Genomic DNA, 128411 nt, shown 5'->3' with positions numbered 1-128411 from the left:
CTTTCTCTTTCTTTCTTTCTTTCTTTCTTTCTTTCTTTCTTTCTTTCTTTCTTTCTTTCTTTCTTTCTTTCTTTCTTTCTTTCTTTCTTTCTTTCCCTCATTGTCTAGCCCTTAGTGCTCTTCTGTCTTGGAACCAGTTGGAAGGCATTTATGACCATTTACTATGTGTTCAAAACTGTGTTAAGTACTGGAGACACCAAGAGAAAAGTAAGCCATCCTTATTCTCGAGTTCTTACATGCTAACTAGGGAAGACAAGGGGAATTCAGCTGCAAAACAAGGGGTAAGACCTAGGAATCCTTGAGGTACAACAGCAGCTCAATTAGTGCTTCCCATGAGTCCAGGGGAAATAATCAATAACAACTGGTATTTATATATAGTACCTACTTGCACCAGGCACTGGGTTAAATGCTTTATCAATATTATGTCATTTGATCCTTACACCATAGGTAGTTGCTATTTTTATCCTCATTTTACAGCTGAGGAAACTGAGGCAAATAGAGGCTAAGTGACTTGCCCACGGTCATCTAGCTGATGAGCGTATAAAGTGTGATTTGAATCCAGATATCCCCAGCTCCAAGTTGGGTGCCCTATCCACTCTGTCACCTAACCACCTACAGATAGAAGCAAGGCAAACAGGAAAGCCCAGTGGAGCCCTGGGACCGGACCTTCTGTCTTAGAATCAATATTGAGGATCAATTCCAAGACAGAAGAGCAGTTTGGGCAGACAGGGAGGGCTGGGGATCCTCCACCATACCAGACAGATTGTAGTTGATGCCTTCTTGCTCATACGGGCAGTGTGAACAGCCATGACTGTTGAGAGGTGAGTGGTGAGCCCAATGGTGAGCCCAATGGTTATTCCAATGGTAAGCCTATCTTCCATGGGGATGGACAGACAGGGTGAGGAATGAGCAGAAAAGGGCATCTAGTAGGTGGTGAGAATGCGGCAATAAGGACTGACTTGGCCTAGGAGAAGAGTTCACTGGGATCTGCTCTTGTTGGGAACTCTAGTTACCCACTGGGATGGGGCAGAGAAGAAGGGAAGTAGGCTGGGACAAATGAGGGGAGAAACCCCAGGTATTTCTTTATAAAAAATATAACCATTTTATCGAGGCTAAAATAAAGAGAATTGTCATGTCACAACCCAGGTGAGTGTTAAATTATTTGGAAAATGTAAAGTCCTCAGTGCAATAACTATCTGAAAATGTTTTTGTGTTTTTTTCCTGAAAGTTTCCAGAGACTCTTCCCTGGGAACTAACAATCACCACTAACATCAAAAGAGCATTTTTTTTTCCTAGAACAGAGTCTGTGAGGCATCAAAATTCTAAAGGTCTACCCAGAATGGGTCTGCAAACACTATAATAAATAACTTCCCCTTAATCTTGAATCCCCCAGGCTAAACCTGCTACTAAAAGACCCCAATTCAGAACATGGATTTTTTGAATTCTGGGAAGAAAATTTCTAACTCCTTTTTCCAGAATTACCATTCTACTGTGAGCACAGTGGGCAAAATAGAGTCCCAGACTTAAAGCTGGGAAAGACATAATTTTTTTTATTTGTTTGTTTTTGTTTTTTATCTTTCATCTCAGAATCGATCCTATGTATTGATTAGGCAGAAGAGCTGTAAGGGCTAGGCAATGGGGGTTAAATGACTTGCCCAGGGTCACACAGCTAAAAAGTATCTGAGGCCAGATTTGAACCCAGGTCTCCTCAACTCCAAGCCTGTCTCTCAATCCACTGAGCTGCCCCTAATTCCTTCGTTTTAAAGGTGAGGTCCTACAGAGCAGAGAAATTTAGTGACTTGTAAATAGCAAGGATGGGTTTTGAATATAGAGCATCTGATTCTAAATATATTGGGCAGCTTATTACTAGTAGTTAGTATAGTGTAGAAAAAAAGTCAGGAAGACCTGAGTTCATATCTATCCTCAAACACTCACTGGTTGTGTGATCTTGGACATGTCATGTAACCTCTATCTGCCTCAGTTTCTTTATATGTGAAATGGGGACAATAAATTATAACCTATTTTCCAAGGTGGTTGTGAGGATCAAACAAGGTTTGTTTAGCACAGTGCCTGGCGCATAGTAAATGCTATAAAAATTTTATAAATAAATATAACTATAAACTAAGGATTTTTAGCTGAATCAAAATTTCCTAAAATGAGCATTTTTTAAAATCATTTTTGAGGACTGCTAATTATGCCTTTTGTCATTTCAGATTAATTTGGCACTGACTCAGGACAGTGCATCACCTCTGAGTGTCTCCATATTTTTTTTATCCCTTTTAACAGTTTTTGTTGTTTTGAATATTTTTTTCCATTTCAGTTCTCTCATTTTTTGTAAGTTGCCCAAAATCCTTTCTAGGCATAGACAGACATAATCCCTGAAGAAATAAAGGAAAAGATGATGGCAGATGCAGGGGAACCTCCTTGCCAAAGACTCACAGTCAGTGGATGATCAAAGGACTATGCTGCAGAAAAGTTGATCTTTTCCTAGGAATTGTTTTCACCCTCAATGCCATGGACTACAGCTGAAAGAATGAATACTCTGCAGCGATCAATAAGTTTGCCAAACCAAAAAGAGAAACCATAGGCATGTTTTGTGGAGCTATAGGCTCTGAGTCAGTTTAGTTTAATTATATAATAGTTATTTTTGCCATGTAAAAGGCAAGATTGTAGCGAAATTCCTAGTTGAAGACAATGCATTGACTGTGATTGCTCCCTCTAGGAGCAGGGAGGACAAAATATGCCTCAAGTCCTCAGGAGATGTATTGTACTGTCATTGTTCATCTTCCTTTTCTGAAGAGAACCAGTGTCTGGACTAGCACATGAATTGGATTTAAGTGAGGCAGAGTTGCAGAAAGTCATTGGTTTCACTCTCTTCCAGAATCATCCAAGTCTAGTGGCAAGACAAAAGTCAGGATGACTGGTGATGCCCTGGGATGCAGGGGAAGATCTTGGTGTTTCTGATGTCTGACCAAGATCGAAATACTCCATAGTACCTTGTTCTGAACCCTTATCCAGCCGTACCACCTGGGGAAGTCCTCCTATACCTCGGGTAGACACCCCCCTGCCCCCAGCTCACTGATGGTTTTAAGATCTATCAATTACCCTCAACCTGGTTTAGCTCATCTGCTCAGATGGTTTTACTGGGGTATGGCTGCTGAGTGTGCAACAGTTTCTTGGAGCCACAGGTAAGATTTGGGTGAAAGGTAGGTACCCAAGGTGGAGAAGGAGCCCTGAAAGGGGCTTGGCAAGCCCTCACAGCAGAGGTGCTAGTCCTTTCTGAACGTCCCATACATCCCATACTATGTTATCAAGACAAATGAAGAGGTTTAGTGCTGAGTCTCTTTGTATTGGATGTAAAAAAGAGAAATGAATTTAGGATTATGATTTTGGGCCAGTTAAACTATGATAGGCAAAATTAATTTAGTAATATCTGGTTTGTAGCTGTTGATTCTTTCTCTAATATATACGAAGATGTGTTCGTTGTTTAGGATTTTTGTAACTGCAAATGCCATGCTAAATGGCATAATGGATAAAGTACTTGACCTGGAGTCGGGGAGACAAGTTCAAATCTTGCCTCTGATACCTATTAGCTATGAGAGCCTGGCCAAATGACTTAACCTCAAACTCAGTTTTCTCATCTATAAATACTAGCACCTATATCATCGGGTTTCTGTGAAGATCAAGTGACATGATCATTAAGTAGTATTTTGGAATTTATTAGAATTATTAGAATCTACCTTTTGTAAATGTAAATGAAATTTGAACGATTGCAATTTGAGTGAATGGAAGTGAAAATTTGATAGAAAATGAATATTTGCATCTGTTGGCACACCTAACACACATAAGATACTTCAGTATATGAAGTCCTGAACAAAAGGCCCTGAGAAAAATATGAAACTGTTTATTATACTGTAACATGCTTTAGAGAATGGAGATTGTCTTGGGAAAGTTAAAATAAGTTGGAAATTCAGGCCGTCAACAAACAATGGCACCTTCATTTCTTCTTTTGCCATGAGGACTCTTGTGAACTAATGTGTGGAAGCATGGGACCCTGGGTTCTAGGAAATTTATAAGTAACTATTTCAAAGAGTCCAATCAAGGCCTAAAACAGGACCCATTTCTATGAGAACAGATCTGATAAATTTAGTGAGCTTTGGGGTGAATTACTACCTTCTCCTTTCCCCCACCCTCTCTTCTTTTTGTTTTCTCTATCACTTCTTACAATGCTCCAAAAACCAAAGCACAGATATGGGAGCAGAAGCAACAAGGAAAGCTTATGACATAAGCTTAACGCCAAAAAGGGGAGTCTTTCTTGTATTAAGAAAGGATCTTGTACTTAAAAAAGGAAGGCTGGAAACTATCTTACTGCTCTCCCCAACCTTGCAGCACACCCCTCTCTAGCTTTTCTGAGGTTGTGGAGGGCCATACCTAATACCAGATGTCTCACAGGAGCCTTTTGAGAAGTGATAAATCATAGTAATTCGTGTTGGGAGTCTCTGATGATTGCTAATATTTCTAATCTAAATTAATTTTAAATAAATTAAATTTAATAATTTTTGGACCTCTACAGCTCTTTATTCTCAAAGAGATATTTCACGAGAAGTCAGTGATAACATTCTCAAACTTAAAGAAATAGTCTTGGATTTCTGGTTGCTGAAGAAACTAGTTTAAATCAAAGACTTAACAATGTCAACAAGAGAGTGATGGAACAATGGTCACCACCTAAGGCTTTGGACTGAATCTTGCTGTCACACAGGGCAGGAAGCAAGGACTGGGACAAGAAGTAGTAGTCAAGCTGCCAGCCAACATTCTTGGCTCAGGTATTCATCATGGAGGTGTTCAAAAAACATAAGCATAAGCTGCCTCTGGAGAGAGATGGCAGAAACCATCAGTTAGAACCACTGCCTGAAGCAGTCTCCCAAAACCTTGTCTTTCCTCTGGAGTAAAACCAGTATTTTTCTTGTTCCTTTTGGGATTGCATGATTCAATCTCTTCATTGGCCACATTGAGGTCTCCCCAGAGAACTAGTGGCTTTTTTGGTACTTAGCCCCTTCAAAAACTCGTGAAATGCTTCCTCCCATCATTGTCAGAATTCCAAATGATTCTAGGCCCAGGCCTCTATTCACTGCACCATTTAGAAATGATGATAATGTAAAAACAGAAGATATCAATGATAATGAAATTAAAAAGTAAGCAATGGACCTGTTGGGTAATATAATTTGATATTGTCCTATTAAATGTTGAAGTTTTTTCAATGGATCTGTGGTATCAGGAGACTGAATATTCCCTCCACTAGTGCAGATTGCAAACTATACTTTGTAGTTTTTGTCCCTATTCTTCTATTGAGCATCAATGCTGGAGGTCTTCCTCTGGACTTCTTAAAAAAATTAAATTAAAAAATTTAAATAAATTGTTTAAAATTTTTAATTGTTAAAAATAAAGGAGAAATTCTGCCAAATACAACAAATTTAGTAATCTCTCAAATTGAGGATACCATTAAAGGGGTAGAAATGTTCTAAATTTTTTCTAAAAATATTCAGAGAAGATGTAATTTTTTCTATTAATATTTATACTTTATCTCTTAAAATCTTTGGAAATGGCTCTTTTGAAAGTACTTTTTTCTTAAATATTTTCAGAATATTAGCTCCTTTTTCAATATTACCTGAGCCACAGATGGCAAATTCAATGAGTAACCTCTGATGGGAAAAGTTAACATTCTTTTCAAGTAATGAAAGGGAGGAGGGGAGGAAAAAAAAAATCTCCAGCAAAGAGAAGTTACTTGACTGACTAAAATTCTTTTTTGTTTTTCCATTTCAAGATACATTGCATGGCATAGTTTAAACTTTATGAGCCACAGGCATGGGAATTATCTGGGCAATTACCTTTAAAATTTTTATCTTCGCCCATATTCTATTTCTACTCTCACAGGCATAAGATGCTCCCTGATCTCCCCTTTGGGAAGTATACTGGTGATATGAGCTTGTTATCTTGCACTATGCATCTTGGGGTGCTTTCTTAGACCTTCATGACAACCCTACAAGTTGGCACTGCAGGAACTGTTGGGAGACAGGAGAGGTAGAGAGCAGGCTTCTTCTTCAAATGGGTGCTCTCCCATATAGGGAGGTCCTAAAGGGAGATCTGCACTTTTGATTCTATTTTTAAATGTGATAAATATCTTCACTAAAGAAATTCATGCCTAACTTACTGAAACTGAAATGGTTCTTTTTTTATTGTGAGTATCCAAACTGGTGGGCAAAGTACTGGGAAGAAAGGCAGCCGAAACATATTATGAATTGAGAAACCAGCACACATAGAACAGGAGGCTTGACTTCCTAGGTTTATACCAAAAGGTTTGCTATAGTTAAGTTTGTTAGTTTACATAGAAAAGTAGCAAGGAGTTGCTTATTTTTAATATGTGCCAAATGAAATACATATTTAGAAAACAATTCTGAGGTACCACCACTATCAAATTGGCTAACACAACAGAAAAGTAAAATAACAAATGTTGGAGGGAATGTGGGAAAATAGTGGCATTAATACATTGTTGGTGGAGTTGTGAATGGATCCAACCATTCTGGAGAGTAATTTGGAACTACGATCTTTGCATACTTTTTGAACCAACAATACCACTACTAGGTCTTTAACCCAAATAGATCAAAGGAAAAGGAAAAGGACCCATAACGTGCAAAAATATTTATAGCAGCTCTTTTTTTGTGGTGGCAAATAAATGGAAATGAAGAGGATATCCATCAATTGAGGAATGGCTCAACAAGTTGTAGTATGATTGTGCTATAGTACTGTTGTAATAAGAAATGACAAGCAGGATGGTCATCAGAAAAATCTGGGAAGACTTATATGAACTGATATAAAGTGAAATGAGCCGGACCAGAACTTCATACACAATAACAGTAAAACTGTAATGATGACCAACTGTGGAAGAGTTACTCTGATCAATAAAATGATCCAAGACAATTCTGAAAAACCCAAGATAAAAAATGATATCCACCTCCAGAGAAAATTAATGAATTGAATACAGATTGAAACATACTATTTTCCTCACTTTGTTTTTTGCTTTTTATTTATTTTTGCAACATGGCTAATAAATGATTTACATGATTTCATACATATAATGGGTAACTTATTGCTTGCCTTCTCAATGGGAGGGGGAGAGGAAAGAAGGAGGGAGAGAATTCAGAATTCAAGATTTTTTTAAATGAATGTTAAAATAAAAATATTTAGCCCTTTGTGATTCTTAAAATGCTACAAAATGGCAAAATAATTGTATAAAAATTATATACTTGTATATTGTTTTTTACAAATTTATTTTATTTATATAATTATTATTAGGATCAGATGGTTAAAACACCTCAAAATTTCTTTTTTAATTTCCCTGGCATCATTTTGTAATAAAAACATTGCCTCTCTGCTCCTCTCTCCTTTTCTTCTTCTCCCCCACTCGCAACCTTCAGTCCCATTTCTCTCTCAAAGCTTTCTTGCAGAAACTTTCATTTGTCAACTAGAAAGTACAGGTATGAACTTGCAGAATTATATAAATCCCAAGAAAATAAGCAGCTGCCTACCTGAGCTCTAATTGTTCATGGATAAACACAATCCTTTAAAGCAGTACTGGCAAAACAATTTGGAAAAAAACACTGCAATAAAACACAACGAGTCAACAACAATGGCTTTAAAAAAAAAGTTGAATTTGTAGAGAAATTCCACATGAAGTCAACCACTTAAGTGAACTTCTGCTGACTGCCAATTCCCTCTGAGGTTTTCAGGTCAAGGAATCAAACAGAAGAACTGAAGCAAAGGCAAATATCATGAAGGAACAATGAGGGGGAAGAACAAAATTTTAAAACCCTCATTTGCATTGGCAACCCAATCAAGATTTGAACATTGGTCTCCAGTGGGAGATGAGTCTTCCGGAGTTCATTTCCTTGCTCTGTGAATGTTTTCTAATCAGTCTATTAAAGTGATCTGGATCAGGCATGCTGTGTACTTCATAATAGTGAGATCAACAACCCGATTAAGCAGCAAGGATGGACTCTTCACTTATTCTTTTGTGGAAAACTGGCCTTGGAAAGTTGCTGAAATTCACATACAACTGCCAGAAAGACATGGATAAATAGGAACAATTTAATAATGGAGACAAAGCATTGATTTCTGAAGGAAAGTTAAAGGTAATGAACATATATATCTATATATCTATACCTGCGTGGCATTTGGTTGATCTCTGTTGTTTGGGGGTCTATCACATGAAACATGAGGGTTGAATACCTCTGATTCTCTGAAAGGCTTTGTTGGGTAAGCTTTTGCACAAGAGATGCTCTTTAGGCACTCTATAAGGGCAAATGTTTGTCACCTTAGAATTATACTCGACAGGTTCCAGGGAGTTTTACCTAACAGGATTTCTCCTTACTATATAGGGTCTCTCCAGCCCTTCTTTAATGTAGAATTATCCTGAAGCATCCATATACTTTATTTGAATTTCCAAGCACCAGATTCCTCCCCCCACCCTGAAAGAACTCTGATTTCATTAGTGTAGAAAACTTCTAAGCATAATTTCCCTTCACTGGTAACTTACAATTTGTAATCTTAAAAGAGTGGTCTATAACAAAATTAGAGAGGTATATGACTTGTCCATGGCCACGCAGTCTGAATGCATCAAAGGCAGTACATAAACCAGAGGTTCTTAACCATTTTTGTCATGGATTCTTTTGGTAGTTTCCTGAAAACTGTGGATTCATTCTCAGAATGTCTTTCAAAAGGGCATAAAATGCATACGATAACAAAGGAAACTTATGAAGTTTCCATTGTTAAGTAAAAACATTTTTCCTCATCCAAGTTTATGGACCCTTTGAGCACCCCCTTGGGGTACTTGGTCCCTTAGTTAAGAATTCTTCACTTAAATTCAACTCTTCCAAAATTCAAGGCCAACTCTATGTATAGAATAATCTATGGTACTTCCCTAACTGCACTGTACCTGATGATCTAATCTGTTACCACTACAAATCTTTAGTTTGTGGAAATGAATCTTCCTCAAAATTATGCATTTTCCTCTCTTTAATCTGATTAAAATTTACAAAGAAAAACATTTCACACTTCAAGATTTATCCGTTTCATATGAAAGAGATTTCTACTCCACTCTGGAATTATTCTTTCTTCTTTTCCAAATGGTGTTAAAGTTCCACAAACATTTGTGTCTTCAATGTTTATGTGCTGGAAGAAACAATAATTAAATTCAAATTCATTTCAGCCAATATTTATTAAGCACCTACTATGTGCCAGGCACTGGGCTGAGTGCCAATACAGAGGTTAAAAAAAAACAAACCAATGTAATTCCTGCCCTCAGAGGGTTTACAATCTAATGGGAGAATATAATTTATACATAAATAAATATGAATCAAGTTAGAAAATGATGAGGGAAAAGGGGAAGAAGAATCTGAGAAGGTAAAAATCCATTCTAACTGGAAGGCTCTGGGAAGGTTTCACATGGAAAAGTTGGCACCTAGGACCATGTGCCCTGAAGGAAGAGCACAATTTCAGGGGTCAAAAATGAGGAGGCAACGTCTTTAGGAATGGGGAACCATCAGTATGAATGCAGAGAGAAGAGAAGGTGCATGAAAAGGTAAAGGACTATCTAGTTGATCTGGAATGGAGAATACATAAAGGGAAAGTGTAAAATAAGGCTAAAAAAAGTCTGCCAGAGCCAGAGTTGGCCCTCAAAAGCTTAGGATTTTATATTTTTCTGTAAAGATAATAGGGAAGACACTCTAAGGTTTTTAAGAAAAGGAGTAACACAGTTGAGATATGGCATGGAATGGAAGCTAGGATTTGAAGTCATCAAGTCCTTGGTTCAAATCTTGCCTCTGACACTTATTAGCCAGGGGCAAGTCACTTAATCTCTTTGAACTCCAGGCAACTAAGTTATAGTTGGGCTGAGAGAACTCCCTCCAACAATCAAATCTAGATCCTTGACATGTCTGTGATGCAACATGCTCAGAACTATGCACAAAGGATATTTTGGCACCTGTGTGAAGGATAGAGAGGAGAGAAACTAGAAGAGGGAGCTCTCAACAGTAGTACAGAAAAGAGATGATGAAGACCTGAGCTAGAACAGTGGCAGTGTGCAGCTGACAGGAAATCTATGGAACAGATATTACCATGGTGCAATCAATAGGACTTGGTAATTGACTGGATATGGATGAGAGAAGGGTGAATGAAAGGTGTCTCCTGGGTTTCACACTTTGGTGACTGAGGAGATGATTATACCATCAATGGGAAAGAAGAAGGGACTTATTAAGTGCCTGCTATGTGCCATGCACTGTTCTAGTGCTTTACAGATAACAGTAAGCAAAAGTTTCTGTAAATGCATGTGCTAAAGAATGGGGGTACCCCAAAGTAATGTCTTATCCTTGAATCAATGTCAAGTTCACATTAATTTACAAAAGATATAGCTAACAGCCACCAGGAATAATAAAATGGATGCACATTTTAGGAAAGTTTGGTTCTGCCAAAGATGCTTATAAGCAATGGTTATAACTAACATTTCTATAGTGCCATGTGCCAGGCCCTGTGCTAAGGGCTTTACAAGTCTCACTTGATCCTTACAACCCAGGGAGGTAGGTGGGTAGGTGTTATTATTCCTATCTTACAGTTGAGAGAAGTGAGGCAGATGGAAGTTAAGTGCCTTGCCCTCATTTACCTAGCTAGGAAGTGTATGAAGACTGGATAGGATCTCAGCTCTTCCTGTCTCCAGGCCTGGTACACAATTCAGTGTGTGACCCAGCTGCCTCTCAATTCACTTTTGGTCATGTGAGATATGTCTCAAGTAATGTCCAAAAGGGGAGAGGATGGGATTTGTGAGTCCTCTGTAAAGAGGTCCTGTAGCTACAGGAGAATATGAGATAACCAAAGGATAGCCTAAATAGAAAAAAGAAGGCTAACGATAGAACCATTAGGGAATACCCATACTGGGGAGCGGGAAGGAGGAGCCTCAAAGGAGTCTGAGAAGGTGCAAACAAGATAGGAGGAACACCAGGAGGAATCAGTATCATGGAAGCCAAGAGAGTTATAGATAGGATAGGATGTGAATGTCACATGTTGCTCAAAGGTCAAGGATGAGGTGGTTAGGTTCTAAGGCTAGTCTATATCACGCCATAATGCAGATGAAATGCACATTTGGGATGAAAACTGGAAGAAAATTCTACTGTTTCAGTTTTAATACAGAAAAAAATACAAATGAATAAGCAACTATTTATCTTGAATGCTGGTGCTTAATTAGGTAAAACCAGTTTAGAGGAGTGCAAAGAGGTAGAGGAAGACTTTTCTGGGCATTCTAAATTTCAGAATACTTTCAAGGGCTTTAGAAGATTTGAACTCAAAAGTTTAAAGCTGGAAAAGGTCTTAAAAATAAAACCAATTTTATAGATGAGGAAAAATAATGTTCAAAGAGGTTGAAGTCCTACATCAAACTGTTAGTTAGAGGCAGATCCAGAAATAGAACTCAGACTCCCATTTATTTCCATCTTCCCACAATTCACATTTTTTCAATAAGGACTAGGAAGATGAGATATTGTTCTTGACCAGAGGGTCAGTTATCTAGTCACAAAATTACATAAAGTAAATTCAGGCCTTTAGTTTACCTTACCTCTATGAAAACAATGTCCAATATGATGCTATCATATAAAGCTAACCTGGGTAAACCCAAGTCACACCAGGCATGTGACCTCACTAACCAACATTAAATAAAATCACCCATCAATGTGCATTTCATTGTAGCTATGTTGCAGGCCCTTTCTGCCTGGCCCTCCATGAAAGTGGGGAAAGGTTTATAATACTGCTGAGGAGGAAGAATAAACTGTCAACACAACTACTCAGGAAATTTCCCCATTGTGAGGTAAGAGAACAATGACATGCAAAGAACAAAGTAATTACACAATGTTCCTTATAAAACCAGACAGTCAGACTCAACATAAAAAGTATTAGAACTTAACTTACTCTTAGTCTGCATTTCATCTCATCTCTCTCTCTCCCCTAATGGAACAACTTTTCAAATGTTTTCTTCTGGCTGATAGTCTTTTACATTCCCTGTACTGATGTGCCCAGCTTTTTCAAATGATTTTGGTTAAAAGAGTGACATTTGTTTCTTTTGCTACCTATCTTAGGTTAGTTTCCTCATCCTGACACCACATAATTAATCATAAAATACTTATTAAAAAAAGGCTTACAGTAGAACAGTGAATCATTTAAAAGTGATTCTATAAATCTAAATAGGTCTCTTTCCCATGAATTCTTCTCGGATGCAATAGCATTCAATTACGGATTGGGACACTTGAGTTCTAAGTCCCAGCTGCCATATACTAACTAGCCTTGTGACCTTGGGAATTTTAATTATTTCTCACTTTTCTGGGTTTGTTTCCTCATCTATAAAAAGAAAAGGATTAGAATCGATGACTTGTAGGTTCCCTTCCAGCTCTAAAGTTATGTAGAGAGGGACACTGGATTTTTGAGCTGGAGGTCCAACATTGCTACATTCATCACATTTCTGACAAGTATTAAAAAATACCTACATATAATTTTACTTTACTTTGTATCAATGTCATATACATTAAAAAAAGATCTTATTTGGATCAGTTAATAAGTCATAACATTCCATGGTTTAATACTAATAACAAGAACCTAAGTGATCATTTCCTGAGTTAACAGTGCAATGTAAAATTCAGACTGTATTGCTAGAAGACATTTTACAGCATAGAAATGTGATTGAAGTGACCATTTACCACATAATGAATCATAAAATGCTTATAATGGGGGCTTACAGTAGAACAGTGAATCATTTAAAAGTGATTCTGTAACATATTTCATCTAGGGCCATAAATATTGTCTCCATGATGAACTCCCCAGAAGAAAAGCCAATAGTAATAGTAAAATCAGTCAAGATGCCAAGATAAAGGCTGACAAATTATGTTACTGCAGAAATGGTTGCATATCACTGAAGAAACCCTAGGACTGGCCTTGTAGTCACCTTCTAGCATATGTGTGTGTGTGTGTGTGTGTGTGTGTGTGTGTGTGTGTGTGTGTGTGTGTATTTTTATAAAGTTTCCTTTAAAAAAAATTCAAACACTCAAAAACAGCTACATAAATTTGGCAATATCCTGCAGGAGCTCTTCACTATGCAGTAAAACTATGGACCTCTTCTTTAGAAAAGTTAAGATCCTTCAGCAACCTGAAAGAGAAAATCAAAATGCATGTTCTTCAGGGACATTAGAAAGGAGAAAGAAAAAAAGTTTGCCAATAATACCAAAATATTAGGCCACTAATAGATTCAGTCTGGCTAAGCTCTTGTACAAAATCATTTTTAAAACCATCCTTAACTTGCTTTAAGAGGAAAATAATGAATGAATAGATTCAAGAAATGATTACACACTCTATATATGTTCAATATGTATAGCATGCTAAAGCTAAGTAGAAAAAAAGGAAGTCTAAAAATATTATTTCAGAAGAGTATTCAATTGTTCTTCCTTCAATTCACCACTCCCTACCCTCCTAATACTACAGCTACCTCTACCCCTATAACAAATGCAAAAAAAAAAAAATTAACTGCAGCCAATTACCAGTTTTTTTAAAATGTATACAGTAACATACATTAAGTATACAGTAATTTCCAACACCCCCTTGCTTATCTGGGTCTTCTTTTGGCTCTCTTCTGCGTGCTTTTAAATGTTTCATTAATGTCCTTTTCTTCTTTTTTGCATTACTATCAATACCTCTCCTTCTCTTTAACAACTCTTAACAAGTCCAGTTTCTTTTCCTGAGGGAGATATTTAATTCCTCTATTTGTTATTTTAGCTATTTAAACATTTTTGTAAACATTCACACTTTTCATTTGACATACAACTGAGCAAAAGAGTTTCTAATAATTTTCATGTATTCTCTATTGTGAATTTTATTTTTTTAGGGGCGCAATGTGGTTTTATTCTCTTTTGAAAAACTGCCATTTACAAGTGAGAAATATGTATGTTCCTTTTAATTTCTACTCAGTTACCAGCAGAAAGCTAAAATATAAAACTTTTAAAGAAATTCAATTAAGGTCATTAACTTCTTACCTATTTAGTTGGAATCATATCACAAGAGTCCCCTGAAATCTATTTACTGCATCAGTGGACTACAGGTTAAGAACTACTGTATCACATTATTAGCAGGCAATGAGTCTAATGCCTATAAAGTTGCATTCTCCCCCCAAAACTTTTAAGAGCATCATTAATCACTGCCTTCATTGCAGATTTAAAGGTGTGGCTTGGATTTGAAAATACATAGGATATAAATAACCATTTGAAGGAAAAACTTTACCTATTCTCAAATAACATCAATTCAAGAGGGAATATTCTAAAATTAGTAAGCCAAATACGAAATGGAAATTGTTCTAAGAATCTCTATATGCAGAAATTTAGTTAAAATATTTTTTAGACTAAAAGGGAAATGAAACTTGGTGACAAAAATTAGAAAAAGGTTTTTCTCTTGCTAGTCTCTTTTTTTAGTTACTAAAATATAACAAAATAGTTATGATGGAATACTACTTGGAAACTTTATTTTTGATCACACATAAAAAAGAAATCTAACTTTGTGTAGTATGTGGTAACAAGGTAAAATGTTACATTTAATTTTAGAACATATTTCTTTTAAATTATTTATGAATTATGAATGATGGATCTATTAGAATATTTGCAAGCATTATTATAAGATGGAATCACATAAGAATCATTATCAAATAGTCTTTTATGTTGTCTACTACTACCAACTCTTAATTACTTGCTTATTGATTATTTTTGTGTATTGGGGGAAAATCTATACTTTTGTTCCTCCTTTCCCTCCTAATGTCAGGCTTTCAAACACTTTATTTGGTACTTGCACCATTTGACAACAAAGAGATAAGAACTAAGCCTTATGTCAAGCTTTTGTTCCTTGTTAACATTTCTGTTAAGAAATCTAGTAAGAAACTAAAGCTGAAATGGTTTGTGAATTCATCTGTTTTCCTTCTTCCTTTCATCAGCTCAAATAACTGGGAGTTGATCATCTCTTATTTTCATATTGAATAACATACTCTTTCTGCTCCCAACTCTTGTGAAGGGTGAATCAAACTCTCTTTGTCTATTAATCAGCAACTTTTAAGTTAATAAAAAATTTAAGTATCCATACTTAGTACTCCACCAGTCACTAAGTATGAGAGTTCACAAGTCACTTGCTAGAGTGGGTGACCACTCCAGAGATCACTGCCCCACCACACCCCCAACAGTGCTGGGCAAATTGAAAGACTGTGAATGGTTCCTGTAAAGTGGGGAAGAGACAGGAAGTGACGTGGAAAAAGGACTATAAAAAGTTCTGAATTTTTCCTGTCTAAGGAACTTCTCCTTGAGACTTCTCCTTCAAACTTCTCCTTTGGAGTTCTTCTTTGGAGTTTCTGCTCCCTAGGATCTTCTCCTTTGGACTTCTTTAGACAATGGCTCCTTGGGGTTTTTAGACCTCAACTTTGACTTGGAGCTTGGGCCTTTCCAGTGGAGTTTTTGACTTTGGGACTTTGACTTTCAGTTTTGGAGCTTCTTCGGAGTCGGGGACTTTCTTGTTGGGTTCACTGCTGCCTTGTTGAGCTTAGCTCATGAGGTTTTTTCTGCATCGGGACCTTGCCTGGATCTTGCCTGCCTCCCCCTGGTGAAGGTCTAGGATTCCCACGTGGGGACTGGAACTCTGTTGGGAAGGGAGCTTCATTTCACCAGATTAACATTTAGGGTAGGCTAGGCAGTCTCCTTACCTCTTTCCCTTCCACATTTCCCTCTTTTTACTAATATTCCAATTAAACAAAATTGCTAAAAGCTGCTAATAGTTTTCCTGACTTAAGAGATAATAATCGACTACTTTTTTATAACTCTCTTATTAAGTCAAAATCCCAATTTAATCATTATATTCTCCAACTAATAATAACACTAGCTAACATTTTATAGCTTGTTAAGGCTTTTTACAATATATATTATCTCACTTAATTCTCTCAACTAAGTGAGCTCAATGCTATTATTATCTCCATTTTACAGATAAGGAGATTGAGGCTCAGAGAGGACTTAAGTGATTTGCCCAATGTCGTGTATCTATTAAGTATGCAAGGAAAGATTCAAATTCAGGCCTTCCGGAGTCCAGGCCCAGTACTCTATCCTCCATGTTGGACGCATCAAACACATCATCCACAATACTCTTGGAATGTGGCCCCAAACAGATTAAAATATAATTGGAAAAATTTAACAAAATAAATAATACAACAGAATACAACGTCCACATGTAGTTTCCTAAATAACATAAGCCTGCGGGTGGTCATATGTATAATTTAGTGCCTGAATCACTCTTTCAATTTGAGTTGATAACATTATGTAGCTACCTCTTAACTGCAATTGTATGATATCAAGATTAACTTTATTATTTTTTCCATGGTTAGCAATTCATTTTTTTGGTATTTATGTTTACCGTATTCCTTGTTCTGTGAATGGTTCTGGCCCACAAATGCAGACGAGGACTCTAGAGTTTTCTAAGCTTCTTTTCACAAACCCCGAAAGAAGAGCTAAAGAAATTCTTCCCTGTTTGCCTGTCCATTCACTGGTGGGCTCTGAGAGAATAAATTCAACTTCAAATCTACAAAAAAGGGCACAATTTTTAAAAAAGTTGTAATAAGAATATATCAGTTCAAGTCAATAAACATTTATTATGTGTCTCCTATGCGACAGGCAGTGTGCCAGCACATGCTGAAGGTATAAAGGCATAAATAAAAGTCTCTGCCTCAAGGAAATTATATTCTATGGTGTACAGATTATATGCAGGTAAGTATACACAACATTAAGTAGTTAAGCTAGATGTCAAGTGACAATCCTAAACTTATGTAATTCTTGCCACACACTGGGTCTCACATGATCTCCAATAGTGACCTAACATCATATTTGGGGATTAAGGAGACAAAGAAACTTAATTAAGGACCCAAAGTTAATAAGTGAAAAAGTCAGGACTCAAACCCCAGGCTTCCGAGTTCAAAGTCTTATTAAAAAGCCAGCCACTGTTTTCCTTATCTTTCTGGATATCTTCTACAATGTTACTTTTCTTGAAGTTTATATATATATATATATATATGTGTGTATTTGTAGAATAGGAAGCTTCAGATACTTCTCAAGGAAAACACTGTGTCACTGAACAGATACTCAAAATTCTAAATCCAAGTTTTCTGGGCAGTAGATTTTGTAAATGTTAAGCAGAAGTATTCTGCCCTTTGCTCTAAATATCAGAAAGCTGGTTCCAATGGAATTCAGGAGAATTTCTATTACTAATCTTTTACTAATTACAATAATACAAACTAGAAAATGTGAGCATACAAGAAAGGGTAGCATTGTTAAAATGGAAAGAAATGGTGACAATTCATAGTAATGCTACCAAATACTCAACTATAAAGAATTTAATTTTCTCAGAAGCACAGTGACCTGTTACTTGAATTGCTAGTCAATAATATAATGAATTTAAAATATCAGGTTGTGTCCTCTTTCTTTTAATCCATTTCAGAAAAAAAAAATCAATGGTATTACCACCAAGTTCATTCTCAATAGCAAGAATAAAATCTGTTTCTAAATGTCTCAATAAACATTCAGATTGACTGACTACTGAGGAGTGGCAGCAACTGACTTAATGCTAACCTAAATCATGAGAAAAACCAGTCGGTAATTTTCATTGTTGCTGAGCAAAAGTACTGGCACCATGGCTGTATTACCATGTTATTATGCTTTTGTTCATTTTACCAGACTTCACAGAAAGCTGATTGTCTTTCACAATTTTCCAAATGCCCAGGGAATTGGTTAGACTTTAGTGAAGAGGAAGTACATGTTCCTAAAGGGGACACATACAACAAGATTGTCCAATTTCCTTATCAGCCCTACATATTTTTTTAATCTAATATCTTTTACATATATATATATATATCCTTCTATATTAATTTTTTATTTGTTACAGGGCCAGGCAATGGGGGTCAAGTGACTTGCCCAGGGTCACACAGGTAGGATGTGTCTGAGAGCCCTACATATTTAACTTTTAGAAATTTTGATTTTTAACTAATTTAATTTAGAAATTTTAATTCACTTTATCTTTTACTCACTTGGAATTTGGAAGAACAAAAATAATACATCTTAAAATCTGCCACTTAAGTACAGGGAAAGATATACGTTTCCCTACATGAATCAACAGACAAATATTAAATAAGTACCTGTCAAGCACCAGGGATTGCATTAAGTATAGGGGATTCAAAGGCAAAAACAAACAGCCTTGTTCTAAAGGAACTCAGATTCTATGTGAGGTGGCATGTATGTACACAAATATTTAAAATATATATATATATGTATACACATTTATACATAAATATATAGACAGATACATGTATTATATGAGCAAACATATGTATCTATGTTCTATAATAATGTATTATATATGCACACATACAACATAACATATAAACATCTATAGACACATCAAGATATATATATATATATATATGGATGTATATATGGATTTATGTATATAGGTACATACTCATAAATGACATTTGTGGGGAGACAGGAAGAATATGCAGATATTGAGATAAGGAGAGAGCTTGAACAGTGTTGTTTTAGCTGAAATGTGAAGAAGGGATTCTTACTGCTCTATTCTAAGAGGTGGTAGTAAAAAAAGGGTATATTCCAGTCTCAAGGTACAGCAAAAGACTGTACCATGGTTGTATTACTAAGCAAATTATTAAAATTATTATCTAAGCAAAGGAATGGAAATGGAAGATGGAAAGTGATGTGTAAAGAAAAGCAAGAAAGCTAGTTTGGCTGAACCAAAGGATATGTAGAGGGGAATACTGTATTAAGAAGGCTGGAAAGGTAGGTTGTGGAAGGAAAGAACTAGACTATGAAGAGAATTTGTGGAATTTGTATTTGAATTTTGTATTTGTATTTGAAGGAAAAAGGAATAAGAGGCCACTAGAGTTTACTGAGCAAAAGAGTGATATAATCAGACTCATGTTTTAGGACTATCATTTTGGCAACAGAAGATGAATTGGAGAAGAGACATGAGGCAGGAAGATCAATCACAAGGCCAAATGACTCGATATAATATTAACAATAAAATGCCCATAAATTTTCTGTTAGCCCACTTTTCCATGGGGCTATGAAACCTGAATGAGCTACAAAAGAGTACACATTATTATCAAAGTTCCCTGTTTTGGCAATAAGTATCCACAAGTTTCTATTCTCAGAGTGCTAATAAAAGCACTTAACCAATGGCATATCTTCAAGAGAACTCAACAAATTAAAGATGATAATCAAATTCCCTAAAGAAATGTTGCTTCTCTTACATTTGATAACTAGGAGATTTACTCCCACGATATCTACATTTTTAATGTCAGTCTTTTGAGTCCCAGACTACAAATATCATGCAGTAGGCAGTAAAGAAAACAATAGGTCAGTAAGTTGCATACTATAAGGTTACTCATCAGAGGGGTGGTGGACCAGCTGCTTTCCATCCTCACAAAGGATAGAAGGTAATGGTTTTAATAGTGGCATAAAAGAATGATGTAAAATATTATTATTTAATACTAGATTTTTAACTGGCACAAACTCCCAAAGACTAGTGAGAAATGTCCTTTCCTGCCTGAAATTATTAAAGTGACAATAATAAACTCTAATTTCTCTAACATTGGGAGGTTGACAAAGTACTTTTTCATAACAACTCTGCAAGGAAAAAGTCAAAAATTATTCCTGTTATACAAATGAGAAAACTGAGGCTGAGAAAGATGGAATGATTTGCCCAGAGTTAATGGCAGAGCCAGAATTCAAATATATATCTCTAAATTCCAAGTCTAATACTCTTCAATAACCTAAAACTGTTATTACTACTATTTGAAGGCCAAGAGTTACAGTGGGAAGTCTCTTAAAATCCTTTTGACTCAATGATTTTATAAAATGTTTAAAATTCAGAAGAACTGCTCAAGAAGATGATGAAAGACCACCTAATGAAGATGATATAGAGGAGATTCTGGGCTCAGTTGTGTGTTAAGACTGGAAGAGCCCCATTTATACATAAAATATGGTTAATTCATGGGATGTTACGGTAACATATAAAAATGACAACAAATACTGTATAATATTAAGGCATCTCTGCCCTAAAAACAAGCTTTCAGAAGTAACCCTGTATTAAAATTTAATATATTAGCTTTGGTTTGGGAAAAAAAACCTCAAAATGAAAATACAGGTAGTTGCTAAAGAAGAGCAAACAAATAATTCAAAGCAAAAGTTTTGTAGAAGTTACCAACAGAATCAGGTTCAGCATTACTTTTTAACTCTTCTCTATCCAATTCCATTCTAATGCAGCTGGATTTTTGGCAGAAGGTCTTGGAGTTCAGAAAGCCTGACTTCAAATTATGCCTCTCATACATTTTATCTCTGCATTTATGGATAAATCATTTACTCTCTTTAGTGGCCTAGTCAATTCTCTAAGCCCCTTAGCTGATGATCTGCCTCAATGGAAGAAGTTAGGAATTCAAAAAATCAATGAAATCACAGATCTTTAAGAACACACACAGATTTTGGTACTCAGAGGTCATGTAGTCCAATCCCCCAATTTTACAGAAGAAACTGAGATCCATGGAGATTAAGTGGCTTAGCCAATATCACATAGGGAATAAAGGGTTAAGGAGTTGAGCCAGGATTTGAACCCAGGTTGGTCCTCTAAATACAATACTGTTTTCATTTCATCAAAATGCATCCCAAATAAAGTCTTGAGAGGGTGGGAGAGGGGAAAGACTCATCTTCCCCTGCCTGTCATGGAGAAGGTCAAAATAATCATGTTTTTCTAGTGTGAGTACTCTTACCATTGATACTAATCATAATTCTTAACTAATCAGTTTTATTAGTTCACCTTGAGAACATTCTGCAGTGACTTGCCTCTTCATTCTTAGCAAGGTCTACTCTTTAGATGACAGTCTGTTTATAAGCCTAGCCAAGAAGCCCCAAGATGAAGATGAATGAGCAATGAATGGATGAAGAAAGAAAACAAGAAGGCAAATTAAATTTATTTTCAGCTAAAGATTATAATAGAGACAACAAAAATATCAACAAAGTTTAAGAAGTATTAGAGGTTATACAATTAGAATTTTAGAGGTAGAAGGTACCTTAGAAAATATCTAATCCAGGGGGCAGCTGGGTAGCTCAGCGGATTGAGAGCCAGGCCTAGAGGCGGGAGGTCCGAGGTTCAAATCTGGCCTCAAACACTTCCCAGCTGTGTGACCCTGGGCAAGTCACTTGACCCCCATTGCCAACCCTTACCATTCTTCCACCTAAGAGCCAATACAGAGAAGGGAGGGAGGGTGGGAGGGAGGGAAGGAAGGAAGGAAGGAAGGAAGGAAGGAGAGAGAGAGAGAGAGAGAGAAAGAAAGAAAGGAAGAAAGAAAGAAAATATCTAATCCAGTCTCTCTAATCTTCTAGATAACCATTTAGACTCACTCAGATAGCACTTAATAGCTTACTGGTGAGGTGTGTGCAATGGGGATAATATTAGCAAAATGTGAGCCAGAGGAGTGATGTGTTTCTTCTCAGGCCACATGCTATTTAACGTCACAGCTGGCAGTAGAACTCAGTTTGACTCTACGCCTGACACTTCTTTCACCTACCCTACAGTATTAATAAAGATTTATAAGAAAGCTTTGTGAGGATGACTTATGATACCCCAAATCTTGCTAGTAGTGCCTTCCCTTCATTGATTAGCATCCATTCATCCTTGTTTGAGCAGTTATTTTCATGTTATCTTCCCCCATTAGACTGTGAGCTGCATGAGAGCTGGCTGCCTTTTGCTTTTCTTTGCATCCACAGCCCTGAGCAAAGTGTCTGGCACATAGTAGGTACTTAATGAACTTTCCAGAAACTATTATACTCTACTGTACATGAACATAATTCTTAGGGTTGAAAAGGAACTCAGAGATCATCTCTCTCTAATCCAACCCAAGCTTGATCAGGGATATCCTCTATGAAGTTTAGGCAAACAGTGATCAAACACCTGAATAGCACCTAAATAGTAAGGCTCCCCATTCCACTTTTGGCAAGAACTAATTAGGAAGTTTTGCCTTTTATCAAATTGGAATCTCTCTCTTTCAATAATTCATAATGCTACTTCCTTCCGGGGACAGTGGAATGGGTTCATTATTTTACAATATAGAATTTACAACTCTAAAGATGACCTGTCATATATTTAATCCTACAAAAATACTAGAGAGCATTTGTAAAATCAAAGAGTACTCTAAGAAAACAGGGAAAATTTTTTTTTAGTTACCTGGAACTTTTGTACATAGTTCATAAATGTATACACATGTAGAAGACATGATTATACATACAATAAAGAGACTTAGACGATTCTCTTCACTTCACTGGATCTATAAAATGGAAAATGAGGATTTCTAAGGGGCCTTGGTGATTTAAGACTATAATTCTATAGGAAAAAACAACAACAACACAACATCATACCTATATAGAAAAAAAAAGATCCTGGGAATTTTGGTAACCTGAAAGGTCAATAAGTTTTTATGGTCCCTACAACTGCCAATGCGTTCTCAGGTTGAATTAAGGCAGGTCTCATATCTAAAAAAAGACAGAGGTATAACATGCCCGTCTTCTGCACTGGTCAGACCAGACATGTGGAGCATGTATACTCAGTTCTAGGTGCCACATTTTAGAAAGGACACTGAGAAGCTGAATAGTATATATTAGAAGATGGTGAAGGGGTAAAAAAAAAAAAAAAAGTTTTCATAAATGGAACTATTTAGCCTGGAAAAGTGGAAGACTACACAGCATGTGGGGAAGAGAGAGAGAGAGAGAGAGAGAGAGAGAGAGAGAGAGAGAGAGAGAGAGAGAGAGAGAGAGAGAGAGAGAGAATAGCTGTCTTTGTAGTATAGAAGACTAGACTTATTTTCTTGTTCTGTTTAATTTGGTCCCAAAAGACAGAACCAGAAGCACCTACTGAAAATTTCAAAGAAAGTTTTAAGCTCCATGTAAGAAAAACTTCCTAACAATTATAGTTATCCCAAAGTCTAGCAGGCTGCCTTAGAAGAAACTGAATTTCCTTTTATTTGAGCACTTCAAGCAAAGGTTGGATGTTTGGATGTTGTAGAAAGGATTCTTGCCCAGGCATAGCTTAGACAAGAATGCCCCAATTCCCTTCAACTTTGAAATGCAATGACGTCACTCGTCTTTTAAAAGAAAAACTCTCTCTAGTGCCTCTATTGTATACTGAGTAATAGTCAAATTCCTTGTCTGGCATTTAAGGCCTTCCCCAATATGATACCATCTTACCTTTCTAGCTTTGTTACATGTCATTCTTCCTCCAAGAACTCTTTACTCTAGCCAAACTGACCTTATTCTGTGTCTTCCAAACGCATTTTGTATTTTGCCTGTGTCTAGTTTCCTCTGCTTAGAATGATCTCCCTCTTCATCTACTAAAGCCTTTATTCATCCTTTAAAGGAGAACTGAAGTGGTATCTTCTCCATGAAGCCTTCCTTCTTCCTTGCCCTTCCTCTCCCCTACCCCAATATCCTTAACAGTCTTCCCTTCTAGTACTCACTTAGGATTCTGTTTTCTACCTCCTTAACCATGCAACAACCATTCTATTGCAATTTGGTTTTGTGTTTTATCCTCCAATCAAATTATCAGCTCCATGAGGAGTCCTCCTTCTTACTTAAACATTATTTCCCCTGCCCAATGCCAACCACATTATTCTGCACATAGCAGGTGTTTAATAAAGGCTTGATGAATTTGAATTTACAGTGAAAAGGCAAGAAAAGACTTTTCACAGAAAGAAGCACTGCAATGCAAATCTAGCTATATTCTGCTTTAATGTGTTTTAAAATGTACATTCTGGGAGGAAAAGTAGTTTTGGAAGTAAGCTAAAGGCTTTTAGAGGTTAGGCAAGAAACCAACAGTATGCAGATGTAAGTAATCAATCAGTAACATCAGCTCCAAGCTTCAAAGTACAGGCAACTAAGGAAAAAGTGGGTTAGCTTAAGGAAACCACAGGAGGCACATTAGGGAGTGTATAAACACAAGATGGTCTAATTTCTTTTTCTTCTGGCTTGAGCCAAGCCATGTGGTGTAAAAGGCAAGCATGTAAAACAGACTTTTCTCTTCATATAAAGAAATAGAGAAAGACTTGAACTGGAGAGTGTGTTCTGACTACAACTAGCAAAAGAAGGTGATTAAAGGTAAATAAGATTAAAGGAAGAAAGCCATTTTTACAGGCTTTTGGCCCCCTCACTCTTTTAGTTCCTAAAACTTGAGTTCCAAATACACAACCCATTAACAAAGAATGCCTACCAAATGCAATGCACTGTTAGATATTATGCCACCTAACAAAAAGCAAGTTAGCAGAAACTATTTTACAGAAACAGAAGGGCTATAAAGATTGGTACACACTGATAATGGAACAAGAAAATAATTCAGAATTACGTTTTTTTAAAAGTGACTAAAATGGCCATATTCTTTGACCCAAGGACCTCAATGTTAATTATTGTTGTTTAGTTGTGTCAGTTCTGTCTGACTCTTCATGATCCTTGAGGTCATTTTATTGGCAAAGATACTGGAGTGGTTTGCCATTTTCTTCTCCAGCTCATTTTACAGATGAGGAAACCAAGGCAAAGAGTTAAGTGACTTGCCCAAGGTTATATAGCTAGTAATTGTGTGAGACCAGATGTGACTGGCACTCCATCCACTGGACCACACAGCTGCCCAGGCCTGATAGCATACTTTAAGGAGATCAGAGACAGAAAGGTCTGATGTTCACCAAAATAGTAATAGCAATTCTTTCTGTGGTAGCAGTGGAAATAGTTGCCTAATGCTTGGGAAATGATTGAATTAATTTTTGCATATGAATATAATATTATTACTACATTAAAAGATGATTATGAAAGATTTAAAGAAAACTGATTAGACATATAAACTAATGCTGAATGAAGTAAACTGATGCAGAATGAAGCAGAACCAGAAACAAAATACATATCACATGTTAAATATTAATGTATACATAATGAACAAAAACCCAAAACTGAATGTTTTATATTTGTAAGGACCAAGTTTGGCCTTTGAGAAAATATGTGTTCCTCCCTTCTTTGGTAGAGGTAAGGAACTATATTATTATAGAACATTGCATATCCTATCAGTTATAGTTGATGTGTTGGTTGGGTTTTTTTCTATCATTATTTTTTTTAAGCCCTTATTTTCTGTCTTAGAATCAATACTCTTATCAGTTGTAAGACAGAAGAGCAATATGGGCTAGACAACTAGGGTTAAGTGAGTTGTCCAGGGTCATACTGCTAGGAAGAGTTTTGAGGTCAAAGCTGAACCCAGGACTTTCTGTCTCTAAGCCTGGCTCTCTATCCACCAGACTCTTTTCCATCTTTAATACAAAGAATGTTTCACTGGTTAGAAGACATATTCAGAAATAAAAAATGACATGTAAACAAAAGATATTAATGAATTATTTTTTTAAAAGCTTGGCTGGTTCCTGCTTTTTCCAATTCAATTGCTTTTAGGGGCAATCCAATTATTTTGGGCCAATCTAAATTACTTTCTCATTTACATTATCCCTTTTATTTATGATTTATGATTTAGTTAGAAATTATTTATCTTTTGTTTTTACATAGCCTACATTTCCAAGTACAATTCTCCCCACTCTGAACTCTGTAGCAAAGAATAGAACAGGAAAACACAATTCAGCAAAAATAATCAACATGCTGGAGGCAGCTGAGTAGCTCAGTGGATTGAGAGCCAGGCCTAGATTGAAAGGTCCTAGGTTGAAATCTGGTCTCAGACACTTCCCCGCTGTGTGACCCTGGGCAAGTCACTTGACCCCCATTGCCTATTAAAAAAAAAAAAGTCAACATGCTGAATCTGAGAGTATGTACAATTTTTCATACCCACAGTCCATCACTTCTGCAAGGAAGAGAAGATTTTCTCATTTCATTAAGGTGAAGCTTAATCATTATCAGAGTGTTCAGTTTCATGCAATGTTGCTAGTGGTTTTTTAAATTGATATTTTATATATTTTGTATAATGCTTTCCTGACACAATTTACTTCACAAAGTAACATACCATCAGATCCGCGAACCACAATTTATTTAGCCATCCTTTTATCAAAACAAGACCAAAACATTTACTTTGTTTCCAGTTTTTTTCTACTATGGAAAGTACTATTATATATATGTATATAGGTGTATATGGAACCTTCCTTAGTAGTATATGCTAGTGGAATCACTGGGTCAAAAGGTAAGGGCATTTTAGTCAATATCTTAAAAGCGAAATTCCAAATTTTGCTGACTCTATTCCTGCCTCTAAACTTGTTTTAAACTATGCAATTGATTGGGAATACCATCCCACTTCCTGTCTAACAAACTGATTGTTTCCCTTTAAAATCTAACAAAATTTTACCTTTTCTAAACACATTTTCTCTTTGAGGTAAAAAATACAATGAAGGGAATAAATTGACTTACTCAAATCTACAGACTTTCTCAGGAGTTTTGTTCTATTCTTTAATGAACATATAAATGACAATAACAATATACTCTGTACAAAATCTACAATTCTAGTGTCAGATGGTGATAATTTTTCTCATTATATATAACTTTACAATGGCAGCAAATTTAAGATTCAATATTCTTACTGCTGAAAATGAACTCAAAGTAATAATACAAATCCAAAGACTGGCTACTGTTATGTGCAGAAATGATACAACTATACTTTAATAATAATGAGTCAATGCCACCTGGATAAATGTAGCTGATGATGCTTCCTTTTTAGAAAATAGATTTATTTATAGTTTCTTTCAACGTCTTTTTCAGACTCAGGGTTCCTATTCAAGATTGCTGAATTCAGAATCTACTACCCATTGTTTCAGGCAACATATGGTCAATGCTTTGGTACCTTTTTTCCTTGTCTGCTAACTGCTCCAATTGATTCCTCCAGAGTATATCTCCTTCTGTCTTGTTGAAGAACATCAGCTTCACTTTCCTAAAAAAAACAACAAACGCTACATTGTACATCAACGAGAACTCTTTTAGTTGAATTTTTAAATTATGTATGAACATGTTCAATGGAGGGGGAAGTAAGATAAAAATAAATGCCACAGAGTAACCACAGGGAACAAAGTAAAGTGAAATGAAGGAACCAACCCTCTTAATAAATAAGCTGGGGCTAAAAGAAGAATGAGAAATGACTGGCAGGATAATAAAAACCTATTTTGAGGTTCAATGCAATATTAAAGTAGTAATGCATGCTGTACTAATCTAATAGAGCTTCAGAATATTAATTCAAATTGTTGATCTTGTGTTTTTTAAAAATCTAAAAATTACATACCTGAGACTGGTTATGTTAGTCAAAGCATAATTCAGTATTTTAACCATTGGTGTGAAGCCTGTTCCAGCTGCCAATAAGAAGAGTTCTTCTAATTCTTGGAGCTGAGATTTTTTAAAGTTGCCCTCAGGACTACTCAAAGAAACACAATCTCCTAATCAATAAAATAAGTTATCAGTAAAAAAGGGGGAAGGGGGAAATCCTAGAAAGAAAAAGACAACGAAGTCTCTTATAATATGATGCTGGTGACAGGACCCTGCCTACCTGCCACTTATGTCTTATTGAAATTTGCATAATATAGTTAGGCTACAAAGGAGATAATATGACTGTCACAGTCTCTGACATATATAATGAGGAGCTGCACAATCATGGGAGTTTTATTATATATACTCTCCCATATTATTTATTGTATAATACCCATGGTTTATAAATTATGGAAAACCAGCAATGAATAACTTGCAACAATGTATGACTGGCTAGCAATTTTCAATATGAATATAAGCTTCTCAGTGGCAGGGCCCAGATCATATCCATATTATAATCTATTGTGCTTAAGGCCAAGTGCATAGTATAGTATTAGATATTCTCTAAAAGTTTGCTAAGGAGGAAAGAATACAGAAATATTATTATATAATATTATATATTATTAGCTCAGTCTAATCAATTCAATGGTTTCAATCTTTCCTCCAGCAAATTCTCTCTTTTAAAAAAAATTTTTAAACCCTTATTTTCTGTCTTAGGATCAATATCATGTACTGGTTGGGTTAGGCAATGGGGGTTAAGTGACTTGCCCAGGGTCATACAGCTAAGAAGTGCCTGAGGCCAAATTTGAACCCAGGACCTCCCATCTCTAGGCATGGCTCTCAATCTACTGAATCCCCCAGCTGCCCTCAGCAAATTCTTAACAGCTCTAAAGAGACAAACCTAACTAGCTAACACTTAATTTCCTTTTATTTTCCAGTAGTCAAATTCAAAAAAATGAAAGCATAACCTAATTTTCCATGAACCTACACTTTGCAGGGGTTACTCAACAATCTAGGAAGCCTGAGTGCTTGAATTTAGAATGTGCTATTCTAGTGGCCCCCAGAATGATACTACAAAATTATAAGTCATCTGATTTAAACTCCTCAGGCTAAGCAAAATGAAACATCTTCATAGTAGAGTCATTATTGAATCAAGTTTTCAATGCATACTTAGAAAAAAGTCTAGTCATAATAATCATAAAAAAAAAAAGGTTAGGGAAAAGCCAGAGAACAATGGTTGAGAGAAAGAGGAAAGGACAGAATAAGGCTCAAAGGTAAAAGATAGAAACCTTTCTGTAACTCCTTTAAGAACAGAAGAATCTAAAATCCTCCTAAAGCTGTAAGAAAACAAAATACACAGATGCTTACCTATTTGAAGACAATCAAAATGTGGTGTGAAAAGTCCAGTGTGATAAATTTTAATCATAAAATAGATATATCTGTTGTGAGGATGAAGTGGTTCCTGTAAATCCAAGTTTAAGGAATCCAATACAGGTGTATAGGGCTTCACTATTTCTGTACCTGGAAGAAGCCAAAACCAAAACAATACACATCTAAAAAATATGGTGGCACAACTATACAATGTATTTAAATGCCCAATATAATTATGCTTACTTGTTTATTATTATTACTTTTAAAATGGATCACTGATACTTATTACAATTTGATTTTTTAAATACAGAGAGGCATAATTAAATAATAACTAGATTTATGTTAAAAAGTTTGACCAATTTCCATTGTAATGGAGGAACACCACTAATACAGATGTACCAAAATCTGCCCCTGTGGGATAGGGTAGCTGAGGCAGCAGCCAGTATCAAAATCATTACACATAACCACACTATGCACAATTGAATGAAATAATCATGATGCAGTTATAACATTGAAAATTTTAAGATAATCTTGATCAAGTCATCCCAAGAATAATATGTGGGAAAAAGAGAATTAATTTCATAATATTCAACTTAATCACCATCTGAAAGAAGACAAGTTGGCATGTATATTATATCTCATTGTCAAAATTATTCTTAGGGCTTCTCTTATGTTGTTCTAGTTTAACAAAATATATCTCTATAAATCTCTATAAATCATAAAGGCACATCTTTTCAAAGAGTGATCATCCATGTTAAGGACAAAAAGGAAGTAGAGCAATCATTTCATGTGACTGGTAAAAAACCTACTAAATTTAGGACTAAACAACAGTGCTGGCAGGAAATGTAATCAACTCAGAAAGGATTTTTTAAATTTTGTAAATGACAAAACTTTAATGAACTATTAAAGAGAATCTGGGATTTCTCTCACTTTTAATGCTAAGATCAGGGAGGGCTGGGAATCACGAGGCTCCTCAGAAGCAGGGACTATCTTAGGCCTTTCTTCATATTTGTAGCACTTAACCAAGTGCCTTATACATAATAGGTGCTTAAAAAAGGTTTATCAACTAACCACATGTTTAAAAACTGGATGTCAATTTTTAAAATTCTATTGTGAAAGCTATAAAAAGATGCTAAAGCATATAGTTAGCGAAGCATTTACTTACTTCTAATATTTAGCACATGGCATTCACAATCTAAATTTAGCTACCAGGAAAAAAATGTGCTAATCTTATAATAAATCATAAGATGAAAAATATAATATAACCTCATAATATCATTTAACAAATTTTAAACTTCAAGTGTATAGTCTTAGAGCATAAAATGATTTCTGGATTATTTCTTTATGTCTCTATACAACTTACCTGCAACAGTTTGCCTGAGGTAAACATGTTGCCCAATGGGCACCTGAAGATGAGTACCTGGTGGCAGCATCAAGCAGTAAAGTTTGGTATCATGGGTAACATCCACCTTGGAAATTAGCTGGCACTTTCTATAGTACAGCCCTAGAAAAATGATTCAGTTTCTCTTATTCTTTAATTTATTTAACAAGCTGTAATTCTCTAAGACTAAGTTATAGAAGATTGCTGAACTGTATAGTACAGGGAGTACCTTCATAAAGGAAATTTTCAGTCTGTACCTCATCCCTATATTTCTCCCTTGAAAGTGTACACACACACACACACACACACACACACACACACACACACACACACACACACAAACAGACACAACAGTTTCACGAAGTGGAGAATCTACAGTCATGATTTGAATCTTTTACTTATCAAAACACCTTACAAATTCTGCAGAGTAACTTTTTCCCCATAACATTTCTTCTCCTGTGATTACTGTTTATTAAAGTCTACTTTAAGACTACTAGTAAGAAACAAACATATTTTTAATAAAAACTGATTTTAGTTTTGTAATTTAACAATACTTTTTAAAACCTTTTTTAGCAGAACCATAATTAAATTGTACAATTGAAATGACCATGGATATACCAAATGCATTATAAAATCCTTTCCTAAGGAATCATAGAGTCCTGAAATTCATAAATATTTGTTTCTGTGGGGATACATTAAACACAAACTGAAAAAAAAAAACAACAACCCTATATATAAACAAGTGTCCTCCTTCACTGATGAGAAAAGAAGGCCCTTGGCAGATCCTTTTGAGAAACTTATGAGAGGTCATAGACAAGAGTTACACAGGATGGGGAGACATAGATGGGTTGTGGCCTATAGTATACTGGAGGGAATACCACCATCAATAAGCTTAGAAATGTGTGGATTTCGGCATATTTGAACTTTGATTGTTTTAACTCTAAAAGAAGAAAAACTTCATATGCCCTTTTATCACAAAATATATGCAAATTTTAAAAATAATCATTAAATGGCATATGCCCATTCTTTGGTCTCCTTCAATTTTCAAGGTTGAATGGTTTAGTGGAAAGAATACTGGATTTGGATCATAGGATCTTTGCTCAAATTCTGACCCAGCTACCTATCACTCATGTGACCTTTTTAGGACTTCTTTGGGCCTCAGCTTCCTCTCCTGTAAAATAAGGTCATAGGACTAGATTACTAATGTCCCACCTCAGCTCTAAATAAATGAACGGTTTTTAGAAGAATTATGATTTCTCCCTCAACTGGTAAGATTCTGTCCTAAGCTATCATTAACTATTTTTGTTCACAGAACTGGCTTTATTTTGATGACTCTTTATACTCCAAACCTACTTTAAATAATTACAAGTAATAAGGCATGCTTTAAAAGCCACTAAAGGGACTACTATAATTCTGAAACACAAATTATTTTGGGGACAGAAACGTGAAGCACTTTAATCATTTTAGAATTTCATCCTATACAACAAATTCCAACTATTATGATGCCTTCCACTGGCACAAAGATGATCCTGATTTACTGATTATCAAAACAGTTCCTATACCAAGATCAAGAGGTTTCAAATAAGGATCCAATAATGTACTGGAACTTGGCTAAGTGAAAAGAAGCTCAACATCAGAAAGCTGAACTGGACAAAAGAATTTTTTTTACAACATCAATTCATGAAATGGCTAACTAAGGCATGGAAGGTGGCCATCATCTGTATAGATGGCTAGCACTAATAAAATCATAGGTATGTTGAAATTCTGAAGAAGTAAGAATGAGTCTGGTTAAATGTCTCACAAGCATGAACATATTAGCAGAAAAGAGGAACTGTGGAAAAAGTGCAAAACCTGGATTCAAGTTCTAAAAGGCCTTTGTGTTAGTTTCTGCCCAAAGTAAGACATCTGAATTGCAGTCTCCATCTTCAGGAGTATAGTTTAAAAAATAACTGCTCACATATACCACATGACTCTGGTCTAAAGTTAACCTAACACCCAAAGTCCTTAAAAGAGGTACTAACTTCTTTCAAGGTTGAATAATTATTCCAATGGCATTTCTTGTCAGAAACTTCATTATCAAAGATATAAATTATAGAACAGGCATGGGGGATATGCTGAATATTGTCAGAAGAAAGGGTGTTAATGATTCAAAAATGTTATTCTGAGATAGTATACTCCCCAAATCAAAGCTGAAACTACTTAATTTGAAGTGGTTATCTCCTATTTCCAGAGAAGCATAAATCTAGTCAGAAAGTAAGGCCCAACATAGAGACAAGATGTGGTATGCTATATAGCCTTCTGTATTGTATTTATTTGGGGAGAGTTGAGAATAATGAAACAAGTAGCTGGTAAGAAGAATAAGGGTTTTGGAGACAATGCTGAAGTTAAGCACTTAGACTACTTGTATCAAGGTGCAGTGAATAAATTCGCAGATCCAAACAACTAAAACCTGACTGAGACTCATCAAAATGTGTATTTTGACAAAAAGAAAAGAAGGTTAAAAAAATGGAGGTAAGAACTCCAGTGGTCACTCCTAGCCCTTGGTCAGGAGTAGTCCACAGAGGATGACAAATCTGGCTGTGCAGTTATCAATAAAAATTGTTGGACTGATAGTAATGACTAGAAAATGGATTTGGTTGGATATGCTTTATTCTCAAGAGATAAAACAGATGAAAAAGGGTGGGATGCTATTATATAATAAGACAGTATACTCATATGAGAAAATCCAAAAACTAGAGGCAGAAAGCATGATGAAGGATATTTGGGAGATAATCAAAGGAGTGCAAAGTAGAAGTGTTTGGGGTTTGCTTTGGGGGGGCATTGAAGTATACATGGTTTAATACCAATAAGAAACCTAGACAAAAATAAGTATTTAGAGGAGAAGTTTGGAAATACATACTAATCCTGGCATAAAGGTATAATAAGAGTAGTGATAAAGGACTTCAATTATCCAGACATCTGCTAAACCTTTCTCTCTTCTCTCTCTGCCAAAAACAGAACAGCTAATAACACTCTCAATTGGCTTGGTGAAAATGTCATCCTTCAAAAGGCAGAAGATATTACAAAGATTACAGAGATTGAGATATAAAAGATTTCATAGAATAATAAATTAATGGGAGTTGAGTTGTAAGAGACTTCAGTGTGAATTTAATCCATCTCCTACCCATATTATGAATTCTATTTATATCATCTCCAACAAATGGTCATCCAGCCATGGAACTTACTTTTAGTCATCCTATTCTAATATTGGGCAAACCTAATTGTTACAAAGATTGTACTGGTTGCTGGAGAGGAATGATGGAGGAAAAGACCAGTCACCCTAAAGTTAACAAAGAGGGAGAAATGGGGGAATTAAGAATAGTGTAGCATATACCCAAATTTAAGGGAAAGTATATTCAGTGGCTTCAGAGGAAATATAATTAGGATCCCATGGATTTTCAAAGAAAGGCAATATTCCATGTTCTAAGGAAAGTCAGCACAGGACTGATGATATGTTCAAGAAGAGGAAACAGTTTCAATCAGGGGTCAAAATGGAACTGTCTGAAAAGACTAATGTAAATGCACAGGGGACTAATCAATCAATTTAGATTTTAAAAAAGCAATATGAAGATAGGAACAAATCCGAGTTAAGAAAAGATCAATATAAAGTGTGATATAGTCCTGTAAAAATAGTATAAAAAATATGTAACTTCAGAATGATTTGGAGAGAAAAACTAAGGACATGAAGATGTGTTTCAAAGTTTCAATAGAAAAAAAGGAAGATAAAAGAAGAAACAGGCCCTTTATTTGAAATGTATGGATGATGATGATGAGTGAAAATAGAGAAAAGGCAAAGCTGCTCAATTCTTATTTTATTTTTGTTTCTTCAGTGATATCAATATCAGAAAGCAAGAGTGGCACCATGAGATTGAAGAAAGGCAAATGTCCTAATTTGCAAGACAGAGAAGAGAACACTGCAAACTAGAAGGCAACTGAGTTTCACCTTGACTTCTGGGGAAATTACTGAAAGGATCATTAAAGAGCTAATTGGTGAATATCTAGAAAGGGAACTGTGACTTCATCAGGAATTAATTGTATCAGACTATTTTCATTTTTGATAGGGCTAGCACATGAGGGGAGTGCTGTGGATATAGATTTAACCAAAGCTTTTGCTAAAGTATCTCATCCTACTCTTGTGGATAAAATGGAGAGATATGGACTAGATAATATATAATCAGATGGATTCAGAAAAGACTAGTTGTTAATGGTTCAGTGTCAACATGGCAGGAAGTTTCCATTTAGCTCTGTGATGTTTAACATGTTATTCAATGTCTGATAAAGCCATAAATAATATGCTAATCAAATCTGTAGGTGAAAAACCTGGGAAGGACACCTAACACACTGGATGACAGTCAGGCTCCAAAAAGGTCTGGATAGGTTAGAGCACTAGGTTGAAACTAATATTTGTTGTTGTTCAGTTATGTCTGACTCTTCATGATCCCATGGACCAAAGCCATCCATAAGGTTTTTTGCCAAGGATTTTGGAATAGTTTGCCATTTCCTTCTCTAATGTCAGGCAACCAAAGGTTAAGTGACTTGCTCAGGGTCACACAGCCATTAAGTATCTGAAGCTGGATTTGAACTCAGATCTTCTTGAAAACAAGTCCAGCACTCTATCCACTGAGCCACCTTCTAGGTAAATAGAACTTAAATTATTTACCTTCTAGGTAAATAGAATTTAAATGACTTAACCAAGGTCACAGAGCTAGGAATTATCTGAAACTGGATTTGAACTGGAAGAAACAGGGCATATATTTAGCCTAGAAAAAAGATGACATGGTGGGAGAGAATAATAGCTATATTCAAGCATTTGAAGGAAAAGAGATTAGGTTTGTTTTATTTGACTTCAAAGGGCAAAATCAGGAGCAATTGAGTGGACTCACAAAGTCAATTTAGCTTAGATGTCTGGGCAAATTTCTTAACAATTAGAGCTGTTCAAAAGCATAATGGCTTACTTCTAGAGGTGGTAGATTCCTTCTCCAAGTACAAATTGGAAGACTACTTCTCCATATGTTTTAATGGAGATTCCTTTAGATATAAGCTCAACTAGATGGTCATTGGGGTCACTTCTAATTCTCAAGTTCTGTAATTCTGATTCTGCAAGGTTCTCAACAACCAATTCTCTAGTTCTGTATACCCCTAAATTCTGCTCCTGTTTGTCTTTTTTCATCTGATCCCTTCTATGTTCAGGCTAACCAACCTACAGACTTTAGGAAATTTGTTTTTTAAAAACAACTGACTTTATTACAAAACCTTCCTTCCTTCATGGATTTGTTACCTGAAGCACTTTACTTACCCAGATAGATTTGGTTCCATTATGTTTTCATAAAAAGTTTTAGAGGGCTGAAATAAATTTTTTAAGACTTCAAAATTATAAAGTTATCACCACATTAGGGGGACTCTTTGCTTCTATACTAGGCATAGTTGATACTTAATAAATGCCAACTTGCTGGAATTGCCTTATATTAGATCTCAAATTAACTATAACTCTTTTTTCAAAAATGCAGAAAGACAAAAAATTTCCCTTAAAAAAGCAGAAGCTAAAACTATTTAATAGACCTACATGTAGTACTTGCAATCAACCCACTGATTAGATAATACAGACATCATAATCCCTAAAATCCCAGTGAGGTCAGTTACCAAGCATTTATGAACAAAAACTCACTGAAAATGACCAAAAAGCTTTGGTATAAGGTGAAAAGGTAAAGAGAAAAGCTTTTAGAAAATAGGTGAAGCCAAGCTCCCAAAGAACAAAAGGTTAAAAATTATTTGTCTTTTCAAAACAAAATTAAAAGAGCCTCCCAGAACTTGATGTTGCTGGATAAAGTACCAAAAAATACCCCAATATCCCCCACTTAGCTGGAAGTCAGACTTTTGGCAACATCAACTCTTCATCAAATCTCTTAAGGGGATGAGGCCTTTGAACGATCAAAACAGCTGTCACAAAGACCCAGCACTGAAGTTCAAGTGTTTTACTTTGTAAACAATTGGTTATGTCCTTTCTCTGCTCACAGAAAATAAGAAGCAACAAACAGAGGATTAAAGAAGTTGCAGGAGTCAGGAACTCTGAGTGGGGAGGAAGAAGAGGGAAGAAGTATTTATTAAATACCTATTATGTGCCTTTACTATAAAGTACTTTTCAAGTATTTCATTTGATAGATATGACAACTGACAAAGAGGTTGAAGACAGAAATCCGAAAAACATTAAAAACCACAAAAGCACTATAATTTGTTAACAAAGAAGCTTGGGTCCATTTTTATATTTATATCATTATTATTCTACTTTATCCACCTTGAGACAGCAATTAAAAGTTAAATGATCTGGACAGCTAGGTGGCTCAATGGATAGAGCACCAGGCCTGGAGACACGAAGCCCTAGGTTTAAATCTGTCCTCAGTACTTCCTACCTGTGTGGAGCTAGACAAGTCACTTAACTCCCATTGCCTAACCCTTACCACTCTTCTTCCTATAGAACCAATATTTAGTATTGATTCTAAGACAGAAGATAAGGGTTCCAAAAAAAAAAAGTTACATGATGTTCTGCTTAAGAAGGAAGTCTACATTTTACAAAGATTTCCACTCTTTTAACTTTAAAATTAAATCATAAGGAAAATATACTTGTATGTAATTGACTTCCCAGCCCCAATAAAGAGTTTGTTCTGGTTAGAGGCAGCCTGGCATAAAGAGTATAGGATCAACTTTGTCATCAGAAACCTGAGTTCAAGTCCTGCCTATAACAAATTAGCTACATAATTATGAACAACCAACTTATCTCCTATGTTCCTCCAGGCAATTTACTAAGACAATCAATTAACAGGTAATTTGTAATAGATGGGAGTTTCCTTAAATGATAAAATTATAAGTCAAAACAAGAACAACAAAATATGACTAAGTGAAACGAATTATGTATTTTCATTAACAAAGTAACATGAAACATAAAGAAAAACAGAATGATGAAATAAATAGGTGGGGTCAAAACTAGAGCTAAGAAATTTCAAGACCTCCTTCTGATACATATTAGAAGTGTGACCCTGGGCAAGTCATCTAATCTTTTAATTCTCTAGACCAGAATTAGCAAACTAGGAGCTAGCAGGTCACAAAACTTTGAACTGGGGCCCAAATAAGACTAATATATAACTGGGAAATGCTTCATAAAATAAACAAAACTATAACACATTATGTTAAGTTTTCCAAGTCAACATTCACAAGCAAGGATCCCCTCCTATTTGAGTTTAACACCAATGCCTTAGACAACCCTCTAGGTCTCATAATTTCAGATAAAATGCCAATCTATGTTAGGGAAGAGAAATTCCTATTCTGAGATTTCAAATTACAGGTATGAAGCACTGAAAAAAAATATAATCATTACTGTGACTGAGTAATCAAAGGGTAGGTAGAACACTAGAAAATATGAACGCAGAGTTAGTTATAGAAGCTAAAAGAATATAAGTATTTTCATTTGTAAACCATTTACTGGGCAAAAACAGGATACTAAATAAATAATATTTTTGTTTTGGTGCAACCTCACACAAAAATATTTAAATGGATGTCCAAGGAACAAATTCAAATTATAGTACATCTTGTCCCAGTTCTGCCTTTGACATCTAAAAATGAGTTAATTAAATAGATACTAAAGTAATCATTCTAGTCCTAAGTTAAAATATTCATACCATGTCTCCATGCCTCCTCTTTCTGATTTATTAATTAAGATGGCATATATCATTGAAATTCACTGAAAATCCAAAGGACTGAACTAAGCCAAGAGATTTGCTCTTATCTTTCTCTATCCAAATCCATAGGCACAGTGGATAGAGCTGAGTTTAAATCTGGCCTCAGTCACATACTAGCAGCTGTATGATCTTGGGCAAGTCACTTAATATTTACTTGCCTCAGTTTCCTCAGCTGTAAAATGAGCATAAAAATAGCACCTACTCACCCAGGGTTGTTGTAAAGATCAAAAGAGATGACAATTGTAAAGTGTTAAACACATTACCTGGCGCACAGTAAGTGCTGTGTAAATAGTAACTACTACTACTACACTTAAATAGTTTTATTTCACAGCAGACCTCCCAACCAATGTCCAGCATCGGTAATTGCATGGTCAATTCAATAGGTATTAAGCATCTACTGTGTGTGCAAAAATTTAGCCTAGATTGGCATAAACTTAAGCATAAGGTTATCATTGCCACACTCAGGGTAAAGGTTTGAAACAAATCATGACTGGAAACATCAGTCTGTTACTGTCCTAAAAAGGTCTGATCCATATCTGAATCAGCCCAATGGATCTCTGAGAGTACAGATACCTTCAGTAGGAAATCTTGTAAATTCATAACTTCTAATATCTATTCTCTTCTCTCTAATCACAAGGTTACTTTTACTATCACCATGATCACCTCTTGTCTACACTACTGTAAAGAACTTTTAAATTGAACTTCCTTGACACAGTTGCCCAAATGATACTTCAAAAGCACAGTTCTAACCAAAACTCCCTCCCTGCTCAAAAATCATCTACTGACTCCAGTATAAAAAACAAACTAACAAATGAAATACAAACCCCTTTCTTGGTATCCAAATCCTTTCCCAATCTGCCACCATCCTATCTTTCCAGAACTGTTATAGCTTCATGTATTCCATTCTAGCCAAAAAGCTTACTTGATAATCCATGAACATACAATTCAGCTCCTTTCTCCATGCTTCTGCATAGAAAGTATATTCCTCCTTCAGCACCCTTACCCAATGCCTGGAATGTATCTTTTTACCCTACCTCTTACAATCCTTAACCCTTTTCAAAGTTCATTCAGCTCATGTGGCTTGCAGGCCTCCAAAAACAAGATTAAAAACTTCAACTCTGTTTTACTATGTACATATTTAACTATGGGCATAATGGGCGGAAATATTTAGATTTTTGCCTCTGTATTATTAGAACCTATCACAATGCCTAGAATACAGTAGATGCTTAATAAATTCCAACCTACTTGGCTTGAATGAGCAAGGGGAAACATAGAATTAAGCAATCCCTTATTCTCTCCTCTCACAGAGATCTAATCACACTGCCTTTCCTGCTGGGTTGAGGTAATGTAATCTGATATTTAATCATTCAACTAATGGAATCAATTACACATTATCTTAACCAGCTTCTCTCCAAATATGCAGAAATTTCAGATTTACTAATTTTTCTTTATCTGTTGTTGGTGCTTTTAAGGGGAATCCCTTTGGCAATGTTTTATGATCCCCAGAATACAAAAATACAAATCATTGGGGTAAGGGCTCTCTATTCAATAAATACTACTTAGAAAACTTTAAAGGATTTTTGACAGAAATTAGTTTTAGACCAGCATCTTATACAATATTCCATAATATATGCCATAATAAACTCAAAATAGATGTGACCTAAAAAAGTCACATGTTTAAAAAAATCAAGAGACTAAAAGTAAGTGCCTTGCATAACTATGAGTAGGAAGAATGCTCTTTACCAAACAAGGGACAGAAGAGATCAAAAAGGATAGAATAGTCAATTTCTATTACACAATTCTGAGGAGACCAAAAAGAAAAATCAATGTAGCTAAAGTAAACAGATTTAGTCAGGGAAGAAAACATCTTTGCAGCAAATAAAGAAGCAAGGTACAGTGTGGCAAGAATGTATTCTAGAATTAGAGGAGTAGGGTTCAAATCCTGCCTCTAATATTACCATGGTGACTACAGCAAGTCATTTAACCTTCTTAGAGCTCAATTTCCTTATTTGCAAAATGAGGGGACTGGAATGATTCATCAACCACCATTTATTAAGCACTTATGTATCATGCACTACTGGAGATACTAAGAAACACATACAAAAGTGGAGTTGCTGCTGCTCTCAAAGAGCCTATTCTACAATCTAGCTGGCCTCTAAGGTGTCTTCTCTCCTGTAACCCTATAAAAGGTCTAGTATCTAACATAGAGAAGTTACACAAACACATACAAAACATTAACTAATAACTATATATTTAACAAGAAATGAGTACTATTAACAACTACATGAAAAAATATTCCAAATACTAAAAGAAAATTTGAAATAAAACAATCCTAAAATCTCACTTTGAACCCAAAGCAAACACTAACAAAGATGATAGACAAATGGTAAAAGTTGTGGGAAAACAAACACACTATAATGAACTATTGGTAGAGATACAAATTGGTCTAACCATTTTGGAAAACAATTAGAAATAATATAAGAGAAGCACCAATCTGTACATCTGATTCCAGTAATAACATTACCAGGCAAAAAATAAATAAACAAACAAAAGGATAAGTATCATCCACACCAAAATGTTTATAATAATGTTTTGGGGGGGTGGAAAAAACTAGAAACAAAGTGAGTAATCACTGATCAGGGAGCTTAGTAATTTATGGCATATGAATACAATGAAATACTTTATTTTATCAATAAGAAATTACAAATACAAAGAATTCAGAGAAACTTAATAAAACTTGCAAGAACTAGTACAAAGTAAGGAGAACTAGAAAAACAACTGTCAGTGACTACAACCACATAAAGGAAAACAACACTGAAAGACATCAGAATTCTGATCAATGCAGAGGTCACTTATGACTTTAGAAGAATAATAATGAAACATGTTTCCTGTGAATTTTCTAAGAGGTTATAGATACAGAATGAGGCCCGTGATATCAGGTATGGGCAATGTGCTAATTTATTTTGTTTTAACTATACTTCACTGTGAAAAGGGAAAGTTTTATTTGGAAATAGTGGAAGTCGTGGGCTGTGATTGTGTGTGTGTGTGTGTGTGTGTGTGTGTGTGTGAGAGAGAGAGAGAGAGAGAGAGAGAGAGAGAGAGAGAGAGAGAGAGAGAGAGAGAGAGAGAGAGAGAGAGAAACTACTGGTTCCTCTGAACTGGAATAGTTCTGATTTAAAACATCAATATTGCAATCATCTTTTAGCTATACGATTTTTAAAGTGTGGAAAAATTCCATGATTTAAATATTAAAACTTTATTTTCATTCATATAGGAACAGAATTTTTTAAATTTGGAAGGACAGAATGTAAGAGAATGATAAATTTGCATTTCAACTTTGATTCCTTATTTTTTTTTTTATCAATTATCCTGATTGAAGATTGCAGAAGAGTCAACTGTGTCTCAAAAAATGTCAGAAATCCATGTCATGGTGGCAGCTGGGTAGCTCAGTGGATTGAGGGTCAGGCCTAGAGACAGGAGATCCTAGGTTCAAATCTGGCCTCAGACACTTTCCAGCTGTGTGACCCTGAGCAAGTCACTTGACCCCCATTGCCCAGCCCTTACCACTTTTCTGCCTTAGAACCAATATACAGTATTGATTCCAAGATGGAAGGTAAGGGTTTAAAAAAAAAAATTAAAAAAAAAAAAAAAGAAATCAATGTCAGAAATCAGAACACAATGCATACTGAATAGAAATAACAAATATATCATCAGCTATGTTCTTTGAGAAACATTCTGGGGTCTCTTACATAAGAATGGACTGGTTGATATAATTGATTAAAACTTGTAAATTATGAATGTTACTAAGGAAGTGTGATTTCAATAAATAAGAAAAAAATTGAGCCATCTTCCTATAACTGATTTTTGAAATAGAAAATTACTTTTGGAGGTACTGAACTTAATAAAATAAATGCAAAAAGAGAAAAATATATTCACAGATATAACTCCACTACAACTATCTTTGCAATCTTTGGAGTTATCAGTTTTTTCAAATATTTCCTTTCAATATAGTTCCCTACAGATTCTTCCACTTGCCTACATTAATCTTTTTTCCTTTCCTGAAAAAAAAGTTCTTCATTGCTTTGTGCCCTAATTAGGTAATTATAACCTCAAGAAATCACTAACAAATACAAAAGGATGGTCTCAAATCTCTCTCAAATATAATTTTGACTATCTCAAACAACAAATAATAACACTACTCTTTTTTTCTCCACTGATTCATTTACATATTCAATAGTAAATGTGAGCTAAGTATTTATAACACCAATTTTCATCACAAGTATATTACTACCCCATTTCTCTCATCAACTTGCTCTAAAAGCGCACCTTTTCTCTTAGTTTTCTTGGTTACTTTTAATCACCATCATGGCCAACACAGCACTTGACCCCTCTACAAACTTGTTTCTTTGCCTAGTTTTAAATCTAATAATTTTTTTCATCACTTTTCAAAGTCTTTCCCAAACCATCTTAGTTCAACCAATCAGTGAAACAAAATATATACTGCCTAAAACAACATGGCTAGTGTACAGAAAACAATGTAACATGAAAGACAAATATTATACATATTTGAATTAATATGTATAATTCCTGTGCTCCACTGGTATCCACAGAATACCAAGAGAGCTACAGGAAAATTCTTAGAATGATTGTTGGAACCAATATGAAGGATTTATGGCAGGTCATGGTCAAAAATCACATGAGATGAGAAGGCATGGGTGGGTTATAATCTGTAGAGCTGGAGGGAGTATGTTTGTCAATGATATCATAGATCCATTAAAGTAACAAAAATATACACAAGAACAACTAGATCATACAGTTATATACATTTCTTTTGGAATGTGTAAGACAGATACTAAACTGTGTAATAATACAAAAAATACTCAGAAAATTTAAGAGTCTCTTTTCTCATATTCTAAAATTAGGATGCAAAAATATATATATATTTTTTAAATTATGACAATAAAACTTACTTCTCTCCTCCTCCCAATTTCCTTAATAATGTACCAGGAGGAAGCTTGGAAAAGCTTAGATTTTAGAGGAAGTAGATATATGCCTGTTTACCCAACTCATGGCTGCCCAGAGTATGGATTTTTTAGCAAGAACAAGGATGGAGGGGTTGGAGGGGAAGAGTTCAAAATAATGAGTGAACAGGGCAGGTACAGAAGTGGAGATGAGAGAGGGGGAAGAAAGGGTTAGAAGAGGGGAGAGGGAATTCTGGGAATACTAAAGGTAAGAAGCCATTTCATAACATTTACTGATCAACCTTCACCTCAGACACTTCCTTTCCCCATCAATGGGGTTGATTTCTTGGCAGTCAAAGTGACTGTGAGGTTGAAAGTAGGCAGTGCTCTTGGCATGAAGACTCATGGTAAATTCCCAACCCTGCAGCAGTGAATATCTCAACACTGAACATTTCTGAATACCCAATATCAATTCATTTATGAAAAAACTTGACTTTTCTTTCCAACAAACATGCCTACCTCACAACATAATACTGATGAAGATTTTCCCAGGTAGAGCAGCAGAAAAAGTGAGTCCTTATAGCCTACGGTTTCATCCTGATTGGTCCCGTCCAGCATGAGGTTGTCCATGTAGGCATTCCAGTTGACCACAGTGCTGGGCTGTCTGGCTCTGCTGCTGCTGCGGACAGGGGGTGGCAGAGAGTTCGGGGCATGCGCTGCTGTCTGGGCTCGCGGCTCCGTGCTCTCTGCTGCCCTCGGCTCCGCTTCAGAGATGTTTAAAACACTTGAGAACAAACTGTTTTCAAGTACTTTAAAAGCATGCATTTACATAATAAAAATTAATGCCAATTACAATGGTGAGGATCACAACTCATCCATGCCTTCTCATTCTTTCTTATCCATGTCCTTCCCCAAATCCTCCAAAACCTCTACCTAACATATTTGATGCCTAGCTTTAAGTCTTTTAATATGACTTAGAAACTAGTGTAGCACTCAAAGAGTGTTAGTTATCTCTGGTTCTTACTAACAGATCAACAATGAGGTGCTCATGTACCTGTGTGTCAATCTGGGTAAAATATGTATGTGTTTGAAAATATAGTGTTGGTGGGGGTGGGAGGTCTCAGTTTAAATGATGCCTATTTAAATCAGTAAAGCCTTGGTGGGAATATTTTAGAACCTGAAAAGAAATCTAATTCAAATTTAGAGATACCACTAGTGGTGGTCACTGGTCAAGGCAAGTCAGCTAAGTGAAGGAAAAGAGGCTATAAATTCAGAAGGCGAAGGATCTAATACGTAAGCTAACAGAAGGCAAATGGTTTTTATTTCTATCTATATAATAAGGAAGCCAGGAAAGCTGTTAAGATTGTTTGAAGGGGTTGGTCTGAGTGAGGAAAACAGTAGGCAGATGAGATATTCCCATGATAGGTTTAAAGGATGCATATACTTTAGTCTAGAAATTTCAGTATCAATTAGGCATACACTCTACCATCTAATCTTAACTGGTTTTATGAAAACATTACCAAAAAAAGTCCAATACACAGGAACAATAAGTATGCAACTGCAATGAAGAACATAGTGACTACAAGAAGATCAATGTTTAGGGAAGTTAATGTTATCATCACACCATCACTTAAAAGAAGATATGGCTCTCAGGATATTGTCTAGACATTATAACGGGAGAGTTGTGAGACTGAAGAAGAATTTGATTAATATCCCTATTTCTGTTGAGGGTATTACTATCATTCCTGTCACCCAGATTCATAATCTCTGAGTCAATTTTAATAATGCCTTGTTCCTCATTCCATATACTATCAGTGGACAAGTCTTGTCACTTCTACCTCTAAAACATCTCTCTCATGTGGTCATCACACCAGTTCACATCATCACCTCTTACCTGGAATATGGTATTATTAGAGAGCAATTAGATACTAACTGACCTTTCTGAATTCATTCTCTCCCCTCTCCATTTTATCTTCTACAGAGCTGCAAAATTAATATTACTAAAGCAGAAGTCTAACCATGACTCTGCTCAAGAAGCCCCAGTTGCTTTTAGTTGCCCCTTGTATAAAATATAAACTTCTCTGCTTGGCAATTAAGGCCCTTCCCAATCTGGTTCACGCCTACCTTTCCATGAAAATTTGCTTTTATTATCCTCTTAGTAGCCTACATTTCAGTCAAGCTATTCTAATTACTATTATGTATATATAATACTTCATCTCTTCATCCCTGTGTCTTTACAAAGAATGTTCTTGTTGTGGATGAACTCATTCTTCATCTCTGCCTCTTAAAATACAACCTTCTCTTCAAAGTTCACCTTGAAGCATGACTTCATACATGAGGCCTTATACTTATCCCTCTAGTTGCTGGTACTCTCCCCATCAGAAATTATTTTGCCTATGTTTCATATTTACTCATTTGCATTTTCAGCATTTCTCCTCAATGGAATGTAAACTCCTTGAGGGCAGGGACTTTAACTTTCATCTTTGTATCACCAGTATTTAAAATAGTGCCTGGCACATAATAAATGTTTTTTGAAGAGATATTACTTGAAAAGTACAATGTTGAGACAACATCATAAGGGGTGTCTACAATCAAACAGTTAGAAGTCATTAGGCAAGGATTAAAAAACTTCCTTCATTTTAAGGAATTTTTAAATAGATTTTTTTTCACAATTTCTGTCTAGTATTCCTTCTAATTAGTTCAAATCAATGAGCTTCTACTATTCTTATGCAATCAATTCTTATGGAATAGGACCCAATATAATCAACCTTGAAAGGAACAAAATACCTTCAAATACCAAGAATGTAGAGGAAATGTAAGTTCTCTATACTGACAAAATTATAGAATTTGAGGGAGCTTCTCCAAATACTGCATAAAATATAGCCAATATTTATTAAGTACTCCCTACATGCAAGGCCCTAAGTTGGATGATGCAGATACAAACAAAAAATGAAATAGTTCCTGTCAAAGCCTATAGTTTACTGGGGATATAGTAAAAGGATACTAACAACAGGGAAAGTTTTCAGAGACAGTAACACTTCAGCTGAATTTTAAAGGAAAACAAGTATTCTGAGGACAGAGATGACAATGAATTCTGGGAAGGGGGTGGTGCCCATACAGAGTTCACAGTATAGCTAACAGTCCAGTTTGGCAATAAGCAGACCTGAAAAAGACTATGATGAAGTAAGACTTAAAAGGTAGGAGGGAGTCAAATTGTGAAGGACTCTGTATTTTATATTAGGGGCAAAAGATACATAATGGATTCCTCTGAACAGGGAAATGATGGGGTAACCTGTTTCTTGAGAAGGTTACTTTGGCAGTTATGCATGGAAAGTAAATGGGAGAGACCAATTAGGATACTGTTACAATAGTCTAAAGGTGATAAGAGCCTGAACTAGGTAGAATGGGACTCGTGTGAGTAGAGAAACAAGGATGTGAAACATTTTGTGAAGGAAAAATTGACATGAATTTTTAAAGTGCAGTATAGAAACAGGAAACTTAATGCCAGCTATTCTAGGTTCTAGTTAATTGAGATTTGTTCTAATAATTAATATAAATTTTGTTAAGATTACTATGGTATTATAATCATCAAGAAATTATAAAGCATTCTCTGAATGCATGATACTACATTAAGTATTCTATTATCTACAATTATCTATCCTAAAGCCAGTTTTACAGATTTTTAAATCAAGTAAAAAGTACTTCTGATGATAAAAGTAGGCTAGACCTTAGGTGCTTTTTAAAAAATTTTAATACTAAATATTTCTAAAGAAACATACATCCGTATCACTGTAAACATTTTTTAACCATCTTAATTGTTGTCAATAATTATATAGTCATAACCAGAAATAAAATTCTCAAAATAATTTAAACTATTGTGAATCAACATGGTAAACAAGATTCATTTAGAAGAAAAAAGGTCTAGAATCTAAAAGGCAACAATGAAACACACACAAATGAACACAATGCAGTATTTATCAGATCTCAAATAATATTATAAAATAGTAGTCATCAAAGCAATTTGTTACAAGTTAATAAACAGAAAAGTATTAATGGAAGAAACAGATAGGAAAGAATTAAAATACAGTATAACTCAATATTAGATAAACCCAGCAACAGATTACTAAATAAGAACTCCCTTTTTGACAAGAACTTCTAGAGAAACTGGAAATAAGTTTGTCAGAAGGTTTCTTATGAGGCTGACAATTTATACAATATGCCACAAAATGCTCAAAATGGATTTGTAGCTTTAATGTAAAAGGTCACATCATAAACAAATGGAATAGAGAACCTTTTCACAACTATTAGATAAAAGGAGAAATCTTAAACTAGAACCAGAGGAAATTATAAAAGACAAAATAGACAATATTAATTCTGTACATAACAATGAAGATAGTATAAGAAGATAAAACTCTTGATTGGGGAAAAACATTTGCATGAAATATCACTGCTGGAGAATCCAAAATATATAAGGAATACAAATATGTAATTTAAAAAGCTATTTTCCAATAAATAAGGATTTAAGGACATAACTTTTCAATCAATCAACAAACATTTTTTAAGTGCCTTTTTCAGGCATTGGTGCTAGTCGCTAAAGACACAAGTACAAAAGTGAAATAGTTTCTGCCTTCAAAAAGCTTATAGTTTACTAAGGGAATGCATGTTCACAAATACTTACATACAAGACAAAGAAATGCAAACTACAAATAACCATAAGAAAAATAACTCTCCAAGTTATTATTAAAGAAAAAAACAAAATATAATAATCCTTAGATTTCACTTCACATTGCAAATACACAAAAATGACAAAAAATGGTAATGGTCTATACTGGATAGGCTTCAAATAATCAAAATAACCTTTTGGTAGAAATGTGAATGGTCTTTTGGACATGGTCTTGGAATTATTCAAGAAAAGTGGCTAACCTTTCCATACTCTTGGACCCATCCAACCTGCAACTTTAAGCACATACCCCAAAAAGGTCAAAGACAGAAACAAGAGTCTACAATATATGAACATTTTAATAGCAGTACTCTTAGTGGTATTAAAGAATTAAAACCAAAATAAGTTCCCTCAATTGAGGAACTATAGGAAAGATTATGGCATATGGATATAAAGAAATATTTCTGTTCAACTATGAGGAACTGAAAAATGGAGAGACCTCTATAAATTAATGTACAATGAAATAAGAACCAAAAGGACATTTTGATAACCATAACAATGAAAATTAAAAGATCACTAAAAAGGAAGCCAAAATTTAAGAAAAAGAAAAACCACTTATGGTTGAGAAAAATAGATAATGAAGTGCACCTTTCTCCATCAAGGTAGAGATGTAGAGGGTTGTCAAGCCAGAGGTCATATATTTATGATACACATACACACATATATACACACATATACATACACCTATATAAAATGAATGACAATGTTTTCCGATGTAGTCAATATATTTGGTACTTTTGCTTAAATATTTTTTTCTTTGTTACAAAGTAAAAGGTCAATAGGAGTGTGGAGGAGCCTAGGGAAGGAAAGTTTGTTCCAGAAACAACTGTAAGATAATAACAAAAGGTATCAATAGCAGCATGGAAATAGTAGAAAGCATGCTGAATTTGCAGCTAGGAAATCTGAGATTGTTTCCTGACTCTAACACTTATCTTTTTAATGTCAGCCAAGTAACCTAACCTATAAGAAACCTATAAGAGTTGGACCAGATCACTCTCCACATACTTGTAAATACTTGTAAACTACCTGGAGGAAAACAGTGGCTTCCCTAAATTAGTTATGCAGTGAGATATTCGGCCACATTTTGTTTTTGTATCTCTTCTGTCATCTGACTCCAGAAACTTATCCAGGCAAATCTTAAAAAGGAAGATAATGAAAAGAACAGAACCAAAGGTTCCCATTAATGTAATCTGACAGTGAGTTTCTAAAAAATTATTAGGTTCATTAAATCATATTTGTCCTACAAAACAGGCATTGCTCCTACCACATTTATAAATGCTATTTCCTTACTATCTTGCCTTGCTTTCTTCTGTTCTTTGTTGATATAAATTAATAACATAGAAATGAAAACCTACAGCAAATACCATACATGTCTTCCTTTTCTATTTTAAAATAGCCTCCAAAAATGGGTTTAATTTATATGCTATATATTAAACGAGACACTTTTATCAGTTACTGGCTCCAAAATGAAATTCTGAATTTGTGCCAATTTTCCACCAAAGAAATAAGAAAACCAACATGTCACCATACCCCCTTGCCCCACACTCAACAAATTCCAGCGGCTCCCTATAACTTCAAGGACCAATTACAAAGTCTTCTGGCATTCAGAGCCCTCCAAAACCCAGTCCCTACCCCCACTACCCTTCTAGTCTTTGTACCCATTATTCACCAATGCATACCTTTGATGCAATGACACTGGCCTATTCACTGTTCCTCAAGCAAGACTCACTCTCTCAGCTCTGGACATTTTCTCTATTTTCCACGTCAAGAATGTTCTCCCTCCTCATCTCAATCTACTGGCTTCTTCAAATCCTAAATAAAACCCATCTTCTATAGGAAACCTTTCCCAATCCTTCCTAATTCTAGTGCCTTTCCTCTTTTAATCATTTCTTATTTTTCCTCTATATAACTTGTTTATATCTATTTGTTTGCTTGTTGTCTTGCTCAATTAGACTGTGAGATTGTATACCAGCACTCACTCTAGTGCTTGGGAATAACAGGCACTTCGTAATAACTGATTTATTTTAAATGAGAAATAACATCAGTATCTTGAAAGGGACGCCTAAATTTGTGTTGTGCAAGAGACTCAAAAGATAAATGCCAAATATAGAGAACACAAAGTTGCCACAAAATTTTTAAAATTACATTTTTTCCATTACAAAAGAGATTTATCATTGCTCACTGCAACCACTGTGTATAAAAAGGGGGATACTTAGAAATGTTAGGTATTGGCAGGTTTCTGGAATCTCTGACTTTCCTATCTGAGCTTTTTTATCTTCCTGACTTAACAGTTAACTGGTATTATTGCATCTTGCATCCTCTATCTGCTGACAGAGCATTCTCAGCCCCTCCTCAGAGTTGAAAATGGAGGAAAGCAGGAAAAGAAGAAATTCTACAGTTCCTTCTGCAGAAGGAGGGAGAGGGAAGACTACTTATCTTTGTGCTGGGTAGAAACAAATATTTTATGGGACCCAGAGATGGACATTACTGTTTTTTCCCCCTTTATCTTTGTTAAAACATAATAATCACTTTAGATCTCAAATATTATTGATAAGAATTACAGTGGATAAGAACAAAAGTGAAATAATCAATAACAAGCAATAATGAAATTAAAACTGAGTTTCTTTTCTTTTTTTTTTTTAAACCCTTAACTTCTATGTATTGGCTCCTTGGTAGAAGAGTGGTAAGGGTGGGCAATGGAGGTCAAGTGACTTGCCCAGGGTCACACAGCTGGGAAGTGTCTGAGGCCAGATTTAAACCTAGGACCTCCCGTCTCTAGGCCTGACTTTCAATCCACTGAGCTACCCAGCTGCCCCCGAAACTGAGTTTCTTTGCAATAGATCTATTCATCTCTTTGCAGAAGAATTTCTCAAGCCAGTATGGGCTACAGGGAGTATGCCAGGTTATTTTAATGCCCTATGAGAAATTATGAATACTGTATTGGTAATTACATTTTTAAAATTACAGATGATTCTAGAAAGGTACGTGTTTGTATGTATAAGACAGGGTGATAGACATAGAGATATAAAAAGAAAGAGATGAGGGGAGGGAGAGAGAGAGATATCATTACAAAAGAGCCCTGACTAAAAGCCAGCAATGAAAAAGAAATCAGTTCTTTGTTTATGCTTTTTTCTTATTTAATTCAAAATTGTTGTCCTCATTTTTCTTCCAATCCCATAAGTTAATCATTAAATTGTCTGGGAACAAATATTATCTTTAAACATTTTTATGGTGGTGCTAAATCATAGAGACAGCAGCAATTATTTAAACAAAGCTGGGATGAAAGCAAAAATATCAACACAATACCAACTAATTTTCTAATTTTGTATAGATACTAGCCAACTCACCCTTTAGCTATTAACATATGTATACACATACACACAATGATAGGTATATCTATGTATATTTTATCTACTAGAGAAAATTACTAAAATTGGAACTCACCCTCATCACTCATTAGAATATGGATGCCTAAATCTTTACCCCAATAGATAAGTGGTGAAAGACTATGAACAGGTAGTTCTCAACTAAGAAAAGCGAGTTTATCAACAAATCATACAAAAAGTGTTCCAAATAACTAAGTAAGAATTTAAGGATAGGGTCCTGGAAAGTTTACAATAAAGTATTTTAATGATTAACCCTTGTGAAGATTTTTTTGAGGACCAAATAAGATAATAAATGTAAATGGTTTTGTAAGCCTAAAAATAAGTAAATTATTGTTACTATTACTACCATAATTATTATCACTGTTGGCTATTTGTATCAAATAGAAGTCTAGTATGAGTATTCTTAAATATCTTGAAATTTAGGTTATTTTACTTTCTTTCCCTTCAGTTGCTTCAGGAGTCTGAAAATTTCAGAATATAACTTTTCACTGTTCAATCCTTTATTTAAAATGGATTTTCACTGATATTATTTATACATATATACATCTATAAATCACCTATACTTCCATCACTTCAATACCCCTTCCATAGGGCTATTCTTTTTAACAAAGAATTTTTAAAAAGAAAAAGGAGGAAGAGGAAGATTAAAAAGTCAGTAAAATGGGGGGGGGGCAGCTGGGTGGCTCAGTGGATTGAGAACCCAGCCTAGAGACAGGAGGTCCTAGGTTCAAATCTGGTCTCTGACACTTCCTAGCTGTGTGTCCCTGGCCAAGTCACTTGACCCCCATTTCCTAGCCCTTACCACTCTTCTGCCTTGGAACCAACACACAGTATTGGTTCCAAGACAGAAGGTAAGGGTTTAAAATAAAATAAAATAAAAAGTCAGTAAAGCTAATCACTGTTAATTTTAAAATTAGTTTTAAAAATTTTAATTTAATTTAAAATTAAATTGAAATACTTTAAATAAATACATTTTTAAATTTAATTTTAATTTTAAAAATTAATTAAAAATTAATTTTAAAAAATTGAAACTATGCTCAGTGTTTGACATCCATGGATACTTCACCTCTGCAATGAAATGGGAAAAAATTTTTCTTATATCTAATCTCTTCTTTGGTGTCAAGCTTGCTCTTTGTAATTTTGCAACATTCACTTTTTATTGTTTGTGATTGTCATTCTTTCCATTTACATTGTTGTAGTCATTGTATAAACTGTTTTACTGGCTCTGTTTACCATTATTTTGTAACAGTTTATGTAAGTCTTTTTATATTTCTCTGTATTCAAGATGTTTATCATTTCTTATGGCAGAATAATATATTTAATTATTTGGTATATTGAAATTTGTTAAGTCATTCCCTAATTGATAAGTAGCTACTTTTGTTTCTTTGATATTACAAAATCCATGCTATAAATGTTATGGTATATATGGAGTCTTCTTGTCCCTGAGGCATATGTCTAGGAAACTAATCAACAGATAAAAGAGTATAGATATTTTAGCAACTTTTAGATAAATTTAAATTGTCTTCAAGAACAATTATAATAATTTGTAGTTCCATCTGCAATGCACTAATGTGTGTCTTTCCACACCCCCTCTGATACAATTTCAATCTATTACCATCTTTGGTCAATCTGCTGGATATGAGATAAAACCTCAGGGCTGTTTTTATTTGCATTTCTATTATTATTAATTATTTGGAGAATTCTTTCATATGATTAAGAGTTTGCAATTCTTCTTTTGAGAAACATTTATTCATATCCTTTATTCACTAGGAAATGGCTTTTGTTTTTATATATTCCTATCAGTTGTCTATGTATGTTGGATATCAAATCCTTATCCAAGCAAAATATATTTTTTCACCAGTCAGCTGCTTCCCTTCTTATCCTCTATGCATCAATTTTGTTTGTAATAAAAGTATCTAGTTTATCTTTTATAATTGCTCTATTCCTTATCAAGTTAAGAATTCATTTCCTATCCAGTAGCTCTGAAATGAATATAATCTGCTTCTTTTCTAAAATCTTTATGGTGTGTAATCATTAATATTTGGGTCAAAATCATTTTGAATTTATCATGGTAAATGATGTAAGATGACAATATCAATTAAATCTTTTTTAAAAAAACATTCTATTTGTTTATGTCTCTTCCCTTTCTCTTCCACTAAGATTCTTGAAATCTCTAATTGTTCTTCTATGAACTTCGTTTTAATTTTTCTTCTCTGAATTTCTGCAAATCTCAAACTACTAAGACTCCTTATTCCCAAATCATCTAGCTGTTCTTGCTTAAGAAATCTTTTTTTCATATTCTTTCTTCCACTGCCTTGATGGTATTTTTTCTAGTTAGAATGTCCTTATCTATCTCTCTGCCAAACCTTATTGCTCAACTATTTTAAATCACTGCTAAAAATTCACTTTTTACATGTAGTCTCCAGGGATTACCTTTATTCATATGTTCATGATTTACATATTCTATCTAGATCATACTACTATGTATTTGTTAATCAATTTACCTTTAATTTTATGTGGTTTACCTTTGTTATAATTAAAGGAGGTCACTTGTATCTAACACCTTGCACTAGAATAAGCTTGGGGGGGGGGAGACAGGGATAACACATCAGTTAATATTCAATAAATATTACTGCCTGACTTTTCCCCCTTAAACTAAAAAAAATTAAATAATACATTTTAAATACTTATTTAGCTATTTTATAAAAGCCTAATAAAGCTTAACTATTTCTTATTCAATTTACCTATAGCTGAGTGGACTCCTACTGATATTTGGGTAATCTAATTTCCAATTAAGTCCTCACATTCTTGGAATGCATTAACCAAAAACTTTTATTAGGAAAGGCTGGATAAATCTATTTATTTATAAAGCTCATCTCAGTAACAAAAGTCTACTAAGTAGATGAAGTAAGAGTTTAAATTCATCCTCATCAAATTATATGCAAATAAAGAGTTTATCATGTACAGCAGACTTCTCTCCTTCAATTTAATTCAACTGAATACAATAAGCACACTAAGTAACCAGTAAATGCTAGGTGCTGTAGGTGTAGAGACAAAAAAAAAAACACAAATCAAATTACACTCAAGTAACTTTCAATCTTCTTGAGGAAATATGTGCACAGATAAGAAAATACAAAATAATTTTGGGAGAAATGCTACTAATTGAGTGAACACGGAAAAGGTCACATATAGGAAATGTCCCTTAAGCTAACCTTTTGAACTAAGCCAAAGTTTTCCATAAATGGAGGTGCAGATGGAGAGCATTCTTGAAAGAGTAAAAAAATCTGTGCAAAACATACAGAAGCAAAATATGGAATGCTGTGTACATGGAATAAAATAAAAAATTTGTTTCTGTACAACTAGAGAAATAGTAGCTGGGTACTAAAGAAAGTATTCTAATGATCAGACCGATTATTTTCACCTGCTTACTACCAGGAGCTCAGAAACAAAGAAAACTATAAGAAACAGGGTTTGGCAAATAAATGGTTTTTGACTTCTTAACTCACTAAACATTGGTGCAAGGACACTTTGACTACTTAGATATAGCTTCAGAAATTTCAGTACTATCCTAATGGTGCTCTATTCTATATAAATTTTGCTACTGACATAGTCAGTTTTGTCAGTATAGAATTCAAAATACAACATTATACCTGTATCTCTGTGTGCAGTAAATGAATTATGATTCTCCAGGGGATGTCCAAGATACTTCCAAGAGATATTATCTTTTTTCTTCAGAACAATCTCTACTTTACCCGTTTTTTCTGCAACACGCACTAAAAATAAATTCCATTAGTATGCACAACTGGGATTATAGTTTATATTAGCCTACCAAAAGTCATCTCTAAAAAAAAATGATAAACCGGTCTGTTTCAAATATATTAATGAGAGACTTGTTATATTTCATGGTAAGAGAAACAAATGTAAACTCATTCATGTTTTTGTTATATTTTCAACAAAATTCTCTCTGGTTCATTGCTTCTAAAAGATTATACCCCAAATGGCCTGAAAGAAACCAAATTTACCTGCTAGATTCCAAGACCAGTACCCTATCAGGATAAATCCTTTATCTGTGAGGCCCTAAGATCCTTTGTCCAAATTCCAAGCATGTCCAAAACAAGTCCTATCCCAGGAGCTTCAATTTTTCTGATGCACCAGGAGAAATATCTCCAATTTGCTTGCTTCACAAGAAAAGGTTTCTTTTGCTGGTAATCATTTAAGTTTTAGTTTGATCACTGGATCATTGTTCTAGAGGTAGAAAGGACTATGGAAATAAGCTTATGATCTCAGGGATTCATTCTTATACCTCCCTTTGGGCTTCTCAGAAAACCAAGGTGTGCTACAATCCTCAAATCCTGCATCCCTTTCCTTTCATAGCCAATCCATTCTCTAATCAATCAGCTTAGAAATTAAGAGGTGCAGGTTGACCAGAATAAGCTTGAAAACATATGTATTCCCCACCCGACTTCTGCCCCAAATGTGTTTCTGATAAATCATAGGCAGAATAGCCAATGTGAATGAATAAAAAAGTTACTTCTCTGAAAGTATACAATTGACTTATTTTCTTTTTTAAATTCCAAATTTAAGTAAAAAATTTTTTCCACGGTTACATGATTTATGCTGTCTTCCTCCCTTCTTTCCTCCCCCCTCCCAGAACTGACAAATAATTCCACTGGGTTATACATATATTATCACTCAAAACCTATTTCCTTATTATTCATTTTTGTAATAGAGTAATCTTTTAAAAACAAAACTCCAAATCATATACCCACATAAACAAGTCCTTTCTCTAGATGTAGATAGCATTCTTTCTCATATGTTCCTCAGAATTGTCCTGGATTACTGCATTGCTATTAGTAGCAAATTTGACTTATTTTCTTTTGAAAGGTGGCCTTAAGACTTCTAGAGATAATCTGTGGTGAATGTTTGTAAGTATCATGGAATAAAGTATTTTTCAATGAAAACTGGCAAACTAGCAAGTGCAGTTTAGTTTCTCATCACACTGCATACAATCCTTTATGCAGGCTATTTTTAGAACCAGGCTAATTTGTTTTATTCTTGTATTAATCTATTTTAAGCTAATTGCTCAAGGGCAATGCTAATACATGGTTGGTCAACATGCTTAGGCATGCCAATTAATTAACAAAGTAAAAAATCAGACCTAAACTAAAATAAGTCAATGAGCATTTGATGATTCTAAAATAAATTTAATTATCTCCTTTTTAACATTTTTTGGGTTTATTACATAGGTACATAAGGGAAAATTGAGTCTACCTAAGATAAGCAGATGCAGAAACTAGTCAAGTGGGGAAAACAGAAAGAAGTGGATTTGTAGGTAAATGTAGCTGAACTAAATGAGTTTGAAAGCTAATGAAATTTTCTTTGAAAGTACTTTTCAAAAAACCATTTGTATGATATTTTTAAATGTTTAACACTTTTTGGCACATAAATTATGCTCATCACAACAAAGTATTCTGTTATAGTTACAGAAGCACTATCAGTTTTATAAACATATAAAGATAGTGCCATTCTTTTTAACTTAGAGCCAAAAATTATAGGTCCACACTGGGACTGGATACACAGAAAAATATTTTATAAAATCTACGTACTCTTGATTCAATATCAATATATATATATACATATATATATATGTATATATATTTTTTTTGTTGTTGTTGTTGTTTTTGTTTTTAAACTCTTGTACTTCGGTGTATTGTCTCATAGGTGGAAGATTGGTAGGGTGGGCAATGGGGGTCAAGTGACTTGCCCAGGGTCACACAGCTGGGAAGTGGCTGAGGCCGGGTTTGAACCTAGGACCTCCTGTCTCTAGGCCTGACTCTCACTCCACTGAGCTACCCAGCTGCCCCCGATTCAATATATTTTTTAAAATTTTTTCTAAAGTCCTTACCTTCCGTCTTAGAATCAATACTGTGTATTGGTTCCAAGGCAGAAGAACAGTAAGGTCTAGGCAATTGGGGTTAAGTGATTTGCCCAGGGTCACACAGCTAAGAAGTGTCTCAGGTCACATTTGAACCTAGGACCTCCTGTCTCTAAGCCTGGATCTCAATTCCCTGAGCTACCCAGCTGACACCCATCAACACACTTTAAATTCACCATTATTAGCATAAAACGTTAGTGCACATACATTAAATGTGTACATGTACAAATGTATTTACTTTAATAAAAATGATGGCAGCTCCAAGAGAGAGAAGGGAAAAGAGAATGGAAAGAAGGGAATGAGAAGGAAAGAATAAAAAAAGTGGAAGAATGGGAATAAAAGAAAGCATGAAATAGGCAGTGGACATAAGAGAAGGAAGAAAGGAAGTTAAAAAGGGAAGGGAAAAACAAGAGAAATAAAAATGGAAGTGAGGGAGGGAATAATACAGCTCTTGAATTTGAATTTCTTAAGATCTGACGATTTTTTTTAAAACAGCTTAGAATATAAGTGTATTTTAGTATGTATGTAAAAATTTTTTAACAACAGTAAAGCTATTGAATAGAATTAAGGAAAATATTTCATTTTATAAGCTTACCAGTAATGTCCTCTTGAATTTCATGGCTCAACTCTACAACAGAAATATCTTATTTAGTTTTCACTTCCATAGACCACACATTAAATCTACAAGTATCAGAAGAGGCCATCTTAGGTTCTAGTAGTATAATACGCTCTGATTATCTTAAATTATAAAAAATTTTGAGAAGTCAGAAGATAAGAATTCTGTTCAATCAAAATGGAGAATGAAGCTATTTTTGAAAAAACATTTTTCTTCAGTATGTCAAAAAATTAATATATTAATGTAATATTTCCAATAAATTAAAGAGCAAACTCTCAATTTTCCACAAGTGAATAATATAAAGCTGCTTCTGCCCAGCTGGGTTTCAGGCCACATAATGAACGAATGAGGCAAACAGGCCAGCCCAAAAACAGAGGACTAAATGCCTGTAAGCATGTATAAACTTGCTGTCGAAAATACATATTCAAATTTGTTCCTTGTATTTCAAAGGCAAAAATAATTTCAATTTCTTTGAAATAATCTAAAACCAACCCCAATTCATTAGCATGAAAAACTGAGTTGCCTATTTCAAAATTTAGAACTTTTGATTCAATTTCAACAACAAAAAATTTTTATGCATTTTTCATATTTATTATTTTTCTGTAGCTGTACCATGTGAATTTTTCAGCTATATATCTCACAAATTAGCTAGGACATACCTCATCCATAAAGGATATTAGAAAAAGATAATATCACAATGAAAACCATTTCAATGCTAATGACTAACATTTTCTGACTATGAACCTGGGCACACAGGATAAGCAAAATTTCTTTTGGAAGACACAGCTCACCAGGTTTTCCATTAACATTGAAACAACAGAAAACTAGATCTGATGTATTTCTGGATGAGAAGTTTAGATTCAAGACTGCCTGACCTGTTCCTTATGGGAATTTTTTTAAAAATGATTAACTCAGACCAAGTGCCAGGCTGAAGACACTTCTTTAACAGAGTAAGGAGTAGTCAGCATGATGCTAAGTCAGCAGAGACATCTTAGAGCTTCGGCCATGTTCTGCAAAAGTAAAATGCAATATTCTGTAACTAAGAATAGATGCTAAGTGTATCATTACCAAGACTTCTCTAAGAAAACAAAATACTAAGAGTATTTTTCTATAAGCATTCTGTATGTTAGTTGTCTGTTCTCAAAAATTACTATCCTTTTATTTCCAAGTGAAAAATGAAAAGTTAAAGCCAGAAGCACTAGAAACAGGTGTTCAGAGGGGAAAAAACTGTGGGAAGGAGAAGGAAAAATCTCATCTTGTATACTAGTTTATTTGTGGCTCACTCCGATCTGGTAATAGAGCAGAAGAGACAACACAACAAAATGTCAGGATTTGGAGGAAGGAGGTTCAGTTGAAACACATAACATCATTTTTCTGAGGACTATGAGATTCAAAAGAGTAACTTCATTAATGCCAAACTAATAAATATTTGTATTTTGTTTAACTGTTTCAACCCGGAAAACTACATTAACTTTTTTAACATTCTAGGGTAGATGAAGAGAATGGAAAAGAGAAAAAGTTAAGATATTGAAATTATACAAAAGTTCAGAATGATGAACAATTAATGGCCATAATAAATAAACCTTTACTATAAATACTTTTTATGGACTTTGATTTTAATCAAGTTCCATTTTATTTCTATATAATTAAAGAATTATTTTAACCAAAAGTGCTGCTGTGTTAGGTTTGTGAAGTATTCAGAAATTTAACTTAAAACCAAATAATTATCATATTTAAAATTAACTGTGGAGCAAGTATGTTGTGGTCATTAAAAAACAAAAAAACTAAACCTTAAGAGTCTGAGGGCCTAAGCTAGGCTCAATCTTTCATATTTGCTAGCTATTGAACCATGGAGCTCACTTCACTGAGCTTCATTTCCCTCTAAAATGAGAATAATAAAATTTGTACTGTGTATTTTACAAAGATGCTGTGCAAAAGAGTGAGCTAACAATAGTTTCATCCATAAAAATGCACTTACCAGTATGTAGAAGATATGAATAATCCTTGATGATAATTTCTGCTCTAAAGGAACCATCTTGATAGTCAACTATTACAGACTCTGAATCCATATCCTTAAACAGAAAAAAAAAAACTTTAAGGTGATACAATTAGAACTTTTCAAATTCTCAATGCATAAACTTTTCCAGCAAGTTTAGGATGGCAAAAAACTGTACTAAAAGTCAAAAGATCTGTTGTATTCTGGTCCTGGGTCTGCCAAATCAGGTTAGACATTTGGTCCATCTACATCTCAGTTTCCCTACCTGAAAATTAAAGAGAGTTGAAACTAGATCATCTCTAAAGTCCTTCTAACTCAAATTCTAGTTATAGCAATTTTTACTTTTCCCAAATAAGGTTCATTAGAGAGAACAACTCATCCATTAAAGTCCCTCTGTGTCATTCCCAGGTCCATGTGATATGAAGGCAACTTTCAGTTCTCAGTGACAAAGACAGAAGCTCAAGCTCTCACAGTAAGAATCAAGCTGGAAAGGCTTCAAGTAGAGGACAAGAACCAGCCTTGCACCACTGAAAGGCAACATACTGATTAAACAGATAGCGGATGGAATTGGCAGGAAGGGGCAGCAACTCATGAAACCATCTGTTAAGACATGACATAATTTATGATCTGAGTTAGTGTACAGAATACACACAATGGAGGAAATTTCAAATTTTTTGAAGAACTGACAAATATAAGTGGCCTAATATAAAAAATTTACTCATAATAGGGTAAATGCTAAGTAAAAGTGATAACACAATAATTTATAAAGGTTTAAAAAATAAAGAAAGCATAAAGGGAACTGATTTTTGGATTTTTAATTCTTCTAGTTCATCAGAATGCCATCCAATGTATCCAAAACACTATTTGGTTGATCATTATTTCCCAAATTGTATTCTGTTCTGCTAAATCCTGAGCTTTCACTCAATTACATTTACCAAGAAAACTGATAATTTTTCAGACAAAAGAAGAAATGCCCTTCTCTCCCCAAAGTGAGATGAAAAGAGGTAAAAAATAAGACAAAGGATATCAGAGAGGAGAGACAATAAGCAAGGAATGTGCATAGGTCTTTTGTCTCTGACTGCAGCAGAAATAGGGGTTGCAAAACTGCTGAAGTATCCAACACAATTTGAACTAACGTGAGAGACTGACATAATTGGGGACAAAGCAAAAATAAAGCACCACTAATATTTAACCTTGCTTTTCCCTTTTAAAAAAATCACTTCACTAATGTCCATATTTTTAAAATTGGTTGATAAAATAAATTAACTGGTCCATACAGTGGTGAATGACAGGGCTTCAAAACTTCCTCCTTTCCTCTCCCGTTCTGCAGCAGCAGCATGGTAAAAAGCATGGAAAAAACAGATTTCAGTTGGGAGGGGGGGTGGGAATGAAGAAATTCTGGGATTGATTTGAAAGCAATGGTTACATTTCACAATTTGTTGCTAAATGTTTCTTGATATTATAATATTTTTAAAAGTAGGCCATTATTTTTTACCTAAAAACTAACATCTTTGTTTTTGCATATCAACTTAAATTAGTGATAGCACATTGAGTGTGATCTAGGTGATATGCAAAAAACTCAATAATTTCTGTCCCCAAAAGGCCATAAACATAAAGGCAACTCTAAAGTCCAATGGGAAACTGGGATAGAAAGATCTATTATTATTATTGACATTTCAATAAGAAGGAAATGCTATTAAATTTCCAATGTGCTATAAAGTAATTATGTAGAAAATTTTTAGACTATCACTTTCAATGATCACAGCAAGGATCCTCAATCCATGCAGGCTCACCCCTATCTGGAGGTTCAATTAGGCATTTAAATTTGAAAATCAAGCGCAAGGCTAATGAACTACATGAAAATAATATATATATGGCCTAACTGGGCAAAAAAAGTGGGGGGAAGGGGGTGATGAGACCCTACCACAAAACAAGTTTCAAGCATACTGAAGCCAGAGTTTAAAATTTCCTTCTTGAGTTTAATGAAACTTTTCTTTCAGTGTTATTTTTAGGACTATCAACTACAAAAAGCAATAAGCAGAGAAAATGAAAGATACCTTAACTAAAATAGCCAAAGAATTTTGCTCGGTTCAAAAGAATATGAATCAATTTTTGTATATCATCAGGAAATACACTGTCCACTTTGGCCTATATTATTACTCTAAACTGAAGACCATGATTATATTAAACCAACAAATGTACATACATATTTCAACTCTCATAAACTTAACCTAGACTTATAAAATTTTCAAAAGATCTCATCCACAAATTTTTTTTAGAAGTTCATAGTTGTTATATATTAGGTACAGGTCAATTTGACATTTATCATCTAAACTATACCTTCCGCTTAACAATTTTTCCCTTCCATAGCCCACAACATGTATTTTTCAACTAGTATCCTATTAATTTAAAAAGCAACATGACATAGTAAAGCTAGATTTGGGAGTCAGAAAGACATATTTAAGACTCAACTCTGAATTATGCTGGTTATATGTCTTTAGGCAAGCCACTTAAGCCTCAGGCAACTAAAAATTATCTAGGATAAAAATGAGCTGCAAACTTCAACAGGGGATGAATTTCCTACATCAATAAAATTATAAATCCTTTATCTACTGACATATATGTTCAATTAATATGCCTAAAGGCTATCAAAAGCAAGAGGTGATAGCAAATTTCTGGGTCTCTGCTATCCATGCTGGAGCTGGTAGTAGAGGGCTAAGAAGTAATAGACCTTACCTCTTTGACTCTGTCAGACTGTGATAGGCAAGCATTGTATAAGACAGAATTCTTTTTGTAAAAGAGCCAATTTGGGCTAGAAGAAGGAAACAAAGCCTCCAGCAGAAACTACCACAGAGTCCTAACATGAAGTTATGAATGGCCAGGATGGCTGACTTTGCTCTGTGATTTTAGCAGGAGCACCAGCCTTCTGTTACTTCAGCTACCTTTTAAGATGCATAGAGATCTCCAGAAGTTTGTTGGCTAGAGAATAGAAAATGTGGAAATGTACTAAAGTTCAATCTGCAGTGTACAGGTTATATCTGAGACTTCAATGGCAGGATTGTTGAGAATCAAAGAAACAGTATTCCTCTGAGATGCTGGTTTTCCCTTCTCACAAGTCTAATTTGTGATTGGGAAATATGCTATTTCAATGGCAGCTTTAACTAAAAGATAGTCTCATTTGCTCTATAAACTATGCTGATAGGATCTTGTGCTATTTTTTTGGTACAAATGAAACGTAAATGGGGAAAAATATAAAATACCTATTAGTCTAATTTCTAGATTTTTTCTCTGAGTTCAAAGAAACATTTATTTACCTTCTGTTTGGTATATATGACAATGGTGACTAAGGATTCTGTTTGGAACCAATCATAGCTGTAAAAGATTATGAAGAAAAAGATATTTAGATCACTTGATTTAAACAATACTGTCCACAAGCATAGAATCATTACATGTCTTAAAAGTTTCAATTTTCAGGAAAAGATGTATCTTTTAAAACTTACACTTCACATGAAAATTGCTTCTTCACATTATTACATGATGTACTTAAATTACATTTTTTAGTAAAGTCTTAGGCCTGGGTTTCTAAGTTGATAATACTTTCCTTTTCTCACTGAACGAATTTTCCAAATCTGAAAAGGTCTACTTTGTGTGTAATGTGGATGAAACTTGGAAATTTTTGACACTTTGCTAAAACGAATTTACTAACATCTACTCCATCTGAATAATGATAACTAACAAATATCCACGAATATAAAATGTGGTAAGACATTATTTTATCATCATACCATAATAAGTAAATGACTATATCTCAGAGAAAATGACTGACTAAACATCAAATTAATGCTAAAGTTGTGAGATTTATTTTTCTGCTCCTCAGAAATGCTTAAAGAAAAAAAACTTGCATAACTTATATACTTGTATGTTTATGGAGCTATAAGTAGTACAGATAAAAAAAAAAAGAACAAGGATTGCATTCTTCCCACTACACTGTAGTGCTTCCTATTTTTTAGTCACCCACTCACTACTCTACCCATGAGGATGAAAATCAGTCCATGCTTTCAATGTGGCAAGGAAACACTTCAATTCATAAAAGTTAATATGCACATAACTCAACTTCCCACATACTCAACATAGAACTAGATCTACTATTTGAAAAACAAGGTGGGAAAAAATGAAAACAGAAAACCTTCAATCTTCACAACAAAATAAAACCCATTAGAAGGGTACTTAAATCAGTTATGAGACCACTGACTGTCTTTAAATCTGTTATTTAATTAAGACATCAAGAGAACTAAAAAATAAAAACAACTTATCTGGTAACCAATTTTCCATCTCAATTATCTAAAACACAGCCATACAGCTAGACATAAGTAAAAGGATATCCTCCTGTCAAGAAAACCTTTCCATGAAATAAATGCTCATACAATAGTGGTACAGAGATAGAGTCGAATCCTTCACTAAAACCTAATAATGTCTTAGAACTGTATACAAATTAAGGCTATTAACTTTAAGGGTCTTTGGTTATCTACTCTTAGCAATGTCTAATAGACAATGGCTTTGAAGTAGATTAGAAACAGAACTGTTGAGAACTTTGAGAAGGAAATGATTGCACCTTCAATACATTCATTCAATAAAAATGTATTTTCACCTACCATATAATGACCTTGTGCCAGACATCTTAGAATTCTTAACAAAATAAAAGAACATGATGCATGTTCTGGCATGAGTGCCAGACTTTGAGAAAGCAAAGTTTAAAGAGCTGAAAAGCAAAAATGACAGGCTTTAACATACCATCCCCTTCTAGAAGGGAAGTCAGCTCTGATGACCAAAAAATAAATATTATAAGGAAGAAAAGAAGGCACTAGCTACAAAGGGGCTCCATTGAATGACCATACAAGAAGTCAAACCAGGGACAAAGGAACAAAAATGAATGGGGGAAGTGGCACAAAAGTTATTAAAATCAAGAACAACCTTAGGTTGTTTTATCTTGTGCTAAATACTAACAGCAACAAAAAGAGTACTTACAGCTAGACTAGGACAAAAGGAAGATCAAGAAAAAAACTAATCACATGGGATAAAATGACAAATGATTAATGAAACAAGTTAGACCATCCCAAACATCTTTTTTGTTCGTTTTCTCTAATAAGGGAACAATTTCAAAATGGGCCAAAGAGAACAAAAGAATTAAGAGGAAATTAGAACTAAGGGTTTGTTAGAAAATAATAAGAGAGCACCTAGAGCACCTTCAATAAATCTGAGTAATTAGGTCCAGAAAAACTAAATTCTGGAGAACTAAAAACTTATACATGTGGTTGCTTAACATCTGATCTTTAAAGAATCATGGAGAAATGCAGGTGCTATAGATTAGGAGATAGGCAAATGACATCTCAATTTTCAAAGAGGGCAGAAGATTAATTTTTGAAATATAGAGTTTGCTTTCAATTCTTAGATAAAATCTAAAATGTATTACAAATAAAACGGTTGGTAAGTACTTAGACAAATGAATGATATAATCATTAGGATGCAGCATGGGATCATAAAGACTTAGTCATACAAATCCAGGGCGTACAACCCCTGTGAAGAACAAAGACAAAAACAAAGGGCTAATATGTAACAAAATATTCATAGCAGCACCCTCCCAGTCATAAAGAGCTATAAATGAAGTGGGTGTCTGTTGATTTGGGATTGACTAAAAAATGTCTGCCTGATAAGAAAAATGAATAAGAAGAATTCAGAGAAATATGGGAAGGTTTGTATGAGCCAAAATTCTATAAGTAGAATAAAAAAAATCAAATACACACAATGACTTTAACAATGTAAATGAAAAGACCATTAAAAAGAAGCTAAATTCTGATTAACTGAAAAGCCAGTGAAGGTCCTAAAAAAGATAATAAAACATAACTTCTCCCCTGTGCAGTGATATGAAGGACTTCTAAAAGAGAATATTATATACTTTATTAGATATAGTCAATGCATAGGATATTTTACTTACTTGTTTTTCTTTCTCATAAAGAAGAATTCAGTGGGAATATATGGGACTAAAATGACTGAGATACAATGACAAAAAGCACCAAGTTTTACTTTTAAAAACCAAGTCATATAAGACTAATTTCATCCCTTTTCTTGTAAACAGGGTAACTAGACCAATAAGATGAAAGACAATAGTATGTTGGAAAGAGCCATCTTTCAAATCAGGAAAACTGGGGTTCAAGTCTTACCTCCAACACATACTATCTATGTGCTTCTGAGTAAATTAAGTTCTAAATACTTCAGGCAACTCTCTAAGACTATAAGTAGTATTAGAGTTACTAATCTGCATAAGTAGGAGAAATTTCCTCACTGCGAACTCCCTACATCAGTGAAATCAGAGATCTGGAAAAAAACAAGACTTCCACTTACTCAAAACAAACAAATCTCATCTGGAACATCTTAATGACAAAACAACTACATTACCTGCTCACATTTGTTTCATGTTTTAAAAGGTGCTTTCTTCACAAAAACCTGGTGAAGCTTATAGTACAAGTATTATATTCCTATTTTACTAATATAGGATCCAAGGTTTAGATAAAATTACTTGCCCATATAGCAAATACATTATATGTGGGTTTTCTGCAAAACATTTGACAAAAATTTCTCATGATGTTCTTATGGACAAAGTGAAGATATATAGCTATGTGGAAATTTAACACTAGGCTGTACCCCTTTTTTAATGATAAAATGATTAAGGTGGGTCTATAATTGACTAAATTACTAACTAGATACAAAAAGTAATGATTAACAGGATGCTGTGACTAAAGGAAAATCTCAAATGGAGTTATAGAGGGTAGACTTTGGCTCTGTTCAGAAGGCATATCAAATTGGTAGATGATATAAAATAGAAAAAGATGAGCTAATACAATAAATAACAGAATCATTATGTAAAACAAAATTTCACAGACTAGACTTGGCCAACTATAAGAAGATCCGATTTAATAGGAATAAGATTAAGTTCTGCACTTAGGTTTAAAAAAAAATCAATTGTATAAGTACAGCATGGAGTTAAAATGAGTTACTAGTGTGACGTGACATGACAACAATATCAACTATCCCCGCTCCCAATAAGTCCATTAAGCTATATTAGCAGGAGAGAGATAACTATTCCAGAGTACTATGTCCTTTGAAGACATATCTGTAATATTATTTTCAGTTCTAGGCACATCTTGGGGTGGGGATGGAAGGTGACAACAATTTTAAAAACTGATGGCAAGAAAACTCTTAAATTATGCCATTTCCAGGGTCAGTTGGAAGAAATGAAGAATGTAGTCTAAAAAAAATAAAAAGTTTCAGATAGTGAAAGAGGTTCATAATAGTAGTCTTCAAATAAATGAAAAACAGACTACTTAGACAGAAAGGGAATTAAACATATCTATACCAGTCCTAGATTCAAAAAAAGAAACTTTAGCTCAACTTAAAGGGAAAATTCCTAACAATTAAGTCTGATTTAAATAGTGAATTTCTATTTATCAAGAGTTAAAACACTAGTTATATGAACATGAAAAAACATTGTCAAAAGGAGAGTTATGCTTCAGATCAATATAGAATTAAGTAGCTTTTGAAGTCCTTTTCAACTCAGTATCCAAAACTCTAGTAGTATCAGGAAAAGGCTAGAGTGAACAGTGAGGTGAAAATTAGAGTGGATTCAAAACTATGAAAAAAGTTCAATCTTGTTCATCATACTATTTAATAATAAAAAGAGATGGAAGGGGGCAGCTGGGTAGCTCAGTGGAGTGAGAGTCAGGCCTAGAGACAGGAGGTCCTAGGTTCAAACCTGGCCTCAGCCACTTCCCAGCTGTGTGACCCTGGGCAAGTCACTTGACCCCCATTGCCCACCCTTACCAATCTTCCACCTATGAGACAATACACCGAAGTACAAGGGTTTAAAAAAAAAAAAAAGAAAAAAAAAAAAAAAGAAAAAAAAGAGATGGAAGTATGCAATAAGCTTTATAAACATTACTATCAAAAAATAAATTCCATCACTTAAAAATGAAAGTTTCAATTTATTTGGAATATTCACTTTGAAAAGTATCTCATTCTCCCACAATATAAAATAAATGAAGATTTATTGTATATATTATATGACAGTAATAGTAGGTGAGGTACATTTTAATATATTATTGTGCTTCATAAGTTATTGAAATTTTTTTTAAATTGAAAATTTGAAGAAATTCTAAATCTACCATATGTACTTTCCAGTAAATAAATTGCAAATTTATCTCACTCAAAATAAAATAGCAATACTTACCTTGGAGAAATTTCTTTGGCAGGTAAATCTGATACTTGGCTTTTGAGAAGTATGCCTAAAAAGAAAAAAAAATTTTAATGAATGGAAATTTCACTAGCATATTAATGTAGCTTACTAAAGCAAAATTAAAATGTCTGAAATTGTGCAGAATAAATTCTAAACCCCAAAGACCCTGGTGCAGAATGCATACTTTAAGTGCATACAGCAGCTCCAATTCAATCTAGATTTTTTTTAAAGTCCTATTCCAATGTGGAATGATGGTAACTCTGGGTTCTTAAAAGCTAGATAAGTGATACACAATCTCTGGCATTTTCTATCAAGTTTTGAGTACCAGCCCAGAGATAAACTTTTGTATGTGACTTCAATCCAAGCTAGCTTAATATGGAAAAGCTCAACACCAGGAAACTGGCAAAGTGATGGGTTTTTTCCTGCTATATCAGTTGACAAAGACAATTTATCAAGGTGCAGAAGAGTTGTGCAATCTGAAATGGTGAATGGAATAACCACAATAATAACACAATCATGAAGTATTTAAGTATATATGTGAGAATCACAAAAATTAAGATGAATTACTTCTAAAATGACAATCAAAAATATATTCTATTATGCTAGAATTTCATCATCTTCAAACAATCTCAGGAGTACTCCTATTTTTAAGGAATCCCCAAACCTCTAAAAACACAACTATCAGGAAAATATGCACCATTGCTTAAAATGATCTTCAATGGTTCTGTGAAACTCATCAGTATGGATATATCAGGGCTTTTTGTATTATAACATGCTGATATTCCTAACATTATTCACTGATTTTTCAATTATGTGATAGTGGTTCTCACAATTCTATTCTATGGACCACTTTCACTCGTTTGACATCATTCACATATACATAAAACCTTCTAGAATATCACTATACTTAAATGTTCATTTATGTGCTAATAAAAACTTGAAGCTGAAATATAAAATATACCTTAAAAAGACTCACTTTTTGGTGACATTTTTGACCATTTTATAGATTACCACAGAACACATTGAGCAACAATGATCTATTTCTAATACTAAAGCTGCTTTCCCCCCTTTCTTTGAGTTCTCCCTTGGTTTCAAAACCTTAACTTGTTTCATACAACATTCTCATTAAAGAAACCATCTTCCGGTTCACATAGATGAACAAAGTTCAGTGATACTTTTAAGAATAATGGCACAATACATCATTTTCTCTCTTACATTCTTTCCCTCTTAGATACAAGGAAACTAAAATTACTAATATATAAATAATTATATATACACTTATATATATAAAAATAAAACACATGGTGTGAAAAAAACGTTTATTGCAAAGAATATATTTAGAAATCAGATTGTAACAAGAACATCCTAGGAGTTCATTATTGATGGACCAAATAACAATTAGCAAACACACAAGACCTATAAATCCAAGTTAACATCTACACTAATTACTGAAAAGGTAGCATATTAACCATATCACATAATCCTTATATTAGCAAAAATCTGTCCTCAAAGGATCAAAAGGCTATTGATAATAAAATACAAATATAATGATTGAAATAACTATAAAGTGAAGGGAAATTTTCTGATTGTGAAATAATTCAATCCCAAATGAACAAACATTTTCCTTTTTATCTATGGACCTAGTGTTCAGGAAAAAGCGAGTGGCAAGCACAGTGGGAAAAAAGTCTGACATTAGAGTATTCAAACTATATCTCTGACTTTCTGAATAACCTTGGGCAAATTTCTTATCCTCTTTGGGTCTCAGTTTCCTCATTTATAAAAAGAGCTGGACTAAATGACTTCTAAAATCCCTTACAACTCTACATAAGGGAGATTAATTGAGGCACAGGAAAAATGCCAAAGACAACAAACATCTCTTTTTAAAGTCAAAGCAAGAAAAACAAACACTGAAGTGAACAAGGAGAAGATAGGTCTAGTGCAGGGAAGGTTGTTCATAGCTGAGAAACAAAAGAGAGGGCCAAATAACTCATTTTGGTTTGAGAAAGGCTGGTCTTCAAATTGAAAAGGGCCAATAAACATCATAAGATACTATTAAAATATTATATAGTCCAACATAAGGGGGAGAAAGAAAGTAAACACTGTGAAATACTAGAGGCAATGGTATTAATTCAGCTAAGCACTAAGTGTTGGTGATATTATAAAAGGGATTTCTATATGGGTCAGAGTTTTTACGAAATAATCACTTGTCCTATTCAAGCCTAAAATTCTAGGATTCTCAGTTTTGAAAAGTACATGACACTAATATAAAAAAAAGACTAAAATATCAAGGAGACAAGCTGTTTCCTAAGAAATCCACAGAAAATTATTTTTCTTAATTATGTAGGTATAAAAATAAGATCTAATCTTCTTTGTAAAGACTTACCATTTAAAAGTTTCTTCTCATGATTTTCTACAAGGACATAAAAAAAGATAAATAAAAATTTTAAAGGATCCTGTATTAGATAGAAAGTGAGCAAATGCCATCATATAAGACAATGGAAAAGGAAATCTACTTTTGGACAGGACATGCTTTAAAACCAAATCTGAAACAAAACAAATCTATGAGAATTAAATGAAGTCAAATAGCAATAGAAATTCTTTTTACCTAATAACTAAGCATTAAATACTGACCTAAGAATTCAGAAATTCTTTCAAAAGTAGCATCACAGGATCAGACTTAAAGGACTACAAAGAAAATCTAGTCTAATCCTCTCATTTACATATGGGAAAATTGAGTCTCAGAGAGCTCCAGTGACTTGTCCAAGGCCACAAAAACAGTAAATAGCAAAGCTGTGATTTAGACCTCAATGCTCTGCCTTCAAATTTAGAACTCTGTCCACAGCAACATATATTCTTTGTTTCTCAAGTAGCCAAACATTCATATGGAGGAAAAATGCTCCAAATCACTAGTGGAGAAACATAAATTAAAGGAATTCTGAGATTCTATCTTACATTCAACACTGTGGAAAAGATGACAAAAAAAGAAAATGATAAATTTGGGGAAGGTTATAAGAAAATGGAAACATTTATGTACTGCTAATGGACCAGTGAATGGGCACAACCATTCTGGAATGCAATATGGAATTGTATCCAAAGTTATTACAGAGTACATGCCCTTTGATTCACCTACAGCCCTGCTAGGTCCATATTTAAGAAATCAAAAAAATAGGAAAAGAAATACTCACTTTGGCAGCATATAGAGAGGATAGGAAAAAATTAAATATGCAAAAATATTTGTAAAAGTTCTCTTTATGGAGAAAGAAAACTGGAAATTAGGAAGATGTGTCCAACTACTGAAATAATCAGAGAATATCTCAATAAGCTGTGGTATAGCTATGTGATGAAATGCTACTGTTACAAGAAATGAGAAAATACATAATTTCAAAAAGATCATAGAAAGATTTATGAACAGTACCAAATTAATTTATTCAATAATAACACTGTAAGAACAAACAGAACTTTAAAAGCTGTAGGAACTATCATCGATACAAAGACTATTCATGATTTCAAAGGACTGATGAAATGTACTTCCCATGGCAGAGAGACAATGGATTCGGGATGCAATATGAGACATATTCACACGCACATATACACATAAGCACACACACATTCTATATACACATAAGTGCATGTATATAATCAGGAGAAAATTTGATTATGTATACATAATTTGTTATATTTCTTTTTTTTTTTAATTGGGTAGATAGGAGGGAGAGAAAATGGATAGCTGTGAAGAAAAAAAATTTTACTAGAGATGTGGAGTATGTTACAGGTATAGAATGTTGCATGCACTTTCAGATATTACTAGTACTCAATTGTTCAATTTTGTTACAAGATATTTTTCATGAAGTGAGAGCACACTGTAAATGTTTGTAATAAAAAAGCAAAACATATCAATAAGACAAAAATAAAAAAAGAATTGTAACAGGATAATCAATCAATGATCAATCAGGATGATCAGTCCTTGCAATATAAAGTAATTTAATGGAATTCATGAAAGCTATGCTACTTTGATTGTTTCTCTGAATTCAATGCATTATCTAACTTCGACTTAAGCCTACAGTAATAAAATTATAATAGTATGTACTATAAACATTTTAAGTAAAATTTGATTAAATCAAATTGTGTTCCACTGTATTCCATATTTGAGAAAGGATTCTAATATACTGAAATAAGAATCCTTCCTAGATGGATGAGAGATGATAAAACCCACCTAGGAACCTCCCCAGGGCCAGTAAAACACAACCCTTGGAATTATTCAAGCCAAGTTTATTAATGCTGGGAAATGATAAATACAGTCCTAAATCTATCCAGCTACAGCTTCTCTCTCCAATCTATGCTCCCCCTCACAGGGTTTGCTCTTCTGATCTTCTCAAGCTTTTCCTATAACTCCCTGCTCTCTTACCTTAGAATCCCAAAGCTATTTGACTATAACCTAATTAATAAGGATTAACAAAAGGACAAAGAGGAAGGAAGGACTCACTGGTATATTTGAGCCCTTACCTAAAGCCTGGGGTTGGCTTCCCTAGATAACCCAAAGTCTTCAGTTGACAAATCCTTGGGATTACCTTTGCCAATTGGATTTCTGACAGATGGATCACAGGCAGATGGGTCTATAGAGACCTCGGGGAAAAAGTAGTACACTCCAAAGCAAACTCTCAACCAAGAAATCACTAATCTCTCTAAGAGATTAGGACTACCAAGGGAAAATTGCCAGAGCAAAACCTCCTTCCAGCTCAGTGGAAACAGGAGTGAGAGAATGATGATTAATGTCAGTAAAAACACCCTTAGTCTTTTCTCCTTGTCAGAATCCTCTCCCAGGGTTTGTATCCAAATTCTCCTCTTTTCCTCTTAAAGCTAATCCATGAAATTTACTTTATTCCTTACTTACTTCCTACAATACCATGAAATGGCAATTTTATGGGCCAATTCTTTTACTGGCAAAATGAAGGAGTCTTTGGTTACCTCCAGCTACAATAACAACAATAGTAATAGCTTATAATTACATGGCATTTTAGAATTTACAAAGCACTTTACATCTATTATCTCATTTATCCTCAAAGGAGCCCTGTGAGGTATATGCTATTATCCCCATTTTACAGATAAGAAAACTAAGATTGAGGAAGGTTTACTTGCTCAGATTCACATAATTAAGGGCATGAGGAAGGAGCCAAACTTTGTTCTTTTCTTACTAAAACATCAGTCTTTCTATACTAGGTTACCTACCTACCTCTATCAGTCAATAGTTCTAATTCTAGGTAAAATATAATCCTAGTTTCAGGCAAAACTTTAGTGCAAATCTATCCATGATTATCACATTTTAAATTAGCAAAGCCTACCATTTCCATCTAGAGACTATAAATCATGGTTAGTACCTTAAAACATTATATAAATGTGAACTATTATTATTAATTCAAGTTCAAAAGAGTAGACTGGGTCAATAATCAAACTGCAACATTTTAACTCAATAAATATTTAACTATTCTGCACAAAATACTATATAAAATGTTTAATGAAATAAAAAGTTTAAATATGCCATTTCCCCAGTTTTCTTGGAGCTTATGATCTAGTGGAGGAAGGAGGGAAAGTGGATAGTACATATACAAATGCTGATAATATTTAATAAGTCACATTAGGTACATAAAAAATAGCAAAGTACTATGTTAGGTGTAAAAGGTGAAAGAGCATTCCTGATAGGGCAACTTGGTTCTAATTAACATACAAGGAGAGGAAAGTGTCACAGCAAAAGGATTTCTAGAAAAAAAAATATAAGGAAAGTTAGTGAGTCATAGAATGCAGGGCATATGATCCAATATGGTGAAATGGAAAAGTATAGAGAAAAGCGTATCAATCACTAGATAAAAAATTCAGTCATTACACTTGTTAGTGTGATTATTATTTTATCTGCTTGATTACTCTCAGCTAGCCTAGTTCATCTGAGTTCAAAGCAGTTGTGATCATTTGCTTTTATTTAACAGTAACCAACAACTGCAAAACAGCACAAGCATATTAAATCTACTTTTCAGGGTATAAAAATAGCCAAAATGTCAGCAGACCACATTTCTCATGCAATGCATCTTATTCCTATCAAAAAAGGTCACATAAACTGAAAAACTATTCTATGCAATTTGTTTTTGGTGGGAAAAATCATATTATGCAATAATTATTTCTTGATTTTTAAGTGTATGTTTTATGACTAGCAAAAGTAATAAACTTACTGCTAGAAATTATCTTCCTTTAGCTTTCTGAAATTATCCTGTATTATTTCTGTAACTGGTGCTACCATAGAGTTTTCAATCAATAAAGCATTTGTTAAGTACTTACAATAAGTATATCAGATAACAATGCTAAACAATGGGGACGCAAAGAGTGAAAGAAGTCAATTACTCAATTAATAAAAACTTATGAAGTGCCTACTATGCTGCCAGCTACTAAGTTAAGCACTAGGAGTACAAAAAAAAAGCAGAAGGCATTTCTTGCTTATATATATATATATATATATATATATATATATATATATATATACAAGATACAGACAAAATAGATACAAGTAACAGAATAGAAGGCACTGGAAAGACCTCTTTAAGAATGTGGTTTAGGAGCTAAGTCCTAAAGGCAGCTCTGGATCCTAGGACATGGAGATTTGGAGGGCAAAGGACCTTGTAAGCAGGAGAGTCAAGGTAAAGGCATTGACCTAGATCTAGAGAGGAAGCATGGCAGACTGGACAGACAGCTAATCTCAGAGGATGATATGGATTAAGATCCCATCTCTAACACATACTAAATGCCTGAACAATCATTTAACCCTTCATTGTCCTAGGCAACAAGACTAAAGAATTCCCCATATAGATGAAATCACAGGGTAGACAAAGACAAAGACAAAGAGAAAGAGAGAAAGTGGCTCTGAGATTTCATCAGTATGTCTACAAACATCTAGATATATATCTATATATTTACAGAACCAGAAAAGATGTTGAAAGTTTAGTCATTTTTAAGAAGGCCTATAGTTATAGCAATATCACAGGGCTTAGAAAATTACCAACTGAAGGTACCACACATCAAACAATTCTACTTTTGGCCATATCTCTTTATGAGAAAATGCTTTATTATACTGGTTCAAAATATGCTAAATGCAACTTCAATTTTCCATTCTTACTTCAGCTGATACCAAGTAAAGTGAGTTTAAGTGACTTTTCTTCATAAGATTGTAGATAGGGCTGACCAGAAAGAAAACAGCTGATCTATTACCTTCCTTCTGGATCTTACATATCTATTATTGAAGCTTAATAATACAATTACTTTTTATTTTGAGCGTGCATTCAATCTCTTTTTCTTATCAACTATTTTGTAGCCATTCTGTATATTCTATAATTATACAATTTTTAACTCAAGCACAGCACTTCGCATTTATCAGTATTTATCAGATTTTGCCCCTCATGACTGTTCTATAGAACCCAACTGTTAGTCAATGTATCAATATCCTTCCCATCAAATCACTATATTTATCAGATATATGGATGACAAAAAGATGGAAGGGATATTGAGTTCTACAAACAATCATAATGGGCAAAATCCGATAAATATTGATAAATGTGAAATGCTATGCTTGATTAAAAAACTGTATAACTAACCACCGCTTCCTGACTCCAGTGAATTATCTTAGAATGACCGTACTTCATTATCTTTTTTTTTAAACCCTTGTACTTTGGTGTATTGTCTCATAGGTGGAAGATTGGTAAGGGTGGGCAATGGGGGTCAAGTGACTTGCCCAGGGTCACACAGCTGGGAAGTGGCTGAGGCCAGGTTTGAACCTAGGACATCCTGTCTCTAGGCCTGACTCTCACTCCACTGAGCTACCCAGCTGCCCCCTTCATTATCTTTTAATTGGCTACCACACAGTATTTATGGTACACCCTTATTATGTAATTGAAATAACTATGAGGTGCTCACTATCTTGATTTCTTCATGAATGCAAAATAACCATTTTGATTGGATTTGTAAAGGGAAGTAATATCAATTAAAGATTATCAAAGTTATGTTAAAGCCAGGCTCAAGAGTTAGTATTTTATCCTGGAGTAAGTTGGGAACCAATTAACACAATGAAGCACTGGAATGAAATATTAATAAGCATACAATAACAATATTTAAAATATAATAGAAAGAAAACTTTAAATTCCCAAGAAAATCAGGGCTCCTGTCTACTCAAGTCTCAAATTTCTACCTCAGGAAAGGGTAGATCAAGCCTCTACAAACAAGACATTTTCTTACATTAGCCTCCATTCTGGAAATGTATTTTCGTAATAGCAGAAAAGAATATAGTAAAAAAGATAGCAGAACCATATAGAAATCTAAAGGAAGAATCCACCACAGAATTCTGAATTCCAAGTAGTCTTCAAAGAACTGTAATGTATGTGTGTACATGTTTATATATGAGACATACATATATATCAAAGACACAATTAAAACCCTTAATTATTCCCAATCTCAAGCACTGCTAGTTTTTAATCCAATTTTCAAAATGATTTGAAGTCTTAAAGTTAGATTCTTATGATTATAATTTTAAACAAAACTTACAAACAGGGGGCAGCTGGGTAGCTCGGTGGATTGAAAGCCAGGGCTAGAAAAGGGAGGTCCTACATTCAAATCTGGCCTCAGACATTTTCTAGCTATGTGACCCTGAGCAAGTCACCTAACCCCCACTGCCTAGCCCTTATTGCTCTTCTGCCTTAGAAATAATACACGGTATTGATTCTAAGACAGAAGGTAAGGGTTAAAAAACAAACTTAAAACAAGTTAGAATTATATACTACAACACCAAACACCACTGGCAGTTACAGAAATTTAATATTATTCTAATACTATCAGATACTTTTCTGTTAATCTAAAATAAGTTATTACATGTAATTAAAGTATATGTTCACTTCAGGAGTCCCCATTCATAAGTATACAAAATAGAAAAAAAATCACATAATCAGTTACTATATTGAAACTAAATACTCTGTATATGATATATCTGAATTAGTCCTAACATAAAGCCATAACACTAGGTGATAATAAATAGAAAGTTTCTCTCACCCATCTCTAGAAATAAATTTTAAAATACTCATTTATGATCATGGTGAGAGGGGCACTATTATTTCCCCACTACTCCTAATGGTATTTCTACTGTATCAGTATTTCCTCATAGTATTCCCTGAAATAAAAATAAAAACAAAAGCTGATAGAAACAAGCTGTAGAGCTTAGATAAGAAGTATAGGATCTCTGATATAACAAGGGTAACCATCACTTCCTGACTCCATTGAATTATTTTTTCAATAAGCCAGAATGACCACACTTCATTATCTTTAGTAGTTTTAACATTAAAATTTTTTCTCAAAAATTGAGAAACATTAAAAATTTATCTCAAAGTGGGGGCAGCTGGGTAGCTCAGTGGATTGAGAGCCAGGCCTAGAGATGGGAGGTCCTAGGTTCAAATCTGGCCTCAGACACTTCCCAGCTGTGTGACCCTGGGCAAGTCACTTGACCCCCATTGCCTACCCTTACCACTCTTCCACCTATAAGTCAATACACAGAAGTTAAGGGTTTAAAATTAAAAAAAAAAAAATTTATCTCAAAGGTACAGAGAAAACAAGTAATATTACAATTAGAAAACAAAAACAAAAAAACTAAAGTACAAAAAGGTTAAGAAAACTGCCTTTTCACAAAGAAACAGAATTGGAAATCAATGGCAATTAATGAACAGAAACAAGCTTTTCTTCTATTCCTCAAGATAAGTTTATTATAGGACTTATTGTATGCTACTTAAAACCAAGACAATATGAGTGAAAAATTTAATTAACCAAATGGAAATAATCATTATGAGGAATAAAAGATAAAAAAAAACAAATTGGTTTCCTACATCCACCTCATAAAAGAACCAAGGTCAAAGGCCTTTTTTGTAACTCATTTAAAAAATCATACTCTCTGTACTTTCAATCCTTATCTGGAGAAGAAAAATTGCCATAGGAATACACATTTCTTTCCCTATGCTTAAAATCAAATGGAATGAAGGTTCAAGGAAGGCGGGAGAGATATGCCTTCTTTCTCAAATGAGAGGTTTTCCCACCCTTGTCCATCCCTGACACATGGTGAGAAAGAGAAACAAACAGTTTTGTGAAATATGGAGTTGCTGGAGAAGAAATGTTCAAGAGTTTTCTGTCTATGCACCAAATAGTGAAAGAGAATCAAACCTTTTGATTTAATTTCCCAATAGTTAGCTAAATATGACAATTAACATGGCCACCACAATATTTGGGAAAAAGAAATTATTACTTCTCTAAGAAACATAGAGGCAATTATAACAACACAACATTACTTCTGCTCTGATTCTATGGTTTCATAATCAACAGAATTAAGTTTTATAATTATTATATATTTGTCTCATTCAAACTCCATCTCTTCCAGCAGCTAGTACAGTGCTCTATAAAAAGTAACTACTTGTTGGGCGAGAATATGATAAAGCAAACATTAGAAGTAATGCAGTCACTAAAGAAGCACAATGGATCTTGCTCTATATACTAACATCACAAATTACAACAATGAGCTTTTTCTGTGGGAGAGGTCAAAATATAAAAATACAAAGAGTTTAAGAGAAACATTATGAGGTTTTTTCCAAAGTTACAGAAAAAAGTTTTTAAAAAGCCATAACTGTTAAAGTGAAAGCAAAATAAAGATCTTCTATGTGGTACTTCAATTCCAAAACTTCAAAGTATGTCTAATAAAACCTACCTTTAGCAACAGCAACAGGCTTAACAGCCATTCTGCCAACAAGACATTCTTTCAGCATAGATTCATAATTGACCCAACGATGTACCTGAAAGAGAGAGAATCAATACTAAAAAACCAGATTCATAAGACGTCTTATTTTAAATGAGAGCACAACTCAATATATCCCAGCAACTAAGAATTTCCACCAAATAATTTAAATGATGATTCTATCAAAGAGTGAATGGGGGTGGAGGGGATGAGGAATGGGGAGAGAGAAAAAGATTTTCACTTGAGAATATTTTTCTAGGATAGTATTGTCTTTGAAATAATATTTTTATGAATATTGAAAATTTGAAAACAGCCAAATATATCAACTTAGTTTTCTGAATTGCTAAGTTTTTATAAAAATCAAGCCCAACCAATTTTCAGTTCTTCATAAATGAATCTTTATAATCCAGCATGATAAATTTGGTATGGCTATGGATTCCATTGATAAAATAGGAAATCTATGAAAACTATTTCTAAGGATTAAAGTAAAGCTTATTAACAGAATTGATCAATCCATTAAAAGTCTTATTTTTACTAAAGGATTTATAAATTTATAAATTAAGATTTATGAAACTTAGCAAGATAATTTTTCCCTAGTTTTCTCAAGGACTATTTTTCTATGAAAATTCTGAATGGCAAATGTAAAGGCAACATTCATTTATTCACTTTAAACATCATGATAATTAAACTGGACATAATCTTTGGTAAGCAAGGTAAAACTGAAAGTTCATAATTACAAATTGAAAAATTAAGATGTAGAACTGCTAGAGATTCAAGAACACAACTTCATAAAATAATGAAGTTGCTGAGAACAGTACTAAGGTAGCATTAAAGTAAGAAAGAATTTAAAAATGAGAGGCAGCTAGGTGGCTCAGTGAATTGAGAGTCAGGCCCAGAGAGAAGTCCTGGGTTCAAATTTGGCCTCAGACACTTCCTAGCTGTGTGATCCTGGGCAAGTCACTTAACCCCCATTGCCTATCCCTTACTACTTTTCTGCCTTGGAACCAGTTACAAGATAGAAGGTAAGGGAATAATAATAATGATAATAATAATAATAATAGCAGAATTATAGATCACTTGAGATCTACAGCAAAGATAACAACAAAGTAGCTACTTGTTTATACAACATTTAAACAGATAACACTGCACTACAACAGTTCATTTACCATGTTCTCAAAATTCTCCATTCAAAGCCCCTTAATAAGTATAGTAACGTGATCGCTGGAGTTTTGTTTTAATCTTTTTTTTCCCCTTCTATGGATTGACCTCTTCATCTCTTAAAGATGGTTGCATGGCAACCTATCTTTACGCTACTAATAGAACAAACTGAATATCACTATTAAGTCAAAAAGAGTGGCTTATAGCATTGCTACTACTCTAAATCACAGAAGTGCTTTAATGATGTAAAAGGTTTCATACAAGTATAAAACCACAGAGAGTAATTTATTCCTATGGTGAATGAAACGGATGAATTAATTAAACCTCAATAGTCTTATTAATCAAGTAGAGTGCAACAGTCTGAAATAGTCTGGCAAAAATGAAGATGTGGTTTGAATTGCTAAAAATGGTAACAGTAGAGCAATTTAAATGGCTCCTGCAAAATAATAGCATCCTTTATCTCACAGAGTTCAAAAAAACAAATAGTATATATAATGTTATGGCATAAGATTCTTTTGTTATGCTATAGCATTTGGGGATCATTTTGTACCATTCTGCCTGTGGAAAGTATCAGCCATATGTCCTGAAAGTATACAGTAAGAGGTTCAAAAATAGACATGGAAACAAAGAAAGCCATATATATAAATCTTTCAAGTCCTCAGCAATGTTTCCCAAAGCCTCCTACTTGGTTTGCATCCCCACCTATCAACAAGTCAAATGCCACCTGAAAACATTCCTAATAAGCCCATAAGAGTTTCCCTCAAGAGAATGGTATCAAGATTAATGTGCAGCTGTGGTTTCTCTCCAGTCCAAGAAGGATATTAATAATTCCCAGTCCCAGAATTTTTTGGAGATCAAAAGGGGTCCTGCCAGCCAGTGAATGAACAACATCCTCTAGCTGTAATGAAATTTCTAAATGAAAAATCATCTCAGTTATCTAAATACATGATAAACTAAAAAGCAAAAAAAAAGTATAAAACCAGAAAATTCTATACCCACAAGTAATTATAAAGATTACTCTCTCTAAATTTAAATTTTTCTAAAAAAGGCGAAAGTCAGCAAGATGTCACTAAAGATTAACTACTACCAAAACTGTAATTAGGTATAATTTAACTAAATAAAAGCCAGTTTGCATTTGGTTGACTGGTCCCAAAGGAACAAGCAAAAAATAAATCTTAATTATAATAGCAAAAGAAAATAATGAAGGAAAAATAGTAAACTAAACTTAAAAAACAAACTGTGAGTAATAGCCTTTAAAAAATTAACTCAGTTATCTCTCATGATAACAAGAAAGAACTTTAAAAAAGATAAATCACTACTATCACAAGACTGTACAAATCAAAGTAAAAATGTAAGAAAAGCAGCTTTCTACAAGAAATGTATTTTCTTTCAAGAAGTGGACCATAGGATTTGATGCTAGAAGGAATCATAGGGAATCATTACATTTCAAAAAGCCACTTCATCATACTGACATTAATTAACCTCAAGACCTCAAGACAGTATGATTTATTTTTCAATGCATGTCTCCCCAAAAGCTTTTCTCTGTTCTTTGTGTAAGCCTGGTAGAAATAGTTTATGAAAGAGTATCTTAACTATTTTTTAAGGTTTGTAGATAGAATTCCATTTCTCTCAAAAATACTTTAAAATTTTCTCTACAAGACATGGAGCCTTACTCACTCCAAATTTAAGAGTCCTTTTCAATCACAATATTTCCATTACTTTCTAGTATCTTACCTGATCAAAAAGGTCTGTACCATCTGAACCTGCTGCTCGCATCAGTTCATCTTCCCCACCTGGATGATATTCCATATATGGACTAACATTATAAACAAGTCCTGTATTAACAAAAAGAGAAATATTACAAATCAACTGCTTTAAAAGTTGGTAAAATAAAGTACTTTTTAAAGGCTCATTTTTAAAAATCCATAGAATTTATAATCTTGATAACTTCAAGAAGGAATTAGTGAAAAATTTGCCTTTTATTTTTTTAATAAATATACTGATTCGAACATTTGAAAGACACAGGAATAAACAGAAAAACAATATATGCTGTTTACCTTCTGTTATCTAACCAGGCTAAAAGGCTAGTAGCAAGAACTAAATTCTTTCCCTTAAGTATATGGCAGTACTGAAGATACAAGGTTCTATCCTAAGTCCTCTTTTCTTCATTTTTTATATTCTCACTCAATGGCTTCAACAACTTCCATTATTTTAATTATCATCTCTATTTAGATGACTCCCTTATCTATATGTCTAGGCTCAGTGTCTCCCCTGAATAGTAGGATCATATCACTGATTCCCATTAGACATTTCGAATTGGACGTAAACTTATTAACAAGGTCAAAACTGAACTCATTATCTTTCTCCCAAAAACCTTCTCTTCCAAATTTCCCTTTTTCTTTTCAAAGGCATCAACTACAATCCATTTTTTTTCTCTTTTAATAACTCTTAGCTTCTGTCTTAGTATCAGTAATGTATTGGTTCCAAGGTAGAGAAGTGGTAAGAACTAGGCAACTGGGGCTAAGTGACTTGTCCAAGGTCACACAGCTAGGAAGTCTCTGAGGTCAAATTTGAACCCAAGAACTACCATCTCTAGCCCTGGCTCTTAATCTACAGAGCCACCAGGTTGCCCCACCAACCCCCATCCTTGCAGTCACCCAGGTTTGTAACTTTAACATTATTTTTGACTCCTCACTCATTCTTACTCCATATGTCCAATCAGTTGCCAAATCTTACAGTTTCTAAATCTAAAACATCTCTCAAATCCAACATCTTCTCTCTACTCTCACACCCTACTTCAGGTCCTCATAATCTCTTGCCTAGATTACTGCACTATCCTCCAAATTAGTGTTCCTATCTCAGGTCTTTATATGAATCCTCTTTATTTTATTCTGTATACATCTGTTTGTGTTTGTTTTCTTCTCTATCAGAAGTAAGCTCTTTGTGAGTAGGGACTGAATGATTCTTTGTATTGTATATCCAAAGCCTAACACAATGCTTAAGACAAAGTAGAACTTAATTTTCTTAATAAATGTAATCAATTGATTGGTTCAAATGGCCTACAATTATTACCAGGGAAAAAATTAATTATGTCAAAACTACAATGAACCCATTTTCTCAAAAAGGAACAAAGTCCTTGAGCACATCAGCAGCATTAAACAAAAGTCCTCACAGTGCTAAACCACTATCCTTTTATTCTACCTCACATACCGCTTACATTTAGGGAAAATTTCATTGATTTGGTTATCTATATTCCTAGTGTTTTTCCTCAATGGAATGTGGGCTCCTTGAGGACAGAGTCTAATTGGGTACCCAATGTCTAGTATAAGCACTTAATGAATGTTTGTGGAATGTAGAGGAGATAAAAACAGCTCCCTGCTATGTAATCATGACAACCAAACTTGGCTCTGAAATAGAGGTAAGAAAATTTTTTCTGGATCACCTAGACCTAATTTACTAATCCTAGTCTATGTTGTTTATGTACAGTGTTATATACATTGTCAAATGGGACCACTATATTGGTAGATTTTGTTAAATTGTTTTACTGTGGTATATTGAAAACAAAGGGCATTAAAAAAAACACAAAAAAATAAAATAGCATGTTTAAGATGTCTCTCCATTTTGTTCAATTATTAAGTAATATTCTAAAAGAATTCCTTAATAAAACTTGTCCTCCAGTGCTTTTCATGGTAGAATGGAAGTGATCATAACTAATCAAAAGCTATGAGAGAGCAGGTACTCTAGCAAATGCTAACAAAACAGAAAGGCTTCAAATTCAAGTACAAGTCTACTGCTGGTCCATATGTCTTTTGGCTGCCTAAGTTCAGAAAGATTTATCACTGGTCTGGCTAAGGTAAATTAATTTTTCAAGCACAGCAAACCTTAAAATTTGTCAACTAAGTTGTTTATCTTTCAAAGATATTTAAATTATATCTTCTTCAGTAGAGAGAATAATCAAAGATATCTCAAGTATTTAATTTTTTTCTAAATTGGACATGTGATATGAGCAGTTCAATGAGCTGCCAATAAAAAATTCTCCCTTCTAAAGTAGAGTAGCATCTTCTTTTAGGTGTATTTACTGTACTGTTAAGTTCTGTTTACTAGTTCATTTGATAACTATTTGTTTTTAAGAGTGAATTCAATCCATTAATGTTTCAAATTATAATTGTTCAATTTTATTTTCCCTTCTCGAGAAGTGCTAATTTTTCAATGTTACCTGAGATTTCATTTTTTTTCTTTCAGAAAGAAAAAAAAAGCTGAAATGGTCAGGATTCTGACCTCAAAGCCCAACTTTAAGAAGATATGCAAATCTTTACAGCAAAAAATCAGAAGAGATGACTCAAATGTTTATAAACAATGGCTATTATTTAAAGACTATTGCTTCTTTAGTTCTACTTTGCATGAGTCATAAGAAAAAGGAGTAGGAATTAAAGGGGGATCAAAAGGGAAAGGTAAAAGGAATAAATTATTTCCCTAAATCTGACAAGTAAAAGTAGTGAAGAGACTGAGGTGAGAGAGTAAGTCTAAAATAATACTCTTATCTACATCACACACAAAAAAGGTAAAAAAAAATTATAATAGTAAAAATGTAACGCCAGAATTTCTGTTTATTATACAAGGAGGGAAAGGCTTATGTCCCTGTGTATGAAAAGAAATTAAGATTAGACTGTACCCCATTAAACAAGTTATACAGTACCTTGATGATAAAAAATTTAATAATTATGATTTTTAAACATAAATGAACTAAATTCATTCATAAAAAAGAAAACAACTGACCCACCAAATAAATAGTTGGGAATGATAACTGGAATGTCAAAAGAAAATCCTACTACTCATGATGATGGTAATTGTTAGCATTTCTAGAGGGCTTTAAGGTTTCAAGTATTTTACAGATATTATTTCTCTTATTATATCAGTTTTTATCATTTTTAATCGTAACAATCCTCACAAAAATCCTGTGGAGTAGGAGCTATTATTGTCATACACATCTTAAAGATGAGAAAACTAAAGCTATAGGGAAAGTAACATTCTTCTTTTGGAACTTCACAAATATAAAGATAAATGAGGAGATTACAGATATGAACAAAATGTTGAACAAATTGGATATGACAGACTAGTAGAGACTAGTGAATGGAAACTTTAGAGATCATATTTATTTGGGAAGATTGGTGAGGCATTTACAATGATAGGACATTTTAAAAATCATAAAAAGGAATAAGCTCTATATGCATTCAATATAAACTACAATTTGATTTTTAAGATATGAATAAGAAATAAAGAGCTAAATGGAGATTAGGTATATTTTTAATGTGATGAGATTGGAGACTAACTTAAAGCAACAATATAAATTATTTTGAAGAGAATGAAAATAACAATATACCAAAACTTTGTGACTGAAACTATAGCAATCCTTAAAGGCAAATTTATTTTATTTTGTAATAATATTAATGAAGGAAAAAAGAATATTAATAAACAGCAATTTTTCAAAGGAGAGAATAAATTTATAATCCCAAGCAAGCTCAAAACGAGCCATTTTAAGTCAACTGAAATAAAAACAACCAAGATTGGTATTTTAATTAATTTGATGGGTTTCTTTTTATAAGAGGGCAACAAAGTTTCCAAGATGAAAAGATAATTCACTATGGAGAGGAAAAGAAGTAAAATTCCTCTTTAAAAAACTACTATACTAAAATACATAGGGATAATTAAAGAAACATGAAGATTTGAGAAAAAATGATAAATCTCTAAACTTCTACCTAGTAAATTATTCACACTACAAGACCAGTCTACTTCCTTTTACAGTAATACATCTTTTGGACCTTATTATTTAAAAACTGCTTTGTTATTCTGGACAGGACAAAGACAAATATTAATATATTCAGAAAAAATAGAACACAAAGGGGATTATTTATAAAACTGCAAAAATAAAATATACACACAAAATATTTTTTAAAGTGTATAGTCAATTCAGCATGTTAATTGCAAAGTTGTCTCCCTTATCTGTTGCCCTCCGAACTCCCTCCTAATTGTTCCTCGTGCCTTTTCTTCAAATGTTTCATTGATATTTTTTTCTTTTTGGAGTACATCATTATCATTAGATTCCCTCTTTCTCTCTCATTCATACATTGGTCATATCTGAAAAGCTATGTTTTAGTCTGCACATTTAGTTCACCATCTACTTGAAGGGGTAAGACATGTTTTGTCATTAAATACTCTGGGGTCATCGCTAATCAGAATTCTTAAGTCTTTTACAAGGTTTATTTTTTTTTCACCTTATGTTGTAGTAGTCATTTTCTTGGTTCTTCTGGCTCTGCTTACTTCACCCTTCATTAATTAATTTATTGGTGGGGGGGGTTTACATGTGATCAAGACCTATTTTCATGTTATTAGTATTTGCACCAGGGTGATGTTTTAGAGTCTACATGCCCAAACAAATTTCCCATCGAACCACAGGATCAAGCAATTGTTTTTCTTCTGTGTTTCTACTTCCATAGTTCTTTCTTTCTCTGGGTGTGAATAGTATTCTTTCTCGTAAGTCCCTCAGAATTGTCCTGTTTTGTTGCATTTCTACTACTGGAGAAGTCCATTACAATGGATTGTACCACAATGTATCAGTCTCTGAGTATATAGTTCTCCTGGTTCTGCTCCTTTCACTCTGCATTAATTCCTGGAGATCATTCCAGTTCACATGGAATTCCTCCAATTCATTATTCCTTTCAGTACAATAGTATTCCATCACCAACAGATACCACAATTTGTTTAGCTATTACCCAAAGGACATCCCTTCATTTTCCAATTTTTTGCCACCACAAAGCACACAGCTATAAATATTTTTGTACAAGTCTTTTTCCCTATTATCTCTTTGGAGTACAAACTGTTATGAGGAAGATAAGATTAGGTATTGATTAGGTATTAAGTACATAGCAGGAAGGAGCTGGAACTGGGAATTCCAGGTTGGAATGAAGGAGCAGGAAGAAGTGACTTGGCTCTAAGAAGGGACTCCATTAGGGGTTAACACAAACTGTGGTGAGCCCTGGGAGACCTCAGAGTAAAGGACACCTTGCATCCTGATTTTCCCTGGGATCCTGTGTGCTGTGGAATCTAGCAAAGAGGACAAGATCTACAGTGCCAAAGGAAGAAGGAGAAGTTTGAGATCTGGAGGACAGCGTTTCAGGCACTCCCTCACAACCTGGTACCTGAGACCACCTTGACTCCTGGCATCCAGAGATCATCAGTGGATTGCAGTGAGAATCCCAAAGCCACAAAGCCCTTAGCTGTACTCAAGCCTGGCAGGTTCCAGGTCTGAGGCAGTCACCCAGAGACTCCATTTATAGCTCCTTGGGCCCTGTTAGTTTAGATCACTAAGTTAGTGTAGTAATAAGTCCTTCCCTTTCCCTGTATGTTTTGTTATTGGGTGTTAAGGTTTTAGAGTAGACATTCCTATCCCTCCTTTTAGTTGTTCTTTATTAAACCAGTTATATCCTGTTACCTTGCCTGTGGGACTCAAAGCCTCTGGCTCAGGAAAGCAGTTGGTCAACGGTCCCTTTTGACAGTTAGGAGCTGCTTGGCTGTTCAAGTCTTCAATGTCCAGGTCTAGTCTCTCATAAATCCCAGTGTGTATGTTCCCACAAACCACTTAGTTTATTTATAATATCCCTGGTAACCCCATTACCTTACTTATATTTTCTAAAAAACCCAGCACTGGTATGAAGGGATCAAAAGGCAGACAGTCTTTTAAAGTTTAAAGCCCTTTGGGCATAGTTCCAAATTGCCATCCAGAATGGCTGGATTAATTCACAACTCCATCAGCAATGCATTAGTGTCCCAACATTTATTATTTATCTTTGCATGTTAGCCAATCTTCTAGGTGTGAGGTGTACATCAGAGTTGTTTTGATTTGCATTTCTCTAATTATAAGAGATTTAGGACACTTTTTCCTGTGCTTACTGATAGTTTTGATTTCCTTATCTGAAAACTGCCTATTCATGTCCCTTGCCCATTTATCAATTGGGGAATGGTTTGATTTTTTGTACAACTGATTTAGCTCCTCATATATTTGAGTAATTAGACCATCGTCAAAGGTTTTTGTTATAAAGATTTTTTCCCAATTTGCTGCTTCCCTTTTAGTTTTGGGTGCATTGGTTTTGTTTTTACAAAACCTTTTTTAATGTAATGTAATCAAAATTATTTATTTTACATTTTGTAATTTTTTCTAACTCTTGCTTGGTCTTAAAATCCTTCCTTTCTCAAAGATCTGACAAGTACACTATTCTGTGTTCAAATAATTTACTTCTTTATATTCAAGTCATTCACCCATTCTGAGTTTATCTTGGTGTAGGGTGTGAGATATTGATCGAAACCTAATCTCTCCCATACAGTTTTCCAATTTTCCCAGCAGGTTTCTTCAAATCGTGGATTTCTGTTCCAAAACCTGGGATCTTTGGGTTTATCATAGACTATCTTGCTGAGGTGACTTACCCCAAGTCTATTTCACTGATCCCCCTTATTGTCTCTTAGGCAGTACCATATTGTTTGGATGACAACTGCCTTATAGTATAGTTTAAGACATGGTAGATAGGACACCTTCCTTTACTTTTTTTTTAATTTCCCTTGTTATTCTTGATATTTTGTTCTTCCAAATGAACTTTGTTATAATTTTTTTTTATTCAGTAAAAAAGTTTCTTGGTAGATTGATAGGTATGGCACTAAATAAGTAAATTAATTTGGCTAGAATTGTCATTTTTATTATATTAACTCATCCTACCCATATTAATGTTTTTCCAACTGTTTAGATCTAGTTTTAATTGTGTGGAAAGTGTTTTGTAGTTGTGTTCGTATAATTCCTGTGTTTCTCTTGGCAGAGAGATTTCTTAAGTATTTTATATTGTCTAAGGCAGTGATGGGCAAACTTTTTAAAGAGGGGGCCAAAGGAAAGGAAATGCTCATCTATCATTCTGTTTTGAAGTTTCATTGTATTGTATCCTACTCATTGTATTCATCAGATTAGGAATAATATCCATGGCAGGATAGAACATTTCAGGGGGCCACATCTGGCCCGTGGGCCGTAGTTTGCACATCACTAGTCTAGGGTGATTTTAAATGGAATTTCTCTTTCTAAATCTTGCTGCTGAGATGTGTTGGAGATGTATAGAAATGCTGATGACTTGTGTGGGTTTATTTTGTATCTTGCAACTTTGCTAAAGTTGTTGATTATTTCCACTAGCTTTTTAGTTGATTCTCTAGGATTCTTTAGGTAGAACATCATATCATCTGCAAAGAGTGATAGCTTGGTCTCCTCATTATCTATTTTAATACCTTCGATTTCTTTTTCTTCTCTAATTGCTATTGCTAGTGTTTCTAGTACAATGTTAAATAATAGAAGTGATAATGGGCATCCTTGTTTCACTCCTGATCTTATTGGGAATGCTTCTAATTTATGCCCATTGCATATGATGCTTGCTTATGGTTTTAGATATATACTGTTTATTGGATTTTAGGAAAGGCCTTTCTATTCCTATACTTTCTAGTGTTTTCAATAGGAATGAGTGTTGTTTCTTGTCAAAGGTTTTTTTCTGTATCTATTGAGATAATCATGTGATTTTTGTTGGTCTGCTTATTGATAAGGTCAATTATATGAATGGTTTTCCTAATATTGAACTATCCTTGCATTACTGGTATAAATCCCACCTGATCATAATAAATAACCCTTGTGATCATTTGCTGGAGTTTTTTGCTGTATTCTATTTAAGATTTTTGCATCTAGGTTCATTAAAGAGATTGGCTGTGTTTTTCTTTCTATGATTTTGACCTGCCTGGCTTTGGAATTGGTACCATATTAGTGTCATAAAAGGAATTTGGTAAAACTCCTTCTTTGCTTGTTATGTCAAATAGTTTGAATTGCATTGGGATTAGTTGTTCTTTGAATATTTGATAGAATTCCCTTGTGAATCCATCAAGCTCTGGGGATTTTTTTCTTAGGGAGTTCTTTGATAGCTTGTTCAATTTCTTTTTCTGATGCTGGATTATTTAAGTATTCTATTTCTTCTGTTAATCTAGGCAATTTAAATTTTTGTAGATATTCATCCATATCACCTAGATTGTTGTGTTTATTGCAAAATAGTTTTCAATGATTGCCTTAATTTCCTCTTCATTAAAGGTGAGGTCTCCCTTTTTGTCTTTGATACTGTTAATTTGGTTTTCTTCCTTCCTTTTTTATTAGATTAACCAGTACTTTATCTATTTTATTTGTTTTTTTCAAAGTACCAGCTACTAGTCTTATTTATTAATTCAATAGTTCTTTTACTTTCAATTTTATTAATTTTTAGGATTTGTAATTTAGTTTTTATCTGGGGATTTTAATTTGTTCTCTTTCTAGTTTTTTAATTTGCATGCCCAATTCATTGACCTCTGTCCTCCCTAATTTGTTAATTTGCACTCAAGGATATAAATTTCCCCCTCAGAGCTGCTTTGGCTGCATCCCATAAGTTTTGGTATGATGTCTCATCATTGTCATTCTCTTCAATGAAATTATTGATTGTTTCTATGATTTGTTCTTTAACCAATTTTGGAGAATAATATTATTAAATTTCCAATTAATTTTTGGTTTGCCTCTCCATGTACACTTGCTAATTATTATGTTATTGTATTATGATCTGAAAAGGTTGCATTTATTATTTCTTCTATTTGCATTTTTTTGCCATATTTTTATGCCATAGGACACAGTCAATCTTTGTGAATGTACCAGGTGCTGCTGAAAAGAGGATATATTCTTTTTTGTCCCTATTTATTTATCTCCACATATCTATTAACTCTAATTTTTCTAAGATTTCATTCACATCTCTTATCTCTTTCTTATTTATTTTTTGGTTTGATTTAGCTAGATCTTATAGGGGAAGGTTCAGGTCTCCCACTAGTATAGTTTTATTATCTATTTCCTCCTTGAGCTCCACCAATTTCTCTTTTAGAAATCTGGCTGCTATACCATTTGGTGCATACATGTTGAGTACTTATATTTCCTCATTGTTTATAATGCCTTTTATCAGGATGTCATTACCTTCCCTATCTCTTTTAACTAGATCTATTTTTACTTTGGCTTTGTCAGATACCATGATTGCAACTCCTGCCTTCTTTTTCTCACTTGATGCCCAATAGATTTTGCTCTGGCCTTTTACTTTATCCTGTGTGTGCCTACCTGCCTCATGTGTGTTTCTTGTAGACAACATTTGGTAGGATTTTGGTTTCTAATCCACTCTGCTATTTGCTTCTGTTTTTTGGGGTAAGTTCATCCCATTTACATTCAGAGTTATGATTATCACTTGTGTATTCCTCAACACTTTGATTCCCTCTCTTTGTTCTGCCCTTTCTTCTTTCACTATTTCCCTCTACACCAGTGTTTTGTTTTTAATCATTTCCCTTAATCTCCTCCCTTATTTTACCTCCCTTTCTCCCCCCTCCCTTCTTATTACTCTCTTATTTTTCTTTAGGGTCTTTTTAAGCAAGCCCCCACACTCTCCCTCACTAGTATTGCTTCCTTCCCCACCAGTCCATTGGTTACCCTTCTACTTCTCTACAGGGCACAAATCAATTCTCTGCCCTAATGGATCTGATTGTTCCTCCCTCTTTGAGTCAATTTCAATGTGCGTAAGAATTAAGTATTTCCTATCTCCAATCTCTTTACCCTTCCAGGGTATTGGTCTTCTCTCTCGCTCCCACCATTTGCTTCTTTATGTAATATAAATTCCCTCCATTTTGTCTCTTTTCCCATTTCTCTTAATATTGTCCTCCTTTTTTTCACTTCTAGTTTTATATATATTTATACCTCTCTCTATATAAATATATATATGTGCGTGTGTGTATATATATATATATATATATACCTTGACATTTCATCCTGTACAGTTTGCCACTGTTCCCTCTAAGTATACTTCTTCTAGCTACCCTGATGATAATAACAATTTTTAAGAGTTACCAATATCATCTTGTCTAATATAAATACAAATTATTTAAAATTATTGGGTCCCTTAAAAAAAAGTTTTGGTTTTTTGTTTTTTCCCCCCTCTCTTAATTACCTTTCAGTGAATCTCTTGAGTTCTATGTTTGGACATCAGATTTTCAATTTAGGTCCGGTCTTTTCTTTATGAATGCTTGGAAGTCTTCTATTTTATTAAATGACAATACTTTCCCCTACAAGAATATAATCAATTTTGCTGGTTAGTTGATTCTTGGTTGAAGGTACAGTTCCCTTGCTTTCTGGAATATCATATTCCATGCCTTCTAGCTCTTCAGGGTAGATGCAACCAGATCCTGTGTTATTCTAACTGTGGTTCTATGGTATCTGAATGACTTCTTCTTAGCAGCTTATAATATTTTTTTCCTTAACTGGTTATTCTTAAATTTGGCTATAACATTCCTGGATGTTGTCAATTGAGAATTATATGTAGGAGGTGATCTTTTGAGTCTCTCAATCTCTACTTTTCCCTCTTGTTCAAGAATGTCGATGCCTGCCCTTGGATCCAGCCATACCATTGTTGGATTTGTACCCCAAAGAGATCATAGATAAACAGACTTGTACAAAAATATTTATAGCCGTGCTTTTTGTGGTGGCAAAAAACTGGAAAAGGAGGGTATGTCCTTCAATTGGGGAATGGCTGAACAAATTGTGTGGTATATGCTGGTGATAGAATACTATTGTGCTCAAAAGAATAATAAACTGGAGGAATTCCATGTGAACTGGAAAGACCTCCAGGAATTGATGCAGAACGAAAGGACCAGAGCCAGAAGAACATTGTACACAGAGACTAATACACTGTGGTAAAATAGAATGTAATGGACTTCTGTACTAGCAGCAATGCAGTGATCCAGGACAATTCTGAGGGATTTATGGAAAAAAACGCTACCCACATTCAGAGGAAGAACTGCAGGAGTGGAAACACAGAAGAAAAGCAGCTGCTTGAACACGTGGGTTGAGGCAGACATGATTGGGGATTTTGATTCGAAACTACCACACCAATGCAACTAACAACAATTTGGAAATAGGTCTTGATCAATGACACGTTAAAACCAGTGGAAATGCACATCGGCCAGGGGTGGGGGGAGGGCGAGGGGTGAAGGGGAAAGTAGGAGCATGAATCATGTAACCATGTTAACTTTTCTAAAAAATGAATATTAATATTAAAAATTTTTTAAAATTAAAAAAAAAAAAGAATGTCAGGGCAGTTTTCTTGGATAATTTTCTGTAGGATGATGTCCAGGCTTTTCTTTTGTCATGATTTTCCAGTAGTCCAATAATTCTTAAATTGTCTTTCCTGGATCTGTTTTTAAGATCTGAAGTTTTGCGAGGTGTTTCATATTTTCCTCAAGTTTTTCATTCTTTTGATTTTGTTTAATAAATTCTTGCTGCCTTGTGAAGTCATTTGCTTCTAGTTGTTGGATTCTTAATTTTTCAAGACTGAATTTCATCCCTGGCTTTTTGGTCATCCCTCTCCTTCTGGTCTGATTTTCTTTGTATGTCATCTTTCACCTTCTTTGCCTGATTTTCAAGCTGGTCAATTTTGGCTGTCAAGACGCTATTTTCTTGTTTAGTTCATGTATTTCCTTTTTCCAATTGTCTTTAGCCTCTCTTAATTGTTTTCTGAATTGTATTTTGAGTTCTTCCAAAGCCTGTATCCAATTCGCTGGAGTTTCTGTGTTTTTTCTTAGTGTTCCTTGGTCCTCCTATTTCATTTGCTTTTTGTTCATTGCCTGGATAGAAGCTGTCGATTGTAATTTCTTTTTTCATTTTCTGTTGTTTACTCATATTTTTTCCTTCTTTCCCCCCTGTAATTTGGCTGTAATCTTGCTCCTCTGATTATTTGCTAGATCTGTGGGTTTGGGCTATTCTGCCCTGAAGGGGCTTCTTCTCTGCTCTACTGATTGTTAAGCTAATCATTTTACTGAACTCTGAGGCAAGATCTTTCCCAGTTGGCAACAGAAGTTTTCTGCTATTTTCAGTACAGTCTGTGGAGGAGGGGTGCTGTAGTTTCCCTGCCCTCTGAAGACTTCTTATCTGCCCTATTTGATAAGATTAAGCCAGGGCAGAGTTGATCTGCAAAGCTGGATGTGCCCTGAGACCAAAACCTCAAGAGAAAGGGGGTGGGGGGTTGGCAAGATGGAGCGTTTTGGCTGTGACTAGGCTGCCCTCTCTGCATTTCTCCTCCAGCCACCTCCCTGCTGTCTGTTTAATGCCCTGAGCCTGGCACAGCTGTGCCAGCAAGACACCTAGTGCCCTTGCCCGCCCAAAGATTTCAGGAACCACTGCAGACTCAGCACAGCAAGTGGGGGAGGGGTCCTGGGATCTTCCTTTTTCCTTTCCCTTGAACCCAACAATTCAAGAATTCAGGCTTTTTTTTGACGTACCTCTTGAGCTGAGTCCAGCAGGAGAATCCCTCAGTTCTATCCTATTGTTAGATTTAGTTTTCTGTCCCCTCGAAGCACTTTATTTTTTATCAGTGTGGAAGGATTTTCAGAGGTCTGGAGTTTTGCTGTGTCTAAGCCCCCATCTTCCCAGAATTCCACCCTTCATTAAGTCATATAAGTCTTCCCAGATCTCTCTCAATTAATCTCTTTTGTCATTTCTTATGTCACAATAATACTCCATCATACTCACAGACCAAAATGTGTTCAGTCATTATCCAACTGAAGAGCACCCCCTAGTTTCCAGTTCTTTGTAAAATAAAAAGGACTGCTATAAGAGTTCTTTCCCTCTTTTTAAAATTTCTTTAGTGTCTAGTTGTAAGATCACCGTGTCCAAGGCTATACAAGTTTTATGATTTGGCTATAGACTGGTTACAAGTTTTTTTTACATAATTTTGTAGGCACAATTTGTCACTGGTAGTATGTCATACATCTCCCCAGTTGACTTTTGGGTTAGCCACAATTTTACTATTTTGGTGACTGTGGCATTCCATGATTCATAGCCATATCCCAGTAGAATTTTTTTATTGTTTTTCATCCAAACCTAAGACTTTGATGGTGTGGGAAACTCAGATTTGAATATCCCACCAATAGGGATCAGCAATTTATAGCTAACTTGGAGTCTTAAAAGAGTTGCCAGAGGGTGCAAAGAGGTTAAGTGGCTTGCCCATGGTAATATAGATAGAAGGTATCATAGACATCCCATCAGAAAAACATTGATGTTAAAAAGATGGGTTTTTATTTCAAGGGAAAACTTGAAATCAGTGAAGGTGCATGTACAGGTAGAGTTGTCCCAAATGCAATGCAGCCCATGTTCTTCTTCTGTTCAGTTGTAGGCCTGTCTCCTTGTCAAATGGCAGTACCTGTGAGGCCTTATATCGTGAAAGATCACAGTCTAGTTCAGTGATGGTGAATCTTTTAGAGACAGAGTGCCAGGCTTGTTCCCATCCCATTCTCCAGACAAAATGCTGTGTCCATCCCATGCCACCCCACCCTACAAGGGAGGAAGCGCACCCACTGGGCTGCTGGGAAGATAGGCAAGTGAGACATATCCTCAGCAAGTGTAAAGAGGCGTAGGGGAGCAGCCTGAGCACTCTACTCCCTTCCTGCTCAGCTGTGAACCACCCACCTTACCCCCTGTGCACTCTCATTGGTCTGATGGGTGGAGAGGCAGGGGATGTAAAAAAAAAATGCAGTGGAGATGGGGAAGAGAGCAGCCTTGTGCCCACAGAGAGTTCTCTATGGGCCATCTGTGGCACTTGGGTCTTAGGTTTGCTATCACTGGTCTAGATGATGGGCATTCTTTACCTTCTTGATTTTCCTTCTATGGATTGTTAGGTCAAATTCTAGTTTAAGCGACACCACTTGCACAGGTGCTTTAATCAATCAACCCAATGTCACACACAAGCAAGAACCACTGGAACTTTTAAAGGGAATCCTTCTTACAACTTGACTCAGAGCTTAACAGTCCCTCTAAGAAACAAACACTTTTAGAAACCATTATTTCTTCCTGTTTTAGGACTTACTTGATATTAATAATTAGAGAATTACATAGGTATCTCTGTAATTATTCCTATCAAGCAATTTCATATGATCTTAACATCTTTTGGAAAGAAAGACTTTAAGGAAATTCTGTGCTACTCAAATATTTTTTAAAACAAGTATTATCTTATATTCTATGCACTTCTCAAGCAAATGTGTAGTTGTAATAATGTGAACTGCCACAGTATATTATTTGAAAAAAGCTACTTTTCCCCTCCTTATATTTTCATCATGGACAATCAAAAGTTATGGAGATCATTTTTACAAAGATCTTGTAAAGATGACAAAGTGGGAATAGGGATTGATAGTCACTGTTTTCTCCAGAGCCTTTTTTCTACAGTAAAAATACACCATGATTTTCTAATTCTTTATCTTCCCCTCTTTCAGATGTCTTGAAAACCAAATTCTCAATGTTTTCAAAACTTCAGTCACCTTCATCACAGATCTCTTTTCTATTTACTTGGTTTAGTCCAAATATTCTTCCTGTCTTGGTTTTCTTTACTGCTCCTTGCCCTTCACAAACTATTTCTCCAGGCTTAACATTACTCCTTTTCACATACTCTTTGGTCCAGCCAAACTGGCCTTCCTGACTGTTTCTCATATATGACATTCTGTCTTCTGTCTCTGTGCCTTTGAACAGGTTATTCCCCAGACCTAGAATGCACTCTCTTCTCAGATCTCCCTCTTAGAACGCCTAGATTGCTCAAAAGTACAACTCAAATATTATTTCCCATATGAGCCTTTCCCAATTTCCACCCCTAGCTACTACTTCTTTCCCTACTCATTGCCTTGTATTCATTTTACAATTCTGCATATCTTTTGTTTTTTTTTATACGTATTATTTCCCTTAATAAAATGTAGGCTCCATGAAGGTCAAGACTATTTTGTTCCTTGGTATCCCAAAAATCTAAAATAGTATCCAGAATATAGTTGATACATGATAAATATTTGCTGTTTGATTGCTATTGTTATAATTATGGGAGGTCTCTTGATCTATTTGAGATGGTAAATTGATGTACAGAGAGAAATAAGATGACCCTTCTCCCTTATAACAGTTGCCCAGGCAGGATCCTTCAGGTCTAAGAGGTATATCCCTTCAGGACCCACCTGGGGTTAATTGATGTTGATTTGGGCTCTTTAGCTAGGATAACGCCTTGTATTCTGACTGCGATTTCTCCCTTCCCAAAACAAGCTTGGAAACTGCTTTACGAAGGTACTTTAAACTTTATATTAAACAAGAAGGATAAGGGTAAAGGACTGTGGTATAGGAGACCCTATTCTAATGGTTACTAATAAAATCTCAACTGCTAGCAGATGAAGAATCAATGTAGCTTCCCTCTGGTTCAGTCTGGCCAGAACTAAACCAGAGTAGGTAAACTGCTGGGATATCTTTGACTTCTTCTTCAATAGATCTTCAGCCTTACAGTTGAGTTATTTCCACCCTTTCCACCCTCTTCTTCGTCTCCTGCCCACTTCCCGGATCCCTCCTGGGCCCTGGGAAACCTAGATATCTAGATGATGAAACTCCTAATATCTAGGGGCAGTAGACAACAAGGTGGTGGTCAGGTACAGGTTGGCACAGTATCTCAAGTACAGGAAGAGTTTGCAGAGAGATGTTTGCACCCTCTCACTCCAAGACCAGGATCCACCGATCTGCAGCCTCAGCACAGGTCAAAGACCCAGAATCCCTTCAGGATTCTCAACTGCCCCTCCTCCTGCCTTTCGCATGACTTCCCTGGGAACATTCCATCCAACTGACTTATTTGTCAATCAAAGGTGATCTTCAAGCTCCCAGAGATTCAATATAACACTATTCGATTCTTCATGCTCTGGAGCTATACTGTTTTTTTCCTCCACCTGTACCATTAAGAGACATAGTCAGGACAGGTAGGCAACACAATGGATAGAGCACCAAGCCTGTAGTCAAGAAGCCCTGGTTTCAATATGTGCCATTTAGTTGCCTATAGGTGCATAATATGGATAATGAGCCAGAAAAGGCAAATGAAGTGGTCAGACATGCTCACCTTTACTCCATTAGGTTCCCAATTCTCTAAACCACTTTTCCACCTTTCCCTATTATGGATACCTCTCCTTCTTCATTCCTTTTCAACTACCTTTAATGTGCTGCCATTCCCCATGACAATGCTTATCACCTAAATGGAAGCTGGAATAAAAATTGAATAACTCTAATGAACTGAGTGGCACCATCAAAACAGAACCATCTGTCTATATGCAACATATTTCAAAGGACTGACATATCTGACATAAAGTTAAGAACAAAATGGTATAAAACTTTTTAAATGGTATATTATAGTTAATTCAAACTGTCAAGATTACAAGTAATATGACCATTTTGCCATCTTGTGTTCAGCAAAGGAATTACATAAGATTTTTAAAGTATTTTCATCTCTAGACAAAATATATATTCAAATTTTACTATGATAAATTAACTGGGGAAGAGGAAATAAGAGAGAAGCAAACTAAATTAATGAAATATTTGAATTATAGAATGTTTTAAAATAAATGCAATGTTACTAGTTTTTTAAAGTACAAACTAACAGTAAAGTAACAAAGGAGATCTATAGGAGATGTGTTTAATTCAATTCAATGTGATAATTAATGTCAGTGTTTACTCTATGCCAAGCACTCTGCAAGCTCAACTATGGAGGCTACTTTTAAAGTTTGACAACAGTTATTTCACTAGTGCACATTTTGTAAAAAAGGAAAAGAGAAAAACAGAAAAATATCATTAAAAGTTTGAGACTTTGAATCAGAAGACATGGCTTTGAACTTTAACACCAAGGCTTATTAGCTTTGTGGAAATGAGTCTTATCTCTGAGACTTAGTTTCCATATCTCTAAAATGGGGAAAAAAATAAGAGGTGAACATATAGCACTTAAAAAAATAACTCTTACCTTGTATCTTGGAATCAATACTGTGTATTGGTTCCAAGGCAGAAGAGTGGTAAGGACTAGGCAATGAAGCTAAATGATTTGCCCTCGGTCACAAAACTAGGAAGTATCTGAGGCCATATTTGAACCCAACACCTCCAGTCTCTAGGCCTGGCTCTCAATCCACTTAGACACCTAGCTGCCTCCATATGTTGCATTCTTAATGTTTACAAAGAGGTTTACATATATTATTACCTAATTTTATTCTCATAGTAATCCTGTGAAGTAGGTGCTTTTATCTCCTACTTCATTTGGAAAGATTTAAATGACTTGCCCAAAGTCACACAGCTACAAAATAAAGTATTAAAATCAGGATCTAAATTTAGGTCTTCCTGATTCCAAAACCAACATTCTAACCACTATACCACACCTAGCTACCTAAATGTAATACCTATCTCAGGATTTCAGCAAGACATTTTCTAACCCTTAAAGGGTATTCCAAATGTCTCAGCACAGCTTTAAGCTATTAAAGCTCTAAAATTGTACTACAACTTTTGGGGCATCCTGTACAAAATTGTGAGTTATTGCTTTTTACCAGTTTTATATGTGGCTAAAGGGAAGGTGCCATTCCTCCCCCCCTAGAAAAGGAATTAATATGACCCAGACAAATTACAGGTTCCTCTTTTCCTTGGAGAGATTACTGTATAATGCCTGAGACACACACCAAAGGGTGTAACACTTTCCCTAAAGCACCAACATCAAGTTTACAGCTATATGCTAAAAGACTTTGCTTGGCTCTTAATGATCCTTTTTTCTATAACTTTTTAAAACTTATTTTTAACTCATTTTAGTTGTTAAAAATTCACTGATTTGCTTGTTTCTTTTTAAAATTATTTAAAATGAGGGGCAGGAAGCAGTAGCTTCACAACCAATCTACTCATCCTGTGTAATTCTTATCAGTAGTGTCTTTACACAGAGGTCTTTCTCTTAAATTTTATCTTTCGTGAATACCTGTATAGCACTTGGTCTGTTACCTGTTTTTCCTTTCCTCAATTGACCCAATAATGGGAGTTGTCAGCAGAGGAAAAAGCAACAGACAATGTCAGAACATTAGTTCAAGCCTTTGCTCTGCTGCTTACTGTTACCTTGGGCAAGCTCTCTCAGGGTTTCAGTTCCTTTATCAGTTAAATTAGTTTGCTGGACAAGATGATCTTTAAAATCCTTTTCCAGCTCTAAGACTATGACTCTGTGAATATCAGGGTGCTCAGGACACCACAAAAAGTAAGCATTGAATAAATGTTGAATGAACAAATGAATGAATGTATGAAGTCTGGCAAAGAAGTTTTGCAAAGAAGTTTATTGAGTACCAGCAGCTAACTGAAGACTTAAGTTCTTGAATATTTCTCCAAAGATGAAAAGCAACTTATAAAAGGCAGTTCTGGGATTCAAAGCATTAAGATTAACAAATAGAGCCCTAACTCCTCATAAGGCTTCCTACTCAATAGAAGGTTTTTTTCTGATGGCAATTCTAACTTCCCTATTTGCCACCTTAGTCCAATTCTCCACTGAATACAGGTAACCCCTTCCATATCTCAACTTTCACCATCAAGGTTTGGCATAGAAACTGAATGGGAATTTGGGGAGAGTTTTGTGGAAATCACAGACAACATGTGAAAGCCAGCAGGTGACAAAGAAAAATTAGAAACTCCAAAATGCATAAAATATATGTATGGTATGGTACAACATCAACGTGTTATCTTTCAATACCATAAATATACACAATTTCTTCTTTAATGTTAAAATAAATCAAAAGTTAAAATTTGCAAAAAAGAATATGAAAGAAAAATATTGCTGCAGATTTTCCAGATCTTGTGGGAGTCATGCCCCTAACCTCTACAATGCGGAAGGGATACCTGTACTCAAATATCTGCTCAAAAGATTTATCTGTTGATATTCATATTAACTGATAAAACTAACCACTCAGTTCCTTAATGTAATTTTCTTTCAAATCCCTCTGCCAATAACTTGATCCCTAGGCTGACTCGCACTCACCTAAACTCTCATTTACCATATAATAGAAAATAATTATTCTTTGCACATGATTGACAAGCTGACCTTATCCTCTTCAAGTGGGCTAGAAAGGAAGTTCATAAATGAGTTCCCCTAATACAGATAAACTATAATGTTGTTTCATCTCAGTCCAGATGGAAAAGTAAAGACAGCAATGAGTCATATAATCCCAAGTCTCCAAAGGTAGGTAGCTTTGCTTTCTTCCCATTTCTAAGGGTGTTTCTGTACATTATTACTAAGAATTTAAAATACGCTCCAGAGTTAGGAAAACAAGCGCAAACAACTCCACTTTCTAATATTTCTCTGAGGCCACATAGTAAGCACTACGCTAAATAAATATTTAACTGACTTTATAAAAGATCTAGCTTTCAAATTTCCCCTAGATTCAAGGTTTCTGATTCTTTTATTATACAACCTTCTGTATAGTTGGAAAATCTTGAACCCCTGGAACTGCAATGCCCAAAATTCCTTTCTGTATTACCCACAATTCCTTTTGCCTTTCATATAAGTGTGTCATTACACGGTCTGTATAATTTGAGTTCGCTTGGCCATGCCCTCTTTCTTCCACCTGAGTTGAGTGGTGAACATTCCTTGTTTTCCCTAGCTCTCTAGTTAAATATTAATAAATCTTTATAAATATTTTTTTAAAAAACCACTAAAAAGGTACTAACCAGCCTGCTCCCAAGAGAAAAAGAGTAAGAACAAGGCAGAGCCTCAGAACTTATACAAAAAGTGACCACACATAGACAAAAGGAAAAGCATTGTAGGTAATACAGAAAGGAAGATTGGGTAATGTAGTTTTTAGGGATTCAAGATATTTCTAACTATACACTTCTTACAAGGCAACTTTGATCAAGACAAAGTAAGGGGGCAGCTAGGTGGCTAAATGGATAAAGAGCCACACTTGGAGATAGGAGGTCCTGGGTTTAAATCTGACCTCAGACATTTCCAGCAGTGGGACTTTTGTCAAGTCACTTAACCCCCACTACCTAGAATCAATACTTAGCTGATTCTAAGACATAAGTTAAGGTTTTAAAAAAAAGAGACACAGATTGGTCATAAAAATAACACATAATATCAATGTTAACTTATAAGCAACTTGATGTATATGCTATACTGAATGCATAGTGAAGTTTAAGCTTTAATAATCTACACTAAGACTTTTGGGATACCCCATATAATAGGTTTGTTGTACATATAGTACCAGACTTGTGATTTCTTTGCTATAGGGAACTCCTATCAAGTCAATAAACACTAATTAAGCTCTTAGTAGTACCAGACACTGTACTAAGCTAGAGATACAAAGAAAGCAAAAAACATAGTCTTTGCTCTGAAAGCACTTAAATGCTAGCAATGGAGATAACATTCAAACAACTAAGTAGAAACAAGATATATACAGAGTAGATGGAAGAGACTCTAAATGGAGAAAGCTTTAATAGCTAAGGTCACCAGGAAAGGTCCCCTCAAGTATGTGGGATTTGAGCTAAGTGTTGAAGGTCTAAGAAACTAAAGGCAAGGGGAGGAAAGGCAGAAAAATATTCCAGGTAAGGGAGATTTAGTGGGGAAAAAAACATGAAGATGGTTAATGGAAAAGTATCATGTTTAGGGAACTACAAATAGGTTGGAGAAGCTGGAAAAGAGAAATAGAGAAGTGTAAGAAAGGAAAGTATAAGAGGCCTGAAAGGTAAGAAAGGGGTACATTAAAAAGATCTTTAAATATTAAATGCAGTATTTATATTTGATCCTAAATATATCAAGGATCTACTGGAGTTTCAGAGAAATGGGGGAAGTTAATATGGTCAGACTTAAATTAAGCTTAAAAAAAAAAATCACCTTAGTATCAAAAAGAAGGATCACCTGGATTTGGTAAGAGCCCTAAGACAGAGAAACCAACTAAAGGCTACTTGCTATAATTTGGGCAAGAGGTGATGAGGATTTACAGCACAGAAATGTTCTGAAAGGTGAAATCACAGGATCTGGCAATGGATTAGATATGTGAGACAAATGAGAAATCAAGAATGAGGTTTCAAGTTTTGGTGACTGAATGTTGGCAACTTTGACAGTAAAACCTAGGAAGAGATTGAAGAAAGTGAAGCCAGTGCAGGGGAGATGGCCTGGAAAGAATTGAGAGACAGAAGGAATAGAGGTTATGACAACAAAGAAGAAAATTATGGTCTGTAAGACAAAAGGAAAGATGTAATGATAAGTGATGATGATGAGACAAAGGAACTTGGGAATCTATGAACAAGGAAGTAGAACACTATCAGTAATCAACACTGGAATACTGTGGCAAGATTAAAGATATAATCAAGTCTTTGCATAGCTGAAGTAGAATGGAATAGCAGGTCATGAAAACTGAGTAGAATTAGGAACTGAGAAAGAAATCCCTCTATGCAAGTGGACAGTTGCTCTTTAACTTAAGAGTTGTAGAGTTGCCTGCGGCACAATAATTTATGTGACTATCCAAAGTGACAGAGTCAGAACTTGAACCTCAGGCTCCCAAACTCTTTGAGGACAACTTTCTATTGTAACATGCTACTTTCATGCAGATACATAAAACAAAAACTTATTTCTCTTATTCATGATTCAGCTTCCTGACAAAATCAACCAAGTATGTCTAAAGATGAAGCCTTCCTAACTGATTTATATATAGATTCCTCCTACTTTTTCTGGACTTTTAATGAAGATGCTCTACAGAACCCTATGGGCACTCTTCTTTCTATACTTTCTCCCTAAACAATTTTAATCCATCTCAAGGCCTCAACTGCTATGTCTAGGAAGATGATTCCCAAAATCTTTATCTCCAGTCATGTCATCTCTTCCAAACTCCAAAAATTCACATCCAACTATCTATAGAACATATCTACTTGCATAATACAAACCAGACTATTTCTACTAAATCCAAAAGGAAAATACCTGGCCAAACCCATTTATCACCTAATAATGCAAAATAACAATCTAAAGGATGAGTCTATGAAAATTTTCACTTGAAGTAGGGGCTATTTGATTTTGTACACTCAGCTTCTAGGACTGGGCTTGCAACAAGTACTTAATAGGTGCTTGAGATTTGTTTGGCTCTCTATCCAAGAAGCCAACATTATTTAATAATCAGCTGTTCCTATTTATATTGATCCTTATTTTAGGTGAAAATGGAAGAGATCATCTCCCTTCCTCTATCCCTCAAAATCACTCACACATACTTAAAATAGTACAACTGATGATATAAAGATTTAAATGGAACTATTTCTCAAATTACATGAAATATTATGCAAAGTTTATGTAGTCCTCTCTCATATCTTCTCAAATACCCACAGAAAATAGTCTTCATTGCTCTAGACCTAATCTAATAGATTAACAGGATAATTTATTAGATTATGAGGGAACCCTTCAAATCCCAGAAAAGTTATCAAGAAAACATTTGAAATGGATTTCAGGAAAGACATAGCTTTATTAAGTTCAAATTCTTTTGTAAGAAACATCCTTTCAAAGCCTTTGGTTTATATATCATATGGTCTAACTGGAGATTTTAAGCTTACTAGTCAGAGGCAGTTAAGATTGATGATTTTAGGACACTCCTTACCTTCAGAACAGCTTCTGAAAAAAAAAGAATCATATAAGGCAGCCTGGATAAATAGAAGGAACATGAGATGCAGTTTGAAAAGAACTAGCTCTGCAATTTATTTTCTGAATGAGCTTGAGGAAGTCATAACTAGTTTAGGTCTACTTCTTCACTGATAAAATTAAGGAGTTAGTTTAGATGTATTATAATGAATTTCTGGGACAAGATGGACACCACTTTGAGTGACAGGATAGTCAGTTGGAGGCCTTGTTATGTCCCCAGCTGCCGTGAGCCAGGGCCAAAAGTCAGTTGGAGCCAACCCTATAAATACCCATCATGCACAGCACAAGACAGCTCATTCTGGAACAATCTTGGGTTCAAGAGGGAGGGTAGGCCCTATATCTGCAATTCAACTATCTTGCCTGAGAGACCTAGAGAGCTATTATATCTATCATCAATTAAGGTGAGAGAGAAAAACAGCACCATAGTCATTCAAGAAGATCATCAACAGCCTTCCCTATTTTTTGGCTTAGCTCTGGCCAAGTCAAGCCAGAGTTAGTGAGAGAGTGAAGAATCTCCAGCCTCTACCTGATCCAGCAATCTCTATAGCTTTGATCATCTATTTAGATAATTAGCGATAGGATTCCCAGATCCTCCATCCTTTCCCTTGTTCCTAACCCTGTTAAGCCAGAATTAAATATAGTTATTTATTACCAAGTCAAAGACTGAAATGCCTTTCCTGAGTGGTGAATATATCTAAAGCCACTGGAAAAGGAAAGATAGTCACGCAGTCAGACTCTTAGCATTATCCAATCAGTGCACCAATGGCCCATATCAACTTTCAAACCAAACCCCAGGTTTGAGGAACTAGAGAAGCTGACAATACACACAACTTCTCAGTAGTTCCCTGCCTGGGCAGCTGTTGAAAGGAGACGACTGGCAGGCTCAGTCCCAGCAGAGCCTGTCAAGTGGGGAGAGGCATAACCCTTCTGCCAGTAGCACTCACACAGAGGTCTGCATGTGAGTGTGTGCTCTCTCCACTCATTCTTTTAACAGATGTTAGGGCCTTAACTCTAAACCCTGTGATCTTACATTTCTATTGATGACAAGCTTTTTTTTTAACTGTATTGGCCTATTATGCTATAATATTCCATATTTCATATATTTCAGAGTCCTCACTAGCTTGAATCCAGTGGCTCCAGCCACTCTCAAATATTTAATCACATAAAGCAAAAAAAGATCCCAGAAGACTCACCTTCATAACTGTTTAGATCCTGACCTAAGTGATGACTGCCTATCCCTACAAAACTCTTTACTCATTCCACTGTAGGAAGTGGAGGTATGCCAAATATTTAAGAAGAGAAACTATTTTCCCCAAGTAACAGAACTGTTGAACATCCCTTCAAAACTTTTTGTAAACTCTCTTTTCAAAATGGCCAGCTAAGCACTGGGAAGGTAAAGGGAAGGGAGGGAGGGAGATAAGTTCAATCATATAACTTAGGAAAACTTGTGTGGAAATTTGTTATTACATGTAATTGGTAAAAAAAAAATAATAATGATTAATTAATTTTTAAAAAAATTTAATGGCTGGCTATCTAATGCTAATAACTTGCATGAGGACCAAAAAGATTTTAGATTTTATTCCATTACTGGTCACTGCTATATGATGAGAATTCAAATCAAGACAACAAACATTTTAATAAGCAAGACACTGACCAAGATGCTGGGGATACTAATAAAAGAAAGAAATTGTCTTTGATCTCAAGGTACTTACACATATAGAGTTCATCAAAAGTAAAGTCTGGGGACTACTTATTAGAATCATGTTTTTAAATGCACAAGATATATATAAGATTAAAAAAGAAAACTGAATAATACTGAAATAAAATTATCAAAATACTTAAAAAAAGTTCATGGATATCAAATTAAGAAACTTTGCTCTGTCGCTTAATAATAGACTCTGATTGTCATTGTGTCCAAAAAATTCACCCCTCTATAATCAATGTGGTGATTAACCTGTCCAAATATATCTAGCATTAGGATTGAAAATGAATTTAGGGTTAGAAATGAAGTAAGCAATACCAGGAAAACAACATATACATATACATATATGTATATATGTATATATCTATATATATACATATATATATTCCTAAAAATAATAAACAGTATATACCTAAAACCATCAACAAGCATCATATGCAATGGGGATAAATTAGAAGCCTTCCCAATAAGAGTGAAACAAGGATGCCCATTATCACCTTTATTATTCAACATAGTACTAGAAATACTAGCAGTAGCAATTAAAGAAGAAAAAGAAATTAAAGGTATCAAAATAAGCAATGAGGAGACTAAGCTATCACTCTTTGCAGATGATATGATGGTCTACTTAAAAAAATCCTAGAGAATCAACTAAGAAGCTTGTAGAAATTATCGACAACTTTAGCAAAGTTGCAGGATACAAAATAAATGCACATAAATCATCAGCATTTCTATATATTTCCAACACTTCACAGCAGCAAGAGGTAGAAAGAGAAACACCATTTAAAATCACCCTAGACAATATAAAATACTTAGGAATCTATCTACCAAAACAAACATAGCAATTATATGAAAACAACTACAAAACACTTTCCAAACAAACAAAACTAGATCTAAACAATTGGAAAACCATTGATTGTTCATGGGTAGGACAAGCTAACATAATAAAAATAACCATTCTACCCAAATTAATTTACCTATTTAGCGCCAAACCTATCAAACTACCAAAAAACATTTTTACTGAATTAGGAAAAACTATAACAAAGTTCATTTGGAATAACAAAAGATCATGAATATCAAGAGAAATAATGAAAAAAAATGTGAAGGAAGGTGGCCTAGCACTACCAGATATTAAACTATATTATAAAGCAGCGGTATCCAAACAATATGGTACTGCCTAAGAGACAGAAGGGAGGATCAGTGGAATAGACTTGGGGTAAGTGACATCAGCAAGACTGTATGATAAACCCAAAGAGCCCAACTTTTGGGACATGAATCCACTATTTGACAAAATCTGCTGGGAAATTTGGAAAACAATATGGGAGAGATTAGGTTTAGATCAACACCTCACACCATACACCAAGATAAATTCAGAATGGGTGAATGACTTGAATATAAAGAGGGAAACTATAAATAAGTTAAATGAACACAGAATGCTATACTTGTCAGATCTCTGGGAAAGGAAAGATTTTAAAACCAAGCAAGAGTTAGAGAAAATTACAAAATGTAAAATAAATGGTTTTGATTATATTAAACTAAAAAGCTTTTGTGCAAACAAAAACAATGTAGCCAAAATCAGAAGGGAAAAAAATTGGGAAAAAAATCTTTATAACAAAAAACTCTGACAGGGGTCTAATTACTCATATATACAAGGAGTTAAATCAATTGTATAAAAAAATCAAGCCATTCCCCAATTGATAAATGGGCAAGAGACATGAATAGGCAATTTTCACATAAAGAAATCAAAACTATCAATAAGCACATGAGAAAATGTTCTAAATCTCTAATAATTAGAGAAATGCAAATCAAAACAACTCTGAGATATCACCTCACACCTAGCAGATTGGCTAAAATGAAAGAAGGAGAGAGTAATGAATGCTGGAGGGGATATGGCAAAACTGGGGCATTAATGCATTGCTGGTGGAGTTGTGAAATGATCCAACCATTCTGGCTGGCAATTTGGAACTATGCTCAAAGGGCTATAAAAGAATGCCTGCCCTTTGATCCAGCCATACCACTGTTGGGTTTGTACCCCAAAGAGACCATAGATAAACAGACTTGTACGAAAATATTTATAGCCGTGTTTTTTGTGGTGGCAAAAAAACTGGAAAAGGAGGGTATGTCCTTCAATTGGGAAGTGGCTGAACAAAATGTGGTATATGCTGGTGATGGAATACTATTGTGCTCAAAGGAATAATAAACTGGAGGAATTCCATGTGAACTGGAAAGACCTCCAGGAATTGATGCAGAGCGAAAGGACCAGAGCCAGAAGAACATTCTACACAGAGACCAATACACTGTGGTAAAATGTAATGGACTTCTGTACTAGCAGCAATGCAATGACCCAGGACAATTCTGAGGCATTTATGGAAAAGAACCCTACCCACATTCAGAGGAAGAACTGCAGGAGTGGAAACACAGAAGAAAAGCAGCTGCTTGAACTCGTGGGTTGAGGCAGACATGATTGGGGATTTTGATTCGAAACTACCACACCAATGCAACTAACAACAATTTGGAAATAGGTCTTGATCAATGACACATGTTAAAACCAGTGGAAATGCACATCGGCCAGGGGTGGGGGGAGGGTGAGGGGTGAAGGGGAAAGTAGAAGCATGAATCATGTAACCATGTTAACTTTTCTAAAAAATGAATATTAATAAATGTTAAAAAACAAAAAAAACTAACTGCGAGACCCTATCTATCATATAGGATTTTATGCAGCATCATCAGCTATGAAAAGTCACACTTTTAGAAATTATTTTATCCAAACTGACCATTTTTGACATAATTTAGGGTGTATTTAACCCTGAATTCAAAGTGCTCTCCACACAATCCTTATTCTTATTTCTTGACCCAATAAAACATTACTAATATTGCCCCCATTAAAAAGAAATGCTGATGTTTAATGGCCACACATAACACCACAGTAAAGCCTTTGTCATCTAAGCCAAATGGAGAAGGGCTATTTGCCCATTTGCAGAATGTTGTTATTTTAAGAAGGTAGGAGGAATCAAATCTCGGTTTCGCTACGCTAAGCTTTCGTTACTCATATGAGTAAATTATTTGGAGTTCTACAGAGAGAGTACAATGAGGAACCATTAGTTACTAGTTAACTGGGAACCTAAACAAATCAATATCTCCCATTCTCATAATCTCCCAATATAGCATACCAAAATTGAAACATTTACCATTTTAACAATACTATACTATTAAAAAATAAACTGAATTTAAAAGTACACAAAACTCTTATTCCTAGATATTTCTTCATTCCTAATAATACTATAAATCTTACCTATCTATCTTGGAATCTCAACTTTTCTAAAACTATTATTCATCAAATTCTCATATATGCTAACACTGGGCACAATTTCTCCTTTAATTAATCAATTAGTCATTAGACTCACTCATTACTTTCTTCTACAGAACAATACTGAAACAAGATTTCAAAGGAAATTAGACATAGCCTTCTTCCAGGTTTATCTGAATGCACAGGGTCCTACACAAGTAGAACAAAAGCAGTCAGTTTTTTATTCACCTCTATTAGAGTTATATCAATTGTTCCCTTAGCCTCTCCTCCAATATGACCTAAGGAGGAGAAACAAGGTTAGATTACCGAAGCAAATAAGACTTTGAAGTTCTCATTATACCCTACCCAATATGAAGCACCATTCAGAAGCATTCATTTAGGGACACTGTTTTAAGAGTCTTTTCTTAACCCTGTGTACCTGAACATGGTATAGAAAATTATCTATTTATCTCATTTGTAAAATGAAATGCAAATCAACGCATACTTGTTCAAATATTTCTTAAAGGTACTCGGGACTAATCTCAATATAATTCCAAAAAAAATTTAATGAGTCCATACATCCAAGATATTGTGTGAGATACAAAAAATAAATAATACAAAGTCCTTACCCTAAGAAACATAATCTAATAAGCATATGTACACAACTCACAAGTGCTTCCTATGTTTCAGGCACTGTGCTAAGTATGGAGAATACAAAGATAAACATAAACAGTCTCTGCTCTCAATGAATTTATAGTCTATAAGAATTTAACAAAGAAAGAGAATATAAAGAACTGGAATTTACAAATGAGCAAATTCAAAGGAGTGTGAGATCCTGGACGTTCAGGACCACCAATTTAGTGGTATTTGAACTGGGACTAGAATTTCAATTACAGAAATGGGGGAAGAAGAAGCCTTAAGGAACAGTGTGAGGCAAGATCTAGAAATGAGAAATGAATGCATATAAAAGTTATTATGTACCAATCACTAAGCCAAGCACTGGAAATACAAAAGGTGACGAATACCTGATTTTACTCTTCTACAACATTAAAATGTTGTTCCTTTCCAAGTAAATTTAAAATATGTTTTCAATTTGAGAAATTTGCTGCCTTCTAGTTGTGTGTATGTTAAATTATTCAAGGTTGTAAAGGAGGGTTTGGGAACTATTTCCCAAATGGAATAACACAGTCAGGTATTGTTGATGAATACAGGATTGAGAAACCTAGATAAGGTTTCTTGCTGCTAGATAAGGTCAGTGATGAACCAGGTGATAGAACCCAGCACTCAATTAGTTCCTCCTTCACAGCTGACCAAAGAGGAAGTAAATAACCTTTCCTTAACCTCCAATAAAGTAAACCCAGTTCTTTTAGATGTTATAAGTATAGATAACTTAAATTACTAAATATGATTTTAATCTGACTGCAACTTGATGATTATAATATTGATCTTGATGATAAGAGATAAATGATGACTTGATCGAACTTTTAAACAGAAGAAGCTAAGCTTCAACTGTCACCTTATCACCTAAGAATCTTGGCAGCTGATCAGGTCAGTAACAGGTTTCTTATTTTAAACTTCTTTAATGAAAGTAAAACAAGGATGGGTAAAGGATGGGTTAAAGTAGAAAGGGAAGAGGGATTGGGAATAAATCCTGAATCCTTGTTAAACTAAATAAACTGATAACATATCTTCAGATGATGTTGACACTGAGCCTGACAGGCTGGTTAGCCTCAGCCAAGCCACTGGGCCTAGCCTAAACTAGGTTTAGCTCAGATCAAGTTGGCTACTCTTATTAGGATTGTTCTTCTGTGATTATCTTCTTGTTGTTAATGAGAAGCTTGTAGATCAATGATGATGTTTTGGCAATAGATGTTGATGTCACTGGAAGAGCCCAGGTAACTAGCCCTAAAAGGTATAAGTTAACCCTAGCTTATGAAATAGCTATGAGTCGATTTGAAGAACCTACCCACCCACCGTTTCTCATAACTAAGACACTGAGATTAGGATTCAGCTTCTATTTATAGGGTATTTTAAAAAATCTTTTTGGTCTCATACCAGCTCATGCCAACCCCTGAATTCTACAATCCAAACTAGCAACTAGCAACTGTCCTAGCCCAAGATGGCTTCTTGCAAAACTATTTACAAGGTATAGCAAAAAGTTGCACAACTTAATTCCTACTGTTATTCAAGTATAAGGGGATTTTAAAAAAAAATGTTAGTTTATGAATTCCCTTCCTTATTAACACACCATTCAGGTCTCTTGCTGCAAACTACAGTAAGTCCATAAGCAAATAAAAATGGCTTACCTCTTATGCATACCCAACAATCATCTTTTTTGTTGTGTTTTATAAGCTCCTCTTCAGTTACTTCAATTAATCTTCCTTTCAGTCCTGTGAGATCCTTTCCACTTTTGGTCAGTCGAATCCAATCCATAAGACTTCTGCCTTGTTTTAAAGGTACCTCAAAAGGAAGAAGAATTTCTTTTCTAATCAACTAAAAATGTTTCTATTTGTGAATGACTCATTCCTATGGGTTCCCTTTTCCCCTTCCCTGCTTCAAGTCCACATTTCTGTTCTCTTATTAACTCCCTGGCAACAAGCTAAAACTCAAATCTAAGAATTCAGACTTCTCCAACATGTCAAAATCTTATTCCAAACAATTCTAAAGAGCTTCAGAATTGTTCTTTTTGTACCAGAATTTTTTACTGAAAACTGAACTTACAACTGTAAGTCATCTAAATAGTTTTATCATAATTGGATCTGCTAATAGGAAAATATTTGAGAAAAGTGAAATAAACTTAAAATGGTTTGAGGGAATGACTATAAAATCTGGATTTTATAGAAACTGAATCTATAAAGAAACCGTCAAGAAACAAAATGTATGATGAGAAAATGGTAAACAGTAAAACTAGCAATTTTCAAAGCTTTGATAGAATTTTTTCAGAAATAATACATTTTCAGAATCTTCTAATGCAAGACTACTTTGCCTAGATCTAGGTACTTTTTTAACCTCATTTCCCCAAATCATAGTAGATAATATTAATTAATACTTTGGCTCCCTTCCAATGTTTTTCAAGCAAAATTGGCAACACAAAACATCTGTGTTTGAAATACACTGACAGAATTCACAGATGCTGAGGAAATGAAATAGCTCCCTATGATAAAAGGGAGTTTGTACATAACAGAAATTGAAACCTGTTTTCATACTGGAAAACTGCAATACATATTATGTATATTTTAACAGTCTCTTAGGAAAAAATATGGCTAACATCAAAATTCCCCGCAGAACAGTTTGCAAAACACTGATCTACGTCATTCTATCTACATCAATTTCTTTCATAATATAATTTGGCTACCATCTGACTAAACAGAGAAAGTAATGAACCAGAAAACAAACTCTTCCACTCTGGGACAAAAACAGATCTTCCTCATTAAGCCAGACTTCCAATAGTCCTTCCCTTCCCTTTTTATCTAGCTTTCAGGGAAACAGAAAAATTATTCAATTATTCAAAATTAAGTTACAATTTCTCTCAAAACTCATGTAGACACAGCAAAAACACTCATAAGGAGGGGGAGCCTAGCTATATTCTGGTAATTAATAGCATTATTTTAATACTACAAATAATATGTGATATGTCAGTTGTATGGATATAATCATAAAATAATACTTAGAGCTGTATACTATTGTTTGTCCCTCATTAGACTGTTCCTTCTTTGAGAGCAGGGACTGGGTTTTTTGCCTTTCTTTGTATCCCCACTGTCGTTTGTAATATACTATGTTAAGCACAGTGCCTGACACATAATAGGCATTTAATTTTGATATGACTTAAAAGCTCTCCACTAAAGTTGGCTTAGCTCTGGTAAACCCACTTTCTTGGACCTTGGACCCATCACTTAAAAACATGCTCAGGTCTCCCCAAACCTCAAAAACCTATCACTTGATCTGTCCACATGCTCTAGTAATCGCTGCATATCACTTCTGATCTTTTATAGCTAATCTCCTTGAGAAGTCCATCTAAAATTGATACCGCCACTTCCTTTCTTCTCACTCTTTTTAACTATGCACTCTTGCTTCCTACCTCATCATTCAATCAAAACCGCTCTCTCTAAAGTTACTAAAGATCTCTCAATCACGAAATCTAATAGCTTCTTTTCAAACCTCATTCTTCTTTACCTCTCTACAGTCTTTGACACTACTGATTACCCTCTTCTCTTTTATGCTCTCTTCTCTGTTTGCATGCCTCTTTTCTCTTTGGGTTCTTTTCCTACTTTCTGACAACTCCTAGGTTTTTTTTGCTGGATCTCTATCAAAGTATTGGCCCTCCCCATCCAATAGTGTCCCAAAGAGTGTCCTGGGTCCTCTTTTCTTCTTCCTCTATACTACTCCAGTAGTATACTACTACATCAGTTTTCAGTTTCAATCATAACCTCTATGCTGATGATCCTCAGACTAATTTATCCAGCCCTACTCTCTCCTAACCTCCAGGTTCACTTCTCCAAATGCTAATCTACAAAGGCCTATCAGACTTCTCAAATTGGATGTTTCAAAGACATCTAAAATTTAATTAAGTTTAAAACTGAACGCTTTATCTTTCCCCTCCTGAATTTTCCTATTATTGTCAAGGGCATCACCATCCTCCAGGCACTCAGACTGGAAACCTAAGTGTCACCCCTGACACCTCACTGTCTTTTAACAATCCTATCCAATCTGTTGCCAAGTCCTATTGGTTTTGCCTGTGTAGCATCTCTGGTACATTGCCCCCTTTTCCTCTCTGATACTTCTACCACCCTGATGCAGACCCTTATCCCCTCACATTTGAACCACTGAAATATCTTGACTGTCTCAAGTCTCTGCCTACTCTAGTCCATCCACCACTGAGCACTCAAATCTGTCTTCCTAAAGTACAGATTTGACCATGTCACCCCTCTATTCAATGAACTACAGTGGCTCTCCACCACCTCCAGGATCATATATAAAATTCTCTAGCATTCAAAGATCTTCAGAACCTGATCCCCTCCTATCTTTCCAGTCTTCTTACACTTTATTCCTCATCACATATTTTGGTAGCCAAGTAATAGAGTGGATAAAGCACTGAGTCTGGAAGTCAGGAAGACCTGATTTCAAATCTGACCTCTAATTCTTATTAGCTAGGTAGCCTAGAGGAAGCCACTCAACCCATTTGCCTGTTTCCTAAATGGTAAAATTAGAATGATAATAATACCTACACCTACAAGGTGCTATTAGGTGCAAGGAGCAAATGACACACTTGTAAAATGCTTATCACAGTGTCTATAGTAGGTACTGAACCTCTCTCTTGAATTGTTCACACCTTCTTCAGTAGAGCACTTATTTGTGTATAGTAGAGTCTATAAAAATGTTAAGTTACTGTTGTTTTTATATTCTGCAATACAGTAACATTGGCCTCCTTTATTAAAGCTCACAAAAGGGAGTCTGTCTCCTGACTCTATGCCTTTTTACAGCCCATTCCCCAAACTGGAATATTCTTTCTCCCTCCATATTTCTACCCTCTGATTTTCCTAGCTTCCTTCAAATCCCAGCTAAAATTTCATGCCCCTTAATATTGGTGTCATGTATCAATTGATCATCTCTAATTTATCTTTATCTATCTTGTTTACACCAAGCTGTTTTGATGTTGCCTCTTCTACTAGACTGTGAACTCCTTGAAAGCAAGGACTGTCTTTTGCCTTTCTCTGTTCAGTCAGCAACTTAGCAGAGTTGCTTATTAGTTGCCTAGGCCTCTGTTTCTTCTTTAGAATTAGGGAGTTTGGCTATCTGGATTTCTAAGATCTCTTCAATTATACAACAACTATGACCCTAATCCCCATCCTTCACCAGTGCCCTCTCACATTATTTTGAGTATAGATTAAATATGATGGCAGATATAAAGTCCCTTGCAATCTTAAAAGTATTATATTATATATTTTGAATGAACTTCTTTGTACTCTTACCTATTTACCTAACTTATAGTTTTAATGCAACTGAATATAAAGGTGGAAAAGATTAAGTTGGGTGCTTTTCTTAGTCTCAAAATCTGGCACTTAATAGTGGCTTAACAAATGTAAGCAAGAATAAGAATAGGTGGCACAGTGGAGAATACTAGGCTTGAAGTCAGGAAGACCAGAGTTCAAATCTAGTCTCAGTTGCTGTGTAGCCCTGTTATCCTGGGCAAATCATTTAACCACTATCTGTATCCATTTCTTCATTTCTTCACTTATCTTGCAGGGTTGTTGTGCAGGCTAAATGAGTTATTTGTAAAGTGCTTAGCACATAATTATGTAAACATTGTCTATTATTAGTCGCTTTCAGATATGAGGATTTAAGGTTTCCAAAGTATCATTCTATAATCCCAAGAACTGGGGATGAGAAGAAAATAGTCAATGCCCTGCACTCCTATTTCCCTCTTATCCTCCAAGGCCCCAGTAGGCCAACTTAAAGTGAAATCATTCAATCCGCTTCTCAAAATATCTCCTAGCATGTTCCCCTGGTCCTCTTTCTTACTCTGTTCACACTTTCTGTGGTACAACCCTTATTTGAACGTGTGACCTTTCCACCTTCCCCAATTCCCCATTAAATGGCCTTCCTCCATGCCCTTAAAGTCTTTGATAACATGGCCAGCATCTTATCCATCAATCAAGCATTCGAAATATTTATTAAGCACCTACTATGTGCCAGGCGCTGCTAAGCGCCGGGGTCAGAAGAAAGGGCAAAAGGCAGACCCTATTCTCAAAGGAGCTCTCAGTTTAGGACGGTAGCCCACATTCGGTCCTAGGGCGGCTACTCAGTTGGCTTAGGTTGGTCAGAGAGAGGAAAGGGTCTGGAGATGGTGAGGAAGATGAGGGAGAAAGCGCAGGGAGGCGACCAAGGGCACTCGGGGGCTCCCGGGTGGGAAAGAAAAAGGCCGGGAGAAGGAAGAGAAGCAGCAGGCCCCACTCGGGAGGGGCCGCTGAAGCATCCGCAGGGTCAGGGTCTCGGGGCCAGGCCTTCCCGGGCTTACCTTACTGCGCCCCCCGGAGGCGGCGCGCTGTTGCGAGCCGGGGGCAGGGAAAGCCTGGGAAGGGACGTTCAGCATCCTGGAATCTCTGGAGCGGGCTCGGCCCGGGGAACAGCGGCCGGTCGGAACTTGCCCTGCCCTCTTGGTCACTGCTCCGGCTCAGCGGCCGGGCAGTGACCAAGCCCCCGGCCCACTTCCGGGGTCGTCAGAGCGTCTCCAGGTGAGGAGCGCACCATGACGCAGCACGTCGCCGCAGCCTCCGCAGGCGGGGCTCAGACGCATGAGCAGAAGGGAGGGAAAGGGGGCGGGAGAGAGGAGGGGAAACCAGGACAGCAGCTAGGCGAGGGTGTAGCCATGGAGCGAATTGCGCATGCTCTCAAGCTGAAGTTCAGGTTGACGTCTCCAGAATAGAATCCAACCTCAGCACCCAACTCCAGAGACAGCGACTTTGCGCAGAGCCCAGCCCTAGAGCACAGTGGAAGCTGTCCTAGTTCCTGGTGCTGACCGAATGTATTTCACTAACCGCTGCAGTCTTGCCTTTCTCGATCCCCCTTTCTTCCTAAACACTAGCCACCCTCCTGAAGAGCAGCCATTCTCATCCTTACCAATCAATCAACAAGCACTTATGAAGGTCCAGGAAGAGTTTTCAGATAATTAAATAATCACCACATTTCCTGCTTATCAATATACGACATCCGTGCTCTTCAGGAGCACATTAATAATAATTAATGATAATAATAATACTTGAATCGCTCCTATTATTTGCCTGGCATCGTGCTAAGCTCTTTTTTTATGTTTTTTTAAATTTTATTTTAGAAAAGCTAAGCTTTTTACAATTATTATTTCCTTTGATCCTCACAAAAACTCTGTGAGGTAGCTGCTATTATTATTCCCATTTTACAGAGGAGGAGGATAATAATAATAAAAAAAACCTAACATTTATACAAATACCTAACTAGGCGCCAGGAACTATGTTTAAGTCCTTTATAATTATCTCATTTAATACCCAAAACAACTGTGGGAGATAAGTGCTATTATTATCCCCATTTTACAGATGAGTCTATCTTATAGGTGAGAATCAGCAGCAGCAGAATAACATTTATATAAAGTTATGTGCCAGGCACTGTGCTAAGCACTTTACAATCATTCTATCATTTGATCTCCATAAAAACCCTAAGAAGTAGGTGTTATTATTAAATTATTATCCCATTTTACAGGTGAGAATCATCATTATCATCAACATAACATTTACATACAGCTATGTGTCAGGCACTGTGCTAACCATTTTACAGCTATTTCATTTGATTTTCACATCAACCTTGGGAGGTAGGTGCTATTATCATCACCATTTTATAAATGAAGATGATAATAACAAAAACATTTTTATAGCATTTATTATGTGCTGGGCACTATGCAAAGTGCTTTACAATTATTATATCATTTGATCCTCACAACAAACCAGAAAGTAAGTGCTATTATTATCCCTATTTTACAGATGAGGCCTTACCTTCTGGAAGTATACAACCATTTACAAATAGAATTACAGAATTTTAAAGCTGGAAGAAAGCACTAAGGATATCCAGTCCGACTTTCTCATTTTATAGATGCCCAAGAAGGATAACTGACTTGTTGAATGTCACATAGTTCAAAAATGGCAAATCAGATTTCAAATTCAGGTTCTCTCATTCTGAATCCAATGCTCTTTATTTTATCTGTTTAAAATAAACAAACCCTCATTTGAGATTTGAGACACTTAGATTTCTAGGGACTATTTTAAATTTTCAAGGAGCCTAGTGAATACCAATCTCACGACCTAGAAGATCTAGTTTCATATCTGGCTTTCTGTCACCCAGAAGTTCTGTAACCTTGGTTCAGTCATTTAATCTCTCTCTTAATTCTTGTGCGGAGCTGAGAGTTGCCAATCTGCACCAATTGTGGGATGAGGAGAGAGTGGGTTCCCTCACACTCAGAATTCACTACATAAAAGAAATCACAAGTATTAAATTTATATTTTAAATTCTTATCTTTTCTAATCTCTCACTAATGCTTATGTTCTATGATATTTACTCCCAGGAATTTCCCCTGGAGAAGGGAGAAATAATGCATAAATCTGATAATCCATCTTGCATACAACAGCACAGATTTATATATATATATATATGGTGCACAAACATAATTAAGAATACCAGGTTCTAACTACCTAGAATCCAGATTGGGAATCCTTTTGCTTTGATACTTTTCTAGACATCACTCAGACTTCAAACCTAAAAACAGAACACAGGAAAGTAGAAAAAAATAAGTAGAATAAAGGCAGCTCAAAACCTTAGAACAGTGAGTCAATCAGTCAATAAACATTTATTATGTGCCTACTATATGTTAGGTACTATGCTAAGTACTGGGAATAAAAAAGAGCCAAAAGACAATCCCTGACTTCAGGGAGCTCACAATCTTAATTCCTTTAGACTAATATTTTTCAGGTAGATCATGCCTTAAACTTGACACTTGTCTTTACCTCCCTTTATGCTTCAATATCTCAGTTGGAAGCAAAATCTTAAGGAATTGGAAATTAAAGTTCTGGTATAGATGTTATTTGCCAGAAATGACATTAACATTATCCTTGAAAATAAAAGGCAAAATGTGTGTGTTTTGATACAAATTGTCATTTTCAACTTTGTATCAGCAGGTGCTGAGTGATGAACTGAATTTGTTCGGTGGACTGTCAGGGATGCTTTATTGAGTGCTCATTATGATCTTAGAAACAAGTTTTCGCTTGTCACTATGCTGGGGAAAAAAATAGCATTCCTATGCAACTGTGGCATATGTATATATAATTTAAAGAAAGTGAATATTTTCTTTAAATTATATATACATATACATATGTATATACACACACAAAGTCCAGAATAATTATATTTTTTCATTTCAGTATCTGAAGTTAGAATATCTTCTCTCTATATAATGTATCTGTATATACATATATAGTGTATTTATATAATATGGAATTATATAGAAATATAAAGAACATAAACATAAAAAATACCAATTTATGCTATATATATATATATATATATTATAATAATTTAACTATTATGGATATATGGAGAGAGAATATTCTAACTGAACATTTAAATAATAAAATATAACTATTATGGATTTCTTCATTCACTATATGTTAAGGAAGCTTAGTTTTAAAATATTTGGACTGTTATAGGTTTAGTTATTTGAGGCAGGAGATTATACAAAGTGAATTTTGCATCATTTTTGTCTATATATATATATGTATATATATATATATATATTTTTTTTTTTTTTAAACCCTTACCTTCTGTCTTGGAGCCAATACCTTGGCTCCAAGGCAGAAGAATGGTAAGGGTAAGCAATAGGGGTCAAGTGACTTGCCCAGGTCACACAGCTGGGAAGTGTCTGAGGCCAGATTTGAACCTAGGACCTCCCATCTCTAGGCATAACTCTCAGTCCACTGAGCTACCCAGATGACCCCTTCAATATATATTTTTTTAATTCATACTGGGTTCCAAGTCTCAGTTATACTATTACTTTAAAAGATGTTACTTTTTTTGTTGTTTTTTTTTTAAACCCTTAACTTCTGTGTATTGGCTCCTTGGTGGAAGAATGGTAAGGGTGGGCAATGGGGGTCAAGTGACTTGCCCAAGGTCACATAGCTGGGAAGTGTCTGAGGTCGGATTTGAACCTAGGACCTCCCATCTCTAGGCCTGACTCTCAATCCACTGAGCTACCCAGCTGCCCCAAAAGATGTTACTTTTAATAGTAAACATGTTTGACAGCATATGGGATTTTTCTTTATAGTCTAATTTAAGAATTAAAATAAATTATTGGATCATGTACTAAATTAGCACTGACTGGGCAGAGTTATGCACATTTTTTAAATCACGAAACTTTTAAAGGAGCAGTTTAGTACCTAATTATATGCCAGCTGATATTTGTATAATTCTATAAAGGCTAGAAGGTAATACCACGGGGTTTAAGATTCAAACTTAAAACTGAAATATTTATTCATTGATGCATTCATTTATTCAGGGTGTTCTATGTGCAAAGCGTGATGTTAGGTGCTAGGCATACAAAGATGAACAATGATTTGGATATTAGAGTTGCTTTCTAGAATTATGGAATATGAAAATTTTAACAGGGGAATCTAGACCTGTGATTTCATCCACACAGGGAACTCCCAGTATGGCTACTCCCTTCATTAAGATAGATCAGGAATTCTTAGTTGCCTAAGGCAGAAAGGTTCAGTGATATGCCCTTGATCCAATAGCTAATATGTAACAAAGGCCTGCAGGAAAATAGATCTGTATCTAGAAGGGACCTCAGAAGTCACCCAGTCCAATGTCTTCATTGTTCAGATGAAGAAACTGAGGCTGAGGGAGTGACTTTTCTAAAGACACACAAATAGCAAGGACTGGGAGTAGGAATTGAAACCCAGTCCTCTGGCTCCAAAGTCCATGCTTTATCTAGTATATCATGCTAGGAAAACAGGAAGTTTCCTCTTTCTTGACTCCAAAGATGTCTTCTATAGTAGATTGTCGCTCTCTAAAATCTTTCTCTTGAAACTTTTAATGTAAACCCCAAAACTGTCATAACTTAACTTTTAAAAATCTGAATTGATAGAAATGCAAAGAAAAAAAAATGTACTTATTTCTGTTTAGGTGATACCATTATTCTAGGAGTAGGGAAGCATGACAAAAGCCAAACTACCCTATCAATTGCAAAATATTTTAACATTTTATTAATAACTTATACACAAATAAATTATATTTTAAAACCACTATGATACATTTGTACATTTAAATTTTAATGCTATAAACTTTGAATTTCTTCAAAAAGAATCAATCCAATTCAGTTCCTGAATCCTGAATCAGCTCCTCCTCCTCATCTTCACTATCAGAATCTTCATAAAATGAAATTGTAGCTTGAATTGGAAAATTTTTCAGAAGAGATTCTGCTTCTTGATATAAGAAATCATAACATTTTGATTTGGGCCAAAATAGTCTGAAACAAGCAGACAACATAGTATGCTTTATTCTTCATGTACATTTGTTTTCAGAATCCTTACACTCATGAAATATTCCCATTGATGCCCCAAACTTCCATTGAGCCAACAGTTGATAGATGCCCTGGTATGGTGCCATGAGATTAGTGTTAATATCCTAACTTTCATATGATAAATTTTCAACAGCATCTTAATAACTGATCTTTTATTTTTGCCACTGCAAACAAAGTTCTAAGTTGAAAATATACACCTATTTAAAGGACTGACCAATATTGCCTACATTTCACAGAAGTGTATGATCAACATTTTCACTTAAATTAGTGGTTCAGGATATATGGCACTTCATCCACAATGGATATATTTATACTTACCAGGTATAGAAACAGTTTTATTTTCTAATTTTTAAATATTTTAAAAACTATTTAACCTGACATAAGGCTTTGAGTTCTGAGTATAACAAAGGTTGCAACATTATAAATTTTGGAAAAAGACACCTAAAACTTTACTTGAAATTAATAAATATTGTCAGATACACTATGTCCATGTTCAGCAACATCATCATGGAAACTTGTTGGGATTGAGCCAGACTAAGAAAAAAGTTCAGTTTTAAAAAGTATTCATAATCAGATATGAAGGTACGGCCACTTCCCAGCCCTCAAAATAATCACTGTTGCTCATGGTTCAGATTGGGTTTGCTGTATATAAAACTCTCTCAACAACTTAATTTTGTGGATGAACCAGATTATGAGAAAAGCTAACCATAATTTTTGAATTTATTTAATATGGATTTTTTATTTAATTATCCATTTCACACACTTAATACTTTTCTTCCTTGCCAAGTTAACATCAATGTACTATGCCAGCATGAAGTCTAGAAACCCCCAAATTTGTAGCCTAGTAAGATCTGATGAACCCCAAGTTTTAGGGTCAGCTTGTAAACTGGAGACCCCAAGTTGGTCCCTGTTCCCATGAGAGTTAGTCCCAAGGAAGTTTCAGATTTAGCTAGTCTCAGACTGAACAACAGACCCTAAGGTAAATGATAATCTAAATTAGATGGGGCTAAGCAAATGCTAAATTTCCTTTTATCTTAGAAGTTAGAGGAACAACAAGGCAGGGACAATCGTTTTAGTATCCATTATAAAGTAGGCACTCTAGTCTCTGGCTATGGTTTCTTTCCCCAGCCTGTCAGCTAGTTTGGATACTCCCTTTCTTTGTAGCCATGGTAATGTCAATCAATCATATTTCCCAGTCCTTCAGTTTCCCAAAAGGTATATAAGTCCCCCAAATTCTTTTGTCCTTCGGAATCGAAGGAATTTATTTTTCTGACTACTTTTGTAGTTCTGTGTTATTTCCAAGGTAACAACTATATTAGAATTATTTTAGGTAAAGATAAGATTTCAAAAAGATAAATTGACTATACAAAGCAGAATTCAACATTGGAAAATTCTCATCAATTTAAAAAGGAATGTTATCTACATTAGGATGACTGGCTTAAAAATCATAATGAGAAAATATGCATTTAAAGGTGGAGCATTCTGTTAAAACCAGTCTTCACCTTGCATTTTCTTTCAGTTGAAGAACTTTTTCAGTATTTATTTTGTCCTTGTAGAACCCATTTTGTGATTATAACAAAATGATCCTTTTGACAGAGGAAAAATATTGAAAGCTGATAATTAAGATGAAGAAAACATCTGAATAACACTCAGGTCATCATAAAATTCTCCTGTCTAGTCCTACGCCAGAGTTTGCATATCTGCCTTTATTCTTCCTCCTTTATACAGTTAGCTCAGCAGCAGCCATATCACTAAATTGTGCAGCTTCAAAGGATTTCAACCCTGCCTGAAACCTTCTCTAGAAGTACTTCTACTGAACTCAAGTCTCCAGCACAAAACTATAAATCAGGAATTATATTCTTAAACTAATACTGTTCTAAACTTCAAAAATCTTCATGTTCCAGTTAGAAGTGAATTAAGCATAGATTTGCAACACATTGGACTGTCATTTGAAGATCTTGCCCTGACCAAAATATGAAGGTAATAAGGTTCCTTTTCATGGTAATCTTGTCAGTTGAATCCTATATACCTAGGCTGATGCAGCAACACCATCTTCATCATCATCTTTCAAAATCAAAGTCACAGTAAAAATAACAGGGCACTTCTCAATCCCAAGATTTGATTATACACATATATTCAGATATCAGAATTCCAACAACCTCAGTCTTCCAGAACATTGCTCTGAATCTGAAAGTGAAAAAGGCCTCAAAGGGTGTGCCACTTTACATTCATGACATGGGCAAAGAAATTAATAAAGGCAATGAAACTCAATGCTGGCAAATTGTATACAAACAGGTACAGCTATCCGTTGTTGATGGAATTGCTTTTGAAAATAATGTATTTAGAACATAGTAAAAGTTTAAAAAATAACCATATACTTTTATCAAATCATTTCTTTTTTATCCAATTTTATTCAGTCCCATATGGAGAATATACCTGGAAAGTGCTATCAAAACCAAAACCAAAAAAGAAGCTATCTGTACAAGACTTCCATAATATCATATATAATTATTTTTAAAAGAAATAGTCCAAATGTCCAAGAATAGGGAAATGTGATACAGCAATGCAGTAATGGACTACTATAAAACAATTAAGGGCAACAAATATGAGGTTTACAAAGACACCTGGAAGGTTTTATAGGAAATAATACAAATTTTAAAAAAAACAGAATGAGGGGGCAGCTGGGTAGCTAAGTGGAATGAGAGTCAGGCCTAGAGACAGGAGGTCCTAGGTTCAAATCTGGCCTCAGCCACTTCTCAGCTGTGTGACCCTGGGCAAGTCACTTGACCCCCATTGCCCACCCTTACCACTCTTCTGCCTTGGAGCCAATATACAGTATTGACTCTAAGATGGAAGGTAAGGGTTTAAAAAAAAAACAGAATGAGAAAAATTGAGTTTGTAACAGCCACAACATTTCAGAGAAAAAGTGAACAGGGAAAAATAGACAAAGAATTCAGCTGAGGATTTAGAGTAACTAAAAATGTGATCATAATGCTTTATGCATTGAAATTAAGTAATTTAAATATAAATAGTAGGAAGCCACTTTAATTGATTATATTGATGTTCAGTGTTAATCATTTTAAACACAAATCCACAAGCAAAAGAAAGAAAAAAGACCTCAGAACCAGGAGGCTATTCACTTCACTCAAAGAAAAGGCTAAAGGCATTTTAGGCCAAAAAAGGTGGGGAAAGGGGTGGAGGCTAGATTTGTGTGTATAAATTTATTATCCAATTTCCCCTAATTTTTGCAAATTAGAAGTACATTGGGGAGATGGAATTTCCAAAAGCTAAAAAATAAAAAACTGAAAGTTGACATTGAAGGAGGAGACAACTGAACTTGCTGAATCACCAACTAAAAAGCAATCTTTTTACTATGAGAGAAAATGTACCATATGCAGTACCTTATACCACTGAGAGCATCACTACATTAAAATTAAAGGACAAGGGAAGGTTAATAATGTTCAGTGGACTCTGATGGTCTAGCCTTGGGATTTTTTGACCCTAGACAAGACATTAACATTCTCTCTACCCCTAGGCATCTTTATAAAATTGTCCAACACAACCCTTGCAGAAGGGCTACATTGATAGAATTGACTCATTTAGAGATCCATATTCCAACAGTCATAAGTGATGACACACATACACACATATTCTGATTTTTTAAAGCATGCATTATATATATATATATTTATGATTTCCATTAAAACTGTTACAAGTTTAAGTTTTATTGCCTAATTGTTTTATATGAAACTTTGGGTATATGGAAACTTCATTCATGTGGAATATCTCAATCTCCAGGTCTGTGAATAAACATGCTTACTATAAGTATTATCTTAGAGCTCTATATAATACTCCTATGAAATATATCAAGGCCAGAATAATGATCCTTACATTTCATTTGCCTCAGTGACTGACCCTAAATCACAGTACTGGGAAAATGTTTCCATTCCAGGACTCTTCCCTGGACCACAAAAACCTTTCTGCCTATAAAATGACAAATAACCACACTCGTATCCTTGATAATCTGTAAGGTCTTTCTTAAACTTCAACTTGCAGTCCCAAGGAATACCATTCCACTGTCCTAGCTAGATTTCTATCTTTGAAGCAGTCATCTCATATAGTTTCATTCTTCTATTCATTTTCAAAAGGAATTTTTTTAAAAAGAGGTGCTACTTAAATGACGACAACTTTATTTACATCCTGCAGGCTTCTAAAACAACTGCAGGATGCAAGGTGACACTGCCATACTGAGAACCTCCCTTTTGCTTCTCTTTGTGATAAAATATTTCTGGAGGATTTATGACGTAATAAGTATAGAACTTCTTTAGGTGGGCACAGGGAGCTATTATATTCCTACATTTTGGCAGGGGCGGGGACGGGGGCGGGGTACGAACCTGCAAACAGGCACACAAATAGCCTTGGAGAAGGTTCAGTTTTTCCAAGGGCAAAGAAGGAAGTCCTAGACCGTCTGACACCCAGCCAGCTAACATCAAAAATCGAGCAATCCCAGTGGGTGAAAGAGTAATTAGAGGGTAGGGTTAAGACATGCCACTCACCTGACTGGATGTTTATATTGGGAAAGTTTTCCAGAGGATTCTGTCATCCCAGGCACATCGCACACCTAAGATTTAAATGAAAAGGAACTAAATTACTCACTTCAAGGAGAAGCCGGTAGAATGGATCATTCCCCACACGGTATATCCAGCCCCTCCTACCGAGCTCTGGAAGCCGCAGCGGATCCCTTTCTAGAACGAAATCTAAATCTATTTCAAGGAAAGACCTTACATCGGATCCCACTGACTCTACCAAGTGGAATCTTAGAGATGGCAGCGATGCCCAGAATAGGGTAGGGACTAACGGGACACACAGGATCGTGACTTTAATAGTCATTTGGGTCCTGACCCTCCTATGTCAAAGACCTGTGATTTCATCAATGTGCGAAATTCTTCCAATGACGCAAATCGCAGCATTTCTCCTCCCCCTCACGCACTTTACGTCTCGTCCCAACTCGCTTATTTGCTGTTCCATCTCCCGCCTCCATGCCTTTACCTCTGCCCTCCCCCATACCTAAAATGCTTTCCTTTTTCACCAGCTGACTCTTGGAATCCCTAGGCGCAAAGGACCAACCACTTTTACAAACCTTTCCCATATGCAGTTAGTACCCCAACCCAAAGCTTTGTTAAATGTTTGTATTTGCATATTGGTGAATGTACTCTATGGGCCCCAGGAAAAAACTAGCTCCTAAAAACTGCTAGGTTTTTATCCTCCCAGCACACAAACACAGTGTTTAACAATTGCGTGCCGAGTTCAATTGAATCTGTCTACAATTTTGCAGCTAAGACGTAGAAAAATATCAGAGGCACAGAGAAATTAAGTAACTTCCCTAGACCACACCGTCCTCCTGCTTATACATCCAGCTCTAGGATAAATCCAAATCTGTCCTCTTGCCTATTAAATCTGGCGTCTCTCTCTCATTCCAACGCACATTGACACAGAGATATAGTGACACACACACACACACACACACACACACACACACACACACACACACANACACACACACACACACACACACACACACACACACACACACACACACACACACACACAGCCCTCCCCGCTCCCCAACTCAGTCCTGGGTGTTTGCATTTCCCACTGCCTCTAGCTCATCTGTAGGACGCGGGCCACTTACCGTATCCCTTTGGTTGGGCTGCATTTTCTCCTCTTCTTTTCTAGGGGTGCCAAGCCAAGGTCTCCAAAAAGCTTGCGACCTGCAAGTCGCGGGGTGTGGGAAAAAGAGCAAGGACACGGGAGAGAAGTGTGAGTCAGAGATAAAGCAGCTGTCATGATCGTGAAGCGGAGGGGTTAAGACTTCTAGAACGAGGGAGAAGGTGGGGGGGGGCGGGGGATGGGTAGATAGGTGGCACAGAGAGGGAGAGAGGAGAGGTTCGAGACCTGAAGAAAAAAAGAGCTGAAGGAGAAACTAGAGTCTCAGTCAAATGTGTGGGCGTGCGAGAGATTCAGGAGTTGAATACCCAGAGCTGTCGTTCCTGGGGCTCGGGGTCGGAGAAGCGGGGGTTTCCGGAAGCAAGCGGCAGCAGTTGGTCCACTCAGGTCGGGGCTCCGAGCTCTCCAAGCTCTCCAAGCTCTCCATGTACACACCCGCTCACTAAGGCTGGGGCTCTTTCTCCCACAGCCCGCAGCAGCCCTGGTCTTCTTTATATAGCCAGGGAGGCCAGATGCGTATTTAGAAATGCCCCCCTCCCCATCCCATGCCAGACCTCGAGCCAGCGGGGTAAACAAAAAGGCTGTGCGTGAAGGCCAGTTCGGGTAAACAAGGGGGTGGGGGGTGCGAACGCGTGCAGCTCCCAAATGGCCCAAGGAGGGATTTTTAGCAAGCAAGTGTTAATCGCTCTTAAATAGACACATGGCGACCACACTAGCCTATTTCCATGTGAAGAGGGGAGGAGGAAAGATTAAGCGAATCTACACGTTTTGTGGATTTTTGCAAAAAGCTGGTAGTGTCTGGGGGCCACCCGAACTGCCCTAGTCTCAGCTTTTCCATTAGGGCAGCTGCATTCAGCTAGGCATCCTGGGCTTTGAGAATAGGACTGGAAATACAAATGAAAAGCAGCTTTCTAGACCCCTTTCATAGGGCCTAGTCAAGCATATGCATAAAGAACCCCGCAAAGACAAGGCAGATTAAACTCCTTGAGGAAAGGGAGGCTGCCATTTAATCTGATTTGTACCTTCCAGGCTCAGAAGTATGCACGGGTGGGTAGCTTCTTTAATATCATTGGACAATGGTGATCATCTGTCATGAAAAAGAAAGAAAGAAAGAAAGAAAGAAAGAAAGAAAGAAAGAAAGAAAGAAAGAAAGAAAGAAAGAAAGAAAGAAAGAAAGAAAGAAAG

General features: G+C 35.1%; 2 protein-coding genes across 2 annotated transcripts; both read right to left on the bottom strand.

The window, feature by feature from the left end:
- Positions 1-13179: 13179 nt before the first annotated feature.
- Positions 13180-116498, bottom strand: LOC123247426 (cytochrome b5 reductase 4). The gene is made up of 17 exons (XM_044676316.1): positions 116421-116498; positions 111712-111865; positions 81580-81680; positions 78661-78745; positions 72322-72327; positions 70276-70302; positions 67887-67941; positions 62920-62977; positions 59588-59681; positions 57589-57621; positions 54709-54831; positions 30205-30345; positions 28839-28991; positions 27451-27601; positions 27019-27105; positions 16516-16680; positions 13180-13234 (listed from the first exon to the last, which is right to left on the bottom strand). Exons 1-17 carry the CDS (start codon positions 116493-116495, stop codon positions 13180-13182), a joined length of 1563 nt encoding a protein of 520 aa, XP_044532251.1. The 5' UTR covers positions 116496-116498.
- Positions 116499-121282: 4784 nt separating this feature from the next.
- On the bottom strand, positions 121283-127653 carry RIPPLY2 (ripply transcriptional repressor 2). The gene is made up of 4 exons (XM_044675378.1): positions 127535-127653; positions 127192-127270; positions 126056-126120; positions 121283-121445 (listed from the first exon to the last, which is right to left on the bottom strand). The coding sequence occupies exons 1-4, from the start codon at positions 127651-127653 to the stop codon at positions 121283-121285; spliced, it is 426 nt and encodes a 141-aa protein (XP_044531313.1).
- Positions 127654-128411: the final 758 nt, after the last annotated feature.

Source organism: Gracilinanus agilis, chromosome 4, assembly GCF_016433145.1.
Source record: "Gracilinanus agilis isolate LMUSP501 chromosome 4, AgileGrace, whole genome shotgun sequence".
In the NCBI taxonomy this organism is placed as follows: domain Eukaryota; kingdom Metazoa; phylum Chordata; class Mammalia; order Didelphimorphia; family Didelphidae; genus Gracilinanus; species Gracilinanus agilis.
This window is presented reverse-complemented; position numbering and strand designations above follow the sequence as displayed.

What these genes read in the sequence shown, in the direction of transcription:
- LOC123247426 (XM_044676316.1), bottom strand. Translation starts at nt 116,495, where the DNA reads ATGCTGAACGTCCCTTCCCAGGCTTTCCCTGCCCCCGGCTCGCAACAG. An exon ending in TGAGAAGAAACTTTTAAATG is followed by an intron (nt 67,942 to 70,275) that starts GTAAGTCTTTAC and finishes TTTTCTTTTTAG; the next exon opens with GCATACTTCTCAAAAGCCAA. An exon ending in AATTCAAGAGGACATTACTG is followed by an intron (nt 54,832 to 57,588) that starts GTAAGCTTATAA and finishes ATTTATTTTTAG; the next exon opens with TGCGTGTTGCAGAAAAAACG.
- RIPPLY2 (XM_044675378.1), bottom strand. Translation starts at nt 127,653, where the DNA reads ATGGAGAGCTTGGAGAGCTTGGAGAGCTCGGAGCCCCGACCTGAGTGG. An exon ending in CCCAGGAACGACAGCTCTGG is followed by an intron (nt 127,271 to 127,534) that starts GTATTCAACTCC and finishes CGCGACTTGCAG; the next exon opens with GTCGCAAGCTTTTTGGAGAC. An exon ending in AGCCCAACCAAAGGGATACG is followed by an intron (nt 126,121 to 127,191) that starts GTAAGTGGCCCG and finishes TTTAAATCTTAG; the next exon opens with GTGTGCGATGTGCCTGGGAT.